Source organism: Podarcis erhardii (assembly GCF_964252035.2).
Source record: "Podarcis erhardii genome assembly, chromosome: 1".
Taxonomy (NCBI): Eukaryota; Metazoa; Chordata; class Lepidosauria; order Squamata; family Lacertidae; genus Podarcis; species Podarcis erhardii.
In genome coordinates this window covers 10,483,247-10,627,425 of record NC_138497.1, presented here as the reverse complement: position 1 = coordinate 10,627,425, position 144,179 = coordinate 10,483,247, and the positions used below count along the sequence as shown (strand labels likewise).

Here is a 144,179-nt window from a genome sequence, read left to right as displayed (position 1 = left end):
CGGAAACGTACTGGGAGCCAATGCAGATCTCTCAGAACTGGTGTTATGTGGTCCCGGCGGCCACTCCCAGTCACCAATCTAGCTGCTGCATTCTGGATTAATTGCAGTTTCTGGGTCACCTTCAAAGGCAGCCTCACGTAGAACGCGTTGCAGTAGTCCAAGCGGGAAATAACTAGAGCATGCACCAGAAAGGATTTGCTGAAATATCTAATTGAACTAGAATACAAAAAAGGGAGGTGTGAGGAGGTCAAGGAAATAAGCAAAGGAAAGAAAATTATGTAAAAGTTTGAGCTGTTTCCCCCCCCTCTGTTTTTTTCCTTTTTTCGAATTGTTTGTAATTTTGTATTGTATTTTCTGTATTTTTTATTTTCCTTTTTTTGTCTTTTCTAATTTTCTCTTTGTAATCTTTAAAATTTGAATAAATATTATTTTTTTTAAAAATAAAAAAACTAGAGCATGCACCACTCTGGCGAGACAGTTTGTGGGCAGATAGGGTCTCAGCCTACGTACCAGATGGAGCTGGTAAACAGCTGCCCTGGACACGGATTTAACCTGTGCCTCCATGGACAGCTGTGAGTCCAAAATGACTCCCAGGCTGCGCACCTGATCCTTCAGGGGCACAGTTACCCCATTCAGGACCAGGGAGTCCCCCACACCCACCCGCTCCCTGTCCCCCAAAAACAGTACTTCTGTTTTGTCAGGATTCAACCTCAATCCATTAGCTGCCATCCATCCTCCAACCGCCTCCAGGCACTCACACAGGACCTTCACTGCCTTCACTGGTTCTGATTTAAAGAAGAGGTAGAGCTTGCCTTGTTCTACCCCCTCTAGACGCATTGGCTTGTCTCTGCACCTGGAGATGGGCTGTAGCTTAGGGGTAGAACATCTGCTTTGCATGCAGAAGGACCTAGCTTTGATTCCCAGCACCTCCAGTTAGGGGGATGGGACGGAAATCCCTGTCTGAAACCCATGCTTCTCAACATGGTAGACAACACTAAACTTGGTGAACTAATGGCTTGACTTTGCACCGGGTTCCCGTGCTCTTATGCGATACATGGGTGTCATTAGTAGGGTGGGAGAGCCCTTAAGGACTAGAAACTTGGAAATGATGCGACAAAAATAGTGAGATGCCCAGGGCAGACTCTAAAAAGCCAGGACGAAGTGGTAGCAGTAGAAACAGGGAAGAGGCTTTTTTTAAGCAGCAGTTCTGAGCCACCCGATGGCGAGGGAGTGTGAGAGACAGCAGGAGAAAGAAAGCAAAGAGATTGTGTGGTCTTGGTGCTTCGATGCAGGCAGACGCAAGCCTTGCTTGGCATAGATTTGACGACAGCACTTCTTTGCGTGGGGTTTGCTTTCCAGTGGTTACTTGCCGCAGCGGCCTTGCTCTCGGGAGACAGCAACCATTGTGAAAACCGCATTGTTGCCAAAAGATTCTCTGGGAGGTAGAAGAATGTAATTCATGAATCACCGGTCTATTTTTGAAAACCTTGTAGGATTTAAATGACTCACGGATCTCTCTTTAGCCTAAGAAATGTTGTTTATAACTTGTGTGTCAATGACTGAACATCTATAACTATATTCCAGTAGCATTAAAAGTTATACGGACCAATATTTCAAGCCTGGCATGGAAGGTTTTATAGTCCTTTATCACCTCCAATATACTCTTGGAGAAAATAGTATTTCAAATACTACTTTGCGATCAGTAATTCAATATTGAGTTCCAATTAATTCTTCTAGTCACCCGGTACAACTTTTCGAGGTCTTCACCCTGGTGCATCATCTTCTCCCTGTGAACCGTGGTTTGCAAACTGGAAGCTAAGCTTTGCATCTCTTTGGAGCAAATTTTACCTCCCAACCACGGTTTCACATGTCATGTCCATCCATACAAACCATAGTTTCTTTGAAACTATAGTTTGGAGCAGTTTAGCAAACCATGTTTGTTAGGAGAGTTTGGAGGCAAGGCTAGGTGGAGGATAGTTTGTTTATTTATTTCATAGTGACTTCAGGAGAGGCAACAGAGTGGAAGGGGGTGTCCCCTCTGCAAGACAAGAGACCTGGCCATGGTTTGACAGTGCAGCTTGGCTTCTCTACCATGGTGGGAGTTCAGCTGGGCTGTGGTGAGAAAGACAAGCTGGTGGTCCTAGCCCCAAACTTGGGTGGAAGTCTGGAAGTTGGTCGTAGATCTCTGTAAGACGCAAGCAGAGATCTAGAGCAAGCTTCTGTTGCCCTTCTTTGGCTTAAGTGAGTGCATGGGGGCTTGTTTCTGTCCCTTTCCCAGTCACTGTTGCTCCAGGCTGGAGGAAGAAAACAAGGAGGCTGTTTCAGGGACATAATAATAATAATAATAATAATAATACTACTACTACTACAGTGGTACCTCGGGTTAAATACTTAATTCGTTCTGGAGGTCCTTACTTAACCTGAAACTGTTCTTAACCCGAAGCACCACTTTAGCTAATGGGGCCTCCTGCTGCTGCCGTGCCGTCGGAGCACGATTTCTGTTCTCATCCTGAAGCAAAGTTCTTAACCTGAAGCACAATTTCTGGGTTAGCGGAATCTGTAACCTGAAGCGTATGTAACCTGAAGCGTATGTAACCCGAGGTACCACTGTAATAATAATTTTTATTTCTACCCCGCCCTCCCCAGTCAAGACCAGACTCAGGGTGGCTAACACCAGGTATAAAAACAATTGATTAAAATACAACTTAAAAACAAGATTAAAATACAACATTAAAATGCAGCCTCATTTCAGTAGAAACTCAAATCAAAAACTTTTTGGGGATGAAAACGTCAAAACTTCATCAAGGCCAACTATCCAGACTGGTCCTATGTGGGCCAGAAAAAAGCCAGGGAAGTCCCCAAATAGGAGTTCCATCACAGAAGGAAAAAGGAAAGAGGGGGAGGGGATCAAGTTGATTCCAAGCCAAAGGCCAGGTGGAACAACTCTGTTTCAGGGACGTAGCGTGAGATCAGGGACAAGCAGGGGCATGTGCTGGCGAAGACAAAGCTTTTGTTGGTCACTAAGGCAACCCCAAATTTGTTGACCTCTGAACATGGCTCTGTCCGTGGCAGAGAGACGCTTTGGTCCCATGCTTGGGTGCTGCATGTGCGTTCCTTAATCTTGTGATGGATGACCTTTGAGTTCCCTCCTGATTCGATGATAGTCTGATTAAAACAAAGGGGGAAAAGCAGAGGGATGTGTGAAAAGCAGTATTTAAGCCGGTATTGTTGTACTACAACTTCCATCATCCATGCCCATTGGCCATGCTGGGTGGGGGCTGTTGGGAATCGCAGTCCAACCACAATGGGAGGGCAGCTGTTTTCGCCGCCCATGATTTACGGGATAGAGGTTGCTGAAGCGAGGTGCTCAACTCAGTGGTCGGACATTGGGCCAAAGGAACAGGACAGGAACAGAGTTGGGACTCTGGGTGCAGTTCAACCCCGCCCTGTGTGGTCTGAGGACTAAACATGAGCCCTGAGCCATTAACTTTTAATAATAATAATAATAATAATAATAATAATAATAATAATAATAATATATTTATACCCCGCCCATCTGGCTGAGTTTCCCCAGCCACTCTGGGCGGCTCCCAATCGAGTGTTAAAAACAATACAGCATTAAATATTAAAAACTTCCCTAAACAGGGCTGCCTTCAGATGTCTTTTAAAGAGAAGATAGCTGCTTATTTCCTTGACATCTGCTGGGAGGGCATTCCACAGGGTGGGCGCCACTACCGAGAAGGCCCTCTGCCTGGTTCCCTGTAGCTTCACTTCTCGCAATGAGGGAACCGCCAGAAGGCCCTCGGTGCTGGATCTCAGTGTCCAGGCTGAACTATGGGGGTCAAGACGCTCTTTCAGGTATACTGGGCCTTTGAGGCCGTTTAGGGCTTTAAAGGTCAGCGCCAACACTTTGAATTGTGCTCAGAAATGTACTGGGAGCCAATGCAGATCTCTCTTTGCCATGTATTCTTCCCCTGACACAGCCACCCACTCCCTCTCTCATAACATCCAGAAACTGCGTTTTGCCCAGAAAAACTTGATATATATGAAAGGGTGGGGGGAATGCAGGCAAAAGGAGAGTCGAGCTATTAACAACCCTGGGATTAATCGCCTTGGAATTAATAGGTGAAAACAGCAGCCGCAGACTAGAGCTTGCATTTTGCAGGCTTCTGCCCCTGACAATGTCTGCACCTGGCTGCCTCCCAGCTCTTAATTTCCCATTGTGCATGGAAGATCACGACTTCCCTACTTCTCCCATAAATGTGACCCAGTGGGCAGAAGGGGGGGGGGGCTTCTCCTGCCTCCTATTGAAACCCTTCCCATCAAAGTCGCGCAGCAGCTTCCTGTTCCGAAGAGGAAGAGCCTCTGGCTACACCCTGGACTCTCTGCCCGGCTTGTTTGTTTAACCTTCAGCCGGGCATTCCTAACGAGAGGTAGGATTCCGTTTTCACCAGCTGACATTTTGCCACATGTCCGTGGCGCGACTTAATGAGATGTGGCAGTCGACAAAAATACACCCTCGCCGGTTATTACCCCATTGTGTGGGATGCTGTCCTTTCTTCTGGAAGGCGGTGCCCTCCGACAGCAAGGACATGTAAACATTGCCCCAGAAAATGTGGAAATGACTTTTTATTATTATTATTTTAAGAAACGTAAATGCAGATTTATACAATAGTACCCTGGAAGAACTCCAGGTCTGTTCTCCTTCCAGATCTCCACAATGTCTCTTGAGGAAGTCCAGGGAAATGCTCCTCAAATGTCTGATGGCTTCTTTTTCTTCTGAATGGAAACTGGAGGAACATTTGGCTGGAGATGCCTCAGGGACGGGCAGGCGGGGCTACTCACCTGTCAGTCACCTGACACCACAACGATGTCAGTTGGTTTGTCTTTGCCTGCATGGTTTGCTAGTAGTACATCATCTTTTATTGAGTGGCGATGTTATGCTGATGATGATTTGGGTTGTATTGTGTTGCATTGGTTTTATTCTTACCTAGGTCATAAAGGTAAAGGGACCCCTGACCATTAGGTCCAGTCGTGGCCGACTCTGGGGTTGCGGCACTCATCTCGCTTTACTGGCCGAGGGAGCCGGTGTATAGCTTCTGGGTCATGTGGCCAGCATGACTAAGCCACTTCTGGTTAACCAGAGCAGCGCATGGAAACACCGTTCACCTTTCCGCTGGAGCGGTACCTATTTATCTACTTGCACTTTGACGTGCTTTTGAACTGCTAGGTGGGCAAGAGCAGGGACGGAGCAACAGGAGCCCACCCCGTCGCGGGGATTCGAACTGCCAACCTTCTGATCGGCAAGTCCTAGGCTCTGTGGTTTAACCCACAGCGCCACCCTTGTCCCTTTCACCTGGGTCTTAGCAGTGTTTTAAAACTGGCCTTTAGGAGTATTTACTTCTACGCTGACTTGTAAACTAGGAATGGCCAATTTCACCTGGCCCATAAAGGCTCTGGATAATTGCATTCAGGCTCTGGTTAAAGTTTGCCCCAAACCTCAAGCATAAGGGGAAAAAATGAGAAATGGCATGCTTGAAAGTGTAAATATCTATCTCTGTTGGATTTTGTTTGGAATGCCCTGGCTGTGCCTCAGAGGACATACTCCAAACCGTAACTTTATTATGGCACTTGAAAAGGTCAGTTTCCAGAGCGCAATGCTCCTTCCATCCCCTAAACCAGTGTTTCCCAACCTTTTTTGGGCAAAGGCACACTTGTTTCATGAAAAAATCTCGAGGCACACCACCATTAGAAAATGTTTAAAAAATTAACTCTGTGCCTATATTGACTATATATACAGTGGTGCCCCGCAAGACGAATGCCTCGCAAGACTGAAAACCCGCAAGACGAAAGGGTTTTCCGTTTTTTGAGGCACTTCGCAAGATGAATTTCCCTATGGGCTTGCTTCGCAAGAAGAAAGCCTATAGGGAAATCTCCAGGGACCTCTTTTAAATGCTGGCGGTGGGGAGCAAAGCCTTCCCCCCCCCCTCCGGCCTTCAGAAGAGGTCCAGGAAGGCCGGCGGGGGCCGAAAGGCTTTGCTCCCCACCGCCAGCATTTTAAAAGCAGTCCGGGATAGCAGGGAAGCGCTTCCCGCTATCCTGGACGGCTTTTGAAGGCAGGCGGGGGGAGCAAAGACTTTTGTTCCCCCGCCCGCCTTCAGAAGAGGTCCAGGACCTCTTCTGAAGGCTGGCGGGGGGTGAAAGTCTTTGCTCCCCCCTGCCTGCCTTCCCGGGAGAGCGGAGAAACGCAGCGTGTTTCTCCGCTGTCCTGGACGGCTTTTGAAGGCAGGCGGGGGGAGCAAAGACTTTCGCCCCCCGCCCGCCTTCAGAAGAGGTCCAGGACCTCTTCTGAAGGCTGGCGGGGGGCAAAAGTCTTTGCTCCCCCTGCCTGCCTTCCCGGGAGAGCGTAGAAACGCAGCACGTTTCTCCTCTGTCCCGGACGGCTTTTGAAGGGGGGGAGCAAAGACTTTCCGCTCTCCCGGGAAGGCAGGCACGGGGGAGCAAAGACCTTTGCCCCCCGCCCGCCTTCAGAAGAGGCCCTGGACCTCTTCTGAAGGCGGGCGGGGGGCGAAAGTCTTTGCTCCCCTCTGCCTGCCTTCAAAAGCTGTCCGGGACAGCGGAGAAACACGCTGCGTTTCTCCGCTCTCCCGGGAAGGCAGGCAGGGGGGAGCAAAGAGGTCCTGGACCTCTTCTGAAGGCGGGCGGGGGGCAAAAGTCTAATTCTAATTTCAATGAGTGTGCCCTCCCACGGCACACCAGGCAACGTCTCGCGGCACACTAGTGTGCCGCGGAACACCGGTTGGGAAACACTGCCCTAAACCACTGTCAGGATAGTAAGAACAGCTCTCAAGTATAAACATGCTGAATACCTTGATTTAAACCACTAGCGGAACCTTTCTTGTATCAATAAATCTGTGTCCAGGGCAGCTGTTTACCAGCTCCTTCTGGTGCGCAGGCTGAGACCCTACCTACCTGCAGACTGTCTCGCCAGAGTGGTGCATGCTCTGGTTATCTCCCGCTTGGACTACTGCAATGCGCTCTACGTGGGGCTACATTTGAAGGTGACCTGGAAACTACAACTAATCCAGAATGTGGCAGCTAAACTGGTGACTGGGAGCGGCCGCCGAGACCACATAACACCGGTCTTGAAAGACCTATATTGGCTCCCAGTACGTTTCCGAGCACAATTCAAAGTGTTGGTGCTGACCTTTAAAGCCCTAAATGGCCTCGGTCCAGTATACCTGAAGGAGCGTCTCCACCCCCATCGTTCTGCCCGGATGCTGAGGTCCAGCGCTGAGGGCCTTCTGGCGGTTCCCTCACTGCGAGAGGCCAAGTTACAGGGAACCAGGCAGAGGGCCTTCTTGGTAGTGGCACCCGCCCTGTGGAACGCCCTCCCATCAGATGTCAAAGCGATAAACATCTACCTGACATTCAGAAGACATCTTCCCTGTTCAGGGAAGTTTTTAATATGTGACATTTTAGTGTATCTTTCATCTTTGTTAGAAGCCGCCCAGAGTGGCTGGGGAAACAAATAATAAATTATTATTATTATTATTATTGTTGTTGTTGTTGTTGTTGTTGTTGTTGTTGTTCAGAAAAGTGCTCTGGAAAGGATTAACAGTGGAGACCTTATTTCATTTGGTCTTATTTCTATTTTCCAGACCTCTACCTTCTTGAGGATGCAGTTTTAGTCGCAGTTGGTATGGAGAAGATCGAGGAGCACTTTTCCAGCCTCCAAATCGCAAAACGGTGTGCGCTGGCTAAAGACCCCACTTATCTGTTGGACTTGGACATTTCAAGAGGCGGAGGGAGCCAGTTGGTGGCCGTTTCGTGTTCCGATAAATCAATCAGGGTTTACAACAGAGAGACGCTCACTTTGCTGCGGGGATATAGCAGCCGTCCCGGGCTGCTCAGCGGCGTCCGATTCGCACATGCGTGTGAAAGTGTGTTGTTCTCTGCTTGCAGCGACGGAACGGTGAAATGTTGGGATACGCGCTTGGCAACCACAGGGCCGACACAGTTGTTCCGTGGCTCTCTTTCAAATGTCTTCATTAGCTTTGACATAAGCTGCAACGACCTCATAGTCTGCGCTGGAACGGAAAAAGTGGGGGATGATGTGTTCATGGCCTTCTGGGATGCTCGCAGCTGCGCGAGTAGTGTAGCTTCCAGCAGAGAGCCCCTGGGCTTCTACTCGGAGACCCACAATGATGACATCACCAAAATTCGTTTTCACCCCATCAAACAGAACCTGGTAGTTTCTGGGTCAACCGACGGGCTGGTGAATGTGTTTGACATCAACAAGGACAGCGAAGAAGATGCGCTGGTTGCTACCTGCAACTCCGACTCGTCGGTCAGTTCTGTCGGGTGGTCCGGAAAAGATTACTGGCAGGTCTATTGCACAACGCACGATGAAGGGTTTTGTCGGTGGGATCTTGCCCAGCTGGAGACCGAGGAGCCAGTTACATTGCTGCGTGTTCCAGACGCCCGAGAAGCAGGAAGTGGACAAAGCACCAAGGTGGACTACTTAATCGGTGGCTTGTACCATGAAACGATGGACAAGTTGGTTGTTGTTGGGGGAACGTCAGCAGGAAACATCTGCCTCCTGGACTGTGGGGTTGGTGGCCTGAGTTCTGTAGGAGTCCTTCAGGAGGGGCACTCTGCTCCCGTCCGCTCATTCTGCTGGAACGTGGCAGATGACTCTTTGCTGACCGGTGGAGAGGATGCACAGTTGTTGCTATGGAAACCTGGAGCCGTGGGGAAAGCCTTTGGAAAGAAGACTTCTATGAAGACTGCTTCCTCTGTTCATCAGCGGCTGAGAGTTCACCAGCACGCTTTCAAGAGCAAGAAAAAACGGACGTCTTTGTAAAGAGGTTGGCGGCGATGGGGAGTGAGGAGGCCTCTACCTGAAAGTGATTCCAGAAGGGTACCTGCCTTAGCCCGTTTCAGGGGGAAAACAAGTCCTGCAGCACCTTGAAGACTTAATTTATTATGGCATAATGTTTCGTGGACTAAGGTTTGCTTCATCACGCACGGAAGCTTATGCCATAATAAATTAGTTGGGTCTTTAGGGTGCTGCAGTTTTCCACTTGTAGAGAGTTGACCTTTTGAAAAGTTGCCACACTTTTTTGGGGGGAGTGAGTTCCTTGCAGGTATTTGACGTGTACAGCTCGACAGCCGTGGCCTTGTTTACTCGGAAAATATCCTCTCCGTGTCAGTGGGGACCCCAACTTCCAGCAAAGTTGGCACTGGATTGGTGCCTCGATACGAGAAGCCTGCCAAGCAAATTAAAAGGTATCGTTCTTTTGTCTGAAGCTGCTTATGACAGGGTTGTTCAAACATTTCTCTCCAGACCCCAACAGCCCAAATTATATTTTGCTATAGATGGAATTTTCTTAAAACGATGCCTGAAGTCACAGGGAGTGGAGGAAGAGGGAGATAAGCCTGCTAAAAGAGGCATAAGGGACAACTGAGAATGGCAAGATTAGAAAGTTCCCTTCTGCACCCCCTCAGTTCTGTGAAACTTGATATTTGTCACACAAGGCCTCTTCTCCAATGTGTGAACACACACAGCATCTCTCTAATTTGGGGCTAGGGCTGGGGACTAGCCTGTGGCCTCTCATCACCCCTGACCATTTGCTGCAGCTAATGGATGTTGTAGTTCTTGCCTGCTTCTGATTTCATCCATTTTCTGCAGGTGGGAAGGGAACTGGTCTCTGTTTGGAAATACTACAAGCTGAATACATGGTTCCCATGATTTGGGGGTGCACACACCCAGTTCCTTATTTGTTATCAGAGGCCATTGTGCATTTATGAGCATTGTGCAAACATGACTGTTATGACTAGAGACATTTATTGTGGCTCTTGAAGGGGAGTCTTAGCAGTCATGGAAGTCTATGATTTTTGGCTGTGCAACCATTATTTTGAGGTCTTGGGGCATATTGGGTGATCCCCAACTAAATCTTACTGAAAAGTAGACCCACTGAAATTACTTAAGCCTGTGATTTTACTGGATCTACTCTGATCATAGCTAATTCGCTCCTTCCCTTTAGTTCCTCTTCTGAATGAGTTGTTTTTCGAACGTTGGTCCAGATGAGGAACTGAAAACTGGGAACTGCTAGCTAACTTTAGCACTGCGTATCACATCAAGACACAAGGTAGTTTGTTTCGATCTCTGCAAACTTTCAGTTCCCTGAAATCCATGGATAGAAAAATGAAAGTCTGGAATCTGAAGCTATGGATCTTCAAAAACCGGAGAAAATGTCTTACTTATTTTGTAAATGATACATGGATTCATGTGGCTGATTTTGTAGGCACATCGTTGCTTTGAAGTTGTTTACAATACTCAGATTTACTTAATACCACGATCTGTCAAGGCTGAAGACAGGCACTGATTGGGGTCTCTCCCGACACCCCCAAGTCAAGAGCTGGCACCAGTTTGAAACCAAAACTGTGCCTTGTATGTTTCTCCCCGTCACTTGGCAGTAAACAGGTGTTGCAGATTTTTAAAAACTATAGTTCCTTTTCTTTCTGGATTGATGCTGACAGTAAAAATAACAGATTAAGTCGAGATAATAAAAACTTCCTTTTGTTTACTACAGTGTGGGTGGTTTCTGTAACCAACTCTCCGATTTTTCCCGACTTGCAAAAGCTTAGTTTTCAAAAACGAAAGCAGCTTTGTACATTTTGTATTCCATAAATATACTAGGCAATATTCATCGCAGTCATTCTGTTAGCACAAGGACCTTCAGCTTTGCAATGAGTCTTTCCTTCTCTCTTTTCTCCCCATCCACCCCCCAACAAAATATTAAAAACGCGATACAACCTCGGCCATTTAAAGCTTCCCTAAACAGGGCAGACTTCAGATGTCTTCTAAAAGTCAGATAGTTCTTTATTTCCTTAACATCCACAGGGCGGGTGCCACCACTGAGAAGGCCCTCTCCCTGTTTCCCTGTAACCTCACTTTTCGCAGGGAGGGAACCGCCAGAAGGCCCTCAGAGCTGGACCTCAGTGTCCGGGCTGCACGATGGAGGTGGGATACTCCTTTGGGTATAAAAGGCCAAGGCTGTTTAGGGCTTCAAAGGTCAAAGCTAGTGCCTGCCAACATCAAGAATACTCAGCTAGGTAAAACAGCGGTCTTGATTCATGCTTTTCCATCGTCAGTACAGCAGTATCTTCTGCCTACAGCATTTCAGGTTCCGGCTCCTACAATTGACCTCCGAAGATTCTGGGTTGGAGAATGTTCCCTCCAGGGTACAGACCCAGGTTTGGCTTCCTGCAGACTTGAGTGAGCTCCAACCCCTTGGACAGAAATACTGCAATGCTTGTTGGCTATTGCTTGTGACCCTGAACTTCTCTTGTATTTAAAAAGATTGAAAAAGACGTGAAACCTAAATTTACCTCCCTTTTGGGATCTGTAGATCGGCATGGTGGTGGGTGGGATGAACTGACATTTTCCTTCCTTTATCCATATGGCAATGCCGTCACAAAACCAGGCATGTGGATGGTTGTTCGCTGTGCGATGAACTTTGCTATTGCCATACGTACAGCAGACACGATTTTGGCAGTTGTCAAGTACATGGGGGCGTCGGAGTTCGTCGCTCGCTGGACCTCTTCAGGCAACGTCATCTGCTTGACTTGTCAGCTTTTAAGTGACTTTGGGTTGGGCTCAGCATTTGAGGGATTCCACACGCCCCAAGTGTGGTGCATTTTGAGTGGGAAGACAAAACATCACTTCTGGAAAATGGCCTTGTTTCATCATCCTAGGCTTCATCAGTAGAACAGGCTCATATGTAATACAGTGGTACCTCGGGTTAAGTACTTAATTTGTTCCGGAGGTCCGTTCTTGACCTGAAACTGTTCTTAACCTGAAGCACCACTTTAGCTAACGGGGCCTCCTGCTGCCGCAGCGGCGCTGGAGCATGATTTCTGTTCTCATCCTGAAGCAAAGTTCTTAACCTGAAGCACTATTCCTGGGGTAGCAGAGTCTGTAACCTGAAGAGTATGTAACCTGAAGAGTATGTAACCCGAGGTACCACTGTATTACAGGATAGTGGATCTTATAGCATAGTAGTGGTTGCAGCCTAGGATGATGAAACAAGGCTAATAGTCCAGAAATCCTTGTCTTAGACTCTGTGAAAGGATTCTGTGGAACTGCAACAACCCTTCATGTGGATTATTGGACTCTATGAACAGACAGGTGGAATAGACACTTATACATGTATGGACCTTATGCATGAACTGACTAGAGAATGAACTGATCTACTGGGTTTTCTGCTTTTTTCATTGGAACTTTATGAGACTTCCATTGAAATCTACAATTTGATACAATGAATAGTATACTTTATTTATTCAAAAGCACAGCCGGTTACGTCTTGTGTGTTTATATAAAGATCTAAGCTGGCATAGAAACTGGCTCCCCTAACCCCTAGGAATAAAATCAATTACAGAAGTTCTTGGATTTTATTTTATTATTTTTATTTTAGTTTATTTATATGAAACTTTTTAGCTGCTTGTCCCCTGAAGGTCTCCAAGTGACTCACACAAATAAAAATATACAGTACATAATACCATAAGGGGAAAAGCAGGGGAGGGGGGAATTATAGACTTGGAGGGTTCCCCTGGGGGTCATCCAGTCCACCCTCCTGCAATGCAGGAATCTTTTGCCCAAGGTGGGGCTTGAACCCTCGACCCTGAGATTTAAGTGCCTCACACTCTATCGACTGAGCTATCCCAGCTGCCATGGGGAATCATGTTAATATTTAATATCACAACCATGGAAAAGCAAAACAAAGAAAAGCGTACCAGCCGCATAAACAGTGGCAAACAATATTAACTCTTAAACAATAAAGAAGGCAATACTTTATTTTATGTTACTGCAATGAATTGAGGGAACCCTCAGAGCATGTATAGGGGGCATGCAGGGAATGGAAGCAGAAAAAGTTACACTAAAAGTTTTAGCTAAAAGTTACAGCTAAAAGTTGTGCTAGGGTAACTGGCTGAATCCTGCCCCTTGATGCCTTGAATGCTGTTGAGAGGCTTAACTTTCTTTGGCCTATAACAAGTCAGCCTTTGCCACAGTGGTAGGAGCCTGCCTGCTGCCTGCAGTGCTCTCTGTGTTTCGGGGAAGCCGATCTAGTGCCAAATTATTCATAGTAAGGCTCTGGTCTCTGATTAAAACTCTGCATGCTGTGCTTATCCAAGTAGGAAACGGGGGGCGGGGCGGGGGACCCACTTCTGGAATAATCCCACAACCTGTGTATCAAGGGGTTGTCGTCCATTTATGGAAGCATTAATTTGCCAGTCTATTTTTAAAGTTTCGGTCTGAGCCTGCTAGGGGATCTACGCCGTGCCCAAATGATGCATCAGAGAAGCTGCAGGAAGGCCTTCCTAAAGCAACCAGTTGCATTATCAAAACATCGAAACCTGTGTTAATGGGACAGTTTATCAAACCCCCCCAAAACTGGGTGGTCTTATATGGGACGGAACTCAAACCGTATGCAGAAGTTAAAGGGAATGAGGAAGTTTGAAGGTTGTCCCACCGCCACCCAAATGATACAGGCGTTCTGGTCGCTGCCACAATTTCTCTATAACATACCAATATTCCCAGTAGTTAGAGCAGGGGTAGTCAACCTTTTTATACCTACCACCCACTAATGCATCTTTCTTGATGGTAAAATTTCCTTACCTCCCACCAGTGCTCGATGGAAGGGGGATTCAGCTTGTGCTGTTGAACCCCTTACCGCCCACCTAGAATCCTGAAACACCCACTAGTGGGCAGTAGGGACCAGATTGACAAGCCCTGAGTTAGAGTACGGCAATTTCCTCTGTTGCCGAAGAATTGATGCTTTTGAATTATGGTACTGGAGGAGACTCTTGAGAGTCCCATGGACTGCAAGAAGATCAAACCTATCCATTCTGAAGGAAATCAGCCCTGAGTGGTCACTGGAAGGACAGATCCTGAAGCTGAGGCTCCAATACTTTGGCCACCTCGAGAAGAGAAGACTCCCTGGAAAAGACCCTGATGTTGGGAAAGATGGAGGGCAGAAGGAGAAGGGGACGACAGAGGACGAGATGGTTGGATGGTGTTCCCGAAGCTGCCAGCATGAGTTTGACCAAACTGCAGGAGGCAGTGGAAGACAGAAGTGCCTGGCGTGCTCTGGTCCATGGGGTCACGAAGAGTCGGACACGACTAAACGACTAAACAACAACAACAAAATTTTCCTCTGTTCCTAGGGAAAGGCAGGTTGGTTCAGGTGTGATGAAGAAGAGGTGTTACATTGAATGGAGCTTGGCTCCAGCAAGGTGCCTGGCTCTGCCCAATTGTTTTCTCAGCTGGCCTCTGGAGTGTGCAGCATTCTCAACTGCATGTGCGTGCAACCAATTTTCTTTTGGGAAGCTGAGTATCCACATTTGTGTTTTGCCAAACTCTTGCCCTCTGCACGTTCATTCTCCCATCCTGTGAACACACTTTTATAGGTTTCCCTTTACGAAATGATTGCTTGTATACCTGTGACTGCTCACCCACCGGGGCTCTCATTCTCATGGTACAGAATCCAGTAGATCCTGTAGTTGCATGGTGGATGCCAGCATTCTCTTCCTTGTGCAAACCTTGATCACTCCACTCTCTTGCAGCACAGCTCTACCCCCCACGTTGCAGGTTTGCGAATCGGCAGTGGATGGATGAGCCTCTTTAATGAGCACATTACTTTAACATTAATGGGATGTTTAAAAACAAAATAAATCCCAGGCTCCTGGGAACTTCTCCTCAGGCTACCAGCAATATTACTATTGATCTTGATTACAGAAGGACTAGATATGCAAGGAATATTGAAGCGGCAACTTCCCTTTCAGCCATGTAGAGAACAGCATGTGGCTGGCAGACCCGACTTCAAAGGAAAGGATTGGGAGGGCAACAGAATAAGGTGCCAAATTCAAAAAGCACAGTCTTTCTGAAGCAGAGAATTGGGAGGACACTTAAAAGTGCATTCCTGCTCTTTCTCCATATTTAACTTATGTTTAAAACCATGGCGGGATGTTTCTGGCTCCTGACGTCCATCAGGCACGGGAAAGGTTGACCACATCATACATGCAGGCAGGCTGGAGGTTCCTTCAAGCAAGTAGAACACATCCTTTAAGTTGATTTTACTAATTGGGAAGTACAGAAAACAATATGGATGAAATAGCTGCCATTTAATGATGGGTATCAGAAATCTGTGAATCTGGCAGTCTGAGGAGACCCTAAGCCCCCCGTTTTTCCTTCTCCTTCATGCAGCTGTTTAAAGAGGACATTGTATTGCGAGATTTGTTATTGAGAGTATTTGGGTACAATTTTCACCCAGAGCTAGCCAACATATATCGTTTCTCTAAGGTTTTGCCCTCATCAGTGTGGAGCACAATAACTCCGCTTTTCAGAAAACTGAGTCATGCCTGTGGAAAGGGATACACGTGGTTTTCATCTCTTTGCTGTTTTAATCAGCCTGGAGCAATGCCTATCGTGCATCATTCGCAGCAACAGATTCCCATCTTGCCAGAGACACCCCCACAATAGCCAGCCTCTGTTGATTGGGACTGCTTCCTACCTCCCTGTGACAATGACCTCTGTCTTTAGGTTGTTTCCCAAAATGCTGGCCCTGCCCTGCTGCAGGGTGAAGCTCAGACAGCACCATGAAGGCAGGAGGGTTGGGGGGTGGGAATAGATGAAAGCAGGAATCGGTGTCTGGATGGTACAGCAAGATTTTTATAAAAAGGAAGGGATGGTCCTTGCTGGGGTGTGTGTGTGTTACTTGGGCTCCACTCCAACAAAATGTCATGGGCTGGTACTGAGGCTGGCACAGAGGCTGGCACACATCATCAGATCTCTGGCAATTTCTTCCACCTGAAGACAGGTTATTCTCTAGTAAAGCATTTCCAGAATTGTTGGGGAAGACTTGGGTGGGTCAGGTCTGGCTGGCTGGCTTCGCATTGCCTAAAAGGTAAAGGTAAAGGAATCTCTGACCATTAGGTCCAGTCGTGACCGACTCTGGGGTTGCGGCGCTCATCTCGCTTTATTGGCCAAGGGAGCCGGCATTTGTCCACAGACAGCTTCCGGGTCATGTGGCCAACGTGACTAACCACGTGGCGAACCAGAGCAGCGCACGGAAATGCCATTTACCTTCCCGCCGGAGCGGTACCTATTTATCTACTTGAACTTTGACATACTTTCAAACTGCTAGGTTGGCAGGAGCTGGGACCGAACAACGGGAGCTCACTCTGTCGTGGGAATTCGAACCGCCGACCTTCTTATCAGCAAGTCCTAGGCTCTGTGGTTTAACCCACAGCGCCATCCGTATCCCTTCACATTGCCTAGTGCCAGCTAAATAAACGAGACAAAGGTTCAAAAGGGGTGGTGGTGGTAATAATTTATGTTCAGCAAATGAGGAAACGCAGAAAGAGACCAGTTGTAAAAGCAAATGAAATGACCGCCATCAATTATCCCTGCAGAGTGAGAAGAGGAAGCTCTTAGACTCAGGAACTCTTTACCATGGGTTTGTGAATGGCAGAAGATTTCCACTGCTGGAGCAACACCGAAGGACACCAGCCCTTTGATTCATTCTTTTGGGAGCAGCAAGAGCAAAGATGATATCAGCTGGTGTTCCCTGGAAGAACTAACTTGCCCTGGGAGTTGGTTACTTAGGTGACAGTTTAATAAATAATAATAATAATGCTGCATTATTGATACCCCCCCCCCCAATTGCCTGGGTTTCCCCAGCCACTCTGGGCGGCTCCCAACAAAACAAAACGCGCAGATATATAGTAGCACCTTTTAGAAGAAATGCTTCATGCCTCTTGGGAATGGCTATTTTGAACATCTTTTAAAAATTCATTATGTATCATTTCCCAGAAGCCTATCGTATTTATATATTTAGATTTTATATTTATTTTTATTGGCATTGCAAGAGATTAGAGTCCAGAGCTTGGTTGTTTGTGTTCACTTGGTTGCTGTGTGGTTTGTTTGCATGTGTGAAGGGGTGTGTGTGTTGTTGGCTCAGATAAGCCATATTTATTCATATTCTGTTGGGGAGGGGAATAAGACACTGTCTTGTTGTGCTGTATATGTGATATAGGGGAGCCACACCAGAATGAAGGCATTCTTCTTTCTTTGTCCCTGTGCCAGTTAAAGTTGGTTAAATTCCCTAGTAGAGCAGTTTCCCATACATTTTTGTACTGGGGGTCTATATTCACTCCTGATAGGACCTTCCAGTGTCTAGTTCCAGTGTGTAGCTGCTGAGAGTGACTTATGAGCCATGTGATCCTTGAAACCAAATGTCCATCATCACACATAATGGGCACTTGAGTCACTCCCCGAAACAAGCCTTGCTGCTGCTTGTATACCGTAAACCGGATGTGATGTGACATGGCAATTACAGTTACCTACCCTCCAGGGGATGTGGGTGGCGCTGTGGGTTAAACCACAGAGCCTAGGACTTGCTGATCAGAGGGTCGGCGGTTCGAATCCCCGCGATGGGGTGAGCTCCCGTTGCTTGGTCCCTGCTCCTGCCAACCTAGCAGTTCGAAAGCACGTCAAAGTGCAAAGCGAGATGAGCACCGCAACCCCAGAGTCGGTCACGACTGGACCTAATGGTCAGGGGTCCCTTTACCTTACCCTCCAGCAGTTACCTGATGAAAATAGGGACATCCTATTCTACACCCTCCAACATTTCTCGGCTAAAAGGAGAAGCAGGGCATTCCGGGATCAAATCAGAAACCGGGACGGACAGGTTTTGTAAATCTGGGACTGTCCCTGGAAAATAGGGACCCTTGGAAGGGTCTGCAATTTTTCCATATTATCTGTTCAGGAGATAGTGGCCCCAAATATCTGTTCCTAGTAGGCAAGCTTTTTATTCCTGACGTTACACGAGGGAGGAACTCATTGTACATTGACTACTGCAAGTTTCACATTTCACTTAGGCCACTTTGAAATTCTGAAAATGTCGTGCTGGTTGCTTTTGCAATGACAGTGTCACTGGAAGAGGAGGGACGTGGAGAAACTGGAAAGTGTAGCCTCTGTTGCTGTGTGCAAGTTCCCTGTGGAGATGCAGAGGCAAGAAGGCAGGTTTGTGTTTTGTTGAAACTTGACAGAACTATAGAAACCCTCCACCCAGGTCTGCTTGGGTCAATGCAAGCTTAACTACGTTTTGCTTCGTGTGCTGGAGGTACTGACAAGCCTTGAAAAATATCCTCCTTTGAAACAATGCCTGGGACCTGGAAAAACAACAAACATCCACAGTTCCAGCTAACATAAGACTGCGAATGTGAGGGACATGGTAGCTGCTCTCAGGTAAAGATCAGCACAAACTGTTCTTGAGTCCTCACCACGGTGTGTACAAACAGTATTACTGTTCAGCCGAGAGCAGGACCTTGAGAATAGGATTCAATTGCAAGAGAAAAATTACACAAGAAAACATCACATCTAGATAACGGCTTTGCTTTGCAAGATGTTGTGGAGCATCCTGACTGGATAATCAGAATCAATATTGTAAGTGCTGCTATGGTAAATGCTTGCTAGATCATACAAAGAGTCCATCTAGGGTTCTCTGTCTTCAACAGGGATCGGATGCAGATGGGAAGAGGTTCATAAGGAGATCCTGGAGGAGATGACCTACCCTCTTCTTCTCCCACCATGCACTTCCGGATACTACATCCACCACTGAATAGCTCTTACAATCAGAAAGTTATTGATATTTAGTCTGGATTTCCTTTCTTTTTACTTGAATCCATTGGTTTAGGTTCTACCTGTGGAGAGGCAGAAAACAAGCTTGCTCCATCCTCCATGTGACAGCCCTTTAGATATTTGAACATGGATATCACATCTTCTCTCAGTCTCCCCTTTTCCACGCTAAACATACTCAGCTCCTTCAACCGTTCCTCATAAGGCTTGGTTCCAGACCTCCTCTGCACATGTTCCAGGTTGTCAATACCCTCCTTAAATTGAGGTGCCCAGAACTGGACACAGTACTCCAGGTGCAGTCTGACCACACATTTTACCAGCTTCTCCGCAAAACTATCCATGGGGGACTTTATCAAAAGCCTTACTGAAATCAAGGTACGCTACGTTCCTGCATCCTGTTTTCACAGCGGCCAAGGTAGGAAATGCACAAGCAGGATCTGAGCACAAGAACAGGCTCCCCTCCTGCGGTTCCAGCAACTGGTACTTTCTCTTCTCTCATAACTTCTCATGTTGTAAATCTCTCCTTAGAGTCACCTCTATGGACGCAGTTCCCATAGTAGCTTGAATGGTCAGGGATAGTAGGCGCCTGTGCTTCCAAGCAAGGACCAAGGAGACCCTTAATGGCGGCAGTGGGTGGGGGAACTGATGCTACACCACCTGCCTCAGACACTAGTGATCAGCAAATGCTTTGGGGTGTGTGGAGCTAAGCCAGCGTTTCTCAAACTTTGGTCCCCAGCTGTTGTTGGGACTACAACTCCCAATGATCCTACTAGCTAGCGACGATGGGAGTTGTAGTCCAACGAGAGCTGGAAGGCCATAGGTTAGCCACCCACTGAAATCAGAGAGATGTTGTATGTGTCCAGAGATGTTGTATGTGTCCACCCTCCATACATCAGAAAGGAAGCCTTGTGAGCTAGGCCAGCTACTTAGAATCATAGAATCCTAGAGTTGGAAGAGACCACAAGGGCCATCGAGTCCAACCCCCTGCCAAGCAGGAAACACCATCAGAGCACTCCTGACATATGGTTGTCAAGCCTCTGCTTAAAGACCTCCAAAGAAGGAGACTCCACCACACTCCTTGGCAGCAAATTCCACTGTCAAACAGCTCTTACTGTCAGGAAGTTCTTCCTAATGTTTAGGTGGAATCTTCTTTCTTGTAGTTTGGAACCATTGCTCCGTGTCCGCTTCTCTGGAGCAGCAGAAAACAACCTTTCTCCCTCCACTATGTGACATCCTTTTATATATTTGAACATGGCTATCATATCACCCCTTAACCTCCTCTTCTCCAGGCTAAACATGCCCAGCTCCCTTAGCCGTTCTTCATAAGGCATCGTTTCCAGGCCTTTGACCATTTTGGTTGCCCTCCTCTGGACACGTTCCAGTTTTGCAGTGTCCTTCTTGATCTGTGGTGCCCAGAACTGGACACAGTACTCCAGGTGAGGTCTGACCAGAGCAGAATACAGTGGCACTATTACTTCCCTTGATCTAGATGCTATACTCCTATTGATGCAGCCCAGAATTGCATTGGCTTTTTTAGCTGCCGCGTCACTTCTTCCAAGTCTGTCTGATTCGCTCCACTCCCTTGGTCTAACACCAGCCTACGTTCCAAGTTCAGCAACCACAATGTAGTACCACCCGTTACAGCGTGTAAGCCCTAGCGGTTTTCTAAGGAAATAAGGAAACAAAAAGTCGGTAGTCCTGTTAAAATCCCCTAAATCCCTACAAGATCTGTACATAGTAACATGAAGTTTGGTTGTAACATGCCGAGTTATGCATAAACTATGCAGGCCTGCAAATAGTTTCGTTGTGGGTTTTCCAAATATTTAAAGTGGCTTCGCAAAACAGCCCAGGTCAAAATCACAAGCTCATTCAGCTTCTTATTTCTAGCCCTACCTGTTCTCACTGCATGCCTGTGTGTTACGTAAGAAACAGCTCACAAATTATCCAGGAAGAATGAGATTCTATGGGCGCTTTTGATTTGTGAAGAGTTAGCTATTATGATACAGGCAACATTCTCAGCAGAGATGACCCCCCTTCCCCACTAGTGTTGGACTAAGAATTGCAAGTCCAGGGTGGAAATTCCCACTCGGACACGAAGCTCATCGGACAGCCTTGGGACAACAGTTGTTTTTCAGCCTGAGCTACCTCACTGGGTTGTTGTGAGAACACAGTGGGGAAGGGGAGAAACCACATGGAGGCAAGGTGGGATATAAATGTAATAATAAATAAATGTGCAAATCCTGTAGGCTGGAGAAAAGAAAGACTATTTCCTTCCCCCCTCCAATGTGTACAGTCAGCATCATTCTCACTGAATGCACAATGTCCATCACCTAAATCATCTACATGAGTGTTCTGGGCACCACAACTGCTGCAAATTGGTTCATAATACAAAATCCATGCGATGACAGCCAAAACCCATGCACAATGCCTGCTGGAGATGTTACATGCTCTAGCAATAGCTGCAGTAATAGCCATTAGATGGCAATATTCTTAGTGATGCACTCATAATTCAGTGATTAACTGTCTAGGTTCCTGCTCAGTCTGAAATACAGTGGTGCCTCACAAGACGAAATTAATCCGTTCCGTGAGGCTCTTCGTATAGCGGTTTTTTCGCCTTGCGAAGCAAGCCCATTGACAGCTTAGCGGATTAGCGCTATTAGTGGTTTAGCGGCTTTTAGCGATCAGCTGTTAAGCGGCTTATCAGCGGATCAGCTGATAAGCGGCTTAGCGGCTTAGGAAAAGGGGAAAAAAGGGGAAAAAACCCGCAGGAACTCGCAAGACATTTTCGTCTTGCGAAGCAAGCCCATAGGGAAATTCGTTTTGCGAAGCGCCTCCAAAATGGAAAACCCTTTCGTCTAGCGGGTTTTCCGCCTTGCGAGGCGTTCGTCTTGCGGGGCACCACTGTAACTGAATACAACAATTCTCACTAGAGGAACTGGGATCTCCCACAAAACTAATCTTAAGGTTTTTTGTGATTTAGATTTTATGTTTAAGTTATGGTATCAATATCCATCTGTCATGGATGCTTTAGATGAGATTCCTGCATTGCAAGGCATTGGACTAGATGGGTCCCTTCCAACTCAATGATATTGACTGCTATTGTTTTATTGAATTTAGGAACTTAACTGATGAAGGGTGGTTTAAAAATAGATTAAGTAAACAAAGTGTTTGTGCCATTAAGAATTTAAGTGACTGGATTTTACCATTTTAGATAACTGGATCATATACTATAACTTTAGCTATGAAGCCAACATATACAATAAAAAGTACAGGATATTTTATGAATAATTCAGCTTTGTATATATTTAACCAATGCTCTATCTTGCTCAAACACTCTGAAAATATCACCTAAAACCTAGCTACACATAATAATAATAAATAATAAAATAATTTTATTTATATCCTGCCCTCCCCAGCCGAAGCGGGGCTCAGAGTGGCTAACAACAATAAAAGTAACACAGTTTATATAAAATCACGATCAGTTAATTAAAATACATTCTAAAATCATTTCATTCTAAATGGTGTTCTTTTCCAAAAGTAGTTGTAGCACTGCATTTTTCAAATGAAGGCCACAAAGCAATAACCATTGTGAGAGTTTGCAAATATTCATGAACTCAACAGTGCTTTTTGGGTTGGGTGATCACCTCTGTGCTACAGATAAAACAAAATCAATCAGGGAGGTGATTTTTTTTTTTTTAAATCTTAAAGGCCACCCAATATACTACAGGCAGGATTAAGTATCGAGTTTCCTTAAAACCCCAGTCTCCTAGGGTGGCATTCAACTGTACTGAAGTAACTGAAATTAACAAACCTAACCTCATTTGCATTTATTTCTGCTTTGAGTATAACTTAATTCAATACCACGCCTACATCAGATGGCACTATCTAAAAGGCAATAAAGACAGGGCTGGAAAGATTTATAACTTGTTAATTCAGTTTGGCCACAACAGAAGTGTAAAACTATTGTGATTAATTGCAGTCAGTTATAGTTTTTAACATAACAATAACAGTGCGTTTCTCTTTAAACATGAAAGGGGGTGGGAAATATGAGCATGTAGCTTAATGAAAACTTATTCCAACTTGCCAGTGACATTTATTTATATGCCTCATCAAAATCTATTAACAATCCAACAGGCATTGAATAGCTTTGAATATAGGAAGTGCCATTCTTAAATTAACGCATGCAATTAGCTGTTGGAGGCTCAGTGTTCTTAATGCCATCATACCACTACACAGCATTTGGCATTTTGAAGACTGTAGGAATGACTGGTACACATTACAAAACATATAGGCTACCTTATGAAGGCAAGGGTCTCTTATGGTAGACTCAAATAATATCAATAAGAACCATTAAGTCTGCCTTATCCCAGAATTTTGCTGTTGCAAAAGTGAGCATAAAATACTGCAGATTTTTAGTTGTCAGAATAAGGCTGTCCAGGTTGTTGTTTTTTTAAAAAAAGTACGAGTCTTGCTGAACGATGGAAATTTGGCACCAAAGCAACATTTTAGGCAGCTGACAATTTCTGGGATTTTTCCAGTCCTTTTCACAGGAGTTTAGTGGCACCATGGCAGGTCAAAATCTAGTTGACAGGCTGTTAAGTCCTCCACGGGGAGTGGATTCAGGTTCAATGGACAGGGCAAAATTTTACTTTTTATGCTTGTGATTCCAGCTCAAGTGAAAATAATAATTCAGCACAGTGGCCGTATTTCAGCCCAACTCCCAGAACGGAAGTAATAAGAAAGCACAGTGAATGACGAGTAAGCAGGACATCTTCCTTCGCTTTTCGAACTCGGAAGGAACCTTTAGGGAGGTGGCTATCTCACACGTTGCAGGGAGGGAGGCAGGAAAGGGCAGAACTCTGGACTCAAGTGTATTCTGAAGCAGTTGGCGATGACAGTTGGGACAGAAGAGAAAGCATTCTGAAGAAAGCATCACGGAGTAGAGCTGGAAACAAGGGGAAGGGGAGAAAATGAGCAGAGAGTGAGTGTTGGGAAGGGGTGAGGAACGGAAAAGTGAGCCCAAAGGGAATGAGCAAGGAATGAATGAAATGGAACAAAAGCAAGCAGGAGCAAAATGACATGACAGGGACACACGAGGCAAGATATGCAACTGAATAAAATGACAGCCCAGTTCTTTGCCGAAAAGCAATTTTGGACGCTAGTGATTTTGCAGAGCGGAAGCAACGGTTTGATTATATTTTTCCTGCCAGTTGCTTCTCAACTGAGAACGGCTCCCTCCTGCTGCTTTTCAGCAAACAAGCAAGAAACAAACAAACAAACAAACAAGCAAGCAAGCAAGCAAACAAACACAACCCAGGCCACCAGAGTTTTCTTAGACATGGTTGTGTATAAAAGTGCGGTTGTTTCACTTCAGAAAGGCATTTTTTTACTCCACCAAAGCAGATTGATGCTGTGTCTGGCCTCAAACTATACGATTCTTTTAGCAGTGGCAACTGTTTATTCACTTCACATTAAAGGATTATTTCAGTTTGTTTTTAACCAGTGTGCCATGGCACCCTGGGGTGCCTTGAATGATGGTCAGGGGTGCCGCGGGCAACTAACTAGCCTCTGTCCCTCTTTCCTCCCCTCCCTCCTCTTATGCCCTCTCACACCTCTGCCTTCCAAAGGCTTGTGCGGGCTGTCTGTTGCAGCAGCCCTGGTCCAGTACAGCTGAAGGAGCGTCTCCACCCCCATCATTTTGCCCGGACGCTGAGGTCCAGCGCCAAGGGCCTTCTGGCGGTTCCCTCCCTATGAGAAGCCAAGTTACAGGGAACCAGGCAGAGGGCCTTCTCGGTAGTGGCACCCGCCCTGTGGAACGCCCTCCCACCAGATGTCAAAGAGAAAAACAGCTACCTGACATTTAGAAGACATCTGAAGGCAGCCCTGTTTAGGGAAGCTTTTAATGTTTAACAGACCACTGTGTTTTAATACTTTGTTGGAAGCCGCCCAGAGTGGCTGGGGAAACCCAGCCAGATGGGCTAGGTATAAATAAATTATTATTATTATTATTATTATTATTATTATTATTATTATTATTATTATTATTATTATTATTATTACAACATCCCGAGGCAAATGGTGCCTCTGGGGTTGGCCAAGGGGTGCTTGTTGCAAGGAGCTTAGGTGGCCTCAGCTGAGTTAGCAAGCAAGTGGGTGAGGGAGCCCAGCCAGCCAGTGCACCAGCCCTTGCTGTTGGGAATGGACGGACTAGTGGGAGGCTGGGTAGGCAGGCACTGTGCTGGCCTTTCTTGTGCTTGCTGCATGCAAGGCCTGCCTGGGAGCTGAGTGCCCAGTGCTGAAGGAGAGCCTTTCTGCCATGTAGTCCCAGCAGTGCCCACTGCTGCCTCCAAGGTAAGGTGCTGGCCTCATGTCCACCTTTGGCCAGTCTCCATCGGGCCATTAAGGTTGGGGGCATCCTCTTCCCAGAAGCCTGTGGGGCACCCCTATTTCCTTAATTAACTATAGATCTCCCACCTACAGTGCTTCAACCACAGAAGCAAAGCGGCAGAGAAAAGCATTGGCTATAATGTTCTATTCTTATAGTTTATAACATATTTGTAATGCTTTAAGAGAGATGCTGCAAATCTCTCAATAGTCTTTTTTCTTCAAAAAATGTACAGAAATGATCTCAATAAATGAAATATTAAACCAAAATGAAATGCATAACTGGCCCAAACATTAAATAAATAGGAAAAGGTAAAGGGACCCCTGACCATTAGGTCCAGTCGTGGCCGACTCTGGGGTTGCAGCGCTCATCTTGCTTTACTGGCAAGGGAGCCAGCGTACAGCTTCCGGGTCATGTGGCCAGCATGACTAAGCCGCTTCTGGTGAACCAGAGCAGCGCACGGAAACGCCGTTTACCTTCCCGCCAGAGCGGTACCTATTTATCTACTTGCACTTTGAAGTGCTCTTGAACTGCTAGGTTGGCAGGAGCGGGGACCGAGCAACGGGAGCTCACCCCGTTGCGGGGATTCGAACCGCCGACCTTCTGATCGGCAAGTCCTAGGCTCTGTGGTTTAACCCACAAGGGAAGTCACAATTCCTGCAAAAACCTTAAAGTAGTCTTAGATGAGATACTGACCACATACCTACTGGTAGAAATAAGCAGTTGGCTCAAACATTAGGAGCATACATGCAGAACAGTTACAGCTGTATTCTAAGAACTAGACTTGCAAATGAACACTTAAGTGATGAATATAACTTCCATTTTCAAGTTCACTAAAGATTTCACCCTGTGCCAATCGTTTCACCCTGTGCCAATCTTACATAAAAATTGATTAGAAGCTGCACCATATTCCCATGAATATACTTTTGTGGGGAAAGGCTCCCCTTTTGCTTCCCTGATTGGGAATTCAACACCATGGATAAAAGTATTAAGGGCTCTGTAGAGTTTTGTGAGCTTTTATTCTATATGACACAGAAGATATGTCACAAACGAGGTCACAAATCCCAGAAAACACAAGTAGATGCTGGCAAGGCACATATATAGACTCAGCTTGAGATATTTTGATTGGTAGGCACTCAAATCCCTCTCAATTTTTTTTTAAAAAAGGAATTATCTTGACAAATATCTTAAAGATCCCTCTAAATGATCATAACTGAAACATGAGTGCTTGCAATTAGTTGAATTTTGAACAAGGGCATTTCCAAAAGATCTATTAATGGGACAGCTATTATTATTCTTCAAATATATTCAGTGGGACTGTCTATGCTAAAGGGTAGTTGTGCAGCTTCACAGTCATATCAGCAGAAGACAACAATGAGCTGCATCATACTCTTGAGTAGACCAATTTAATTCAATGGACATCAGTCATGATTAACTGAGATCCCTCAAATTCAATGGGTTTTCTCAGAGAATGACTTTCTAATTCAAGAGGACTAAGATGCCTCAGGATATAGAAAAGCCATTATACATTATCACAATTATTTTTATAGAAACCCAGATGTAAATTAAGCATACAATTGCAACACTTAAGCAGCTGCTGTTTGCAAATATGGCCATGAGGTGTACATTAGTTACATTACATAGTTAAAGACATTCTGACCTTTCTCAAAAATACAGAGAAGCAAGAATTCATGGGAAATGTCCAAGAAAGAAAAGGAAAGCTGACCAATAAGAAAAGGAAGCTAGGAGCAAGTTTGCTGATTGGAAGAAAAAGTACAATGTAAGTCTAATTTCAATGCTGCTGCAACTCCTCATACTGCTCCAGTTAAGGAAATCTGTTCCACTTAAAAATTTTTAGATCAGGAACTGTGGGTCAAATGCACATCCAGTTGCATGGAAAGTGGATGATGTGCCTGTTTTTTAATGCTTTCCTTGGACTGCATGTTCCCTTGCCCATTCCCATACACATACTGGCAAAACTAGTCATGTTTGTATACCTTCTAAAAGCATAAGCTGAGTTTGCTCAGGGAATTTTGCTTCTGTGATACATAAAAACGCAGTCACCAGCAGTTCAGTCTGCTGAACCATAGTTTGTGCTAATCATAGTATAGAGCTGAAACGATGTTTTGAACTTCCAACATACAAACCATGGTTTTAGAGCTGCATTCCTACTTTAATTTTCCATCTTGTAAGCACCTAGCATTGTAAATTCATGAGGTCACTGATGCCTCTATGGGTCAGCAACCAAAGCAACTGCTGTATCAATTATTTGCCAGTTCAGACAGCATGCCAAACCAGAGTTTGTAAAATCATTATTTACAAGCTCACTTCAAAATATGGTTTTCAGCTCTGGTTTACTAGCCTACTATAAACTGATTTGCCAATGCATATACTACACCAAATAGGGTTGCTGTATTTCAAACAGCGAAAATTCAGACAGATAAGTTGTTGGTAGCAACCCTACATCAAATCTTGGCTAAGCTTCCTTTGTTGTGATGTTTGAATTCACAGAAACCTTAGATACGAACTAGAAGTGATAATGGTGAATTGAACTACATCAACACCAGAACCCTTGGTGCACTTTTGGTTCTATTATAAAACTCTTTCATTCCACGTATACTTTTAGACATATTATGAATAATAGCACAGTAAATTCATTGTGGCTGCAATCCCAGAATCACATGAATTCATTCCTAACAGATTCTTCTTGAGCTTTTTCTGGATGGCTTGCGCTTCGGACAAGCAGGCCTTATAGTTTGGAAGCTTTCCCTTTCTAGTTTAACCCCATTACTTCTTATGTTGTGGATAAACAAGTGTCACCCCCTTTTTTACATGCTTTATTTTTAATAAAGTGCACATGCCACCTCTTTTTAGATGAAACCATTCTCCGTTCCTTTCCAGCCCTTTATCACTTTTTTAAAGTTCCCCTGAATTTTCCAAATTACCACTACCTTCTCGATGCCAGCGGAAGTTATTTTCAGCTAGCTGCCAAAAATAGTGTAGCTGCATGATCCTCAGAGAGGAAAAATGTGTCAGAAAACGGATTGAGGATTGCAATGACACTTGGGACTTTGAGGGCAGAATGATAAGACCACAAGAAACCCCTTGCTGGATTTGAGCCAGGGGTCAACACTGCTGCCAACAGTGGCCAGTCAGGAAGTCCCACAAGCAGGACACAAAGGCAAACAATACTCCCCTGTGATTTCCCCTCCCCACTTCCAACAACTGGATAATTTGTTAAACCCCAATCATGTCTCCCCTTACTCAACACCTTTTTCTAAAGCTCCAGACATTTTAACGTTTCTTCATATTGAAGGCATTTCAGCCCTTTATTTTAGTTGGTTGCTATGTCCCACCCATTTCCCACTCTCAAGATGATATACCGTATTTTTCGCTCTGTAAGACACACTTTTTCCCTCCTAAAAAGTAAGGGGAAATGTGTGTGTGTCTTATGGAGCGAATGCAGGCTGCACGGCTGTCCCAAAGCCAGAACAGCTAGAAGGAGCGCTGCGCAGCACTCCCTCTAGCTGTTCTAGATTCTGGCTTTGTGGGGTTATCCAAAAGCCAGAACAGCTAGAAGGAGCATTGCGCAGCGCTCCCTCTAGCTGTTCTAGCTTCGCGCGAAGTCTCCGCAGGACACGGGGAGCGTTCATCCCTGTGCCCTGCAAAGGCTTCGTGGGGCTATCCCTTCCCCCACCTCCCAGAAAAGCCCCCAAGAGCCGCGCTCCCTTTAAAGAGCGCGTGTGTGGCTCTAGGGGGCTGTTTCCCGAGAAGGGAGAAAGTCAGCCCGTCAGTGATGGGCTGCCCTTCTCCCTCCTTGGGGAAAAGCCTGCAAGCGCTGCGCACACATTCCTTGCAGCTCCTGAAAGGGAGAGCTGAGCAGAGCCTGGGATGTATACAGGCTCTGCTCAGCACTCCCTTTAAAGAATTTTTTTCCCTTGCATTCCCCCTCTAAAAAATAGGTGTGTCTTATGGTCAGGTGCGCCTTATAGAGAAAAAAATACGGTAATTACATCGGGTTCTCCCCATTCAAGAACTGGCCAGACAGAGACCTGCCTAGTTTCAGCTGCATCGTATGCCTTTATACTATGCCTTGGAACCTACCAAGGAATTTGCTGTTCACCTCCAGCAAACAAGGGTTACTTTTCCCCTGTGCCACCCCACGACTCCATTTTCTTTTCCAGTCACCACCTATTCAGACTTCATCAGTTTATATATAAAGTTAGTAAATTTCTTGTTTTCTACAGAAGGGAATGTGACTGAACAATTATTGACGAAACAATCCTAAATCATGAGATTATAATAGACCTAATATGTAAGATTCCTCCCCCCCCCCATTTAAATATACTCCAAAGCAGTATTGGGAAAATAATTGCTGCTAATAATGCATTTCCATCAGCTGATAATTGTATCCTGGAGATTACTCCTCCCACTTGCTCCAACAGGAAGGAATTATGCAAATTATCTTAGAATTTCTGGCTTTGACAGCTGGGAGGAGTAGCTGCTGTCTTCGAGTTTTCTGACTTGCCTACTCCACACTGACAGGTCCTCTGAGGAATTCTATCTTCATCTTTACTTAACATTTACTATCTTCAACTGAAATCTGCCTCACACAGTGTTGCTGGGCAGGGATTCTTAGCCAGAACAGTACGTCCCAAACATTACAGTTGTCAGGTGTTCATTTTTTCAACAGCTGATCTGTATTTTGTAAAAGCCATCTCTAGTGGCTTTTAGCAGAATATCACTGAATGTTGAAAGCCAAGAGCCGCGCAACTGTAATTTCTATCAGCAAACGCAGATATCATTATGTATTAAATAGCCAAAAGATATTCAAGCCACTACACACACACACACACACACACACACACACACACTTTCTTGGAAAGCAGTTGTGATCTACTTTAATTGCAGTGTTTCACAATCTTGGGTGCTTTATAATACCATTCATAGTCATACACACATAAATAAAGGTGGCATATTTAAAATGACTGAAAACAAAAACCACCTTAATTACTGCATAGCTTCCAGTGCTCAAATCTCTTAAGTTGTAATAGCAGTCTGGAAAAAAGTTACAAGGAACGTTTTAGAGAAAATGATTAAGGGTCGTCACCTAAGCCCAGAGAACTAGCCATGTTTGATGCTTTAGTTTAAAGCTTCAAGTTAGATGGTTAAAGACCAACTAATTGGACCAGAGTACACTTTATTAGATACAGAGTCTAGAGTCTAACAGCAATAGCTGTACAAGTGGTCTGAGCAAAAATGGTCAACACCAACTTTTAACATCACATTCATAAAATCGTATCACCATGCTCCATGTTAAATGCCACCTCCTTAGCACAAATATGCATTAAAAGGGTGGAAAAGCCCATCCCTTTCAACACAGTCCTTAAGTGTGTTTACTCTTAAGTCCTATCCAGCTCAACAGGCCTTATTCACTATCAAGTGTGCTTAAGACGGCAACCTTTAATAATATTTATTCGTATCACTGTGAGCATGGTAGGCAATTAAAAGTGTTGAGATATAACTGCTTTCCTCCAGGTAACATACTTTATAAATATAATGCAATAAAATCAGTAATTCTATAGAAAAATATTGTGCAACTCAGCATATCACATACTGATCAGCATATAATTATATCTAATTTCTCAATGAGGTTTTCCACACTATAACCAAATATTTCAAATAAGCTACACGAAAAAGGAAGCTAAATATTTCCAAATGTGTTATACTCACTGTGCTTTTTACAAATTAATATTTCATTTGCTTCAAGGTCAGACATCTGCATGTCACATGATAGGAGTTGGTAGCACGGTATCCTTCAACATAATCTCTTTGCTATCAGATATACCATTGAGATAAAACACCCTTTATTATTGGGTGTCCAACTTGAATCTAATGAAGGGGCGGCAATATTTTATTATTGTTATTTGCTATGCTCATGTAAACAACAACAACAACAAAAAGGATGGGTGGGATATGGTGTATAATTTTTAGAAAAGGTGCATACAGGTATGAGAAAGCAGAGTCCTCCTATAGCTTATCTCTCTGTGTTCTGTTATTTCAGGCACTTTTCTTCTGGTCTGGTTGCAATGCCAGATGTCAGCCAGGCAATGAGAAAAGTGTCTGAAGTGATGGGGCACGGCAAGGTAAGGTGTGTGTATGTTTATTTGTCAGGATGAACATAAGCAGCTGTTCTACATTTACACTTTTAGTCCATCTGGTCTTGTCTACACCAGGGTTTCCCAACATTCACTGAGCCCTTGATGAGCTTATAAAGCTGTTGCTGATCCCAAACCAAATTCTTAAGGATGTAAATGAAGGCAAGTGAAGAAATATCAATATATAATCAACATTTACTAATCAATCAATCAATCAATCAATCAATCAATCACTATTACTATGAACCATTATCTATATAGTGAAAAAGTGCAAATAACAACAATACATATTTTTAAATCTTTTCTAATGAGCTTCAAGGGACGCGGATGGCGCTGTGGGTAAAACCTCAGCGCCAAGGACTTGCCGATCGTGAGGTCGGCGGTTCGAATCCCCGCGGCGGGGTGCACTCCCGTTGCTCGGTCCCAGCACCTGCCAACCTAGCAGTTCGAAAGCACCCCTGGGTGCAAGTAGATAAATAGGGACCGCTTACCAGCGGGAAGGTAAACGGCGTTTCCATGTGCTGCGCTGGCTCGCCAGATGCAGCTTGTCACGCTGGCACGTGACCCGGAAGTGTCTTCGGACAGCGCTGGCCCCCAGCCTCTTAAGCGAGATGGGCGCGCGACCCCAGAGTTGGACACGACTGGCCCGTATGGGCAGGGGTACCTTTATCTTTAATGAGCTTCAACAAGTACATGAATATTTGGCTGTAGGTATCACTGTTCCTTAATGTTCAGCCCATTTCTCTGTTTGTTCAGAAGAGCACAAATATATATGAATCCAGCTTTAACTCTGCATGGACCTGAATATGCTTGCAGTGGTTTGGGTATTTGACAGCAGCTCTCACTGCTCTAGCAACCACTGAAAAGTGTTTTTGCCTCAAAATTCATGCTCATTTAGATGAATTCCTGCTGTAGGTTAGGCTCCACATTTGCACTTCCTGTTTGCAAGTAGAGCAGAGATACATCCTAATCCAATCAGAAAACTGCATTCTGTAATTTCAAAGTATTCAAAACAAACCTTAAAATATTAGAATCATATACAGTCATACCTCGGGATGAATATGCTTTGGGTTAAGCATTTTCAGGTTGCGCTCCGCGGCGCATTACTTCCGGGTTTCACCATGTGCGCATGCACAGACCATCAAAATAACGTCACGCGCATGCGCAGAAGCGCCGAAATGTGACCTGCGCATGTGCAGACATGGGTTATGTTTGCTTCGGGATGGGAACAGGGCTCTGGAATGGATCCCGTTCGCATTCCGAGGTACCACTGTAGTTGGAAGGGTCCTTGAGGGTTATCTAGTCCACCGCCTGCAATTCAGGAAAGGTGTGTTGTATAGATCAATAGTTCATTTTCTGAAGTACTATTCTCAGCTCCCCATTATAGGTGCAGCAAGTTTGTGAAATAGTGGTATTATAGTTTGAGTTTGAATGGTAGTAATGCCTTTCCTTTGCAGGCTTTTTTGTATTTCATTAAATTTGCAACATAAGTCATCAAAATAAGACATGATCTTTACAGTGCAACAACTCATTACTCAGTGATGGTTCCACGTATTTCAGAAGTTCTACAGCTGAATTGGCTAGTCTTTGTAAACAATCTTCCTTTGAGAGTCACTGTACTTTTGTATGCAGAGGCAGCTGGGTGAAATTTTTACTACTATTTTCACTTAACATTGCAAAAGGCCACCTGAGCCTCAAATGACAGCAAAGGATCCAGGAGCACCCACAAGCTATGTACCCACTCCTCCAGAAGGAGTGTAACCCCATCAAGAGAAGGCAACTGCCCATCCATTTGGTATAGGGAACTACCCACTAATTGTGCCTCAGTGAGCTTCAATTTGTTGACTCTCATCCAGTCTCTTACCAAGGCAAAACAACTGTCCTGCACACCCATGTAAAGGAGAAGTAGAGCTGTGTGTCGTCAGCATATTGCTGACAACATACTCCAAAACACTGGATGACCCAACTCAGTGGTTTCATGTCGATGTTAAACAGCATAGAGGATAAATTTGAACCCTGAGGAACCCCACAATGAAGGCTCCACAGGGCTGAAGAACATGCTAAAAGTATCAACCTCTTGAATGGACTATCTGACCACTGAAAAGCAGTGCCACCCACCTACCCCCAACTCATACAGCTGCTCTAGAAGGATACTATGGTCTATGGCATTGAAAGCCACTGAGAGGTTGAGAATTAACAGGGACACATTTCCCCCCCCTCCCCTGACAGAGGTCATCATACAGGGTGACCAAAGCAGTTTCTGTGCCCAAACCAGGCCTATACCCCAACTGAAATGGATCTAGAAAATCAGTTTCCTCCAAGAGTGCCTGAACCTGATCTGCGATGATGCAATCAAGAACCTTACCAAGAAGAGACTGGCAACTGGCTGGTAATTATTTAAGATTTTCTGAATCCAGGGCAGGCTTCTTAAGGAGTGGTCTTACCCCTGCCTCCTTCAAGCAGGCAGGGACCACCCTGTCTTGCAGGGAGACATTAACCACCTCCCTAGCCCAGCATGCTGTCCTCTGCCTGCTAGTTTTTATCAGCCATGGGGGCAAAGATCCAGAGGGGAAGCGGTCCCCCGACTGATTCAAGTACCTTGTCCACATCCTTGAGCATTACCAATCATGAGAACTGGTTCTACACCAGAGCTGTGTACAGCCCACCATCTGTATCTCTGTGGTAGTTCCAGAGCAGGCTCCACGATCAAGAACTACAGGGGCTGACAGCGCAATGGTGTGATTCCTAGTCACCTGGAGCTCCAAGAGTGTTCTAGGCTTTGGAGGGGCTCAAAATGATGGAGAATATCCAAGATGGAAGTGGCAAATTTACTCCTCTAAGATCTGGACTGCAGGCAACTGCAAGCAAGAAACATTAACATGATATTTAGTTAAAAAATGAAGTTCTTTATTTACTGGGGGGGGGGGGGATCCACAGTACTTGCCAATCACTGCTGGTGTCCCACTGGAAGCAACTGCTGCAATATTACCTGTGGATTGTCGTATTTCTCAAAATACTCCTCCAAGCACAGGAAGATTGCCTCACCCTTCAAGTCAGCTTTAAATGATTTGGCAAACGGACTGAATGTGCACCTTTTGCTGGTACCGCAATACCTTACATAAGTCAAAAGACTATTACAATTTCCAAACACTGACTTGCCCAGCTGGATAGGAAATTAAACTGTTGAAGTCACTGTTATTTGAACATCATGGACTACCTCATTAACAAGGTGCTGAGGGGAATTGTTATTCAGTGCAATCCTCTTCAAAATAGGTCCTCCATTCAATTTCATAACCATTTGTATAACTACTTTTCTGGCTAGTAGAATGAGCTCCTTGCCAACATTTTGCAGCTTTCCTTTCTTTGCAATTATAATGGCAATATAGCATGGTCTGAAATACTGCTGTATTGTAACATCATTTTATTTTAAAAGTGCACTCTATACATGGTTGGACTATTTATTGGGAACTGTGAAACTTCAAAAGCTACATTCTCCAGTCTATTTCCTTTAGACACTTTTTGCAACCCCCACCTTCATATAGGGCAAACAAACATGGCTGTCCCCAGGGCTTTTTTTCAGTCAGAGCTCACCTGAACTCAGCTCTGGAACCTCTCAAGTAGGTGCCATTGCCATTCTAAGAGAACAAAGGAGAATTTCTTGGTGAGCCCCAGCACCTCTCTTTCTAGAAAAATTGCACTGACTGTCCCCATCATTATCTCATTGGGCCCCAGATGTGAGCCCTAATTCTTTCTTAAGCAATGAAGTGGCATGGCTGGTCTGGAATTTTGGGTGGGGTTTTTCATATGTTGCAACACTTCTCCATACAAAAACCAGCACCATCACTCTCTCCCTCCATGTGGAAACCTTATACAGAAGCTAGGACGGTGTCTTCTCCTTGGCAAGCTAATTTCCTGACACAGAGGAAATACTTTTGGACGGTGGAGTATTTCATCATACGGATCCCCATATGTAGTCAGGACACCACCCCAGTGAGGACAAATTCCAAGGGCATGTATACTGACTGGCCAAAGGAAGAGGCAAGGCAAGACCATGCTACATCCTGCAATCTGTCACAGCTGGCGCATCACTGCACCTGGAACACTAACCCACACCTACTAAACGAGCTTCTTTTAGGCAACAAAACGGCCCAAAGTTATTTGGGCAGGGCAGAAGAGCATGTAACTTCTCCTCGTTCTCTGATGTCCAAGCTGCCTTTCTTCAGCTGCCTCGCCAGCCTGGAAGCAGCACCCAGATAGGCGCCAAGCCCTCACAGGCTCCAGGGGCTTCCTCGCTGCTGGGCTCCTCTCAGACGTCTCCGCCCCGGGCTGCCGCTTCCAGGCAGGTAGGCATAGGATCGCACCTTAAACCAGCGCGCAAGCCGCTCCGCGGGGTTTGCTTTGTGGGTTCTCTCTCGGAAACGTCGCGCGGGTAGCTTTTCTTCCTCTTTCCCCACAAGCCAGGCAGCTGCTCCGCAAAATAATAACAAAATCCGCCTCGTGGAGAAAAGGGGCGATCCCAGGATCAGCGCGCGCGCGCGGCACCCGCGAAAAGGCGACGCGGGCCACGGCCAGCGAGCTTCCGCTTCTTCCTCCACGCGTCGAGAAATGCGTCACGTGTGAATGCTTACCTCAGCCTTCCCAGAAAAATAATATCCCCGCACCCCCTCCCCCCAAGTCCCTTAATTTCCAGAGCCCAGGCGGAAGCTGACCTCTCGCAAAGGCCCGGCGGTCGGCGCGCAGCACCCCGCTTCCCTCAGGAGACCGCCGCCGCCGCCGGCCGTTGTGGGAGATAGGAGGACCGCGGGACTCCGGGGGGGCGGCGAGAACCAACCCACCCACCCACCCACCCTCGCCTCTCCCCGCGAGCCCGCCGGTCTCCCTTCCCTGACAGAAAACGCCCGTACCACTCGCCTCCCGCCGCGGCCTTGTCCTCTTTTCGCTGCTGCCACTTGAGGCGATACGAAGCCGGGGGGGGGAGGGGCCGGAGGAGGAGGAGGAGGAACCGACTTGCTTCCGGCCCAATGAGGCTTCGCGTCGGACGTTCTGGCGGCGGCGGACGTCAACGGTGTCGGCACGCGCACGCCCAGCCTCGGCTCCTCCTCCCCCCTCCGTCGCCATCCTCCCGAGGGGCGTGGGTGCGAGGCGGGGCCTCGAGGGTCCCAGCATGTTCGGCTGCGAGCGGGGGCCTGAACGGCTGGCTCGGCTGACTGACTGACGGTGTATGTGTGTGTGTGTGAGAGAGAGAGCGAGAGCGCGTGCGCGCGCCGGAGAAAGCGGGAGAGGGCGCGAGCGAGCGTGTGTGTGTGTGTGTTTGAGAGAGAGAGAGAGACGGGAGAAGGCCATGGCCGGAGCTCAGTGACTGACTGACTGACTGACTGACTGACTGACAATAGGGACGAGCGAGAGCCGCCGCAGCCTCAGCGACAGAAGGCGGGGAGAAAGGGAAAGAGGCCGCCCGAGAAAACCTTCCGCAGCAGCAAGAGCAGCGCCCGCCGCCGTCGCCGCCGCTTCTCCTCCCTCCTCCTCCTCCTCGCCGCACCCCGAACGAAGGCAGCTCGGGCCGCGCTCGCCCTCCTTCCCCGAGGCCGCCTCGCCGGGAATGTGAGAGAAGCCGCCGCCGCCGCCGCCTCGGCTACAACCGCAAGAGGAGGAGGAGGAGGAGGAGGAGGAGGAGGAGGAGGAGGAGGCCTCTGGGGCGGCCGCCGCCGTGTCGTTGGGGGGAAAGGAGGGCGGGAGCGGGCCGAGGGCGGCAGCGCATGGGACCGGAGGGAAAGGCGAGGAGAAGCCGCCGCCGCCGCCGCTGCCGCTGATTCCCGAAGCCGCCAACGCCGCCGCCGCCCTGCGCTGGGGGAGGCCGCCGAGGCCTACCAGGCTGCCGCTGCTCCTGCGGCAGGAACCGCGCCGCGGCCAGAGAGAGGCGCAGGCACACGCGCGCCGGCCCGGCTCGCCCTCGCCGCCTCCGCCGGGGATCGGGGCCTTGCTGCTCCTGCTGCTCCTGCTGCTCCTTTTTTCTCCTCCTCGTCTCTGGATTCTCTGCCGGGAGGGTTCAAGGTAACTTCCAGAGAGCAACCGCCCGGCCGCGCGTGTTGGGAGCGTTGGAAGTCCAGGCGCGAGGGGATCGCCCCCGATCCGCCGGGACGAGGTGTCTCTCTCTCTCCCCCCCCCCCTGCGGTCACCCGGTGTCACCGAGCGGGTCGCTTCCGTCCCTCTCGGCCCGCCGGTGTTTCCTCCCCGCATTGCCTCTTGACAGCCGGTTGCTCCGCAGGCGCCCAAACGCCGCCTCCCCGTCGCTTAAAAATAATAACGGTAATCCCCGGCTTAAGCCTGCGCTGGCCCAAGAGGGTGAGAAGGGAAAGCTCGGGGGAAGCGGGTGGTGGGGAGGGGAAGGGAAGGCCACGCAGGGATATTAATAATAGCCCCCCCCCCCGCGCAAACACAAATAAATAAGATCTATTTCTGCATGATTATGTCCAAGGAAGCAGCCGCCCGCCGCTGGGAGGGAGATCCGAAAGCGGGAAGGACCCCTCTTGTCCTCTTCCGCGCCCCGCGTTGCCTGCCGACTGTCGCCGGGGCTCGTCGGGTTAGAATTAGACCCTTATCGAAGCGTTGCTAAATTTACAGCCGAGAAGGGCCGCCAAAAGCTTCTTGCTGACACAATGATCCCGCCGTCGAAAGGATCTGCTTGAGGGCTTGTCCATTAATACGGTTAGCCGTTCCATTTTGAGACGCCGCGAAAATATTGCAGGAGAGATGGAGACGTAGTCCTAAAGGGTTGTTGACAATGCGAGGATAAACCCCTTGCCTAGCAGGCCCGGAAACCTCGGAGTGCAGCACCAGCCTTTGCATGCTTATTCAAGAGTGAGAGCCAGGTTTCCCTTTGAGTAAGCATGCTTTGCATTGGGCTGTGAGTGCAGGGGTGTTTTTTGAGTTTCGGGTTCCCACTGGAGGACCAATAACATCCTTGTTGTTTGTGTGGAGCTTTTCTCAAATATGCCTTACAGGCTAGTTTTATACATCTTCAGTTTGGAAAACTGTGGCATCCTTTAGTAGAGGCCTCACATCTTCATGGTATATTTAATATTTTAATTTTTCATACTTAAATTGATAACCATAATAATAACACAGTATCATTAATCTTTTACATGCAAGCTGTGTTAGTCAGGATAACAATGCCGCAACGGCCATGAGAATGATAAGTTGATAAAAGTATGGATTGTTGTAGATAAAGCTGCTCTCACTGCTGAGTGACAAGGACTTGTGATTCCTTGTAGAGGTTGAGAGTACTGTAGTTTTTGTACACACAATTCTGACACACACACCCCGCGCTTTTTACACAGCAGTGGTCATCTTAAAAATCAACATGGAACTCTCATATATGAAAGTTCAACTTTTGGGCTGACACAGGGCAATAAACATTTAAATCAATATTCAATGATATTTTATACTTGCAGTAATGCCCTTTGTCCTGCAAAGGTCTTGTGTGTATAGCATAGTCCCATTGACTTGAGTAATGTGTCCTGTGTTGATTTCAGTGCCCACTATTTGCAGTATGAGATCTTGCTATTATGTTTGCTGCTATTTTAAAATAGTAAATCATAAGTAAAAAACTTTATTATTTTTAAAGAATATAATATGACATGTTTAAATAATCCATGATGACAATATCGAGAAGGTGTTGTAATTTTTTAAAATCGATCTACTCAGTGAGGTTGTGGGTTCACAGGGGTTATTAGTTTTAGGGTTTTCTGGCTTAGGGCAAGGAATTGGACTACAACACTCCCAGTACTTCCCCCAATTTCAGTGACTCAAGAAATGGGAAGCAAAAGAAAAAGGGAATTGCAGGTTAGCACCATAGGTAATGGACATGATACATCTTTGACTAACTGAACTCAGTGTCAGACTCACATTGCCATTACATAACTTTGATTACATGCTTAAAATACCGTCAGATTAATTTAGGGGTATCTGGAGTATTGTATTTATGCAATAAGGACTGAAAGGCTCATTATTTCCAGAAACGATTCCTAATAGGAGAGTTCATGCCACCCATTTAAAGATGTTATGAATTTGCTTTCCCTGTGTTGCTTGCATAATTGCTATGATGCATGAACTTAAAAAATATCCTCAAAAAGAAAAAAAAAGTGAATTGGAGCAAGAATGAGAAAAATAAAGACTGGTGCAGCTGCGTATATGTATGTTCATTGCACTGGTCATTATTGAGGGATTCTCATTGCATGTATCTTGTCATACTAGGACTGGATGGACCAGTGGACAAATTGGATTGCCCTCTAGGTCAGTTTCCCAAACTAAACTCTGCAGTTAGAGACAGATTTCTTGCTGGTATTATATTTAAGGGGCAGTGAAGTGTGTGTGTAATATTTGTTGGAAAAATTCTTAAAGATCTTTGTTCCTTTCAGTAGGGATATGTCCTCAGCACCAACCACTCCTCCATCAGTGGATAAAGTAGACGGATTTTCTCGGAAGTCCGTCAGAAAAGCCAGGCAGAAGAGGTCGCAAAGTTCCTCCCAGTTTCGGTCTCAGGGCAAGCCTATAGAGTTAACTCTACTGCCTCTGCTAAAAGGTAAGGCTCTACCAATCTTTATCAGTTGGAAAACAATGTTTTAATTATAAATAAGTTGTGGAAGAGTCAGATAATAGTTGCTGTTTGCAGAAAGAAAACACAATAAAAAATTCCATCCAGTAGCACCTTAGAGACCAACTAAGTTTGGCACAAGGAGAAGGGGACGACAGAGGATGAGATGGTTGGACACTGTTCCCGAAGCTACCAACATGAGTCTGACCAAACTGCGGGAGGCAGTGGAAGACAGGAGTGCCTGGCGTGCTCTGGTCCATGGGGTCACGAAGAGTCGGACACGACTAAACAACAACAACAAGTTTGTTATTGGTATGAACTTTCATGTGCATGCACACGAAAGCTCATACCAGTAACAAACTTAGACATCATCTATGAGTTTAAAAAGACGCCCAGCCAGTTGCTAAAGGTCAAGTGTGGGAATGAGAGGCCTGATTTGACTGGGATCCTGCCACAGAGGGAATGGGGCATCAACCTTTGGCCTCACCCCTCCTGCTAGGGTTCAAATCTGGACTGGGCCCTCTACTGCTTGCTATTTTCTTGGCAGTGGGCCCCTACTTGCTCCAATGGGAGGTGTGTGCCCAACGCCATGCAGGTACAGTAGGCCCAATCTGGATTGGGAACACAGGGAGGCAAAGAGTTAAAGCCCCCTAATCCCACCACCTAATCTCGTGCATGCACATGAAAGCTCATACCAATAACAAACTTAGTTGGTCTCAGGTGCTATTGGAAGGAATTTTTTAATTTTGTTTCGACTACGGCAGACCAACACGGCTACCTACCTTTATGCAGAAAGAAAGTTCACACTGGATTACAGTGAACTATTTAACTGCTCTATAGGTCCAGTTGCAGATAGGTAGCCGTGTTGGTCTGCCATTCCCACCACCCTTCTGAGTAATACCCCTCCCCACCTTCTCACTATATAGAAGGGTCTAGTGACTTCTGTTTCAGTGTATCTGAAGAAGTGTGCATGCACACGAAAGCTCATACCTAGAACTAACTTAGTTGGTCTTTAAGGTGCTACTGGAAGGAATTTTTTAATTTTGTTTTGCTCTATAGGTGTGTAATGTATGTGTAAATTCTATTGATGCTTATGTTGAATAACTGATTGCCAGTTCTGTTTATCATAATGTAGTTGCAATATTAGCAGACAGTGCATGTGCTGGGAGTTTAGTGGTTGATCACACAGCCTGATTATTTTCTGCAGCATTTAAGATTTGACAATTTCTGCAGTTTCATTAGGAATCTGGACCATTGAAAAATCTGGGAAGCCTTTGTATATATTCTCTACCTTTCTCATTTTTATTGTTGGATCTTTTCAGCCTACCAAAAGTGTGCAAACATGGAAAATAGACGCTGTGTTTACTAACAGATAATTCTAGTAACTTGTACTGTAGTATGAAATGTTTAATTTTGGAGCTGCCAACTTTGTTTCGTTCTGCAGCTGCTTATATTTTCTGTTCCTTACACTTGGTCAACTTGCAATTAGCAAGGTATGGAATACTCAGTAATTTAACAAGATGATCTCATATATTGTTTGAAGGCACATAAGAATCTGCTTTACATGGGTTTCTGCTGCCTTGGGTGTAATGATGGAAGAAAGGCTGGCTATAAATGTAATAAAATAAAATAAAACCCCCTGTTTTATTTGAATAGCAAGTGGAATTTGTCAAGCATGTGCCAGAGCAGGCTTTATGTAGGACAGATGAACATATTCCATGTGACTGACGTGAGGCCTTGTCCAGGCAAACTTTGTTGTGAACCTTCAGGCTGCATTAAGAGGGACTGGGTGACAGAAGCTTGGCCATGCTATACTTAGCTACATTTAAACAAACCTCACATAGGGTAGAGGAGGTTGCAGAACATGTAATCTTGGCTAATGCCATTTAGCTTGCCCGAGGCCTAATAAAACCAAGCGGGCTTCCCTCTTCTTCCTCTGAAAGTAGATTAACAATGAGATAAGTTGGGAAGCACTTGACAAGTTAAATACACCTTGTATGTTTTTGAGTATGGTTGACACAGTGAACTTGAGTACTCATCTCCATTGTGGTCATTCACTGATTCACCTTGTGAAGAACTACTGTGTTAGACACAAGACACTTGATTTCTTAACAATGTCAGGTACCAGTAACTCGAAAGTTAAGGCAACAGTTCATATGGGCAAGGGAGGATATGGCTTGGCTAAATAGGCCAGGTATCCGATGGGAAATAGTTGTGGGAGGCCAAGAACAGGAACGTAGAATGTTGATCATGTTCATTCTCAGAAATGAGTTGCCCAGACTAAGTTTGTGCAGGGTAGGCTTTAGAGCTATATAATGCAAATTAATAATTAAAAAAATGGAGAGTAGGATTGGCTCTCCTGTATCACTTGACTCTCAAACTCAGCAGTGCCTGTCAGCCTGATCTGAAATAACGAGTTTTCTTGAGTGACAAGCAGCTATAGTGGCACAAGGGCCGGAGGAATTGGTTCCTGTTCCTGCAGGGCTCCTGAATTAAAGCCCCTCAGCACCTGATACAAGAAGTGCTTAGCTTCGACTCCAGATTCCATCCAGATTGATGCTTCTTTCTAAAAATTCTCATCAAGAATCTGACACAAAAACTTGAGTTTTCAATTCCAAAATTTCCTAATGATCTGAGTCCATCATCAGCCCAGCCCTGTTCTACCAAAACAAAAATGTTCTTCAGTGTGTTGAATTACCTGACTTTCCAAATATTTTTGTCAGCCTGTGTGGCATTTTGATAAACAAATCAGTGTTGCATTTCAGTATTAATAGAATCTTTTCAAAGCTCATGGGTCTGCAACTTCAGTTGCATTTTGCATGCTATGTGACAACATTGAAAGTGTATGAGCACAGGGAGGTTGACTTCGCCGTTAGGTGGTTATAAAAACTTTGGCAATTCACAGATCAAATGGTGGCTAAATGTGTTAAAGTTTTAGGCCAGTTGAACTACAGTTCAAAGGGTAGTTCTAATTACAAAAACCCAGATTGTTATTATGAGTAGGGGAAACAATATTCTAAATAAGCTATTATTTATAGCTTGCTGTAGTTGACAGAAATTGAACTGGGCCCTTCTGCTTGCAAAGGATGATATATGACTGACAGATCTATGATCTCTCATTGTGCAGATATAAATTTATGTCTGTGATGTATAAGAGATCAAATAATTACTTTCAGATTTTGCTTGGAACTTCAGGGATAGCATGTATGTAAAGGCAATGGTTTTAAAACATGGATATAGTACTGGCCAGGAGATTCCTTCTCATAATTGTGGAGTTCATGTGTACTACGTAGGGCTGGGCAACAATAAATACACAGCATTAGTTATTGGAAGGCACCATGATACAATTTAAAAAGTTGGCTGCCCATCTACATAAAACATTATTGACATTGTGGGAAATTTGACCATGGTCAGTTGACTAGCTTCTCAAACCTTTAAAGACATCAGAAGGCATGTAGGGGCGATCAGATGCAGGTGCTGGGCTGCCTCCACCTTCCCCCGACCCCAGCCCCTTTCCTGCCTGATTGCCTTCAGGTGGTGTAGGGGCTCTGATGCTGAGGTGGGGGCTCCTTTGAACTTTTCCCTTGAGGGGAGCGGAGCCACGCAGCCCTCAGTGGAAAAGTGTGAAGGAGCCTCCACTTCCCCAGCTGAGGGGCCCCAATCCAGCTCCTGCTCCCATTCAAGGAGGAGCAGGATGGGGTTCTCCCAGCTGGGAAGGAAGGAGAAAGCTGCCCCATCTCATTCCTAATACAGTGGTACCTCTAGTTACGAACTTAATTCGTTCCGGAGGTCCGTTCTTAACCTGAAACTGTTCTTAACTAGAGGCGTGCTCTTGCTAATGGGGCCCTCTTGCTGCCGCTGTGCTGCCAGCACACGATTTCCGTTCTCATCCTGGGGCAAAGTTCTCAACTTGAGGTAACTCTTCTAGGCAAGCAGGGGCAGGGTCAGGGATCTGTCAGCTGGGGATCTCTCATGCTCCCCAGCTGAGCAGCCCCCACCTCGCTTTCAGCCCTCCGGACGCTGGGCTGAAAGCGCCTCAGGTCAGTTTCTCCCAGCGCACTGCCAACTGGGGCCAATGCAGCTTGTTTCAACATTGGCGTTTATCTCCAAACGGCAATGTTTTGCTGGTGATACATCACATTGTTGAAAGCCTAACATCGCCCAGCCCTACTCCGGAGCAATTTCTGAGCATATATGGGAGCATACAGCAGGGAGATGAGAGCTAGAAGTCCCATTGTGTAAGCAGGTGGACATCATTCAATGTATCCTCATATTTAGTACAAAACAATGCAGCTCTTAATTATTATTATTGGAAGAAACTTGTAGTCTGAAATAGTAAACTTAAATATCCATGTATGTATACATTTCTGAGAATACATTTTTTAAATAAATAAATCCACACAAGATTAACTGGTTGATAAAATAATTGGAAAATAAGCAGAATGTGGTCGCATCAGCCTTCAAGCTTGCAATGTATGTGAAGAGCACATTGTCTGCGGTTGGCCTTTGTTCTATTTAGAATATTATTCTTTGGTCATATAATAGGAATACTGAGTTTCATGTGGTGTATAATTTTTCACATGCCTGTAATGAAGGAACTCATTATACTGTTACGGGACTGAGAAAATGTTTCAGATTTCTTGATACCAGCACTACATTGCACAAGGGTGAATAAATATTTAATAATTGTGTTTATATATTGTATTTCTTAAGTGTTCAGAGCATGTCACATACTTTACAGGGCTGCTGTAAGGGTTACTGAGATAATGTAGGTCTGTATTTGTATCCCCGTATTGCTTGGGGGGGACCTAGGTTAAGAGAATTGTGATTTGCTTTGTTTAAGGCAACCTAGCAAATTAATGGCTGTAGTAAGATTTGAATGGGGACTTCCTTAGTCATAGTTCTGTCCCTTTTGAAAGTAAGTTTAACAAAGTGCCTAAGTGCTAGCAAAACATTACCTGGAGGTGCCCCATCCCCCGATTTCTTCATCTTGGACTTTTAATTTTTTGTATGGAAACTCCCGATGGGCTAAATATAGATCAATTCAGGGCTTTTTTCAACTGGAACTTACCGGAACTCAATTCTGGAATGAAACATTTTGTTAAGTAAAATGAAAATAGTATGTTCATATCAGACAGGTTTTAGATGCAGATGTGGGAGGTGCTGTGGATTGGGTGGGTTTAAGATTACCTAATGAATGGGAAGATTTGAAGTGGGGATTTCTGATTTGTAGTTTAGTTTGTGTAGCCACTGTGCTACATGAATTTTAAAGAAGGTTTCTGAGTTTTGGCCGTTTGCTTCCCTTCTGTGAGATGGTGATGTTTGAACCCATATCCCTGGAGGCATAAAGTAAGAAAGACGTCTGGAAATTTATTGTTCTCAGATTTCATATTGGCCCGATTTGGACACAGCGAACTGCGAATGAGAGTGTTGCCCATATGTCTTCTCCCAAGCCACTTCCCTTTGTGGGCCAGCTTTACAGCACTGATCCCAGTTATCTGAATTACAGTTCCGCGTTACATCTGAAATGAGAAACAGTGGTTTAACGATGGCTTATTAGGGTGGATCTGTGAACCGTGTCTGCAAAGGCCCTTATTCATGTATTTCCAAGGTTTCAAGGATCTTGGATTTAATACCTTGTTAACTACTTTGATTTGTATTTTAGCAAACTTAAACCTAGGTGCTCATCATGGCCAGTCATTTCTGTAGCTGCAAATTTGTAAAAAGACACTTCAACGGTCTTACTCCTTCAAATGTTTTATTCAATTTACCGGTATATTACTCTTGTTCATAGCTTCTATCTATAGTCTTGCTTCAGTATTTGTATTATTGAGCTATACATTAGAGAAGAGGTATGAATTACTATAAAGATTTATAAAGATTATAGATCTTACCAAACTGTTGTTTGTTCTCCTTCTGAGGCTGCTTTAAAATTGGCCTAGGGTAGGGTTGAGACAGTCAAATTGCCAGCAGTTATTTACCATGATCTTAGCAAATAATTCCCTTTTGTTAGTGACAGCCTTTTTATTAAAAATCCCCCCAAGATCTATAATGAAAGGTAGGCTGCCACACTCATAAGGGCATTATTGACTGCATACAAATATATGGCCATGGTAAATACCACCTACATATACACACACACATACACCCCCCCCAACATATCTAAAGTTAGCTTTTAATAATGGTTTTTGACAGTTTCTGAAAGCTTGCCTTTTCCTGTGAAAAGACTGCTTTCATCATAAAATTAGCTTTGATAATATTACTGTGAGATGCATTAGTCATGTTTGTTGCCATAGTGAACAAGTATTAAGCGCTATAGAAGTTATCTGATAGAGGCAGTGGAAGGATTTGTGAAACATGACATTAAACCATGGTTTAAAACAAGCTATGGAGGAAACAAACCATGATCTTGGGTTTGGGGTAACACAGATCTTTAATAAATATATATATATATATTTAAAAAAACCAAAACAAATAAAAGAGCAGACTGGCGTATTTTGTCTGCAGTGGGAATGTCTTGAGCAGCCTGCATCAGCATGCTCTTTGTTCACATCAAACCATAGTTCAAAAGAAACCATCACGCAGGGCTAGCTGAGCAGTGGCACTGCATATGTTGTCTGATTCAGTTTCCATCAGCCCTGCCAGCATGATGGGTGATAGTTCAGGGGATTATGATAGAGGACCAGCAACATCTGGAGTTTAGCTATCCCTGATTACTCTGACTTGTGGACCAGGCCAGTACCTGTCATGTGCTTGTTCATGATTAATTATAAGTGAGACCTGCAATGAAATGGTTCTGTGTGGTGAGCTCCTTTTCAGAGTTCCAGCTATGCCTTTTAGGCTGCATCATTCAGTTTCCTCAAGTTTTCTGCTAACCATCTCAACTGGTCTTTTTACCCCTCCCCTTTTTAGCCCCCCCCCCCCCGTTTTTAATTACTTATGAAAACAATTGAGTTCCCCAAGCTTGCTGATATCTGGCTCTTTTGCATCAATGTGGCTCTTCTGGCTCAGCACTCAATTCTCCAATTGAGTTTACCATTATTTATTTATAAAAGTATTTCTGTAATGCCGTATCATAAAATATCAGGGCAGTGTATAGCATTAAAACATAAACACCATTAAAAACAATACAGATAATCAAGAATTAAGAATTAAACAGTTACACAGGCCTGCCATTATAAAAAGGTTCAGAGATGCCTGAAAGTGAAATGCCTGTTGATTCTGTGCTGGAAGGATGTTCTGCTGCATGGGACCAGTGGCATTAGATGCTAGTTGGACTTCCACAACACATGTGGCAATTATATTTGCTAATATGATGATATTGTATTAGTATATATGGTGATATTCGTAGGCTAATTCAAGAGCAAAATTGCAGTTAAAACCATTAGTAATACTATATTTTTCTGTCTATAAGATGCCCCCATGTATAAGGCACCTCCTATTTTGGGGGACTCGGATTTAAGAAAATGGGAGATGTATCCGTGTATAAGATGCCCCCTATTTTTTGACATTATTTTTAGGGAAAAAATCTAGTCCTATACACGAAAAAATACAGTAATTCTCCCCAGGGTCAATGAAAGGCTGAAGACATAGCTAAATTAAAATGGCATGGTAGAAATGATTAATGTTAGTTCCATCACTTTAGATAAAGGATTTTGCAGTAAATGTGGGGCTTTGTTTATAAAATAAGGGAGGTTGATTTGATACATATAGGAAGAAATCGAGGGAATAGACAAATGCTTAGAAGTAATGACTTGTGTAATGCAACCTTCTTTGTAATGGATTGTCTGAGTAACATGAAGAGTAGGAGTTTGCAACTTGGAGGGTTGGTGGAGAAGGCAGACAGATGACATTGGATAATGACAAGAAGAAAGAATGGGCAGGCTGCGAGAGGGCTCTAGGAATATTTGTCCTATACTCAGAAACAACCCATGGTTCCATGAAGCCCCAGGCTGCGATGCAAAAGTGAGCCTTTAAGACATTTGGGCATTAGTATCACAGATTTAGACATCTGCACTCATTGGTAGATGCATGGAAATAGTCCCATCTTACCTGCTTGCCTTTCATCTGACCAGAGCAGATTGTAAACTTCACCTTGTTAATAAAAACCATTTTTCTTTCCTCTGTAAGCAAGTGTAGTGCATTGAGATAGATTTAAACTTTGACAATGTATTTAAAGGGGATTGGTAAATACATGATAAAAGGTCGTGATGGAAATGTATTGTTGGCCTGCAGTTCTGGAAGGAGAGTCTGTGTGCCAAAGTTTGAGAACCACAGATTAAAGCACAGGAAACTTTCCAAAGCAGAATGTTGTATAGGTAGACCGTTTGTTAAGGGGGAACCTGCAGGGAGCAGTTGTGAATGGCACTCAAACAGCTCTTGAAGTTAGGGCTGTGATTTACTCACTAGGTAAGTTGTACAACTACTCAGGGGGGTGGTAGTAATTTGCCTCTTAATGCTATCATGCTAGTCTGAATATGGATCGGCACAGGTGGCGCTTTTGACCTCCTGCCAGAACATCATTGATTTAGGTGGAACTCTGGGTAATTAAAGGACTAATAATTGTGTCAGGAACAGGAATTATTATGTAGACTGAAAAGTTAATGTCAGAGGTAGTTTATTGAACTGGGGGATTCATCCCTATTTGAACCTTGTATTCCAAAAAATAATACACTGCTTCAGGATGTTCTCTCATCTTGTAGAGAAATAGTTCATATTCTTGTAGCGATCTTTCATGCATTTCTGAATTTGTCTCTTGTGAAATATCTGTTCACTAATGCTAAAATTCCTGAACAAATGCTACTAAATTATGTTTTAATATACTTTACATTAGTTTTTTTTACATAGGTTCTGTGCACGTCCACTTACTTTTGTAAGTCCTACTGAGTTCACTGGGACACATTCCCAGTTAAGTGTGTATAGGATTGCAGCTGCGTATCTTTTCTATCTGCTTGGTTGGAACCAGAGAAGTGCAAACAGAACTCTGCTTGCATAGTGAGGCTTTTCCATAACTCTCCTTGGTGCATCTTCTAGTGCTCCTTGAAAGACTAAGCATGAACCCCAAAACTTGAATTGGGCCCAGATGGATACAGACAACCAGCATCATTCTTGAAGAATAGGACTAATAATTCCTTTATTAAATTTCTATCCTTTCCCTCCTCCCACTGGAGCCCAGGGTGACAGTGCTTCATATATCCACATCAGATAATTATTGTAGCCAAATTCTCTCTGCAAGTGTTCCGGATTATTTTCAAGGGCAGCTTCATGTTCAACAACATTATCACAGTAATTCATGTGGAAATTACCAGATTATGAAGCACTGTAACTAATCTATCCCCATCCAGGAACCTCTAGTTCTCTCATGGTAGGTGCAACCTGCCTGGTATAGGAGGAACAACACGATTCAGTTTCACCCGTTTTGGTACCGAATCCAGACAATGGTTCAGTACCTGCCCCATTCTCAGCCAACTGATGACAGGGAGAAATAGAGCTGAGTGTCATCAGCACACTGATAGCACCACCCTCCAAACCCTTGGATGGCCTTCCAGAGTCGCTTCATAAAAGCATTGGGCTTGGGGGATGGAACCTTGCAGAACCACACAACACTTATGCTGAAACCCTACAGTGAGCTTTCTGCAGCTGACCCTGCAGGTATGAGCAGAACCACCTTGACACTATGCTTCTTGCTCCCAACCTGCAGAGCCAGTTCAGCAAGATGCCATGATCACTGGTACCCAAAGCCACCAAGTAAGCAAGGAAAATCACTCCCCCATGTCTCTCCTTTCAAACTCTCGCCTGAAGCCAGATTGAGATGGGTCCAGATAACTAGTTTCAAGGTCTCTTCCAGCTCTGTCATTCTGCCTGGATGTTATGGGTGGTTGCCATCCTGCTCCAAGGTAGCAGTGAAGCTGAAACAAACCACACAATTGAATACCATAACAATAGTACCTAAATAATGCACCTATTAAGGGAAGTTTTACAGCAATAGAAGACAATGTGTTCTGCACCCCTGCATATTTTTTTCAAATTTGAGCAGAAGGAAGTATACATTTGGGGCCCACCTGATGATCTTAGAGGTAGGCAGGATGGGCATAAAGTGGAATACTTTCCCTCAAGTATTCTGGGCTTGATGGCTCACATTATTAGCTCATTAATGTCCCACATTTATGGGCCATTTTTTGCATTATATTTCATTGAATGCACAATTTTATTATTTTTATTACTGTTGTTATTATTTATTAAATTTATAAACCACCCTTCATCCAAAGATCACAGGGCAGTTTATAGTAGTAAAGTAGTAAAGTAAAGTAGTTTATAGTAGTAAATATTATTTATTAAATTTATAAACCACCCTTCATCCAAAGATCACAGGGCAGTTTATAGTAGTAAAGTAGTAAAGTAGTAGTAAAGTAGTTTATAGTAGTAAAGTAGTAGTTTATAGTAAAGGGTGATTTACAGAATATGTCAAAAAGTACAGAAATGGTCTAATAACAATGACATAATAACAATCTCAACAGAGCAAAAACGAGAAAATATAGTGGAATTAAGGCAAAACATCACATAGACAAGAGCTGTTAAAATGGTTGCTTAAAATAGGTGGGAATAAAGGTAAAAATATGAGAATAACTACCAGGGATTAATCAACTTTCAATTGTGCTATAATGCTGTTTTCTCCTTGCAGATTAAACCCAAGTGGCATTTAGGAACATCTAGGGCAGATAAAAGTCATATAGAAGCCATACTATGGCTAAACATTAAATTTCATTAAAGTTCACATTGCAGTTGGCGTGCTTGGGAATATAGCTAATTGGTACATAGAATCATAGAATTGTAGAGCTGGAAGGGACTCCAAGGGTCATCTAGTCCAACCCCCTGCAGTACAGGAATCTCAGCTAAAGCATCCATGATAAATCGCCACCCAACCTCTGCTTAAAAACCTCCAAGGAAGGAGAGCCCACAACCATATTTTGAAATTTCCTGTTCAAAACTTTTTGTGAAGAATTTGATGCTCTTGAGGTATAAAAGAGTTCAGTGATGTGAGGCCCCTGAAATATGCCTACTGGCTGCCCTAATTTGGAAACCAAAGGAGTAAAGGGGAATCTGTGGCTGGTCAGTCTGGAGGATACTTACAAGTATGTAACTGGCTACTTTTTATTGATGAATCTTACAAGTATTGTGGCAAGAAATGCTGTGTGTGTGTGTGTGTGTGTGTGTGTGTGTGTGTGTGTGTCCTTAGTCTATTCAACATCTATATTCATTGGATGAGTGAATTTTCTGGTGTTAGAAATTCATTTATCCCTTCAGTTTGCCAAAACTGATTGTATAAGCCCATCTTATGAATCCTTTAAGTAGTTAGGTTCTATCTAAATGAAAAAGTATTAACCCCTTCAGCCCTTCTTTGGAGGAAGATTATGATTTCTTTTCCCGTCTTCTATACTTTGAATCTCATCTGCCATTCTTTTGCCTTTTCACATGGTTTGAAGTATCCACTGCCGATTGGATGGCCTCAGTATTCACCCTTGACTCATTCTCACTTATGAATATTAAGTTACATTGGTTCCAATGGAAACAGCCCAGTTTTTGCAGTTCTCTGCTTCTTGTTTTTAAACTAGTTTACTGATTCACACAATTTATATCACAGCTTGCCATCTTCTTCCAGGCATACCTCATTTTATTGTGCCCCACTTTATTGTGCTTCACAGATATTGCCCCTTACAAAGACTTGGGTTCAGGGGCAGGCAGCCCGGCCACTTCCAGGGGAAGGAAGCCCCCTGCAGCCTCACCCCTCTTATGGCCACAAGGGTGGGGCTGGCTAGGGCTGGGACTGGATTTCCCCCCTCCTGCCCTCAGCCAGGGAGGTGGGACTGGTTTAATAGACTGCAATATAGTGTAAACATAACTTTTAGATGCACTGGGAAACAAACAAACAAAAAGGTGTGACTTGCTGTATTGCGATATTCTCTTTATTGCAGTGGTCTGGAACCGAACCAGCAATATCTTCAAGATATGCCTGTGCAAAGTTTCTTAGGTGCCTTTGGGGAGGAATTTTGTCAAAAACCATTTGAAAACCCAAATATATAATGTCTACCACTCACCACATCTAAAAGTTTGTTGACATTCTCAACCAATTCTAAAAGGTTGGTTAGGCAAAACTTCCCTTTTCAGAAGCCATGGTGATCCTTTCTTTAGTCTTAATAATGCTTCCCAGCAATTTAACTGGAACATCACTAGGCTCACAGGGCCTGTCATTTCCTAGATTCATCTGGATTAAAAAAACCACACAAATCAGTGTTGTGTTGGCTGCCTTCCAATCACTTCTGATAAGGACTTTGCCAGCCTTTTAACTGAAATATGTAAATCAATTTCATTTTTGAGTTTAAGAACTCTTGGGTGAATGCCACCTGGACTAAGAGACTGACTACTTTTTAATTTGTCAATCATTTCTAAAATGGCATCCTCTCACCTCCATTTAACATAGTTCTTCAAATGTACTCCCTGAAAATGATTCCGGAATGTGTATGTCTCTAACATTTTCTGCAGTGACTTGTGCAAAAGAATTCATTTAGTTTCTCTACAGTTTCCTTTTCTTTCAGCATTCCTTTTTAAACCTTGTCATCCAACAGTTTTACTGCTTCCCTGGCTGGTTTTCTGATGCATTCTGTGTGGCTCACAGACCCTGTTAGAATCCTGGGAATCCCAGCTTTCATTTAAAAGCTGTCATGCTTGCAAAGATAAGCTTTAAAATGTGATGATGGCATATCCTTTGAAAACTGCAAGCCAAATAAAAAAGCACCACAAATGATCCTTTCAGACCTTGCTGTTTCTAAGATCATATATGTTTTCAGATTTGAAATTCCTATAATATCATAGTTGGCTCATGCTTTTCTCTGTCACCTGAGTTGGGTAACTGTAGTAATTGCTAAGCAGGATTGCCAATGCATGATTTCACATCGTGGTTCGTGAGTTTGCAGAATATGGTTGTAGTATACTATGGAAGTAAGTGGAGAGTAGGAAATGTGATGCCTGAATTGGGCTCATACATATGGGTAAATAGAGTACAGTTTGTGGGGGACTTGTTGTTGGTATTCATCTGCCTTGAGAGACAATGAGATGTACCTCCGGAGCGTTAGCAGAACTGAAGTTACTTAAAATGCCACACCTCATAGCCACAGCACTCCTGCTTTACTCTGCTGTTTGAGTGTGCATATATCTTTGGATATGTTTCTCTGCTGAATGCCGGGCCTGAAGATTTATGAATGTCCTGTGCTGTGCTCTACAAGGAAGATGCCTGGGGAGGTTTGTCGTAGTCCGGGGGCTGTGGGTGCCCCCCAGGCGTGTTCCAACAGTGACTTCCCCAGGGCATAATCCTGAGCAGTGTGTATTGATGTCCTGGGCTCTGTAGAGTACAAGACTCCACTCTTGGCTTCACTGATGTGCTCCAAAGGAAAGCAGAGCAATACGTTTGGCACCAGCTTGGCTGCAAGAGCTGCTGAAAGGAGGTGTACAAGGCACCATCCAACTACCTTAGAGACTGCACTCTGGATTTGTGCAGGGTTTACTCCCTAGCCCTTTCTTCTCCCGAAGATAGTGGAAGTTTCAGATCAGAGTCTTCCTTCTAGATAGGCTACTTTCCTAGGTTGACAAATCCCACCTGCCCCTCACTTCCCTCTACAGCAGTGGTGGCCAAACTTGGCCCACCAGCTGTTTTGGGACTACAACTCCCACCATCCCCTAGCTAAGAGGACCAGTGGTCAGGAATGATGGGAATTGTAGTACCAAAACAGCTGGAGGGCCAAGTCTGACCATGCCTGTTCTACAGCATGTGCAGAAACTGCCTTATTGACCATTTGAACCATTATTTGTCTCATCCATTCAATCCGCTGGAGCCTATCTTCACACGCAGGGGAAGTTCCTAACTCATCAAGGGTTTGAGAGCCATTGGCTACCCTAATCTCGTTTAGCTGGCCAGTAGAAGCCATTACCTGGAGTGTGGCCTCTGTCACATGCTGACTGCTTCTAGGAGCCTGAGTGCAGGGTAGGGACCAAAGGTGGACAGTCTACCCCAGAGGTAGTTGTTGTTGTTTAGTCGTGTCTGACACTTCGTGACTCCTGTCTTCCACTGCCTCCTGTAAAGAGGCAGTACTCCTCACCTAACACCCCATACACCCCAGTAGGGGACTTAGGAGTAAGATAAATGGATGGAGAACCATATAATCAGTAGGCTGTGTTTCATTTCTGCCTCTCTTAAGTCGAGAAAGAAATGATGTTAGGAACGCAGCAAGCTGCCTTATACTGAGTCAGTCTATTGGATCCATCTAGCTCAATAGTGCCTACATTGACTAGCTGCGACTCTCCAAGATTTAAAACAGCCGTTCCTCCCAGCCCTACCTGGAGATGCTGGTAGGTGCTGGAGATTCCTCCTAGCCCTACCTGGAGATGATTTAATCTTGGACCTTCTGCATGCAAGGTGGGTGCTTAACCCCTGGGCTATGTCCCTTCTGCTACTCTTGATTATTTTTGGGGAGGTGGATTGTAGCAGTTCCCAGTTGTACATGAAGCAGAAGGCAGGAACTGAATCAGATTCTTTCAAGAATGTGATCTTTAAATATTGGGATAAGAATAGTAGCTGATTTGTGTATCCATAACCTGATGTTCAGGCATGAAGCTGTTGTTGTTGTTGTTTATTTTCTGACAAAGGTTGAGTTGTGTCACAGTGGCTGGCAAGATAAAAACATTTAGTCGTTGGGAATTAGCCAACACTGTGTGAGTGGTTGACAAATTTGGGCAACAAACCTTTCCATTCTTCCCAATTCCCAGGAAACCTTCTCCAGAGGATTGGTGAGGTGGGGAAAACACACTTAATCATGCATTGTGGGCTGAGTTGTATAGGACAACCGTAGAACCACAATATACTGTCTGGCAAGAAAAATCTATTAATCATATTCGATGGCTAATTTAGAGACAGCAATTGGACATTCCTACATTTCAGTTTGTGCTATATTGTTCAAATTATTATTTAGGATTATGGCATTAGTTTTTATTTTTCTCTCTTTCCCTGTTACCTCTTACCACTTTTCTTTCTTAATTTCTTAATTTCTTAACCTTTGCCCCTTTCAAGGTTTTAAAATCATCTTCTTTAGTTGTAGTGATTAAATGCAGCCACTAGAGTGTGACATGTTTTTTAACCTTTGAATCATGCCTAAAACACTTACACGAGGTTAGTATTTTCAAATTAGTCATATGTTGTGTGTGTGTGTGTGTGTGTGTATTATATATATATATATTGGAGAAGTATATATGTTGGAGAAATGTGTAGTGTACTCCCTTCTTAATGAAGAAGCAAATGTTGCTTACTATGAAAAATGTACAGCTCTTTAGATATAATATTTAAGTCTTAAGTCTGTGACTATGGTGGCCCAGACTGAATTGCAGTCCAAAACAACTCAAGGGCTCTAGGCTGGGGAGGGTTGTTGTGGACAAACTTGAAAAAGATGAATAAATCTCTAACCCTGTTAAAAGTTCTGTTGAGGAATCTTTCATAATAGTCAGCTGGCAGAACCTGCTATATGTGGGAATCATGCTTGTTCTTGAGGTGTGGAATGTTGGAAGAAGTCAGGTGCTTTTGATGAATTGAAGGTATGGCCAGAAATGTCTTTAAGGGACATCATGTGTAAGAATGGCTCTGAACACAGATGAGAAGTATGTTGGAATTAGATTAAAAACTTGAAAATGATTTTAAAAATGCAGCAGGATCAACTTCTCCCACAATCATCCTTTTATTCAGGTTTGTGTCTAAGGACTTTTTTCACGTGTCTGGTTGTACTCATTGAGGAATCATGGAAAGCCCTCGGTTGTGATTGATATTCCTATTTGTTAACACTGTTTGCTGCACTGTTAGTTTTAGGCTTATATGATTAAAAAAAAAATGTCTTTCAAAGAAGTTATGTATGTCAAAGCCATTAACCTTTTATTTTTGTAAGAAAATGCTGCCCATTTGGCAATACAGCCGTGCTGTTTTTTAATGAGAGAATTGAGTTGGAGATCAGGAAGGGAGAAAAGTAGGATTTGCAATTAGGAGGGAAGATGGAAGAATAAGATATATTCACAGGCTTTGCAGACACCTGAAAGACTGGACTGTTTTGGAAGCTTAGGAGGGCATGATAATTTTTTCCTTAATGAGGATTTTTTTAAAAGCCAGGTAAAGCGTAGGAAGCAGAAAATCCAGTTTGGAACACATATGTTAGTAGGAGTGAATGAAAATGTCAAGGCTGAACTGATGGGAAAAAGGAGCAATGGAGTGGGGGGTAAAAACTGGGAAATTCCAGCAGCTACAATGTGACCAGGGCATAGGTAGTGTTTTAATGCAGAAAATATCTTTTATTCTTTTTTTTTTTAATGTGTTCCAGGGATTGGTCATTGACATTGAAAACAGATGTCAGGAGTGAGCTCTAGTATGAATTAAACCCTGCCCATAATCAAGGATTATAGAGGGTGTTCTGGAGCACTCTGTTTGCTGTGGCATTCGGCCAGAGCAGAGGCAGCCTGACCAGTCCCTGAGTGAACTGAAGGTTTCAGTGGCTGCAGCAGATTGAGAGGGAAAGAACCAGAGCTTTGTCTCTTTCCACCTGCCTTTGCTGCTCATTGGGCTCCTCTTCTCTTCCCCTTCCCACCTGTTTCTCTTGTGCTTCTGCTTTTCCCTATTAACCAGCTCATGCTGTGGAATTATTTGTATCATCACAACTTCTAAAGTATTTTCCAAAGTGGATTTGATTTAAATCAAATCGATTTAAATCACAATTTAAACCACTAGTCAGTAAGACTTGATTTAAATCATCATCTTAATATTTACAACCAGATGAAGGTTTCATTTTTGGAATAATAAATTTTCAGACTAGTTTTTAAAAATTACTGATTTGGTTATGCTATTAGAACTACATAGACAAATAATTATGAAATTATTATGAGGTTTAATAAGTGAACTGTTTATAATTTGACAACATTTCTGCTGTATTGGAAGGAGAAAAATAAACAATCATTTCCTTAATAACAATTTAAACAATTTATTTAACTAAAACACTAACATTATAGCATGTGTATCCACGCTTGTTAACTGATGTGGTTAGAGACTTTATTGTATGGACAATGCCAGGCGAGCCCTGGGAAGAAGGGCCTGGAACCAGTGAACTCTTATTAGTCGACTGGCAAGCACTTGAAGGTCTTGCTAAGGGACTTACAGATCCCAGTTACTGTTTATACCACCACCACCACCATCACCTTTGGATTTGCTTCTACATTCAGGTGCCTATTCTGTACAGTTAAGTGTTAGTGCAGTTGTTGGAACCCAGTAGGATTGGGAAAAAGGGTGCCAGCCCTGAAGTGCCTTCAGCACTTGCCTCAAGTCTGAGTTGCACAGACATGCAGCTGACTTGCACAATTACAGTGGTACCTCGGGTTAAGTACTTAATTCGTTCCGGAGGTTCGTACTTAACCTGAAACTGTTCTTAATCTGAAGCACCACGTTAGCTAATGGGGCCTCCTGCTGCCGCTGCGCCGCTGGAGCACAATTTCTGTTCTCATCCTGAAGCAAAGTTCTTAACCTGAAGCACTATTTCTGGGTTAGCGGAGTCTGTAACCTGAAGCGTATGTAACTTGAAGCATATGTAACCCGAGGTACCACTGTATTACACAAAGTTCCCAAGACTTGTGGTGCATTCTGCTTACAATGTTGCACTTTCATTTTTACTGTTTCACACTTTTAGCTACTTGTGCAGCCCTATTCCACTCCAAACAGTCTATTCATTGAACCTCTTGGAATTTAGCATTTCAGAGGTATGGGGTTGATTCTCTGTATATAAATTTGCAAAGGAACAATGGGATTAAGGGTCCCCCCCTCAACTCTGTATGTTTATTTTATAACATTTTTCCTGTGAAGAAAAGGCTTGTTATCTCTGCAGACACAAATTCACACTTTTGAGAACAGCAAAAACAAGCATCTGTGGTAATATCTTCTCATTAGAAAAACTGCCCCAAATTATCTTACAGAAACCTCTGGAAGAGCATGACATTGTGAACGGATTAATGGAATTCGTTTACCAAAATTTTTAAACGTTGCATATAAAGCCTCATGCTACATAATTAAAAACAAATCCTTATTTCCTCATGAATAGCCTTTGGATTTTAATGTTACTTAAATAGGAAAGAATCTTTAGAAAGATTTTTCTTCCAAAGCATTTTATTTTAAAACATCCGATTTAAATAAAAAACTTTTTTTTTTTTTAAGAAAACCATTGATTTTTATCCACCCTGGTATTTTCACATGTTGCTAATTCAGTGTAATCGTTCATAAGTAATAGTTCTCACCATTGTGCTGATATGATTTGAGGTTGTAAGATAATGTTAACCCCCAACACATTGTTTCTCTGAGCAGTTATATAGGGTAGACCAGCAGGAGAACTGAAGCACTTCCTCCTTTCTGTCTATCTTGGATAAGGAAAACTGAATCCTTTCCTTGGGTGCTGGGTAGGTAATCCTTTTCAGCATGAGAGCCACCCTGAGGGTGAACCAACCCTCTTAATTCTGGCATATGGACAGTCAACCTTGCCATGCTCATATACATACCAGATTCCCTCCCCTCCACCCCACAAACACTGGGCTAGGAAGAGGTACTTGCTCCTAGCCAGGTGCTGCAATGAGGAAGAAAAGCAGCCAGCCCAGCGTTCTCCTCTTTACCCAGTAATGCAAGAGAAGTACTCTATTTATATTGGAAAAGCACACCTCCTTCTGGTGTGTCATGATTGCAAGAAGCTCTTAGAACATGGGGAAAAGAAGGGAGCTCTCCTTCCTATTTCCTGAACCTCTAAGACCAGTGACGCCGCACCAGAGGGAGAAGCGGGACTTTTCCAAGGTACAGAGAAGTGCCTGATATTGGCAGAGGGCTGGCAGGCCGCTAGAAGCAGCTTTGGAGGCTGGATCAAGTCTGTAGGCTTATCAGCCCATCCATATGCTATAGAAAACATGTAGCTGCAAACATCTGAGAATAAAAAATGATCAACGTAAATAAAACAACACAAACCTTTAAAAGGCTAGAACAAATCCCAGAAGAATTGCATTTGTGTCATTTTTTGTCTTTTTTTTTTAAAATGTGTTTTTAGTATATTCGGAAGTTTAAATACATAACATATTTATGATTTTGTTGCTCTTGGAAATCAGAGGCTAGAACTTACAATATTCATCTTGTCATCTTTTGTTACTTAATTGTCTGGTTTAGCCCCTCCCCTTACTTTAATATGCAGAAATGTAGACCTTAGAATGAATTCTGTGTTGTACACATGTGAGGGTGACAGAAAGCTTGAATATGTTCTGACAAAGACAAATGGTATTTGGCATGAGTTTGTTCTGAAAATTTGACGAAGACAGTAATATAACTTGCCCATGATTCTCCTGTATGAAGCCATGTCTGTTTTCTTCCCTGTGGCTAGCTGTGTTAAGAACTCTTCAAAGGTAATAAACAATGTGACTGTATTTGTTCAGCCTAAGTGGAATTATAAAATAAGCTTTTTGAACCTAAACATTGATGCGTTAGGTTATGTGTGGTGTGGTGTGGTGTGGTGTGGTGTAGCTGGGTTTTTCCTTTCTAGAACATGTCTACTGTAACAAAAGTACAGAAAATTGTAAACAGCTGTTTCCCCACTTCATTTCTAATACATTTGTCTTTATAAATTTATGTTTGGATTAGGCATTTCTGTTTCAAAATAGGCAAAAGATTTCACAATTATTTTCAAGATTTCAGACATAAAGAGGGAAGAAGGGAGGAGGCAGAATGAGACAGAGATGTAAAACAAAGATTGATTTTGATTTACTTAGGGGTCTATTTCTGGACCCACATTAAAGCTACACACATATTGAAAATAACATTCCCATATGAGAATATTTGTATTAATAATTCAGACATACCTTGTTCTTGCTGCCACTGTGTTCTCCTTGTCTTCCCAAGAAAGGGAAGAGTATGATTTGGAACAAGTTATTCTGTCCAGAGGATGAAAGAATGGTTGTAGATGAACAGTATTTCTCCAAAATTCTTCCTGAGGTTCTACTACTCCCACAATTCAGACTTTGAACAGTCATCGTTGGGTTTCTTTTTTTACAAGAAACTTAAGACATCTTGTTACTGTTTGAATAACAAACTTTGTAAGTAAAATGGATGTGCAGGAAGCAAGGTTGCATATGATTATGAAACATAAGCCATTTCTGTTGAATGATTGGTTAATTGAAATGTTGTATGTCATCCTGTTTGTGTGACAGGTAATTTTTTTATTAGTCATTCCTTAATTATGAATTTATGCATGCAAGTACTGTGTTCACCTCCAAGTATATACACAGGAGAGGAAAGGATGGTGTTAACAGACATATCGGCTGTTGGAGCCTAGCCTTATGAGCTTCTTTGGTGAAATATCATGATTCTTCTTTCATAATGGCGTTTTTTTAAAAAATGGATGTGACAGCTAGAACCATCAGTGGAGTAGATGAGCTGTTTACTCATTCCTGCCTCACACACTGTTGTGCTTCCTAAACCTTTTTCTTGCCTTCTCATCTGAGAACATAGGCTTTACATTTTTGGCAGGTGAGAACATGCCTTGTTGATTTGACTGACAGCCGTGTTGGGCGTGACTTCGGGTGGGGGAAGGTTGGGGCCCAACAGCCAGCTACCTTCCTGATACTTGAGATTAAGGGTATTGTGTATGTGTGTCCCCCCCCCCTTTCTCTTTTGTGGAGCTGGTTCTTGCCTAATTAGGAACTTAGCTTGTTGCTTAAATTGTTAAGTTCTTGGGAGGAAGGCAAGTGATGTGCCTCCCCACTCAACTGGGCAGAGTGGGATGGGGGGCAGTTGCAGTTCTTCTGGGTAAGGGGAGGTATGGTGTGGGAGGAGGGGCAAGCCAGAAAAAAAACATAAAGGTAAATGACCTGGATGGTTAAAGCTAGTCAAAGATGACTATAGGGTGCGGCACTCATATTGCTTTTCATGCCAAGGGGTCCAGCGTTTGTCTGCAGACAGCTTTCTGGGTCATGTGGCCAACATGACCTCTGGTGCAACTGGGCACCATGACGAAAGCCAGAGTGCATGGAAATGCTATTTACCTTCCTGCCACAGTGGTACCTATTTATCTACTTGCATTGGTATGCTTTTGAACTACTAGGTTGGCAGAAGCTGGGCTAGAGCAACAGGAGCTCATTCCATTGCACGGATTCAAACTGCCGACCTTCCAGTCACATCCTGAGTGTATATCTGAACCTGATGTTGGGTAATCAGGACAGATGAGATATTCTGCTAGTTTACTATCTGCTTTGCTCCCCAGCAGTCTCCACTGGGCGAGCTAATAGAGATGGTCTTGAGAACTCCTATACTGTTGGTTCTAGGAGATTTGAGGCATCCATGCTGAGGCTGTCAGTTCTGCAGCATGTGGCCTGCCACACTCCGGATCTGGTTTTCTGAACCAGGCAGGAAGAAGGTAATCTGAGAGCAAGGGATATTAATACCAGGAGCTTGTCATGCATGGATCATCTATTGAGATTTAGGATTTCAACTGCTTTCCCCCTCTGCAGAGGTGTACAACCAATCAGGGAGGTCTGCCCCCAGTTTCTGATGGATCCAGTTGGTTTCCAAACTACGCTTGGGGATTTTCTAACTGATAATGGATGTTACAGTTGCTGTAGCCCTGACAGATTTTTGGAATATGCAGATGAGCCAGCATGTTGACATGATGACTTGTTAGAGCCCAAGTGGCTCTTCCTTATTGCTCCAGAGCTTAGGGTAATGAAACAAGTATTGTTTAAACCAGTGCGGTCCAACTTTTTATACCAATTGGGCAGCAAAAGTAGTTTGACATGGAATCCATGAGCCTCATACTGCCTTGTCACGTGGGGATCAGGGGAGCGAGGCCAAAATGTGACACTCCCCTAGCCCTTTTGCTGCCTTCCCAAAGCTGGGTAGGTGAGGCACTAGGCTTTGGAAAGGAGATGTGAGGCTCTGGTAGGGTCCTAGAGCCCTCCTCCCTCCAGGAAAAGGTATGTCACGTAAAGCGCTAGCTAGGCTTTTGGGAAGGAGACTGGACTCTAGGATTCTGTCAGGGCCCAAATATTGCTGATGGCTGCCAAAAAAAAGCCCTTGAGGGCCGCATGTGGACCACCCTCGCTTAAACACAATTGGAGACAACTGCAGTCAAAATGAGTGCTCATCAGGCCCAATCAGTGGCACAGGTCCGCACTTTAAAACTCTCTTTGTTTCGTTCGGGAGCTTTGCCTGCAAAAACCTCTTTACTGCTGAATCTGAGCATACGTCAATACGTGGAAAACCTGAGTTGCCGTTTATTGCACTTCAGCTTTAAAGAGTGGGATTTCACGGGCAAAGCTCTGGGGTGAAAAAAAGAGTGCTCGCACCTGGAGCTTGAAATCATGGACCTGTGCCTGGAAAGCATGGCAGTTGGTATTTTTAAAGCTGTAGCTTCTGTACTCAGCCCTACTGTGGGGTTATCTAGGTACAATGGGTTGTAGTTTTGAGAGTTCTGTAAGGATTCTTGTATATATTCTGTATTCAATGCTATTTCTCCAAGTTTTTGCTTGAATCAGTGAAGAGGCCATTGGTGAGCTACTGTGCTGTGGAGAAAGGAAGTTATGGGCCAGATGGAAAATCTGCATTCCAGTCATTGCTAATTCAAGGGTGTGTATTTGCACATCCAAGAGAGGAGGAAGTCATCAATCTAATTAATGAAAAGAAATCCTCTTTCAAATAGTGCCTTCAAAGAGAGAACACCTTTTAAAAGTCACTCGACAAAGCTAGCAGAGATTATCTTGTCTTATTTCAAAACTCCAAATGCACACATTTGTTTGTTCCTTCTTGAAAAGAACATATGGGGATAGTAGTCCAGGAGGATCATCTCTGGCTTGCTTTCTGTCCTGCCTTTGTGGCACAAATTTATATAGCTCAATAAATTGATGTATTTTAGCTCCTTAGCCTTAGAGAGCTCTTTATGAGGTTCTTTCTGATTTATACAGAATAGGTGCACTTTCCCTTCAGATACTGTGTGCTCAGTCGTAAGTAAATTAATTTATTTTAACATGCTTCCTAATAATCAAGAGCTGCCATGATTGCGGTTAAGGCATTTGACCACTTCCCTGATTGCAGGTTTCAGCCTCCCTGTATCTCCTTACGCTGGATGGCTACTACTAACGCACTTGTGTCACCAGACTGGAAAAGTTAGCCATAGCACTAAGTCATAAATATTTGGTGCTTTAATCATTCCAGTACCTTAATCAGGTGGTGTGTGATTCAAACCTAGGAATTTGGGGCCTGATATTTCTTCTAGGCTTCCTCAGAATGTTGATGAATTGAAAACATAACTTTATATCGGAATAGCTTCTGATTGGCACACAAGAAGAGTTGTGTGCGGTGATAAAGTCTCTAAAGGCTTTGGCTAGGATGGGTAAGTGTGGAGCAAGGCAGGCAGCAGTAAGACACAGAACCCTTGTGGCTAGATTTACTTCCAAATATATGAGGTTTTATGCTTCTGAACGCCAGCTGCTGGGAATCGTAAGCTGGAGAGTGCTACTGTGCTCATGTTCTGTTTGTGGGATCCCTGTTGGCATCTGGTTGGCCACAGTGAGAACAGGATGTTGGAATAGATAGGCTATTGGCCTGATCCAGCAGGACTCTTGCTCAGCAGGAGCAAGATTGACCTGTTTGTTTCTTCTAGGTAGCTCCTGAAGGTTTTGCTGATCATCTTGCAGTTTCTTCCTGTGGATATTGGAGATGATGTGTCTGTTTGAGATTTAAAAGGAACTCCGGGTTGGTCTTTTTGAAAGTTTAAAATATATGCATTTAAATAATTTTATAAATGTGGTTAAAATTTGTGTCATTTTTAAATAAATTCTAAGTTCCATAGCTTCTATCTTGAAAAGAAATTTCAATTAGAATATTTAAAGTGCATTTCAGGAAGATGCATCTTCGAGTATCTTGTCTGGCTTGCTGACTTCTGCAGAGCTTTCTTGGATTATTCAGTTCCCTTAGATTGTTGCTTTGTCCTCCCAAGTACAGCTCACTCAGCCTGTCTTTCCTGCTTATGATGATTTTTCCATTCTTATGAAGGCGTCCTGTGTGTGCTGCTAATCACAAGGAAAATATAGTCAAACTGCTAGATGATCCAGTTCATCTGATCCAGGCTTAGAAGCAAACTTGGGAGGTTGTAAAAGCTGACTCAAACAGAAGGTGAACTTTTAAAGCTCCTGAATTCTTCTCGGATATGTGATCAAAGTCTGATCTGGAGAAAACAAAATAAAAAAAATCCTTCCAGTAGCACCTTAAAGACCAACTAAGTTAGTTCTTGGTATGAGCTTTCGTGTGCATGCACGCTTCTTCAGATACACTGAAACAGAAGTCACCAGACCCTTCTATATAGTGAGAAGGTGGGGAGGGGTATTACTCAGAAGGGTGGTGGGAATGGGTGATTGGCAGATAGCTGTGATGAGCCTGTTGACGACTCTTAAGAGGATTTTTAAAATTTTGTTTTGACTGTGGCAGACCAACACGGCTACCTATCTGTAACTGATCTGGAGAAGAATTCCTTCCTTCTGCCATTTTCTCAAGCCCACGAAACACCTCATTTCTAGGGCTGGGTGATAGATCAATATATTGTCCAAAACTGGTTTGAAGTCTATATCATGATATCAGTTTCATAATTTTTGACCTGGCTACAAATCATGGTGTGTGTGTGTGTGAGAGAGAGAGAGAGAGAGAGCGCGCGCTAAAAATCACAGTGTGGGAAATACTGTGAAGCCAGCCAGTGCCTCTATATAGCTTCATCCTTATTTCAGGCATTGTGATATATCAGTATATCACGATGTTTAGCTGGTGGTATATATCACAATGTTGACAACCAGATATCGTCCAGCCCTACTGTTAGTCTCTACATAGTTCCATCCTTATTTCAGGCATCATGATATATTGAGATATCACCAAGGTATTTTCCAACCCAATCCCTTTACTTTTTCATTTGTGGTAGAATCTACAGTGGAGGTGAGGAGGAGGGTAGTTTCCTTTCTTCCACCCTGCCCCTTTTCCTATCACCTTGATATGCTAAGTAACCTGTGCTTGGGGGATTTTGGGTCATGTGAATTTTCTAAGCAGCTGCTACAAACACCCTCCTCAACATGTGCACCAGCTGTTGCTGCTGCCATTTTAAAGTTAAGACAATGGAAGATGGTGAGTGTGTTTTGGTGGGTATGGTTTTTAGGGGATGCAACATAGTAAATCCAAGGTGAATTTGGTAGAGCTCACCCACCTATGTATAAAGCCAGTGTGGTATAGTGGTTAAGAGCGGTAGACTCATAATCTGGTGAACCAGGTTTGCGTCTCCGCTCCTCCACATGCAGCTGCTGGGTGACCTTGGGCTAGTCACACTTCTTTGAAGTCTCTCAGCTCCACTAACCTCACAGAGTGTTTGTTGTGGGGGAGGAAAGGAAATGAGAATGTTAGCCGCTTTGAGACTCCTTCGGGTAGTGATAAAGCGGGATATCAAATCCAAATACCTCCTCCTCCTTCTCCATAACTATTAGGGGAAATGCCGTTATTTTAGTCAGTAGTTGTAAATGCCATAGTAATACAGACTTTCCAGATTTTCACGTTAAACGAATAGAAAGATTACATAAACACTCATTTGCCATTTAAGAAGTATTCTTATTTGAAATTATAAGAAGCCTGCTTCTTGAGAGAAAAGCGATGACAAACCTAGACAGCATCTTTAAAAGCAGAGACATCACCTTGCTGACAAAGGTCCATATAGTTAAAGCTATGGTTTTCCCCGTAGTGATGTATGTAAGTGAGAGCTGGACCATAAAGAAGGCTGATCGCCAAAGAATTGATGCTTTTGAATTATGGTGCTGGAGGAGACTCCTGAGAGTCCCATGGACTGCAAGAAGATCAAAGCTATCCATTCTTAAGGAAATCAGCCCTGAATGCTCACTGGAAGCACAGATCCTGAAGCTGAGGCTCCAATACTTTGGCCACCTCATGAGAAGAGAAGACTCCCTGGAAAAGACCCTGATGTTGGGAAAGATGGAGGGCACAAGGAGAAGGGGATGACGGAGGAAAGATGGTTGGACAGTGTTCTTGAAGCTACTAACATGAGTTTGACCAAACTGTGGGAGGCAGTGGAGTGCATGGCGTGCTCTGGTCCATGGGGTCATGAAGAGTCCGACACAACTAAACAACAACAATTATTGGAGCTAAAATTCAGCCAGAAGTTACACCTTTCCTCCAGGGCTTAGCCCAAGAGCATGTGCAGCAATAGATTGCTATTATTTTGAAAATTAATTTAAAATTCCTCATAAAAATAAATGTTAAACCAGAAAGCAAATCATCATTATCATCATCTTTATTGTTATTCTGGAGGAGGGAGAAACTGTACAACAGCCTGTCATTGAATGGCTAGACTTCAAATGCTTTTAATACTGAACACATAACTTGTCTTGTGTTAAAAGTACTATTCTTGAATTTTGGTTGTGCATTCAATCACGTAAATGTTACCTAGTAAGATAGTATCTGTCTGCAGTTTATTTGAATGATACATTAAAAAAGGCAATATGGGTTAGATGTATATTGAAAATTACATACCTGTCTTCTCAGAGATTATTGAAAAACATGTGCCTATCTAGCATCAAAGCAGAGTTAGTGTTGCTCCTGTAGTGCAAAGGTTGATATTTACCTGAATCTATTTTTAGGTCCTGTGTGTGCAGGCTTCATTGAATTTGAAGAAGTACAGGGCAGTATTGGTTATTAGATTTTTTAAATAAACCTTTAAATATTTAGGAATGTGATTGTGGCATGGGCATAGCCAGTGAGTGTATAGACTTTTGGGAAGGCCCGTAGAAATATAAATACGTGTGTGTGTGTGTGTGTGTGTGTGTGTGTGTGTGTGTGTGTGTATTACGACAAAAAGTACAGATCTTTGATGCTTATCTGACTTTATGAGGCAGATAGTCAAAAAGCAGACCTCTGGCACGTGTGATACCACAAAGAGTGTCCCCCTTCAGGTAACCTGGTCCTGAGTAGTTGCTTTGTATACTAACAGCAAAACCTTAAACCTGTTCCGTCAGAGGGAGTGTAACCCCATCCAGTAACTGGTCTGTATCTTAGACAGTGGAGCCACTCACCTACAGGGCCTCTGTCCTACTGCCACTCAACTCCAGTTTATTGGCCTTCGTCCAGCCCTACACTGTGTTCAGACACTGGTCTGGGCTTGTGCAGCCACACCTGACTTGGATGTCATAGAGTTGAGCGTCATCAGCTTACTGATGCCTTTTTTCTCCAAATCTCCTAATGGCTACACCCGCCGGCCTCATATAAATCTTAAACAGTGTGAGGAACAAGATGATACCCTGTGGGTACCTTAGCACAATTGCCAGGCAGTCCTCTGAGGCTGCTCTCTGAAGCCAAACTCCCACAGATGGGACACAGTTTAATTCCCATCTTACAGAGCTGGTCCAGGAAGATTCTGTGACCAGTAGTGTCAAAAGCTGCTGACGTTGAGTAAAAGCCCCTCTCAATATAGGTATGAAATACATCCCAGTTCAGAATGTAGGATGCTCTGGTTTCATTTTTCCGAAGGTAAGATTTTAATCCCTATGGTTATGGAAACATTTTAGACCATGGGTAGACAAACTAAGGCCCGGGGCCTGGATCCGGCCCAATCGCCTTCTAAATCCGGCCCACGGACGGTCCGGGAATTAGCGTGTTTTTACATGAATAGAATGTGTCCTTTTATTTAAAATGCATCTCTGGGTTATTTGTGGGGCATAGGAATTCACCCTCCCCCCTAAAAAATATAGTCCAGCCCTCTACAAGGTCTGAGGGTCAGTGGACCGGCCCCCTGCTGAAAAAGTTTGCTGACCCCTGTTTTAGACCATTGTAGTCTGGGCTTCTTAAAAGTAGAGGAGGATATTGGAGTTTTCCAGTGATCTGTGCTTGTGCATGGACTTATTATCCTGTTTTTATGCTGCTTCTTTATTTGCCCCCGTGACTCTATTCACTAAAAGAGAATGTCAGTTGGGCAATCTGATTCCATTTGGGACTTTAGCTGTTGCATCAGAAGAACTCTGAACATCACTCTATTAAAATCTCTATAAATTAAGTTGCTAGCTAAATTTACCTTGGACCCTTTACAAACATTTTAAAAAAACCAGTGCACTTTAGTGTTCTTTGGTGTTTTCAGCAGGAAAGTACGGTCTCCCTTGCAAGCCTATATGCGTGTGTGTGTGCTTGTGTGCCGGTGTGTATACGATTGATTGGAATATCAGAACTGGAGGGCTGTGTGTGCTCTTTGCTAGAAACAAAACCAACCACATCAAATTGACTGAAAAGTTGTGAAGAAAAACTGAATTCTCTGATCTGTATACATATACACATGGGAGTAGATCCACAGGGGTGGGTGGAAGGTGACTTTTTCACCCTCTTTTCTCCCTGCCAACCCCAGAGGACCTCCCACGCCAATGCTTACCTGAGGGATATGGGGTCACCTTGAATAGACTGGGGCTGACAGGGAAGGGACAGATCTCACTTAAAAGTGTGTGTCGTGGGGAGTTGTCAATCCTCAGGGGAGCATTTTCAAGGGGCTCTTTCGACTGTAAGGAAAGTCACCTTTTGGCCGCTGACTCCAGTCCGTGGAAGTAAAGAAAAATAAAGCATGCCTTGCATGCAGAAGGTTCAAATCTAAATCTCTGATGTCTCCAAGTGGGGGTGGGAAAGTCTCTTGCCTGAACCCCCCCATGGAACTGATACCACTCGGAGTAGACAATACTTAGCTAGGTAGACAAATAAGGTGACTTGGTATAAGGCAGCTTCCTGTACAGTATTCCTGTGCAAAATAGTCATTGTTCAGTTGTGAATGATGTCTTATTCTGTGATCTTATTAAAGTTGGTTATTTTTAATTGGGGGGGGGAATTAATTTCAGGACAAGTAATGGGAACTAGGGGGAATTGTTGGATGGTAACATAAAAAAATTAATAACTTAAAAAGAGAATTGTGCAGTTTTTCTTCTCTCCCTCTGTAAATCCTGTAATCTAGAAATCCAGAAATATTCTGTAAATCCTGGCCAACTCACACCCTTCCTGCCCGCCTCCCCCAATTCTGAGATTTTACCAGGTGTTGTCCACGCGCTTTTAGCATATTTTTCTGGCCACAGCAAGGGCTGCAAAACCTAAGTTTTTCAAGAGAGTGACTTTTGTGCTAATTTTTCTTCTTTCATGGAATAATAGAATAACCACAGTCAGTACTCTAAGTGACTGGTTTTTAAAAAAACAATTTTGCTTTAATTGATGAGACTGCCTGATTTGTCATTGCGGGTCAAGATAAGGAGTAGAATCACATTTTAGCGATGAGCAAGAGTCAAGTTGAGTTCTTTGTGATCTAGCAAGTTACTTCTGCATTCCTGTGCCTTGCATTTTAAGACTTCTTTCCAGATATTTAAAATTGTTCTTGATGGGGAAACTGTTGAAGAGGTTCAGATTTTGAACTGCCATTGATACACAAGGCATGTTCTTGTGCCACTGATGTGGTGAGACTACTCTATATTTCAAAATAGTAAATGCCATTAAAGTGCTGCGTGAGAGAAGAAGCACATTGTATACAGTAGGGTGAGTCAGATTTTAAAGCAACAGTGGATTTGCAGTGTTATTTCACCTGAAAGAAGGCAGGAAATAAGATACCAGAAGAGGATACAAGTAGTTCTTGGAATTGAAGCGGGAGTGTGTTGGTAGAGTGTCAGGTTTCAAGGCCAGCATCAAAACCTTGGATTTAAAAAATATATATCCCTAAACTGAGAAAGCAGAATGTGCTAATCTGGTTCCCTTGGTGACCGATAACATCAAAACAGAACATAAAATAAAGCTAACCTGGGGGCCTTAATAAAAAAGATCCCTACTGCAAACAGTCATATATTTGAAGTGAATGTTTTGCATTACTTTCTACTTGGTGACCCAGGAAAATAGTTGTAGGGAGGGAAATAAATTTAAAGTGGAATTAGCAATCCCAAAGATGTGTTGTGCTTCTGCTACAAAAAATAAAAATGCATATGTTGACTGCAGTTGAAAAGGAATTAGAATTGCTTTTGAGATGGGGGTAAAAAAAACCCCCAAGAATGGGAAAGGAAGGGGGAAATGCTGTAGTGACATGAAAGGTCAAACGTTTCTGGTATCTCTTGCACTAGATTTATAATGCCCTAACTGCAGAATGTATGGCAGCTTTTTAATCTTGTCTCATGACAGTCTATAAATACCTGGGTTTGTAGCTTCTTCATGCTGTTGTCTAAAAACCTTTGGCTCTACCCTAACCACAGTCTTGAAAAAAACGGAAACCTTTCCTTTGATCCATTCTCCTGTGAAGATTTGAGAGGTATCCTCTAATGCGAGACAAAAAAGATGCTGTGAAAGGAAAAGTGAATATAGGAATGTAAGTGATCGGAGGAAAAATAAAGACCTAAACTATTAAGCAGACTGCAGCAAATAATATTTATTCTAAATATTTATGTTACGCTTTTTGAACTGCTCGAATGAGCTTGCAGCCAAAATTTAAAATAATAGTCAGCAATAAAAATATACTATAATTATTGGCACAACCAGTGAAGCAGCATGACAACAAAGGAGGAAGGAAAAAAGATGTCTGAAAAAAAAAAGATGTCTCCCTTTGATAGAATATACAAGAGTATATTCAACACTTGAAGTTGCATTCCATCATGAGTTCCTTTGGTGCCTCCAAATCTCTGTAACTGTGCTAATTAAATGTTGTAACTTTGAGCATTCTGTGGCTCAGTTAAGTTTCTGATGAGCAAGACTGGCATGTTGACAGGTGCAGGGTGTTTTTCTTGCATAGACTTTTCTGGGGCGGTTTTTCTGGAAACATTTCTCAGTTTTTGCTGTGGTTTTTAGGAAACTGTTAGGTCAAGGGGAACACCTAGTGTGTTTTCATCTAAGTGTAGTGCAACATATTTGTAGTTTGGATTTTTGTTGTTTTTTTAGAGGCATTTTTGTGACCAGTATTATTCAATCAAATTTCATAATGGTGTGTGGATCTGCGCATGCTCAGCACGAATCTGTTGCAAATGAAGTTTAAATGGAGGAAGGGAGTCTTGAATGGAATATTGAGTGGAGTGAGAATGAGAATCAGACTATATGAGAGACAGAAAAGGGTGGCAGCAGGGCAATATATATGAAATAGTATATTCTATTTATTTTGGGAGCAATAATAGAGGCCCTCTTGTTACGAGTAAATGGGCTGAATTGCATCAGTGGCAATAGGTTCTACAGCAGGGGTCAGCAACCTTTTTCAACCTGTCCACTGTCCCTCAGACCATGTGGGGGGCCGGATAATGAACAAACTCCTATGCCCCACAAATAACCCAGAGATGCATGTTAAATAAAAGGACACATTCTACTCATGTAAAAACATGCTGATTTCTGGACTGCCCGTGGGCCATATTTAGATGCTGATTGGGCCGCATCCGGCCCCTGGGCCTTAGGTTGCCCACCCCTGTTCTACAGCTTACAGTCTGAAAATGGTTTAATGGATTGATTTGCATGGTGGTCCATGCAACATTTGGGGTACAGAGGATAAGAATGGCTTGATCCCGTGTGCTGGTAGTGAGCCTGCTGGGAAAGAGAGTCTGGGAAACTTTCCTTCCACAAACTAATTTATCTTGGTACCCAAGCCATTATCAGCTTTATCTATTTTTGCATCTGTTGATTCTTGAGAGCTATAGAACTGCCATGTTACACGAGTGATATCTACTCATTCTTTGTGTTTGTGCTTCCCCTATGGCTGATCTCAGCTCCTCCAGAACTGAGACCTGCTGCAGATTCACAAAGTGCCTGCATATAGTGTGGAGATTGCTGTGCTAACATGAGCTTCAACAGCCTCAGTCTGCATTGCCTCTTTTGACCCAGAGGCAGAGGTTGAAGGACTTACGAAGTGTCTTGCAGAAATTGAGATCCAGCTGAATGCCAGCTGACTTAAGCTCTGCTATTTCAGCTCACAGAGAAAGCACTTCAGGATTATGAAGGAGCCTAAACTGCTTTAGGTATGTTTTGGATGAGAACACATGTCAAAGCCCGATAGCAATCTTTCTGTGCACTAAGTTGTGTTTGACACTCTGTTTCAGGTACCTTATTTATCTGAGGTATGCTTCTAAACAATAAAAGAGACTTGTAAAATAGGCCTGTCTGGTGTCTACCTTTATAATGTTTTTGGTACTAGACAAAAAAGTTATTAATCACCCGGGCTTCTTAAATTGTTGTAAATTTAAGTTTTCTGTTTTAAGGATTTTATCCTTTGTTGTCACTTGTATTGTGACATAATGGTTGTACAACAGACGCAGGTGATGCTGTGGTCTAAACCACCGAACCTTTTGAGCGTGCCGGTTGTAAGGTTGGCAGTTAGAATCTGCGCGATAGGGTGAGCTCCCGTTGCTCTTTCCCAGCTCCTGCCAACCTAGCAGTTTGAAAGCATACCAGCCTAAGTAGATAAAGTGCTCTGGCTTCCGTCACGGTGTCCTGTTGTGCCAGAAGCAGTTTAGTCATGCTGGCCACATGACCCGGAAAAGCCCTCTGCAGACAAATGCTGGCTCCCTCGGTCTGAAAGCGGAGATGAGCGTTGCACCCCATAGTCGAATTTGACTGGACTTAACCATCCAGGGGTTCTTTACCTACCTTTACCAGTGTTTGTACAACACCCTAAAGTCCTAACAGAAAGAAAAGTAGTATATTTATGTTTTGCATAAACACTATCTTACTGAGTTCATGCATTCAGAAGAGAAAAGGCAGTCCTGCATTGCAGGGGTTGGACTACATGACCCTTGGGTCTCCTCCAACTCTGCAGTCCTATGATTCTATGACACTTTTTCTGGATATCGTATTTTTGGCAGCCTTAAGCTTAAGAACCTGTTAGTAAATAAGGATATAGAACCCATCCAAAGAGGCAGGATCTCTTAAGGGTTCCTAGAAATCCTGATGTATCCAACTGAAAAGGCCTTAGATGTGCCAGAGAGCAAACACCATTAGTCCCAGGCCAAAGTCTAGCGGATGGCTTTATTTGGCTCACTAGTGCTGAAACATGCCTGCTCTTTTTATTGTTTTGCTTTTTTTTTTGTTAGTCAATCAAAGTGCTCAGTGAGCAGAAGAGCAGGATATAAATATCAATGATTATAATAATTAAGGCATCCGTTGATAAATGACTTTCTGCAGTTTTGCAGGCGACAGTTGCTGGGCAGGGCAGAGTACCCATGGACCAGCTTTGATGTGCCACATTTATCTTCTGTTCTTCCACTCACTATAATATTTGAAAATGTGGAAGCAGCTATTGTTGTTTGTGCCAGTAGCCTTGAAATTTGTTTTTCACCCAGCTTGGTTTAATCCAGGGGTGGGGAACCTTTTCTGGGCAGAAGGCCAAGTCTTTATCTCTCCTGCCTCTGACAAGGGTGCCCACCTGTCAACCCACCTGAGCTGAGAATGACATCAGATTGTGCTTCTATTTAAAGTCCCAATTGAAGTGAACTGTGGGGCTTCTAAGCAACCCTCTGCAAGAATTCTTCTTGGTTTGAATGAAAAGTGGGGTGGGGGTTGTTTGTGCGGCTAATTTAAAGTCCTTTGTACACATCCCTGGAGCAAACTGCTGAGGTTTGAAGAAGTTTGTGGGGGGGGTGTGGGGTGATGTTGAATGCATACTCCAATCTGCTTAATAGTTCATGGGCAGATGGGAGTGTACCTTCAAAGGTCCTCCACTTCTTCAAACTTCCATGGTTTGAAGAAGAAACATGGGGAGTGGGGATGTTGCAGTCACGTTCCAATCCGCCCATCAGCTGATTAGTCAGGTGGGAGCGTACTTGCTGGATCCAAGGAGCAGTCCAGGGAGCAACCAGAAACATTAAGCTGCTGATCATTCCTTTAAACTCCCATTCTTATCCACCCCACACTTGATGTTGTGGGGGGGCATGACTTCCTGAAATGGACCTCATGGGCCACGTTTTACCCATGGGCCAGAGTCACCATTGGTACAGACGTAGCTTGGAAGTCGAACAGAATCTGTTCCGGAAGTTAGTTCGACTTCCAAAACATTTGACTTCCAAGGTGCGACTTCCAGTTGGCTGCAAGAGTGTCCAATCTGAAGCTGTGCTGAACGTTCGGCTTCCTGAAATCATTCACAAACCAAAACAATCACTTCCGGTTTTAGATTATTTGGGAGTCAAAATGTTCGAGTTTACAGGCGTTCGGCTTCCAAGGTTCCACTGTATAAATCTGTTAAATTTCATCATGCCTAGCTTTTCTCTCCTCATCCACCCCTTCTCGGTTTCTTTTGCTTACCATCTGGTCTGCAGAAAAGTTCCAGACAAGTTGAAAGATTGCTTAATACATGATTTTTTAAAGTTAAAAATCTACTTAAAAGTAGTGACTCAGTCACAAAGCACTTAAAGCAGCAACACATTGAATTAGGCAGTGGAATAACTCCTAATGCAGGAAAGCAAAATTCTTGCACTCACAGTGTAAACCTATTTAGTGACAGTGTCTGTAGAGAAGCAGAGACAGTGATAGTTTCCTATCTTGCAGCATGTGAATTGTGGAGTCTGACATAAATGTAAGCCTACCAATCAGTGTGGGTCAGTCTGGAGTGGGCGTGCTGCCTGTGTCCAGTCAGGGAAGAAATTGGAGCATGCAAGGGGAGGAAGGAGCATGCAAAGCCAAGGCTTGGAGCAGACATTCAAGTTTTGGTTTGGCTATTATTAGATACATGGTGTTGAATGGAAAAAATATACTATGCCACAAAACTCCTATATATTTTTATTTTGTTTCCAACTAAAATTTGGAATCCAGAACTTCCTACTAGAAAGCGAAAATTGTCATCTTATTTTGTATGTATTGGGTGAGAGTCTGAAGATAAACAGCCTTGTTTAAGACTGCAAAATGTGTACCCGTTGAAGCATTGCTTTAAAATACAATTTTTGGGGTTTTTCCCCCTTGTTTTGCGATGCTGTTTAAACATTGTGAATAAAGCTGCTGCTCCTAATCAAACTGCAGGGTAGAGGAAAAATCATTTTCCTTTGCTTGGTGTCTGCTGTTCAAATAAAGCTCAGTGTTTGTTCTTGTGACTTGCCCATTATTATTAGCCCCCTGGGTACTTGAGATTAATCTACATTTTATGCATTTCCTTTGAAAATGTGTAACAGCGTAACTAACTTGCCACTGTGAATAAAATGGAAACCGTCAACTGTTCTGAGGAGGTTTATGATGACTTGCCACATTCATGGTTACCTTCATACAATATTTTGAGTCAAACATTGATTCAGTATGAAGCAATAAATCCAAGAGGCTTGTGTATACAGGTCCACCCCCATGCTTATGCACAGGTTACCTTACGGGCTCCTGTGCGCATAAGCAAAAATCGCCAAAGTCGAGAGCACCCTCTAAAAAGCCTCTAAACACCTGTCTTTTCCTGCTCTCCAGCTCTCTCCCCCCTCTCTGGGGCAGCTGGAGGCTGGGGGACGTGCATGAAAGTGGTTGCTGCGCTGCTGTGTGTGTCAGCTGCTAGGCGGGGAGGCTGAGCAGCCTAAACATAGCCCTGCTGCACCCCCAATCTCTTTGGGGCTTCCTTCACCCTCAATGAAGTCCTCTTTGGGTTCTGGGAGGGGTCTCCTCACGAGCCACAAGGACTCTCCAGCCCTCTCCTGCCATTTCCTGGTTTAAATCTATTTATTTCCCAGTGCCGCACATATATGCAGACATTCACAAATTGATCATGTGCGGGGGACACACACACACACACACACACACACACACCCCCCTGTATATGGTTAAAAGCCTTATAAATTATACATATTACTTACACTGAGGTCCTCTTCGAGTGTCTTCTGGTGGTTCCCTCAAGTGAAGTTACAGGGAACCAGGCAGAGGGCCTTCTCAGCAGTGGCACCTTCCCTGTGGAACACCCTCCCATCAAATATCAAGTAGATAAAGAGCTACACAACTTTTAGAAGACACTTGAAGGCAGCCCTGTTTAGTTTGATGTTTTATAATGTTTTTAATATTCTGTTGAGAGCCGCCCAGAGTGGCTGGGGAAACCCAGCCAGATGGGCAGGGTATAAATATAGTAGTAGTAGTAGTAGTTGTTGTTGTTACTACTACTACTACTACAACAACCTATTAAACACTTACACATGTATGGTGAGGAGAGCATTGAGTGTTGTAGTATTATGCTTTTAAAAGATTTACTTGTGCATCTGATATGCTACTAGGAAAGTAAAATGTTGTTCTTTTTAGCCTTTTCTCATCCAGAATAAACTCAAATATATGCAATATTTTTTAAAATGAAAGCTAAACTTGCCCAACTCCCCATTCCCAGATTTCTGTGCAGTTTTCGGAGAAATTATAATGTTATTAGTTGAAAATACAAGTGACAACTGTTGTAATAAAATTTGAGCCAGTTTCTTGGTCCCAGTCTTAATATGCCTGTGAACAAATAAAAAGTGCTATTTTATTATTTGAGCTGTTTGTGATATTCTACTGGCGCTAGATGGAAATTAAAGAACTTGGTTCTATTGAAGGACTAAGGCTGCCAGATTGCCTTTTGCCTGCTTGGGCTTATTTATGAAACCATGGATATATTACTAGTTGATGATTTAGTATCCAACATACCAGTCTCTGAAAAGCATAATTGTTCATATAGTTTCTTTTTTTATAGATATTCAATGGCTATTGCTGCTTTTGAAGCATGATTTGTTTTATGCAGGAATGTTAAGACTAACACAGGCTTTCCTTTTTTCCTTTCCAGACGTTCCAACTTCAGAGCAACCTGAGTTGTTCCTAAAGAAACTTCAGCAGTGCTGTGTCATTTTTGACTTCATGGACACACTTTCTGATCTTAAAATGAAAGAATACAAGCGCTCAACTCTTAATGAACTTGTGGATTACATTACAATAAGCAGAGGCTGTTTGACAGAACAGACTTACCCTGAAGTAGTTAGAATGGTAAGTTTTATCACGAACACTTTATAAATCAAGATAGTGCTAGCTAGTATGTGTGCTCAATAGAACATTGGAGTTTGCATGACGGATATTGTGTATTGCTGTAAAGCCTTTCAAATGCAAAATGGGGAAGACAACTTTACTTCTGGTAATTCACAATATGAGATGCAGCCAAATTTATTATGTCTGCTCAAAATGCAGTGTGTGGGTTGGGATCACAGAAAACTCATAGGAGGTTTTGTATTCCTTATTTTGTTTAAATATAGGATTTTCAAATGTTGGGCTTCTTAGCTGTGGTTCAGAACACTTCTATACAATGTTCAAAAGTTGTTGTGCAGTGTTTTGATGTTAGGGGAAATACCATTTTACATATGCAACATTAAAATGCTTTAAAGTTAGGGATTTTAAATAGTTATTTGGATTGCACCTAGCACTGTCTTACTCATTGTATTGATTTTTCAAATGGCGAGGGGCCTTTTACAACTTGGCGTTCAGTGGAAGTTGGAGGAGCCATCAGAGTCTATGTTGAGATTGCAAAGCACTTTGTGAATAATTTTTTTTACATCTGTTCAGACTTGAACTGCAGTTGTGTGTGGAGTGTGCTGAGTGTGTCTTTAACACAGTCTATCAGGTTTCTGTGCCTACTGTTTGACTAGAGGAAATGGACGAAATTCTTTGAGAGATATGCTTGATCCTTTCCCTTTCCTGGATGACAAAGACAGGAAGGCTGAGATTATCTGTCTGGGCAACCTTGAGAGAAGGTTCCATGCCTTCTGTTCTCAAGAAGGCAGTGATGTGCCCTTTGATGAAGCTATCGTTTTACTCAAACAGACTGGGAAATTGTCTAGTCTTGAGTATTGGAGTCTTAGGCTAGGTAGTTGTGTATTGTGTTTACCCAGCTTCAAATTTACCTGCATGGGAGCTCATTGTCTAGATCCCTTTCAGTCTGGTTTTATGCAGAATTTTGCGACAGAAATGGTTTTGGTTGCCGTAATGGACATCTTGTACTGAGAAACACAAATCTGCCTAGTTTTATTTTAAAGCCACCCCGTTTAGTCGTCGTGATCACATTTTGTGGTATTGAATTCCATAGTTTAACAGTGCATGGTGTGAAGTATTTCCTTTCGTCTTCCAACATTAAGCTTGCATTGGCTGTCCCCAGCTTCTAGATAGAGAGAAAAACGTCTCTCTGTTAATTTTATCTACAGCTTACATAATTGTATACACATCTATCATTTCCCTCCTTACTGCTTTTTTTTAAACTAAAAAGCCTAACGATCCCTAACATGAAATTTGCCTTTTTCACAGCTTCTGCACAGTGGGGTTCACATCTTCATTGAGCTATCTACTTTGACCCCAAGGTCTTTCCCCTGCTTCTTCACTTGTCAGTTCAGACTCTATTAATATATGAGGATTTATTGTCCCCTTGTGCATCACTTTACACTTGCTTATTCTCCAGGTTCTTTCTCAATTTCTTAGCTCAGGATACCAGATGAAAACAGTACCCCACCCAAATCTGGAACGGTGGTTACGCCAACAGGAAACCCGTTTCATCTACATGTTCAACTCTGTTCATCTGGGGGGATTGAATTCTGAGTTAGATTTTCATTGTTTTATTTAATTGCATTATGTGCCATGATCCACTGACTGGATGGGGTACTGTTTTCATCTGGTTGTCAGGCATTCTTGCTGTTAATGTTGTGCTGTATCTTTAATTTCCCTTACAGTATATTAGTTTCACCTGTGGCTAACTATATTATGTTCTTTACAATTTGTTACCAGCATCAGTGACTACAGTATCATATGAGCACTGATCCAGAGCATATTTTCTACAGCGTTTATAATTACTTACATGTAAGATTGGGTATGTATCTTAGTTGTATATATTGTATTATGCATTTTATTTTATACAGACGCAGGTCTCATCGCATGTATATTGTAATTTCAGCTTGTTAAGAAATTGAACTGCATCCTTCTCATATTCTTACAAGTCTGGCTGATGAAGCATTGAACGAAACAGATTGGTTATCCGGAAACTCTGTTCCGGCGATATTTGGTGACAGATTATGTATATATCGAACTTTTGAATTATTCTACCGCAAGTGGTGAAGAAGATTTAGAGATTTTAGTTGCAATTTCTGATCATTTGTATTAGTCTATAAATAGTGTTTGGTGCCATTGTTATTGGCAATCGTGTTGTGTTATTTTGTTCAGCTTGGCTATATTGCAACACAGTGTTGGGATATTTCCGTTCCACCTTAAAAGGGAGCAGAATGTTTGTGTCACAGCCTGCGTATTTCCTGTTCACAGGATGTTTCTGTTGTGTCTTTGCTTTCGTTTCTCTCTCTGTGTCTGAGACACTGAAGCAGGCAGTCATGTTTTTTTCTTTGTTCTGACCAACACTGAATAAACTTGTAAATATGCTCTCCTGCGTGCATCTTTCGCTGTGCATTATCTGCTGATAGAGCGTGCACCAGCTCTGGAATGTGGCAAGCTATTTCTGGAGCTCGTGTCGCTAATTGAATGATACTGCGTTGTCTACGGGAGATCGATGGACGTCCGGAGGCGGCTTGGGGGCCATGATGGACTTTGTCTCCCTGGCAGTATCCCAACACACAGAGCTCAGGGATGGATGGCAGGTAGTGATGACTGCAGAGTACTTGGAGTCAGAGTTTGTACTGCAGAGTTTGGCGGATAGGTAATAATGGCAAGCATGCAGCATTTGCTCAGTGTCAAGCATCAGAATCTAGGTTGGAAAGGAGGAAACCTGTAGTGTTGATTCAGTCATGGCCTGAAACTTCCAGAGGGCTGAAATACACAGGTGTGTGTTCCAGTTCCCACCTCCCTGATGGGAGATCAACTTGCATTTAAGGGACAGTGCTTCCATATTGGGGCTTGCATGCCATTGTTACTGGGAAATAGCTGAATGAATTTCTGAAAAGGGATAGTAGATATCTGAGGATGTTGGCAAACAAACCTCAGAAGCAATGGATCAAAGAAGCAGAGTTTAAACTGGTGGTTCTTTGTTGGTAGAAGTATCTGCCAAAAAGACTGCCCCAGTTGCTGCTTCTTAAACGTGGTCCTGGGAAAGGGAATTTTCCCTTCTGAAGCAGAGGTGCCCATGTCTTGGTCCCTGGTCACAGTATTTTTAAAAATGTTTTAGGATAACATAGATGGGAAACATTGGTTTATCCTTAGCTGCTGTGACTGAACAGTGTAAAAGATGAAATAAAGTTGAAAGCGTTGTGAGGAATATTTGTTTAAGTTGGTCATTGGTGAAGGGGCTGTTTAGATTGAAGTTGCATTAATAAGATATGTGTATTGCATCCCAGCAACATCCAATTTCCCTGTACCATGCTTATGGGAAGCATAAAATGTTCATGCTCTAGTGCTTGATATATATGCATCCTTCAGGTTTAACTAAAATCTGACAGAGCTGATTTTATTAATGAGATATGTGTAGGCAAAATGTAAGGTATGATTCAGTTAACTAATTGGCAGCTTTATCTCGGGGGTTGTGCTGTAAAAAAAGTGATGCTGGTTTGGTGGTATAATTTCTATGGTATTCGTGAATCTCGCTGTTCTTAAAAGCGAAGTAGACAGACTGCTGTGGAAAACCCTGCATTGCCAATCCCAGTCAGCTACCACATGCTGCAGTTTTGATTTTGTTTTCCCTTCAGATCTCATCTGTCCTCTCTGCTGCCTTACCTTTCTAGCTGAGCAGTCCCTGTCTTTCATTATGACACCAGTGACAATTTTTATCCTTGGAAATGCACCACCCTTTCAGTTTAACACTCACTAGATTCATTGTCACAGTTCTGCATTGTTAAAAATTTAATCGGTAGGCCCCCATAATTTAAAGAAGTGGGGCTTAGTCACTGGGAAAATCTTGATCTTTCCATAATGTCTGATATGCAGGGCTGTGTATAGTGTGCATTCACTTCTTCTGTTCTAAAGAGCCTCATGATGTGAAGTAAAAATATATAATATGTACGTATTTGTGGCACATTTGCAGTATAGCTCCTTATTCTGCATTGGCGCTCTTGCAGTGAGGCATATGGTGGTGGAAGACTGCTGCATGGAGATAGGGTTTAAATGGCTAGTAAGATCAGGACAGCAGGATATTTTGGCATTATGGAAGGATAGAGGGCTTTCTTTAGTGCCTGGGGTGTTAACCCATGAGAGACTATCCGAGACCAGGCATTGCTCGCACATTTCCAAGCTTTTATCTGCATCCATAAAGACAAGAAATTTGGTTTAATTTTTCTTACTTGGATTCAGATGCCTACTGCTGAATTATGCGTCAGGTACTACTTACATAGTGCACTTGCAGGTATAACCTTGCTGTTAGGTGGTCATTGATATTTTAATAATAAAGAACTGAAATCCAGGAAAGCTGCTTCCATTCTAGGTAGACTGTGCTCCAGTAGAAGAGCAGTTGGTCTAGTTTGTTATAAAGCATTTGATGACAAAGCAAGTATAGAAATTTAATAAATAAAACAATTACTATTTATGGCCCTTTAAACTGTGTGTGGGGGGGATATATATTTTTGTTTGTTACTATGTCTTGCCGATCGGAAGGTTGGCGGTTCGAATCCCTGCGACAGGGTGAGCTCCCGTTGCTCGGTCCCTGCTCATGCTAACCTAGCAGTTCAAAAGCATGTGAAAGTGCAAGTAGATAAATAGGTATCGCTCCGGCGGGAAGGTAAACAGAGTTTCCGTGTGCTGCTCTGGTTCACCAGAAGCGGCTTAGTCATGCTGGCCACATGACCCGGAAGCTGTACCAATAAAGCGAGATGAGTGCCACAACCCCAGAGTCGTCTGTGACTGGACCTAACGGTCAGGGTTCCCTTTACCTTTATGTTAGGTATTTTTGTGTTTTTACATTGTAAACCTCTCTGTGATCCTTGGGTGGAGGGTGGCATAGAAATTGAATAAATAAACAACATTCTGCTAAATCATATTAGAAGCTCGGACTTAATTTTGCACTTTTGTAGCGGGTTCTGCTTCTGGCCTTTATGTAACCTCACCCGTGTTGAGAGCATAGTGGTGCTGCCCTAGTGTGGGATCATGAATCTGCTCACAGTGCCACAGGATGCGATGTTCTGCTCCACAGTATTCATTGCATTGTCTCATTCTGATCCAGTGACACAATGACTTATTGTCCTTAGATTGCCTATGTGATGGAAAAGCTCTTTTGCTGATTTGTTTGCTGTTGATTATATAAGCCCCCTGATGAAACTCCAAGCTTTCTCCATGAACTTGGGGAAATTGTGGCATTAATGGAGGGTTGTAAGCCCTAGGAAATGTATATTCCTTTGATATGGAAACATCTTGGTGAGGAGCTTGCCCCAGGTTTTTAGCTTTTTGACCATCTTACCCACCTTAGGAGGAATAGGGAAGAGGCCTGACAATACCCTGCTCTCCTTGAACACTCCTGAAAGGGTGCCATTTATCCTTAAGGGAAAATTAATTTTGTATGTTGAAGGCTGGTGACAGTGTAAGAACCTGTCGAGCTGAACACTTAGGAGGATAGAGAAAGTGGTGTGTGTGTGTGTGTGTGTGTGTGTGTGTGTGTGTTTCAGAGAGAGAGAGAGAGAGAGAGAGGAGAGAATGAACAAATATATTTGGAAACAGGTTGCCGGGGGAGTTAGATCTCAATGAATATAGGAACATTTATGGTTCTGTTTTTGAAAAAAACCTACTGTTTGAACAGAACCACTTAAAACATAGTTAAGAATTAAACCTTTCAGAGTTCTGGAAACTGACACAAGCATTGATTACCAATAGTTGTAAGTGTGACTGTCACTCATATCATCATGGCTGCCTGCATATTGCCATCACTTGCCGTTGTAGAGCAGAACAAGTAAAATATTGTGTTTCCCACACTGAACCAGTCCCCTGTAAGAGCTGTTTTATATTGATAAAGGTTGAAGCAGGTCTGAGCAGGTTGGCTGTTTCATTTAAAGCATAAATATTTTGCAAGGTTTAAGGACATTAGCAGATGATTGCTCTAAAACGGCATCCTTACGTTGTATTTTTGTTTGTTGCTTACTCTGGAATAAATTATATTACAGTGGATGATGACTGTTATTACAGTGTATATCTACACAAGTTGTATGGTTAAAACCTGTCTGGCTTGTGTTAGTATTGCATCTTTAATGTGTTGTTGGTTTACTGTACTTTTTCTACAAATCTTAATGGCAGCTGTAAATGACACAAAATAAGAGGAAACGGACCAGGAGTACGTTAAATAGCAGGAAACAGAGTAGGGTTAACTGGACATTTCTCTGAACGGAGAAGATAGAAGGTGGAGTTTCTGAAAGATTGGTATTGGAACTTGTGCTTTTCAATTTGTTGAAAACAATGCAGAGTTAGGAGTGAGCAGTGAGATGACCAAGTTTTATGATGGTACAAAATTGTTAAAAAAGATTGTGCAGAGCTTGCAAAGGACCTCTCCAAACCAAGTGAATGGGTGGTAAAATGACAAATACAAATCACTGTCTACAGTGTAAAGTGATGCATGTGAGAGCAATAATCTTAAATTCACCTAGACCCTTATGGGGTCTGAACTGGAGGTGACTTACCAGGAACAAGACCATGGGGCCATAGTGAATGAAGATGTCAACCCCATGTGCAGCAGCTGTGAAAAGGGCAAATTCCATACTAAAGATAATTGGGAAAGGAATTGAAAACAAAACTGCTGATACAACATTTCTCTTATACAAATCTGTGGTGTTTACTCATTTGGAATAATATGTAAAGTTCTGGTTGCCTCACATGCAGGGAAATTGCAGGGTTAGAAAAGATCTAATTATGGGCAACCAAAATGATCAAGGGGATAGGGCAGCTCCTCTATGAGGAGACGTTGCAGCACGTGGGACTTTTTAGCCGAGGAAAAATGGGAGTAAGAGGTGACACAATAGAAGTTTATAAAATCATGCATGGCGTGGAGAAAGGGGATAGATAAATGCTGCTGAATACTAGTTTCTGGGAATGGCAGGAGGAGAGAGTGCTATTACACTCATGCCCTTCTTGCATGCTTCCCATGGGCATCTGGTTAACCAGTTTGAGAACAGGATGCTGGGCCAGATGAACCATTAGCCTGATTTAGCAGGCTTTTCTTCTCTTCTTACTCCTTGGATGCTATCCAACTAAGTCAGCTAAGTCATAAGTAGTTCCACTGAAGTCCATTGATTCAAGTAGTTCAATGAGTATAACTAACATTGTTTGTTTGTTTCTTGATTAAATTTGTACCTGCTCTTCCTTTTATACGAGCCCATGGCGAATACCACCCCTTCACTTTCCTGAACTTCAGCCATACATTATCACTGGAGGATTTATAGTATTTAAAAAATAATAATTTAGAACACATCACTATATTCTGCTATAATAATTCTTTTGACATGTTTTTAGTCCTTGTTTATATAAGCTTTGCCAAACATCAAGGCTAAAAATGAAGTAGTGTGAAAATTTTGTGTGTGTGCGTGTGTAATGTGAGTATGGGTGTCCCATATACTTGCAAAAAGGTATATATAATAAATATTTAATTAATTTATGAATCACATGAGGCATCTTGAAACAATTTTACAATACAGTAAAAGATACAGAACAGTTAAAAGCAAGTGCATATAAAAACATTTTTAAAAAGCAGCTATAAAAAAATAAATATGGGGTCTAAAAGCCAAGAGAAAAGGCAGTTAGTTGTCTGATAGCAATGGGAAGGTGTTCCAGAGGTTTGGTTCTGCCAGACTAAAGGGCTGATTCTGGAATGGACCTACAGATAGACTGATATCTGCCAGACCTCTACTACAGAACACAGTGATCAATTAGGTATGCAGAGGATCTTTTAGGTATTGCGGTACCCAGCTGTATAGGGCTTAGTATACCAATATCAGTATCTTGAACTTAGCCAATTGGCAGCCAGTGCAGTTCCTTTATCAGTGGCACAATGCGATGGTGATATTCTGCTCCAGTGAGCAACCCAGCCACTGGGTTTTGTGCTGGCTGCAGCTTCTGGGTCAGCTTCAAGGGCCTCTCTACCTATAACATGTTGCAGTAATGCAGTCTGGATGTTACCAGTCCATGGGCCAGCAGTGCTGAGACAATCCAGAATCACCTGCAGCAGCCTGACCAAGTGAAGTTGGTAGAAGGCACTCCTAAATAAATATAAATATCATAATTTTCCAAAAAAGGCAATAGCCAGTTCCTAATAGCCTCTTTATCAGGTTCGATTGTTTACCATTGAGTTCTGTAGGACAAATAAGTGACCTGTAGTTGGCAGCACTGTTACAGGAGGGGTGATGTTGCTGACGTTCATAAATAAATTTCCACGCCTCCTTTCTACCATATAAGTGAATGCCTGGGGTTCATTCATGTGGAAAAGCTAATTTTAGAGCTGCAAACAGCTTCTTGTGCTTTCGTCCCCTTCAACTATGTACATGCAACACCTCTTCGCTTCAGTTTTGATTAAGGGGGTCTATTAGAAAGCCACTGCACAAGTAATACTAAAAACAGCCTTGCAAATAAGCTTGCAAAAGTTAGTAGCCTGCTGGGGACTAGCCAAGCAGCCTTAAGGGGCTGTGGGAGAGGGAGCAGCCTATTTGATTTCTAGCCTAGATGTTATCCATCCCTCTTGCCTGCCTGCAGTTTCTCATTGGCTACCAGGCTGGTGCACTGTGATTTTTACACACTCTCACTTTTAAAAGAAATCCACTGCTTGTTGCTGTGTGGCACATAACACGGGAGTGGCCCCCTTCAGTTAAAATTATAATCTTCAGAAATGTGGTGTTATAAGGTGTATGTCTGAACCCACATACATGTTTACCCCAGTGTTTGACATTCCCCAGGCGCATTTTGCTATTGGCGCAGGTCCAGTTGTGGCTACATGGAGATTCCTGGGCACCCGGCTGGCTACCGCAGTCTAAAAACATCTGCCTTTTAGTCCACAGTTAATAACATTTCCATTTCCGCTGTTTCTCCTCCTTGCATACTGAGACAAGTGAATTGTTGTAAAAGCAAGCTACAGTCAAGCAATGTAGTTGAGACTGTAGAGTTGTGAAGGGACCCCCTGAGGGTCATCTAGTTCAACCCCCTGGAAAATAGACGTTCTGTTGTGGCAAGCGTAACCTAGGTTTAAGGTGCCGTCTGGCACCCAGCTTATATATCGTGAGTTTCTCACACTGGTTCACCATGTATGTAGACTCACAATGAGAGGAATGGAACCTTTTGCATGGAGTCAGGACGTCTGTCTGTTAAGAACTTGTGTATACTTTTAACTCTACTGCCTACTAAACAACTTGTCACACCAGGAAATAGGGGAAATTATTGCTTATAAGACAGAAATGGAAGAGATTATGAATTTTCATTACGGCTGTTCTTTCAAGGGTAAGATAGAATGAAGTATAAATCAGATCGGTTTAAGATAGCTACTTTTCCATACAGCTATTTCATTGCCAGCCTACCTTTACAAGTATTTCCTCAGAAGATATTAGGTTCAATCTTAAGAAAGGATGCACAGGGTTGTATCTTTTGTGCATACAGTGATGATACACTATTGAAAAGCCATTGTTGTAATGAGGTGTAATTGAACATCCCAATGTGCTGCTGCTGTTCTGTAATTACACTGCAGAAGTGTTGGTGCTAGTAAAGAAGACCCCCCCCCCCAATGCAAATAGCAGCTTCAAAGAACCAATTTTTATCAGTACCAAAGCAGGGGATGAAAGAGTTTTACTCCGCCTTTCTGCCAACTGGGTGCCTTCGTAATGATCAGCCGACACTCTGTGACTTTTGTTTGTGTTTTGACCTGTAGGAAGGACTCTGTGAATTGAAAACAGAGACATTATATGCACCTTTGTTATCCATGAAAATCTTTCAGTAAAAATAAAATAATAATAATAAATTATTATTATTATTATTATTATTATTATTATTATTATTATTATTCTCCATGCATGGCTACTTTGGCTCTCCAGTCGCTTTCAGGTATATTGTTCTTCAGTCCCAGCACAAGTGATCAATTTTCTATTTGCGTGGCCAGATGGAATCATTGATTTTCTTGAAGTTATTTATGTATCTGCCACAATATGTATATCATTCTTCTCTACTATTATACAGCAAAATGTGTGAAATCCAAAGTATCTTTGGCGGAACTAACACTTGGCATTTGTATAACTGTTAGGAGAGGTGGAAGTGCTTTACATACACTATTGTTACATTCGCACCATACATCTAAAGCACTCATATCACTTTAACAGTCATGGCTTCCCCTAAGAATCATGAGAACCGTGGTTCATTCACGGTGCTGGGAATTGTAGCTCTGTGAGGGGGTCTCGTAACAAGTCTCACCACCCTTAATAAACTACAGTTCCCAGGATTTTTTTAAGGGAAGCCCATGATGGTTAAAGTGGTGTGAGTGCATTAAACGTGTGGTGTGGATGTGACCTATCTCCACCCTTACAACATCATTGTAAGGTAAGTCAGTGTCTACCTATTGTAGCATGTGCTGGGGAGGAACTGGGGATGAGGGGGGGGTTGAGTTTGAGAGACGGTATCTTGTATAAAAGGCACTCAATGAGTTTGTGGAAGAAGCAAGATTTAAACTGAGGGATCTTTGCCACTTCGGCTAAATTAGATTGCATAGGTCAACCCTTTGATCTATTGCTCAGATTAGATGAATAGCATAAATAGACTCTCTGAATGATCACTGCTACTAGGTGTTAATTTTAGAACAAAATATAAACAGATAATCTCTTAGGAAACCTGCACCAAAGGCAAGTTTAAATCAGTTGTTTGGTATCTGTTGCTAATAGACTGATCTCTCACTATGAAACACCATGTGACAGAAGTATATATTGGTGCATAACAAATATTTTAGTAGAAGTCAGCATCCTTTTTTCTAGGATTATATCAAAATGCACCCTCTTGTGGCGAGAAAAGAAAACACTAAGTACAAAACCTCTTTTATTTCCTGCTTACTCTTTCTCAGTAATTTTAAAGTCTAGTCTAATGTGTGAGAGAAAGCTCAAATTATTGAAATGATTCTGTTTCATCTAAGTGAACTGGAATATTGAAATGCATTAGGAGGAGGTGACAATTAGGCACAGTTGTATAAAGTTTCAGACTTGGGCTATGGATGACTGAGTTCATTTCCCTTCTTAATTGTGAGCCTTAATGACCTTGGACAAGGTGCTGTGTTTTTTTTTTGGCTATCATCTAACAAGGTGCTTGTGAGAATAAACTGCTTCTGCTCCTTCCTGATAGAGGCTTGATCTGAGCACTGTAAAGAAAGGGAGCAGGTTGAGGCTGCGTTGTCAATTGATGTCGGCCTCGTGAGGTGTAGCCATAGCAGGGCACATTTTCATTTCTTGCAATATGAGCTATGCTTTGTGTCCAAAGTATTCTCAGAGGGAGATGCTAGCCAGCTTAGAGGAGTCACATAGTATTTTCTTCTCTCTAGAGCTGGTAGTAGGTGCTCCCTGCTTTCATTACAAGGATAAAACGGAGGTAAGAAATGATTAGTGCAATTTGGAAACCATAAAGTGACATATACATTGTTCTTATCTAAGAATAATCTGCTAGTGAAATGCATTATATCAATTTATGGAGTCATTGGGCAATTTTTATCAATTTGTGAAGGCACTCTAATTCTTCTGATTGCCTTGCCCTGTAATCTTGATGAGAGAGAGCAGCCTTTAATTGTGTTTGTTCAATTTCCCAGGTTTCTTGCAATATATTCCGAACACTTCCTCCTAGCGATAGCAATGAGTTTGATCCAGAAGAAGATGAACCCACCCTTGAGGCGTCATGGCCACATTTACAGGTGATTTTATTCTTTACTTTTTTTTATTTTAGAATTAAAATCAAGCACACCAACTTACTTGCTGGAAGGACCCTGAAATGGGACAGAACGCAAAGTATTTTAAAAAAATCAACAAAAATACAATTTATTGTGATTAGATGGACAGGGGCGGGGATGGTTTGTGACAGTGTCCAGTTAGGATTAATGTGATACGCCCTCCTGGGTTATGTCTTATAACTCCCCAGTAACCCAGCCTGGTGACTGTGGGGCAGGATTGACCTTTTTAGCTCTGCAGCCACGTATGGACCAGACCTAAGGCCGATTTAGTCCAATATTCTGTTTTTACAGTGGCTATCTAGCTACTTATAAGTGGCCTTCAAGCAGGACAGGAACTCGCCAGCACCCTCCCCACAGGGTAGTAGATAGTTACAGGCTGCAGCAAAGTTCTTTTTGGGGAGAAGGAAGCAAACTCCCTGTAACTGATGGCCCCCTGTCCAATGGCAGGGCCTGATAACTCCCCTTTGCTCTGCCTAGAAGCCTCCAGTAGCCCATGATCCTCTGGCTGGTTCAGGGGACCATAGCTTACTTCTCCTTTCTGCTGCAGGTCCAGTGCAACATTTAAGGATTCAGTAGTCAGTGCTTCGCGGGTGGCGTTGTGGGTTAAACCACAGAGCCTAGGACTTGCCGATCAGAAGGTCAGCGGTTCGAATCCCTGCGACGGGGTGAGCTCCCGTTGCTCGGTCCTGGCTCCTGCCAACCTAGCAGTTCGAAAGCACATCAAAGTGCAAGTAGACAAATAGGTACCGCTCCAGCAGGAAGGTAAACAGCGTTTCTGTGCCTCTCTGGTTTGCCAGAAGCGGCTTAGTCATGCTGGCCACATGACCCGGAAGCTGCACGCCGGCTCCTGTGGCCAATAAAGCGAGATGAGCGCCGCAACCACAGACTCATCCACAACTGGACCTAATGGTCAGGGGTCCCTTTACCTTTTATGTGCTTTAAAGGTATGGTATAGGAGTTACCTAAATTACTATGGTTCTGTTTTTGTATATTTAAGCCATTTATACCCCTCGTAATTATCTTAGATGCTAAGCTACAGAATACATTGAGCCACACCTTATGATGGTCTTGCAACTTCTAAAACCAGTTTCACACAGATTTTAATAAATACCAGTGTTATCGCTTCCTTTCCACTCTTCATGGAACTAATGGTCCTGGCCACTTGCTTTCCGCTAAAAAGATGCAGGCTTTGTGTACAAAGTGGCCTGGGTTCAATCCAGGTAGGACTGGGAATGCCCCCTCTCTGAAACCTAGGAGAGCCAGTGCCTGCTGGGGTAAACCTGTGATGAGACTTAGTGAAAGGAAACTTCATGTGTTCCTGCTTACGTGCAAACCTGGGCAACGGTAGCCTAGTAGCACACCCACCCCAGTTCTTCAGGAGAGGACAATTACCGTATTTTTCGCTCTATAAGATGCACCAGACCACAAGACGCACCTAGTTTTTGGAGGAGGAAAACAAGAAAAAAAATATTCTGAATCTCAGAAGCCAGAACAGCAAGAGGGATAGCTGCGCAGCAAAAGCAGCGATCCCTCTTGCTGTTCTGGCTTCTGGGATAGCTGTGCAGCCTGCATTTGCTCCATAAGGCGCACACACATTTCCCCTTACTTTTTAGGAGGGGGGAAAGTGAGTCTTATAGAGCAAAAAATACGGTAATTGCAACGTAGCAGGCTGTATAATCCTTTCCTTGCCCCAAATAGTGCCACACGGTGATTTTTCCCCCCACAGGGTTATAAATGCCCACACATTTTAAACCTCACAGGGGGGAAGGTTGCCTGGCATGGGGACTTGGAGTGAGGAAACAGGGCAGAGAAGGACTTAAGTGTCCTTTCCATCCACTGATTCCCTCCCCATCAGTTCTACAAAGTGGAAAGGGCTGTTGGGCATGTTTATGTGTAACCAGTAGTCAGGCCCTGTGGGGTGGAGAGGGAGAGAGTGCGGGCACACAAATGCCTTCCATGCAGGAGGCAGTCATCCCGCCCCCCAACAAGTTTGGAGAATCCAGATTAAAACACATTATTCTGCATCAGACATCTGTGTTGTAGTTGAATGCTCCCAAACGCTTTCTAATTACCATTAAATGTTTCACCAACATAATAATTGCTTTATTTTATATGATTTCAAGAATCTGGAGGGCAGAGGAATGCTGATTATACCCCTGGGAGCTTTGGCAAGCCAGTGCAAAAGAGTTTGTAATGCCTGCTCTTAGAATGAGCTGCAGTACTTCTGATGGCAGCTAAATAAAAAGAATTAATAGGCGCTAGGCTTATGCCACTCTAGACTATATGAACACAGGGAAATAATACATTATTTATTAAGTTAAATTGGATTTATATCCCACCCTATCCTGAGTAGAAACAAAATAAAAAAATTCCTTCCAGTAGCACCTTAAAGACCAACTGAGTATGGCAGACCAACACGGCTACCTATCTGTATCCTGAGTAGGTATGAGTGGCAGTGGTAATATTTAACTATATGTGTGGGTGGGTCTGTGTCTCTGAAAAGGGCCTATAGGGGGGGAAAGACCATATAAATAAACCAAGGAAGGGTGGGGCAGGAGGTAGGGAGAGATGGGGAAACAGTTTTATCAAGGTGGTCGTGAACATAACCTTTTTTAAAAAAAAGTTGTTTGATTCAGCAACAGTCTCCTCACACATGCAGAACAATGAACTCCTCTGTGCAGTAGGAGGGAGGGCAGCAGATTGGAAAACACTCACTTGAACCAGGGGTAGGAACATAGACGATGTCTTTACCCACCATTGTCCCTCTCTTGCCTCTCTTTAAATACGGAAGCAGAATAATAATTTACTGTTTCGTTCTGTAGAAATGCAGCACGCATTAACACATTACTAAATTGTGTTGTGATTTATTGCAGCTTGTATATGAATTTTTCATACGATTTTTGGAAAGCCAAGAATTCCAGCCCAGCATTGCCAAAAAATACATAGATCAGAAATTTGTACTACAGGTAAGGAGGTCTGCTCTCTTCGAAGCTCATGAGAGTATTTGTAATGCTAACTTTTATTTAAAAAAAAATACTGTAGGTTGATTACTGGAGTTTCAGTAAGTCTGAGGGACTTAAAAAAACAAGCTGCATTCAGAAGCTGTCACTGGAATGTGTGAAGGCAATTATGAAATACTGTAACTTAAATTTGGGAGAAGATGACATTAAATGTTTGGCACTAAGAAGTAGCTAACTTCACATGAGAGAGAATGCCACATAGTCATCTCCTGAAACAATTCTCAATCTTCCTCCACCTTATGAATAAAATTCTGTGGTGCTTGAACCTGCCCCTCCCTGTTAGATCTTGCCAAGGATAAAGCAATATACTGGTCCATCAGTGCTTGGGAAGTAAGGCTTATATGCAATTTGGTCCTTCTGTTCATGGGCAGACTCTTTGATCCAGCAAAGGCTTCTGTGAAGAGGAAGAAGAGAGAGGTGATTGCCATACATTCTCCCTTCTCTCTGCAGTCCCTTGCGTCCACACCAGATCTGCTTCAGAGAGTTCGGATACCCTTTGGGTTCGAAAATAGCCAGGCGCGAGGCACATTTTGCATCTGGCTATCAGCCGCTTCCGACCAAGCACAGATACCTGAGCTCCAGGATGACACCTGATATCTCCACCATCTGGAGGTGCATACCTGAGGATCCTTGGATCTGGACTGTTTTCACACACTAATGCCCCTTCCTGTAGAATTCTGTCAGTTATATTTTCGCTGCACAGTCGGAATGAATTTCAGGAACCAAAATGTGGGGTTTTTTCCTGTGCAGTCTGAGCAGGAGCAGTGAACATCAATATGGTCAGTTGCTGTAGCTTGTCTTCACTTACCCCACTCCATTGCTGTGCAGAATATTCTTACCTTATGAATGTGTTACCGTCAAGAAAAAGAGGTAGAAATAGGCCCGTATATATGTGGACAGACCCTGGATAAAGTGACTTTTCTTCTTTAAGTTCTCAAAGCTCTTAACCTAGCTCAAGGGTGTCATCTGAACTAGTTAGAGAATCAATCACATCAGCCCATCATTTGAAAAATAAGAAGAAGAGTTTGGATTTGATATCCCGCTTTATCACTACCCAAAGGAGTCTCAAAGCGGCTAACATCCTCCTTTCCCTTCCTCCCCCACAACAAACACTCTGTGAGGTGAGTGGGGCTGAGAGACTTCAAAGAAGTGTGACTGGCCCAAGGTCACCCAGCCGCTGCATGTGGAGGAGCGGAGACGAGAACCCGGTTCCCCAGATTACGAGTCTATAACTCTTAACCACTACACCACACTGGCTTGTCTTGCTCCAAAATGGCAACTAGACATTCTGCTTTGGTGACTGCAACCTTGGTTTAAGTGGCCATTTGGCCCCTAGCTTATATGTCCAAATTTCTAACACTTCTCTGGAACAGTGCTGGGAGCTGTATGGAGGAAAGGGGACATTTCCAAAAACATCCCCCCACCCTGTTCATGGAAGCTTCCACTGGATCAAAGAGCCTTCTGTGAAGGTTATTGGTAGGGATAGACAGAAGGTCAGAATTCACGATGGACAATTTGGCTGTGGAATGAAGAAGTATGGTCAGATAAAGCCAATTCAGAAATGCAGATGTTAGTGACAGACTCCATTTCTGAGCTGTTGGGTTCATTTTTATTTCATTTTGATCCCCCCCCCATAGCTTCTGGAACTGTTTGACAGCGAAGATCCTCGTGAGCGAGACTACCTAAAAACAGTCTTACACAGAATTTATGGAAAGTTCCTTGGTCTTAGAGCATTTATCAGGAAACAGATTAACAATATTTTTCTACGGTAAGTGTGGGTTTGTTTTTAAAAAGAAAACTGTTTATGTACCGTATTTTTCGCTCTATAAAACACACTTTTTCCCTCCTAAAAAGTAAGTGGAAATGTCTTATGGAGCGAATGCAGGCTGCGCGGCTATCCCAGAAGCCAGAACAGCGAGAGGGATCGCTGCACAGTACTCCCTCTTGCTGTTCTAGCTTCTGGTTTAGCCCCTCTGTCCCTTCCACTACCTCCTGGAAAAGCCCCCAAGAGCTGCACTCCCTTTCACGAGCTGCGTGGAACCTGTGTGGGGCTCTTGGGGGCTTTCCCCCCAGGAGGGAGAAGGACAGCCCATCAGTGACAGGCTGCCCTTCTCCCTCCTTGGGGAAAAGCCCCCAAGAGCCGCACACATGCTCCACGCGGCTCATGAAAGGGAACGCTGAGCAGAGCCTGAGATGCATACAGGCTCTGCTCAGCACTCCCTTTAAAGAATATTTTTTTTTCTTGCATTCCCCCTCTAAAAACTAGGTGCATCTTATGATCAGGTGCGTCTTATGGAGTGAAAAATATGGTAATTTTCTATTTTCATTCCTGTAGGTTTGTATGCCCACAATATATTTTTTAACGTGTTGTGTTTTTAAACTGTAAACCACCCTGGTTGTAAACCACCCTGTACACTAGAAGGGCAGGCTAGAAATTTCCAAGTAAATAAATACTTAATCTGCGTAATTTGTGTCTGTGCAATTTGCTTAATTATTTAATGTATGTAATTTGTTTGGGCAGGTTTGTTTATGAAACTGAACACTTCAATGGTGTAGCTGAACTGCTGGAAATATTAGGAAGGTAAATAAAGTTTCGTTTTAAGGTCTGACCTCACCTACGACACTCCTTCTACGTGATGACAAACTTGTTGTGCGAAAAAGGTTATCTTAAATTTACTGACGGCTCAAAATGTTTCTGTGGAAGAAACCTCACTAGCAGTTGAACTGGCTTCCAGATAAGGGTGCTTGTGATAGTAAACACATGGCCCAACTTTCAATTTCCCAAAATGAGGGGTGTTAAAAACTTGTAACATGACTTAAGAATTCAAAAGGTATTTTAATTAAATTAATATAATTTAGGTTTGCTTGGTAAGTTAAATGTCTGTCAAATTGCATAGAATTCATTAAAAATCATTGCCAAATACTTGTGGCAAATTATTACTACTACTTCTACTACTACTACTACTATAATCACTACTACTATTTAGCATTATCTGACATTTTCATAAGGTAAAATTAATTTTTGTTTTGTTTTCCGAAAGCAGTTTATGTGCTTCTCCATCAACATAGACTTACCAAGCTAACTGTTGTCCAATCACAAAATCAAAAACATATTTTAAGATGCCTCGCTGAAGAGATTTGCAAAAAAATTCACCTCCTAAAATGACAAGCCCTAATGGCCCAATGTGAGTTGCTGCCTTGCCATGGGGACTCATAAGGTGCAGTGGTGCTGAACCAACTCTCAGCCCTGTCCCGTTCTTTTTTCCTCCATTCACTTGTGCTGCACACAATAGTTCAACTGGAGCTGCAGTGGTGCAGGGGGGAGTGAAGCTGTAGAAGGCCCTCTTTGAAATTCAGGAAAGATGTCATTGCCAGGAGTTCATCTTACACTTGAGTAGGACCCTGGCAGAGACACATGCCTGACTGGCATGTTCCCTCCCTCTTGGTCGATCGTTCGGGAGCTTCATAAGCTTTCTTCAGCCCGAACATCACAGCGACCGTTGCCAACCGACATTGGCACACTTAGGGATCCACAGAGTTTGCGCCTCATGCGTGACAGACCTCAGCAGCTCAGCATTTTGGCTAATCTACCTTATTTACATATAAACACACACGGAGCACTGCATCATGGCTCCCTCTCTAGCATCAGGCAGCAAAGAGAAAAAGAACAAAGGACAATAGTCCCACTTCACGGAACACAGTAAAACAAACATCCTGTCTTCGTCACATCCCACTCTGTGGAGTCAAAACATATACCGTCCTGTGAAAGACAAAAATCCCATGACTGCAATCATAGATCAGGAGTTCTAACAGTCATGACTCTTGACTGCTGCGTTTCTGAGAGCACAAGGAAGCTAAATATGTGTCTTCCTGAAGTTGGACAGAGTCACTTGCCAGGGCTGGGGTGCTGCCTTATCTGAGTTGGTTTAACCTGTTCCTTATAATATTGGTTCTAAATTGGATCTAAAGGATTGGGTTGCTGGTGGCGATTGTCAGACAGCCTATGCTTTATTGGGCACCTGATTTTGGCAAGGTAGCTCTCACTGACATTTAAAGCGGCATTCAAATGCTGTGGGGCCCTAGAGGGTAAGGATTTGCTGTATCTGATTGGGTAAAGAGGAACACGAAAAAGGGAGGCGTGAGGAAGTCAAGAAAGAAAGTTAATTAAGTATGAATTTAAAAGCTGGAGTTTTTATTTTTCCTTTTGTTTGGGTGGAATCTTATTTTTCTGTATTTTGTTTTTCTGATCTGTTTTATGTGTATTTTTGATTATGTTTTGTTTTTCTTTACTTTTTTGGTTGTTATGTGTTTTTTCTTCTGTAAAAGCCTAATAAATATATTTTTTAAAAAACAAACAAACATATGCTGTGGGGCCCTGTATCCTTAGTTGCTTGCTGTGCTCCATTTTAGATTTTCTAATGGCCCACACTTTGGGCTTGTTGATTTGGTTCCCAGGATTTTATTTGCATTGAGGTCAGGAGCAGACCTTGAGCTCATGTACTTTCTCTTTGTGGACTTACAGCCCATATGCTCCCTTGTCTGCTCGCTTTGATCCTGAAAGAGAAATCCCTGGCCTTTTCACTTGCAGGATCTGGCAGATTCCATCCTGAAGTGAAAGTAGTTTATTCAGTCACTTCTACCCACAGTGAGAGAGGACAAGAGACCCAAACTTGCTCATGATAACAGAATTCTCAGGGGTCAGATAATGAAAGGAAATCTGTCTGGACAATTTTATAATATGCACTGTTTGCACTTATTGGTAAAGGAATGCTTTTCTGCTTATAAATAAAATTTGCAAGATTAATTTTGTTCTCATGCAAATTTAGACCATGTTTCACGTGTGCCAGTTTCAAACACTTGTTCTAGCTGTGATTAGATACATCTCAGTTCATTCTGTGTTAAGGAATACCTTGATACTCATAATGCTTCTTTTCTCCCTTCTAGTATTATCAATGGCTTTGCTTTACCTCTTAAAGCCGAGCATAAACAGTTTTTGGTGAAAGTACTGATTCCTCTACATACCGTTAGAAGTTTATCGCTCTTCCATGCACAGGTAAAAACTTCCATACAAATGTTTGTTTGTTTTTTGTTTCTTGCTTTTGTTAGAACCAGTGCGGCACTTCGGTATGTGCTGAGTTGGAAATAGATTTAACCAAACCCTTTAATAAAACAGAAACATGTAGAGTCCAGTAGACATATTTTTGCTTGACCCTTGTGTTCACCAGAGACTGCCTGCAATTGGGCAAGAATCTCCAGCAACCCATCCACTTCTGTCAGTCTGTTCTTACAAGCTTATTTGGCTAGGCGAGCGGGATGTTTTCTCTAGTTCAGCCCTGACCCCACAATGCAGTGCTAGGTAAGCTAAGGAGGTACAAGACTACTGGCTGTTTTGCTGAAACAGAGCTACTGATAATTGTATCTTAATTGTTTGGTGTTGCCTTAGGATGAGGGCGCACACAAGGTTTGAAAGCTAAACTTACATCAGTTTGCACAAGTGTCTGTCTTCAGTGTTGATGAATACAAACAACCCCTGTTTTAGGCGCGACCGAAATGTGCATGATTGTGTACATGCACACAGCGGCAAATCCAGAAGGGACCAGGAAACGTCCTAAAATGGATGGATGGGGCAGGGTGTTTTAATTGCACACAATTTCACGCAAGTGTGCAACTCCCTGGAATGCTAGACCCATCCAGATCTGGGACTGCCTGTATAGCTTCCCTATTTATTTATTTATTACTTTTTTTTGTTTGGGTGCTTTATTCCACTCTGTAATTGGGGTTTGGCAGCTAGATATGCCTGCCAGCTAACTTGGGGAGGAGCACTACAGCCCGAGTCAGACACCTCCTCCCCTTTCCTCCCGCCTTCTTACTTTTGCCACTCCAGTGAATCTGTAGTCAGCTGACACAAAGCACCTAAGGGTAGCATCTTCCACTGTTCTTGATGGGAGAGGCGACTGCAGGGAATAATAAGTGGGGAGTGTTGCTGTGTGTTTCTGAAAGTGTTTGCTCCTTCCAGAAGCCAGTTGTTGAGGGGGTTGGCTGGAAGGAAAAGGTTGCCTTCCTCTGCTGCAAGGTGATGGTGAATCAACAGTGGTGTCAGATTTAGCCTGCAGGCTGACATTCTGCACACCACTGCTTTGAATTCCTGGCACAAATTCTGAACCAGCACCTATACTCTTTAGTATTCTTGTTTTCCTGAGTTTGACTACAAATCTTCTCATTCAGTAGCAGCATGTCCCACACTTTCCTTCTCTCCAAACCTTTGCCTCTGATATCCCTGCAGAGGGAGCCTTGCTAGCTTAATCTTTCTGTACGCCGGTCTTCAGCTGTGCTAACTCAACTCACGTGCCCTAGTGCTGCCAGAAACGTAGAAGAAAAACATCCACAGCACAATGAGGCATTCAGTGCCGAAATTCAGATGGTTTCAGACTCACATTTATCTAGCTGCTTTAGTATACTGAGGAGCTTGGTGTGTTGGTCAGCTTTGCAGTTTGAAATGCATTTGAAGTGGGAACTGCTAGCAGAATAAGACTTGGATATACAAAGCTGCCCCTGTGTCATTTGAGGGTTGTTGCATCATCATTATTATCATTATTAGGGTAGGACCACTGATTTATCTGTTCCTGCTACAGCCCCCTGCATTACAGTGGTGCCTCGCAAGACGAAATTAATCCGTTCCGCGATTCTCTTCGTCTAGCGGTTTTTTCGTCTTGCGAAGCAAGCCCATTGACGGCTTAGCGGATTAGCGCTATTAGCGGTCTAGCGGCTTTTAGCGATCAGCTGAGAGGCGGCTTATCAGCGGAACAGCTGATAAGCGGCTTAGCGGCTTAGGAAAGGGGGGGAGCGAAAAAAACCCACGGGAACTCGCAATATTTTTTCGTCTTGCGAGGCAACCCCATAGAGAAATTCGTTTAGCGAAGCGCCTCCAAAACGGAAAACCCTTTCGTCTAGCGGGTTTTCCGTCTTGCGAGGCGTTCGTCTTGCGGGGCACCACTGTACTTTCTAATATTTTCCTGTGGGTATCATCACTAGTTGCTCTTTGTACTTGCAGGAGGTTGCAGCAGGTCAGGGGAAACCCAGTGCCATGAGGGAAGTCTGTTCGTTGCAGTTAGGATTCAGGATGTATATCTGGATTAGCCACCTTAACAATATTTTTATTCTTTTTTTATTCTTTTTGCGTTTTCAAGAAAATATTTTAATGCAATGTTTTCTTATATATTTTGCAGTTGGCATATTGCATAGTGCAGTTTCTGGAGAAAGACCCTTCACTCACAGAGCCTGTAAGTATGATCTATACATGTCTCTTTTTATCTTGAGAGTTGGCTTCAGACACCTGTGTATTTCTGTATCTAAATGGACTGTTCGTTGTCTCTTCTTCAATGCAGGTCATTAGAGGTTTAATGAAATTCTGGCCGAAAACTTGCAGTCAAAAAGAAGTAAGTAATGGGGCGTTGATCGTCTTCCTGTTGAAAACAGAATCTGTAGAAAAAGGAAACATTAGGCCATCTCTTATTGTATTGCAAATGCCATTTAATGTAAGCAAGTGTAAAGGGATGCACATTTCAGACAAAAATATCTTAATCTCATGTATATGCTCATGGGGTCTGAACTGCTGGTGGCTGATGAGGAGAGAGACCTTGGAAATGGCTAGATGAAGATGGCAGCCCAGGGTATGCAGCAGCTGGGGGAAAAGGCCGTGCTTGGGATCATTAGAGTGCTTAGAGCGTTCAACTAGGGGGTAAAGGTAAAGGTAAAGGGACCCCTGACCATTAGGTCCAGTCGTGGCCGACTCTGGGGTTGCAGTGCTCATCTCGCTTTATTGGCCAAGGGAGCCGGCGTACAGCTTCCGGGTCATGTGGCCAGCATGACTAAGCCACTTCTGGTGAACCAGAGCAGTGCACAGAAATGCTGTTTACCTTCCTGCCAGAGCGGTACCTATTTATCTACTTGCACTTTGACGTGCTTTCGAACTGCTAGGTTGGCAGGAGCTGGGACCAAACAACAGGAGCTCACCCCGTTGCGGGGATTCAAACCACCAACCTTCTGATCGGCAAGTCCTAGGCTCTGTGGTTTAACCCACAGTGCCACCCGCATCCCTCAACTAGGGGGACTCAGGTTCAAATCTTCACTCGGCCATGAAGCTAACTGGGTGGCCTTTGGTCAACCATTGTCTCTCAGGCCAACCTATCACACGGGGCAACTTTGAGGATAAAATGGTGAGGAGCCAGCCATGTGTGCTGTTTTGAGCTCTTTAGAGAAATTGTAGGAGAGAAACCTTACAAGTAACCCAATAGTATTTTGTAGTACAATGGAAAATGTAGGTGTCTTTGAGGAAAGTTAAACGATTCTATTAAATGATTTTAGATGCAGATCTTTTTTTTTTTGACATTCGTCCTTGACTACTCAGAAGCCATAGGTTTATTGCTTTGCACAAAGGTTGACAGCAGCCCAATTAGCAACCATTGTATGCTGCATATTCTTGTAGGAGTAAAATAATGGCTACCCTCCTTAGTGCCATCTGTAAAAAGTAAGCTGTCCACCCTACTTAGCTGTTAATAGTGTCAATTTTTAAGAGCGGTTGGAAATGTTTGCATGTGCTCTTTAATTGTGACATTTGCAAGTTTATTTTGGTGCAGAGTCTTACTGACTTGATTGAAGTGTGCTTGTTCCTATGCCAATAAATGGCACTGGGTTTTGCATTTGCTTCCTGAGAAGTATATGCATGATTGCAGCCAGTTTCTGCAAACGAAGGGTATATTGTTCTCGTGCATTATCTCTACTGGCATAACTAGAAGCTGAGTTAATGCTTCCTTCAAAATTTATTTCTGAATGCAAACAGAAGACCTCTGAATTTAATATTTCCTTTCTCACTTTAGGTCATGTTCCTTGGAGAGCTGGAGGAGATATTGGATGTGATTGAACCCTCACAGTTTGTCAAAATTCAAGAACCCTTGTTTAAACAAATAGCTAAGTGTGTGTCTAGCCCTCACTTTCAGGTCAGTATTGGCAGCCAGAAACTCAGAAGCAAATTGTATGTTGCATGTATATAAACCGTGACACCATTTTTTAATATGGGAAGTCAGTTCAGAAGAGGGGGATTCTGAGCAGTGAAGCAAGTTTTGGAGCATGCTTAGCCTTTTCCCAGTGGAGTACAGGATCAGGTTTAAGGTGCTGGTTTTAACCTTTAAAGCTGTATAAGGCCTAGGACCCTCGTACCTACGGGACCGCCTCTCCTGGTATGCCCCACGGAGGACCTTCCAGTCCGCAAATAATAGCATCTTGGAGGTCCCGGGCCTCAACGAGCTTAGACTGGCCTCAACCAGAGCCAAGGCCTTTTCGGCCGTGGCCCTGACCTGGTACCCTGGTAGAATGCTCTGCCACAAGAGACCAGGGCCCTGCAGAATCTGACATCTTTCCACAGGGCCTGCAAGACGGAGCTGTTCCTCCAGGCCTTTGGTCGGGGTCCAGTCTGACTCCCCCTCTCTCCTTATAAGAACTTATATGAAAGTGGCTCCGCAACTTTTCTCACAGGCTCATATAAGATCAGTACAAACAGGCCGGTGAGCATTTAAGGTCCCCAGCCCTAATCTGTGGGTTGTCATCTGATTGGATTTCACTTTGATTCTGATATGATTTTAGGATGTATTTTAATTGATTGCCTGATTTTATGTTAATATGTTATATATTTGATTTTAGCTGCTCTGAGCCTGGTTTTGGCTAGGGAGGGCAGGGTATAAATAATTAAAATTTATTATTTATACCCCCGCCCATCTGGCTGGGCTTCCCCAGCCACCCTGCGCGGCTTCCCAAAAAATATTAAAATACAGTAATCCATCAAACATTAAAAGCTTCCCTAAACAGGGCTGCCTTCAGATGTCTTCTAAAAGTCTGGTAGTTGTTCTTCTCTTTGACATTTGGTGGGAGGGCGTTCCACAGGGTGGGTGCCACTACCGAGAAGGCCCTCTGCCTGGTTCCCTGTAACTTCACTTCTCGCAGTGAGGAAACCGCCAGAAGGCCCTGTCCTACCACTTTGCCATGCCATATTGTTTCCCCTCAATAGATTTCCCCTAATGGAATACCACATGTGCATTTACTTGCTGGCCCCAATATGTTTAGGACTTTAAAGGTTAATTCCAGCACTTTTAAGTTGGGCCCATAAACAATCTGGAAAACAGTACAGATGGCAAAGCACTGGCATAATATGGTTGTACTTACTGGAATTGTTACCTGATCTAGGAAATAAAAGAATACCATTTCCCCCTTTTTCCAAGGTGGCTGAAAGAGCACTGTACTATTGGAATAATGAATACATCATGAGTTTGATAGAGGAGAATTCCAATGTAATACTTCCCATAATGTTTTCCAGTCTGTACAGGATTTCCAAAGAACACTGGAACCCGTAAGTGTTTTTCTTTGTTTTATTTTTTAAAAAACCCATTGTTGTATATTTGCAACACATTGAAAATCTTAGATTTGTACCTTTCACAGAGTTGTTTCCTAAACAATGAAATACTGGTTATCTGACCTGTCTTGACATTTCACCACTTGCAGGGTTTTACAGCATAGATTTGACACCAAATGCACTTAACTCTAGAGTTGCACAATGAGAGCAGGGCTTTTGCAAGCACTTAGGATATTTACCTGAAGTGTATGCACGAAACTTGTTTCTGGGACACCATACATTTGAGAAATTTGCAGTGTTTCTCTTATATAGTGCTAGCTGACAGTATGGTACTTACAGTATGATAGAATAAACTTGCAGGAGCTCCTCTGAGATCCTTGGTGGGAGAAGTTAAGAAGAGGAGAAAACTCTGGAATTGCAGAGATAATAAATCCCTGTACTCAGTTGAAATGTGGCCCTGCCTCGTTGTGTACATGGTCACTTAGGAAAATAGATAAGGTTAAAACTTTTGGAAATTAGAGGAGACTTGGTTGGCTCTCCAAAGCAACTCTCATTATGATCTGGCCTATTTACTTGAAAAGTGATATTGGAACCTCTTCGTAGATATATGGTGCACAGCCGTATTGTGAGCAAAAGTATGATGACTTCCAAGTTGGACTATTACAGATCTTTGAACAGAAACATTTCATCTAGAGACTGGCAGAACCTGGAAAAGGTTTCACCAGTTTGAAGGGTCCGTTTCTCAGAAATGGAAAGTTTATTTATTTATTTTTTCCTTAAAAATCGTACAGATCATTGTTCAAACCAAGTTTCACAATGCTGTTCACAGTTAAGCCATAATATAATTTTGAGACTAAATAAAAACAAAGAAATAATTTCATTTTTCCAAAACAGCACAGAAACCTGCTGAAACAAGCAGCACCAGTTAGCAGTACCCGGCATGATATGTCCATATTAAATATTGAATTGGGGAAGCGCAAAGTTCATTCCATATCCTGAGCTAGCATATTGGCAGATGCTCTGATTCTGGTATCTCCCCTCCCCCCCCCCAAAGACTGAACTGTATTATTAAAAATCTAGCCAAAAGAATGAGAAGAATTTGCAGTTCACTGGGAGCAGGGAGGTTGGTTTACTGTGCTTCCTCAGACCGGTTGTGTGGAGGATTGTGTCACAGTTGAGTGATGTTGATGTCATTAGTACTTTGTGTTATCAGGATCTTTGAAACAAAGGCTCTATCATAGAATTAGAGTTGGAAGGAACCCCTGAGGGTCATCTACCCTCTAGTCCAACCACCTGCAGTGCAGCACTCCTGTCCACAGCTGTCCCTGGGGGGGGGGGGGGGCCTGAACCGCCAGCCTTCTGGTCAACAGCCAGATGCACTTACTTATTGCGCCGCAGAGATGTACATCCCGTATTTTTAAAAGGTGCCTTTTGCCGCTCTGCAGCTACAACATTGCCACTTTACAGCAATATCCTCCAGATGAAACCTTAATACGATTTACTTTTGCCCTAGTCTTCAGAGCACTGCACTAATAAGCCCTGTGGTATTCTGTGGGGTCCGCAGTAGGAGACAGCCTTGAGGTGCACAGACAGGTCATCAAAAGCTTACTCAAGAGGGCTTATGGGAGATGAGTCCCTGGTTTTCTTACACTTTCTTCTTCTGGGTCTCCTTAACAGGACATGTACAGTGGTGCCTCGCAAGACGAAAATAATCCGTTCTGCGAGTCTCTTCGTCTAGCGGTTTCTTTGTCTTGCGAAGCATCCCTATTAGCGGATTAGCGCTATTAGCGGCTTAGCGGCTTAGAAAAAGGGGAAAAAAGGGAAAAAACTCGCAAGACTCGCAAGACGTTTTCGTCTTGCGAAGCAAGCCCATAGGGAAATTCGTCTTGCGAAGCGCCTCGAAAAACGGAAAACCCTTTCGTCTAGCAGGTTTTTCGTCTTGCGAGGCATTCGTCTTGCGGGGCACCACTGTAGTAAATTCAGTAGTACTTACTTCTACAAGCATATATTGCACTGAGCTTCCACGGGTTAATAAAGGAAAAATATAAACATGAACGTCCTTTTTTATTTAATATGAGGTTCTCTGCTCCTCCTCAGTGCTTCTCTCATTCGATTTCCTTTTTCTAATTCTAGTCTTCCTTTCCCCCAGTCCTTTTTCTTATAGTTTCTTTTGCCATTGTCCCAGCTTATTAGCATAGAAGGACTAGAGTTGACTAGAGAGTATCTTGAGGTTCCCAGTCCTTGGAGAACTTAGCACTAGGCTGCACAGATGAAAGGAATGAAAAAGTTGGGATCACCTGCCTGGTACCATGCTAAGTTTTGTGTTAAATCTTCCTGCATTCTCTCCCTGCTTTCATATGTTTCTGCAAAACCTGACTTCTAAACCCCTCTGCTCTTCCCCCACAAAGTCATAGCATCTTGAGTTTGGCTTACATTGAAACACTGCAGAATTTGAAAAGGCTCCACACACTATATTCAGCTGTGGTTGCTGACATTTCCCAGCACAACATTTATTGATGCAGGATTCTGTTTCCATTGGCCCATTATAGATTTGGGGAAGACTGGAAGGGGACACACCTTAGATGATGCCAGAGCTGTGTGTCCTGTGACACAAATACATCAAATCAGAACGGTGTTGTTGACACGAAAAGATCTGTCCCGTTTGAACGGCAAATTAATGGACTCTTTCTTTCACGATTCACAGGGCTATTGTGGCTTTAGTATACAACGTGCTGAAGGCATTTATGGAAATGAACAGCGCCATGTTTGACGAGCTGACGGCCACTTACAAGTCAGATCGCCAGCGGTAACTTTCTACAGCTTTTTTATTTTATTTTGTCAGCTGTGCATAAAGCCTGCTGTTTTTAGTTTTGGTTCTTTTTTTATTTAAACACTTTGCAGCAATTGCATAATTCCCACACATGATTGATTGCAATGCCTCATTCCCCCCCTCCCCGCATGCTCATTAGCCTGGCCCCTGCAAGACGTATAGATGGTTGTTTTTTTCCTTCCCTTTATGAGATACAGTACCCATTGCGTAGCTTGTGAACTTGCATTCCTCACAGAACTTCTTTTGGCTCTATGTTCTTAAAGACTTAATTGTATCAAGAATGTCAATAGTAAAAAATAAAATTAATTTCTTTTTTTATTTTTTTAAAAAACCCCAAACTCGTCAATTTGCCTTCACTTTGCTTTGAAGATGGTGTCCAGAATGCATACAGGAACTCTTTGCGAGTCAAGAAAGCTTTCAGCAATTAACTCTCATAACTTGCGTCTGACCTTTATTGGGATCTCTAAGCAAAGTGACCCCCTTCCCCCCCCCCCCAGCCTTCCTTGCTTTCCTTCTCCATAATATCTTGATACATTTAAGGCTTTGACATTGCTGGATCTAGAAGAAGTGCCATCCATACGATCATTAGTTGCACCTTAGTTTAAAATGTTTCTCTGTCTTTCCCTTAATCACCCTTCTCCAATTATAGTGCATCATCTTTTGTCTGAAATTTCAGCTTATCCAAAGCAGCAGGTGAAACTAATGAGGAAACTTCGGGAACTCCGGGCAGTTTGCGACTTGGTGAAAGTCGTGCCTTTTGTGAGACTCGGGGTTCCCACAAGCAAAGCGAAGGGTACTGTATGTCATCAAGCCTTGTTAGGTTAGTATAGCCTCTCACACGTTCTTGGAGGCCCTAATGTTGTTCAGTTCCATCACCAGGCTGACAGCTCTCTGCTTAACATTAAAAAGAAAACTCAAAGAAATGTAAATAGAGGTGTACCAAGTACCCCATAGCTTTTATAGACTTTATGCCTGTACGCACAGCAAGTCAGTTATGCTTGATTTGTTAATGTTTTGTCTAAGCTAGGCTAGGCTTCTTACACAGTGGCCCAGGACCATCAGGGTATCGGAGATGCTGCTGTGTGGATGTAGTGTGGACCTTTTTGCAAACATTACACAAGTTTCATCAAGAAACTGGTTAGACTCCTAGCAATTATTAGCGAAGTATTGATTGTGTTTCTGGAAATGGCTGTTTCTGGCGTTTGGTCACCTCAAAAGATCAAAGCTGAGGCTTCCATCTACGTGCAGGAAACACATTTTTAAAATCATGACATCTTGGAGGCAAGGATTCGGAAAGCTATTTCATTCATCGAGAATCTCCGGCATGGTTTTTGACCTTTTTGTCTTTGAACAGCAGGCTCCCATGTCACACCATGATCAGCTTTGAACATTCACTCGGTCTCAAAAATGGTTTTCCGTGTGGCATTGTGGGGTGTTTGAGAAACACAAGTCTAAAGCCTCCTTGGCTGCTAGCACAGAACTCGATGCCCTGTTGTTTGGATTCCAGCAGTAAAAAAGACAATGCATTGCTCAAGTAGAGGATACACTTTGCTAGGGAGTAAGCACTATTGTTTTCACTGGGCCTCCTCCATAATGAATAATGGTAGGATAGTAGTCCAGGATTGTTCTAGTATACAGAATTTTGCCATTTTTAACTATGTACACGACTGTGACATTATCTATTGCCTGCCAAGTCAATATCTGGCATTTTAAAAAAGTTAAATAGTTATATTTTAATGTATTTTTCATCTTTTGCTGGAAGCTGCCCAGAGTGGCTGGGGAAACCCAGCCAGATGGGTGGGGTATAAATAAATAAATAAATAAATAAATAAATAAATAAATAAATAATAATTATTACAATAAACTTGGGTATAATTCATTAGCTCTCTGGCAACTTGAAAGTTATGCACATATTAAGTTTATGATCCTGAGAAATAGAAAGTTTAAGTAGCAGTTTCTGTTTTGTGAAAGTTTGGACCTGGAATTTTGGTCACTTGTCTGGCTGCAGTTCCAATGGTTTCATTGGTGGTTTCATTGGAAAGAAGCTTAGGACAGTTTTCTGTAAATAATGATGAAGATAAGAATGTGCGGGGAAGGAGAGAACAAGAAATGGAATAATAATGCTTTTAAATTAAATAACTGATGCAGTCCGATAATTAAAAAGAGATCCAATGAGTTCGCTAGAAAGAAAAATAAACCCACTCGTCACGGATGACACACATTGCCAAATGAAGCTCCACTGGCTTCCATCTCCATAGTATTTGAAGGAACATATTGGGCAATTTGGGTTTGTAATGGCTTCAAATACAGGAACACAATTCCTTACCCTCCAAAATGTCTGCAGTAGTGCATTTGGTATGTAATTGTTTTTATTCTACCTTTGTTTTGCTCTAGAAGGCAGGTTTTCATTAACTCGGATAAAGAAATGCCAGTAAGTGCAGGACAAGACCAGCAAATAGAGCAAGCGGTATGATTCCGAAGTCTTGCCAGACTGGGTAGCATTGGATATTGCAAGGCACCACCGGCTTGGGGTTGTTCCTGCGAACGCCTGGCACTATTCAGTTGCGGGGTTCTTGTGTGTGCAGCCTTAAGAGGTTTCAGAGAAAATGCAAAACGTTGGGACGTCCCAGTTCATCGTTCTACCTCTAGTGCCGTTTTCTTTCTGTAGCTGTACTGATGTAAGAAACAAGGGGCTCGTGAAAACCTGACTTTTTCCTCTAATGCTTCTCTTCCTCCCTCCCCTTAATTTAACAGCGAGAAGAAAAAGGAGAAGGAACGTGAAGAACTATGGAAGAAACTGGAGGATTTGGAACTAAAGCGGGGTCTTAGACGGGATGGGATAATTCCAACTTAACAAAAAGCAGCAAAGCAGCATTTAAATAACCTGTGGAGTCACACATGTATGTAGTAGAAGATGGAGCAACAGTTTTCTGTATTGTGCAACTTTACAGTAGATTTCACATTTGTTTCATTATTACAACAGCACTGTATATATCTGTCTCTAAGTAAAGGAAAACAAACAAACAAAAAAAGAACTTCAATCCAAAGTTTGGACAACAGATGGACTTCTCAGAACTTTGCAAAAATAATCATTGTTTTAACCCTTCTTTAAACCAGTCTTCAAAAGATCTGTCGAAATTGCTATGTCCAAATTCCATTGTCAGGACCTCTTCCTTATTTATCATTAGCAGAGAGTGATACAACTTCAAATGTGAACAATCTTAAATTTAGCTTGTCTTTCTGCTAAACTGTTAAATGTATTTATAGTAAAAGAGAGAGAGAGAAAAAAAAGATTGTCATTTTCTTATGAGTTTGTGTAACATCTTTCTCCTCCGGATAACTATGCTGTAATTTGACTTGGATTTTTTTGTTTTTGTTTTTTTCCTTTTTTTGCACATCTTCATGAGTTGAATGTTTATACAGATCAGGGCCGTAAAAAAAAAAAAAAAATAGAGGTCCTTTAAATGCTAAGAGTTTGTTCTGGTATACGCAACTTTTGAGTACCAGACCTGCTTTGGTGCTCCTTCAGTGTGAACGTTACGAGTAACTATAATGTGGTTATAGGCGGACTTGGGAGGTGTGCATTGGGATTTGCCAATGAATCAGTTGCTTGCGAATCTCAGCTCACCCCACCAATCCTTATCAAAGTGCGCAGTGGCAACAACGCAGACTTCAGTATCCGACCAGTATTAAGCTGTACACGGCTGATAAAACGGCCAGATTTGTCTTAGAAATACTGAGGATAAATTATTGCATTGCTATACATTTTCTTTAGGCTATTTGGATATAATAAAACAAGAGTACACCTAAAAAAAAATGGATCGTGTATGGTCATCATGGAGCTAATATGGGGGCGGGGGGGCGGGGAGTTGAGCAGACAGGTTGGATTGTTTGAAGTTGTTGCCTTACCTTTCTAAATATTTATTAAACATTCCAGCCAAAAAAGACAAAGAAAAAAGATTCTGTGGTGGTTTTTGCAACTCCGTTTCTTATCACAGCAACATCTTGTTTTGAGCTGGAATGGATTATGGATAACATACTTCAGCATTCTGAACTTGGGTGCTCATTTCCTAATTACTGTATTTGTTACCAAAAGTGGTTCTAAAAAATACTATTGGGGAGCGGGGTGGGGAAGAGAATATTCCAATTCTGGCAAACCTAATGTCTTGAGTATTAATAATAAAATTTTAAATGATTTTATATCAAAGGTGCATTGTGACCAAATTGTTTAAGGTTAAAAACAAAGCAAAAAAATATATATGGAAAAAAGAGAGGGCTGTATTATAAATATACATTAATGGCTATCTGCTTTGTATTTAAAAGTGGAATCTCACATCTTTGGTAGATAAAATGCTGATAAGACTTGTGTACAGTATATATTTAGCTAATGCAGGTACATTATTATATACCGTAAGGTATGTGTTTTTCAGGATTTTTCTCCAGGATGCTTTTGAACTGTTATAGACAACATATGACAACAATGATTGATAATCCTAAACCATTGATCCAGCAGTATTTACAGTATAAAGCTGAATTGGTGTTCATAAGTCTTTTGTGATAGTCGCAAACATGAATTTACAACCTGTTGCCATTGATAGAAGTACAGTATAAATACGAGCTTGTATATTTTTCTTCCTGCCATTTAAATATTTGGTAGAATTGGGGGTTTCTTGTTTCCAGGCCAAATAAATAAATAAAATGAGAGAGCAGGGAGATTCCCCTCTCTTGTCAGACGGACTACTGTTTCGGGGTTACCAGGTCACAGTTTGTACATGTGAGTCTTTGCACATGGATATTGTAAACTGAAGAGCTTTGTAAAAACTTGACACTGCTAATTCATGGGGGGGAGGGCGGGTGGAAACGAGAAGTAAACTAGTCATATGCAACACCAAACACAACATGGTTTAATGGGATTAAGCTAAGCCTCTTTTAAGAACATTGACTGGGACTCAATGTATACATGGCAGATGCTGCCATAGGTGAAACGTTCTATTTTAAAAAAAAGTGCTGGAGCAAAAGGTGCAAGCTGAAATACTGAAGATGAAATAAATTTATAACAAATCATATCCCTTAGACGTCCTTGATTTTGACCAGTCTTTTGTTTCTGCTACGGATTTTGAAGTTAACCCATGCCTAAAATAGGCTTCGACGAGAACATTTTACACACCTGACAAACTTTTTACAGTCGTGAAAAGCATATTAAAGCAGCAGTGTAAATGTTATATGCTATTATCATGGTGTTAAAACACACACGTGCATAATTAGGAAAAAGTGGTATATCTTTGAAGGAAGGTCAGTTGATTGCTTGACTCCCGGATATTTGCAGTCATCTTGCAACGATGTTTTTGAAGACTGGTGATTTTTGAAGCTTTTCCAAAGTCCGTGCTTCGCAAGACGAAAAAATCGCAAGACGAAAAAACTCGCGGAACGAATTAATTTTGTCTTGCGAGGCACCACTGTAAATACAACAAAGAGACTAGAACGCAGCTCCCAGGGTCAACAAATGATCTTCCTGGACTGTATGTAACTATAAAAAGAGAGTCGGGCGGGAGATAGCTGGGGGCAGACTGAGGCAGTTGAAGCAGGGTCTCATCTAGGGCCGGCGCGCCCATGAGGCAAGGTGAGGGGGCTGCCTCAGGCGGCAGCATCCCCAGGGGCAGCAGATCCCAATGTCAGTTTTCCTTCCTCTATTCCTAACATAGACTTCCTGTGGTGGAGAGTGGGACGTCATTTTGTGGTTCTGCCTCAGGTGCAAAAACAGGCTGGCCCTGGCCCAGCTCGCCTTAATGAATGGGAAAGCAAAACACTTTTCATGCACAGATATTTTATCTGCCTTTCAAAACACATGAAATGCTTGAGAGGGTGCTGAGGCACCAGGAAACGCAGCATTGTGTCTGCACACTGAGCTTAAATCATGTTTACAGCTGCAGGATCTCTCACTATTATGGGGGAGCCGCAGTCATGCACTTTAAAAGCCTTTTGTATGTTTTGTTTTTTAAAAAAGGGGAGTGGAAATCAAGTTGATAGCGGTGATTCCCCAGCCCAAGGGTAGCTTATATTCTGCTGCAGTTGGACTCTGTCTCCCATCGGCTTCAGCCATGAAGGCCCAAGGGCCAGGGATGATGGGAGCTGCACTTTGGCTATGCCTGCAGGTGTGGGGAATCTGTGGTCCTGAGATATGGCTGAACTACAACTCCCATCTTCCCTAGCAGTTGGCCATGCACGCTGGGGCTGATGGGAGATTTGATTCGATTTTTAAAAAACCACATTTCTATGTTCATTTCTGAACTTCCTGACAGTAAGAGCTGTTCGACAGTGGAATTTGCTGCCAAGGAGTGTGGTGGAGTCTCCTTCTTTGGAGGTCTTTAAGCAGAGGCTTGACAATCATATGTCAGGAGTGCTCTGATGGTGTTTCCTGCTTGGCAGGGGGTTGGACTCGATGGCCCTTGTGGTCTCTTCCAACTCTATGATTCTATGATTCTATGTCACTTCTCATTCAGGTGAGTTGTAAAGCGGCTTACAAATGGCAAATACAGTGGTACCGCAGGTTACAAACACCTTGGGTTACAAACACTTCGGGTTACAGACTCCCCTAACCCAGAAGTAGTACCTCGGGTTAAGAACTTTACCTCAGGATGAGAACAGAAATCGCATGGTGGCGGCAGGCGGCCCCATTAGCTAAAGTGGTACCTCGGGTTAAGAACGGATCTCCGGAACGAATTAAGTTCGTAACCAGAGGTACCACTGTAATAACATATTAGAACAAATACAGCACAATTCGTACAGAGCAATTAAGAAGTCATCAGTTTAAACGACTACAACCCATAAAATGCCATCAGTGCAACAACTAAAAAACCCCCAACAAGCCTAATGGCACAATTGCAACAAAGGTCATATGATAGGATTCATAAAGTACAGCATTCGCAATCTATAAAACCACAAAGTTAACAAAATAGCAACCAAAAAAATAACCTCAAGACTCATAATCTTTTGATTGATTGAGCCCAGACACCCCATGATTGCAGACAAAGTCTCTCTCCTTTCACAGTTCTTCCTCTGGAAACGGCTCCCTTATGAAAGTTTGCCCCTCATGCAGGTTTTTGGATCATTCTTTGCTGCTGCTGTTTGTTTGGGTTTTTTAAAACTTGCATAGATATAGGATGAGGCTGCATTTTATGATTTAGCCAGGAGAGGGCAGCAGAAGCTCAGTTTCTCCGTAGGAATGCTTTCACCTATAATATATATATATATATATATATATATATTTGCTTTCGTAGATTTTCACGGGTACAGGAATGCAGGTTTTGGTGTCCTCGGGTGTCTTCCCGTGTAAAAGTTGGGGTGTCTAGGCGACGTTTCGACGAGGTCTCACTCGTCATCTTCAGGCTGGTGCTTTCGGCTTCTTGTTACTGGAACAGAGCAGGATCTCAGTGTTTGAGTTCCTATAAATACTGTAGAGGGGGTGTGGTGTATAGCCTCCAATGTTCTGGGCAGAGAGGAAGTTCCCAGGCTAGTGTGCCTTTTCTTCTTTTGTTCCTTAATTACTTGAGAGATATCTTGAGTGATTTCTTGAGTGATATCCTGAGTACCACTTAGGTGGGTCATTAGGTGTGGATTAGTTGTTAAAGTCTTTGTGTCTTGACCTCTTGAACTTTGTGAAGAGTTTTCCTGAGAAGATGGCTGTACTGTACTTAGTTGTGCTCTGGCTTGGCTTCGTGTATAGGGGCGAGCTGTGGTTTTGTGGCTTGTGTCAGCCAGATCTGTGTAGGGATTGCAGGGGGGTGCAGCATCCGGAGGTGCCACCATGGATTGGCTACTGGATGGTGTCTGTAATTCATCTGTGGAGAGGGTCTGGGTTTGGGTCTGGTGTGGTTGATTGGTGTTGGCGTTCTGTGTGCCTCTGGATCTGGTGTCAGTTTTTGTGGGGAGGGCTAATTTCCAGATGTCTGGCAAGCGGGATGTGTCGTCACGCTTGTTCATGTTGTGAGGGTGTTTCTCTATCTCGATGGCTTCCATGATTATTCTCTTGTGGTGATGTTCCGTGTTAAAGAGCAATTTGGAATCTGCAAAATTAATTTCGTGTCCTGTTTCTTTCATGTGTTGGAAAAGAGAGGAAGTTTTTTCTTCTTTTTTGACGGCATTCTTGTGTTCTGCGATACGTGCATTTATTCGTCTGTTTGTTTGTCCAATGTACGTGGCTGGGCAGACTTTGCAGGGTATTTCATAGATCCCTTGGTTTTCCAACTGGATTTTATCCTTATATATATATATATAAATATATATATTAAATATATATATTATATATATATATATATATATTAAAAAAACGAGAATGAAAAAGCATGCAAGCATGCAAGCTCTCTGCTGGTGGATCGGGAGAAGCCTTTGCATTCTGAGGCCTCCATCTGCAAAGCACAGTGATCTAGTGGTGATATAAGGGGGTGAGACAATCTTTCAGGTATCCTGACCCTAAGCTGCTTTATAAATCAAAACCACCACCTTGAACTTCGCCCGGTAGCTAATTGGCAGCCAGTGCAATTATTTCCATGGTGGGGTAAAGTGTTGGCAATATCCTGCTCCACTGAGCTGCTGAGCACCAGCTGCAGCTTCTGAACCAACCTCAAGGGCAGCCCCACATAGGGTACATTGCAGTAATCCAGCCTGGACGTTACCAGCGCAAGGATGACAGCAGTCAAGCTATCTTGGTCCAGAAATGGCTGCAGTTGTTTTACCAGCCAAAGCTGCTAGAAGTCTCTCCCGTCACCTGGGCCTCTAGTGACAAAGATAGACCCAGGTGCACCCTCAAATTATGAAGCTGCTCTTTTGGGGAAATACAACTCCCATACAAAGCAGGTGACTGTCAGAGTCCTGCTCCATTCTGCCTTGGTCACCACACCTGGAATATTCTGTCTAATTCTGGGCACCACAATTTAAGGATGTCGACAAGCTGGAAGGTGTGCAGAGGAGGGCAACCAAGATGATGAAGGGTCTGGAAAGCAAGCCTGATGAGGAACAGTTGAAGGCTGTTTAGCCTGAGAAGAGGAGACAGGAGATATGGTAGCCATCTTCAGATATCTTAACAGCTGTCACATGGAAGAGGGAACAAGCTTGTTTTCTTCTGCTCCGGAGGGTAGGACCTGAACCAATGGATTCCAGGTACAAGAAAGGAGATTCCAACTAAACATCAGGAAGAACTTTCTGACTGCAAGAGCTGTCCAGCAGTGGAACAGACTCCCACAAGAAGTGGTGGACTCTCCTCCTTTGGAGGTTTTCAATATGGAGGTTGGATGTGGATGATACCCAGCTCTACCTCTCTTTCAAATCGGAACTAGTGAAGGCGGTGAAGGTCCTATGTGAATGTCTGGACGCAGTTGGAGGATGGATGGCGGCTACCAGATTGAGGTTGAATCTTGACAAGACAGAAATACTGTTTTGGGGGGACAGCAGGCGGGCTGGTGTGGAGGACTCCCTGGTCCTGAATGGGGTAACTGTGCCCCTGAAGGACCAGCTGCGTAGCCTGGGAGTCATTTTGGACTCACAGCTGTCCATGGAGGCGCAGGTCAATTCTGTGTCTAGGGCAGCTGTCTACCAGCTCCACCTGGTATGCATGCTGAGACCCTACCTGTCCGCGGACTGTCTCACCAGAGTGGTGCATGGTCTAGTTATCTCTCACTTGGACTATTGCAATGCGCTCTATGTGGGGCTACCTTTGAAGGTGACCCAGAAACTACAACTAATCCAGAATGCGGCAGCTAGACTGGTGACTGGGAACGGCCGCCGAGACCACATAACTCTGGTCTTGAAAGATCTACACTGGCTCCCAGTACATGTCCTAGCACAATTCAAAGTGTTGGTGCTGACCTTTAAAGCCCTAAATGACCTCAGTCCAGTATACCTGAAGGAGCGTCTCCACCCCCATCGTTATACCCGGACACTGAGGTCCAGCACCGAGGGCCTTCTGGCGGTTCCCTCACTGCGAGAAGCCAAGTTACAGGGAACCAGGCAGAGGACCTTCTTGGTAGTGGCATCCACCCTGTGGAACTCCCTCCCACCAGAAAAGAGAAAAACAACTACCAGACTTTTAGAAGACATCAGAAGGCAGCCCTGTTTAGGGAAGCTTTTAATGTTTAATAGGCTATTGTGTTTTAATATTCTGTTGGAAGCCGCCCAGAGTGGCTGAGGAAACCCAGCCAGATGATGATGATGATTATCTGTCACGGATGCTTTAGCTGATATTCCCCTGCTTTGCAGAGGGTTGGACTAGATGACCCCTGGTGTCCCTTCCAACTTGACAGTTCTATAATTCCATCCAGACTCAGAAACCGCCCACTCACAGCGCCTTCATATTGCCTTCATGCATTCATCTGAGCTCCTGGCGAGGGTTTGCATGGCCTCTCTTGATTCAGACATGACCGAGAGATAGAGCTGGGTATATTCGGTGCACGGTTGACCCTTCCGTCTCTCCCTGCTTGGAACAGTCACTCCCAGCTCTGCCTGCAATTTAAGATTGGGTAAAGCACCCTCCACCTCTCTACGGTCTGTCTCTGTATTATAGTATTCTGTAGTTTTTCAGCTGGGATCCGGAACTGCTTCCCTGTGTTCTTGTGCGTCCTATATTTTCCGATCTCTATGCTGTCTTTGCAGAGGGGATCCTGTTTTGATCCCTCACAGCACCGTTTGTTTACGGATTCCAACTGATGGGCAGCAACGCCTTTGCTGCAGGGATAAGAATCCTCAGTCACACCCATGCTATGCATTCAAAGCATATTTATTGTTGGCATTTGTCTCAGGAGACAATGGAGTGTGCCGCCAAGGGCAAAGCCAAATTGCTCCGTTAGCACCAAAATGACCTCCCCAGGGTGCAAGCCTGGGCTGTGTGTACCGGGTTCCTGGGCTGCACAGACGACAAGACTCCCCTCTCGGCCTTGCTAACAATCCTTGGCTCTCTCCTCCCAAGAATTCTGGGAACTGTAGTTCAAAAAGTTTCTTCTAACAACTCCCAGTACTCTATACGAGCTGCACATCTTTAGGGGAAGCCATGGCGTAAAAGGGCCTTAAATGAATGGTTTGGATACGTCCCTAGTTTTAGAAACGGCTTAGAAGCCATTTTGGCACCTAAGTGGCATATAAATTAACAACAACAAGAAGAAAATTAGTTCAGGAATGGAGAATCTATGGACCTCTAGAGATTGTTGGACATGCTGTCGGGAGTTATCATCCAAAAACATGGGGAGGGCCGTAGGTTCACCACCCTCTGCCGAAGAGGACAATTCTCTGGGAAAGGTTTCATCCTGACTTCTGAGAATAACCCTTCCTGGCTTGCTTCAGTGAGAAGGAAATGTGGAATTCAGACAGAGCTAATTAGTTCACAGATTATCTCACAGGCACAAAGACGATATTATGACATCCTTTGCACACGCCTGTCATTAGACAATAATTGATTCGCACATGGCCTGTTATTTCAGAGTAGATTCCAAGTGCCGATGATCACTGAACTAACGGCTCTCCTCGGCATGACAAAGGAAACACTGTTTTCTTTCTGAAATCCAGTCAACACAGGCCGCTTGCTCCTCCTTTAAAAATAATGCACCATTAAACAGCACTCAGCATTGTCAGGGCTCATCCGGATCTCATTGGTGTTCTGAAAAACCCACACAGAACCAAGCGAGTTCAGGAATGGCCCCAACCCCCCCCCAAGCAGTCAGGGGGTGCTGTCTGAGGTAACCACCTCACCCAGCCCCATAGGTGGGCCAGTTCTACAGATGCTTCTCCTGTCTAAGGATAGGGCCGGCACCAACAGTAAAGCCTTAGATGAATTGCCTCCATCCCAGACACGAAATAAACTCTTTGGGTAGTTTCAGGCTTCGCTCAAAGGAATGATCCCTTCCCAGTAGGGTGAGTAATGGAGGGCAGGGGTGGAGATATGACTAAAAATAAAAATAAACGAGATCTTTTCTTTTTTAAATGAAAGTATCCCCCTCCAGTTCAGGCTCACCCACACCCTGCATACGTTTTCCTACCATGTTGCAAACAACTGGATTTCTTGCCCTAGTAACGATTTCAGAGCTGACTAAAAGGGAGAGCAGAAATCCCTCTCAATGGCTTAGTTGCGAACTTCTGTTTTCCCTGGCAATTAAGCCAAACAGATACATTTTGCCACCTGTTCACAATGGCAGCTTGAATGCTGTTCCATTAAGCTTAGCGGACGCAGTCTGCACAGGTCATAACCAAGTGTGTTAAAACGAGCAGCTGTCTCATGATTCTTTTTCCTGTCGAGACAAACTGGGTGACAGAATTGTAGAAGTGGAAGGGAACTCGGTGGTCAACTAGTCCAAACCCCCCTGCAATGCAGGAATGATCAGCTAAATAACCCCTGACAGATGCCCATCCAACCTCTCTTTAAAAACCTCCAAGGAAGGAGAGTCCACTGCCTTCTGAGGGAGCCCATTCTGCTGTTGAGCAGCTCTTAACCATCAGAAAGTTATTCCAACTGTTTAGTCAGAATCTGCTTTCTTGTACAGTGGTACCTCTGGTTACGTACTTAATTCGTTCCAGAGGTCCGTTCTTAACCTGAAATTGTTCTTAACCTGAGGTACCACTTTAGCTAATGGGGCCTCCCACTGCCGCAGCTGCACGATTTCTGTTCTCATCCTGAAGCAAGGTTCTTAACCCGAGGAACTATTTCTAAGTTAGCGGAGTCTGTAACCTGAAGCGTATGTAACCCGAGGTACCATTGTAATTTGAATCCAGGAGTTGATTCCTGCCCTCTGGAGCAACAGAAAACAAGTTGGCCTCATCTTCTGTGTGACTGACCCTTGACGGTGCCTATCAGATCACCACTCAGTCTCCTCTTATCCAGGCTAAACACCCCCAAGTCACTCAACCGTTCTTCGTGAGACTTGATTTCCAGACCCTTGATCATCTTGCTTGCCCTTTTCTGTGCACCTTTTTTATTATTATTAACATACAAAACACATACATATACATTTACACAATTCACGTACACAACACACTACCTAATTTTCATAAAATAAAACATGCCTACATTACTCTATATAATACCTACCTATACTAGACCTGCAAACCTAGCAGTTCGAAAGCACGTCAAAGTGCAATTAGATAAATAGGTACCACTCCGGCGGGAAGGTAAACGGTGTTTCTGTGCGCTGCTCTGGTTTGCCAGAAGTGGCTTAGTCATGCTGGTCACATGACCCAGAAGCTGTACGCCGGCTCCCTCGGCCAATAAAGCGAGATGAGCGCCCAGAGTCAGTCACGACTGGACCTAATGGTCAGGGGTCCCTTACCCTTTACCTTTATACTATTCATATCAACATACCTACACACCTACCCCACACAGACACCCACCAAGTGACTTGACTTCCAGCCGTTCTAGTTACACTACTTTATTTTTCCAATTAGCTTAAACGCATTTCATTATTTCTTTAATCTCTTCTTCTATCTTGACTTTACTCTCCTTTCACTCCAATCATTTTCTGGATTCACTCAGTATCTGTCAGAAATTCTACTTTCCCCACATCGATTTTGATGTATTCCTTAAAGATAGCCCCCTCCTTATTCACTTTTTGTACCCTATCTCCTTTTATCCTCCCTGTTAGTTCGGACACGACTAAACAACTAAACAACAACAACAAATGTGCTTTAAAATGTGCTTTAAAAATGTGGCGCTGTGGGTTAAACCACAGAGCCTAGGACTTGCTGATCAGAAGGTCGTTGGTTTGAATCCCCGCGACGGGGTGAGCTCTCGTTGCTTGGTCCCTGCTCCTGCCAACTTAGCAGTTCAAAAGCATATAAAAGTGCAAGTAGATAAATAGGTACCACTCCAGGGGGAAGGTAAATGGCGTTTCCGTGCACTGCTTTGGTTTGCCAGAAGTGGCTTAGTCATGCTGGCCACATGACCCGGAAGCTGCACGCCGGCTCCCGTGGCCAATAAAGCGAGATGAGCGCCGCAACCACAGAATCATCCACAACTGGACCTAATGGTCAGGGGTCCCTTTACCTTTTATGTGCTTTAAAGGTATGGTATAGGAGTTACTTAAATTACTATGGTTCTGTTTTTGTATATTTAAGCCATTTATACCCCTCGTAATTATCTTAGATGCTAAGCTGCGCACGTAAATAATTGCAAAAAGTCCAATAAAACTAATCATGAAAACAGCACACTTCCTTAAAGGGCCTACTGAAATGCCTGTAAGCAATTTATAGCTTAAATAAATTTAAAACAAACCAATGAATGAATGCATTTGTATTCTGCCTTTCCTTCAAAGGTAGGTTAGGTGGAGAGGCAGCGACTGGTTCAGGGTCACCCAATGAGTTTCATGGATGAGTGGGGACTAGACAATTGGTCTCCCGGGTCCTGGTCCAGCACCCTAATCGCTACACTGCACCCCCATAGGCTTTGCCTGCCTTCAAAAAGATGCCAGGCACCAGAAGGTTTAGCCATGCTGGCAATATTTTGAGATGTCAGAAAGGAGCTGGCCTATAATGCTGCAGTATCAAGTATCACTATTGTTCCAGGCCTTGACCTCCTCTGACCCTGCCCTTCCTTTAATTGCCCTTAGCAAATGCTTTCCAACTCAATGGCCCCAGAATATCCCTCTCTCCCGCTTTAGTCTGCTTTAGTCTTTTGGGGGCATGGCTTTTTCCAGGAGGAGCTTCTCTGTGTGTCGAAGTTTGATGCCAATGAAAATAAGTTGGAAACGTTGCTTTGGGGAATAGCATCGCATTTACTGGAAACATAAGCAGGAACTGCTTGACTCAGTTCTGATTAATTAACTGAAAGGGGAAAGTCGGATCAATTTCACAATGGCCTCGGTTGTGAACTCTTTTGAGTTCCGTTGGAACTGAACACAGATCAGGAGCTGATAAGAGCAAAAATTACTTTGTTTTGGCACAAATCAAGAGTTTGCACTCAAAAAAGGAGCAGAGATTAATTTGGGTAAAGCTATCATTGGCTAAAGAGGAAGAAGAAGGAGAAAGAAAGAAAGAAAGAAAGAAAGAAAGAAAGAAAGAAAGAAAGACATTCTATCGTTCATCACGAAACAACTCTTCCCTTTTCCACCTGGGCAGGATATGGGTGGCGATATACCTGCAGGTTGAAGGTCAAAGTAACCTGTGCAAACAGCAGTTCCAGGTGGCAGTTAGCAAGGCATTATGCATGTATGCAGGGACACGGGTGGCGCTGTGGGTTAAACCACAGAGCCTAGGACTTGCCGATCAGAAGGTTGGTGGTTTGAATCCCCGCAACGGGGTGAGCTCCCATTGCTCAGTCCCTGCTCCTGCCAACCTTGCAGTTCGAAAGCACGTCAAAGTGCAAGTAGATAAATAGGTACCGCTTTGGCGGGAAGGTAAACGCCGTTTCCGTGAGCTGCTCTGGTTCGCCAGAAGCGGCTTAGTCATGCTGGCCAGCTCCCTCGGCCAGTAAAGCGAGATGAGTGCCGCAACCCCAGAGTCGGCCATGACTGGACCTAACGGTCAGGGGTCCCTTTACCTTTACCTTTATGCATGTATCCACTGATGCATTTACCTTTCCCCCCCACTCCTCCGCCGAAAAGTCTCTCAAACCAGCTTATGTGCAATCCATTGAAACAAGACAATCCCTGCCTATGGGCAGACAACCCTAAAAAAAAAAAATGCAACATAAAAGGTAACAGGACTATGGAGGGAAGAGGAAAGCAGTAGACCCCGTCATCAATTCTTTCAAGTTAAATAGTACTTTTTATCATGACCAGGTGGGGCAGGGAACACTTCAGGGACAGGAGAGCCTAATTAAGCTCTTCTTTCAGCAGGTAGCAGGGCTCATAAAATCCATGTTATGAATTGGGCATCCTTGCCCTGGAATTCTTATGCTGCTTGTAATTGGTTGGAGATGAGTTGCAGCTCAGAGGTAGGGGGGACTGCTTTGCATGCAGAAGGTCATGGGTTCAATTCCTGACACCTGCAGACAGGGCTGGAAAAGACTCCCTCTCTGAAACCCTGGAAACCTCAGAGATGGAAGCCAACCCAACATCTTCTGGAAGTGGCGTAGCGTGGGTTGTCAGCACCCGGGGCAAGGCAAGTAATTTGCGCCCCCTAACCCATGGATTTGCGCCCCCTAACCCGTAGATTCGCGCCCCCTAACCCTAACCCCCAGATGTTGTGCCCGGTCCGGCCGGCCCCCCCTGCACCCCCCACGCTACGCCACTGTCTTCTGGTCCAATCCTCCCAGACATGTTTTAAAAATGTAACCATCTATTTAAAAGAAGATGGATATTGAGACGCTGGAAGGTGCGCAGAGGAGGGCAACCAAGGCGATCAAGGGTCTGGAAACCAAGCCTGATGAGGAACGGTTGAAGGAGCTGGGTATGTTTAGCCTGGAAAAGAGGAGACTGAGAGGAGATACAATAGCCGTCTTCAAATATCTCAAGGGCTGTCCCATGGAAGAGGGAACAAGCTTGTTTTCTCCTGCTCTGGAGGATAGGACTCGAACCAGTGACTCCAAGTTACAAGAAAGAGTCCGACTAAGCACCAGGAAAAACTTTCTGAAGGTAAGAGCTGTTCAACAGTGGAACAGACCACCTTAGAAGGTAATGAGCTCTCCTGCATTGCAGGCTTTTAAAGAGAGGTTGGATGGTCATCTGTCAGGCATGTCCAAAGTCTGTTTCGGGGGCCTAATTTGGCCCACCGGTCGGTTAAATCCGGCCCCTGTGGCAGTTTATTTCCTGGGGCAAAATCCTAAAAAACCCTCCACAACTTCAACCCTAAAAAAAAGCTCAACAAGCAACAACTTAACCCCCCCCCCAAAAAAGTTCAACAGCTTCAATCCTAAATAAAGCTCAGCAACTATGGTCGGCCCTTCGGCTGGCCCTCACGGCCCTTCATTTCATCAAATCTGGCCCTCTTTGAAAAAAGTTTGGACATCACTGCATCTGTAGTCATCTTTAGCTGTGATTCCTGTATTGCAGGAAGCTGAATTAGTCAGCCTTTATGGTTACTTCCAACTTTACAATTCGATGATCCTATAAGTCCCAAATAGGGACACGGGTAGCGCACGGGTAGTGCCACAGAGCCTAGGACTTGCCGATCAGAAGGTTGGCGGTTCGAATCCCTGCAACGGGGTGAGCTCCCGTTGCTCGGTCCCTGCTCCTGCCAACCTAACAGTTCGAAAGCACGTCAAAGTGCAAGTAGATAAATAGGTACCACTCCGGCGTGAAGGTAAACGGTGTTTCTGTGCACTGCTCTGGTTCGCCAGAAGCGGCTTAGTCATGCTGGCCACATGACCCGGAAGCTGTACGCCGGCTCCCTCGGCCAATAAAGCGAGATGAGTGCCTCAACCCCAGACTCGGCTACGACTGGACCTAATGGTCAGGGGTCCCTTTACCTTTTCCTTTATAAGTCCCAAGTATGCTTCTTCTCCCTATTCCCTTAGGTCAAAACTATTGTTTTAGCTGTATGCAATTTTTAGGCAGATTTAAGCACTTAAAACCCGTTGGATGAAACTACTGAGATTTCTTTGAGCAGGTGAGCAGTGTTAATTTCACAGATGTTGAATTGGTTTCACTCCCAACTATAACTTGTGTTTTGTTCACGAGCACATTCTTTGCATGCATTTTAGGCTAAGGGAAACTCTCTGACTTCTTGCAACTGTCTCTCCTCTTGGAGCAGGGAGGCAGGCAGCTCCCCCTCCCTCCCCAAAAGCTTTTTTTGATTGCCTTGGTGATAAATAAAGTTTGCAATCTTGGAAACTTTATTTATTTTAATTTTAATTTTTTTAAAAGGATGTAGTAGCATGTCAGAATGAGGTTTTATTTTCCAGCCTGCTGGTCAGGAACAATAGGAAAATCAAACCACCCAACGATGACATAAGATATAGAGTCTCTATGGTTGTAAAGCTTCAACTTCAGTCTGTGAGCCAGAGGGAAGGGATTATGGGATTCAGACCGTTTCATTGTCATACGAGCCTTTCCACAAGAAATGGAAAGCAAGGTGGAATATAGGAGTTTCTCAAAGAAAGTAAGATGGGTGTGTGCTTCACTGTATTTAAAAGATGAGACGGTCCCGATCCATAGAAATGGCAGTAAATTCCCAGATTACTGGCATGGATCACTCCTGATTTATGGAGAAGTAGATTCATATGTGGCACTGTGACCAAAGTTGCCCTGGCCCTCGCTGCTGGATGAAGAACTCAAACTTGGGTTTCTGCTCTCATGCATAAATCTGAGCGATATCTGGGCAAGGCTAGGGTTAAGGCCCCCAATGAGGGTGGGCATATTCAACCCAATCAGACCAAACATAATTTAAGGACACGTTTAATAGCACTAGTGTCAGTAAAGGATCCATGAGAATTTGCAGGTGGGAATGAGACTTTGAAAACAGAACGCCACTAATTAATAATAATAATAATAATAATAATAATAATAATAATAATAATAATTTATTTATACCCCACCCATTTGTGAAATAAATAAGAGGCAGAAGCAGATCTCCTGCACAGCAGCTTCCCAGCTCCACCTGTAAAGCAGAAGGACCTGCGCACACATAAACACACACCAGCAGGGGCCAGTTTCACTAACCCCTAGGTACGCCTCTGGCTAGAAACCACAGGAAAGGAGGGTGCTCTTGTGCTCTGATCCTGCTTGCCTGCTTCTCCACAGGTATCTGTGCAGCCACTGTTAGAACAGGATACTGGACCAGACTGGCTATTGGCCTGATCCAGCAGGCCCTTCTTATGTCTTCAGCATACATCATCAGCTGGATAATGATGGTGCTTAAGAAGAGTAGAAGAAGAAGAGTTTGGATTTGATATCCCGCTTTATCACTACCCGAAGGAGTCTCAAAGCGGCTAACATTCTCCTTTCCCTTCCTCCCCGACAACAAACACTCTGTAAGGTGAGTGGGGCTGAGAGACTTCAGAGAAGTGTGACTGGCCCAAGGTCACCCAGCAGCTGCAGGTGGAGGAGCGGGGAAGCAAACCCGGTTCACAAGATTGCAAGTCTACCGCTCTTAACCACTACACCACACTGGCTCTCTGTGCATCTCTGTGAGGAGGGAGTTCTGCAGTTTAGGGGCTGCCACACAGAAAGCTGTCTCCCGGGTTGCCATTTACCACAGCTTCTGATCCCACTGCCAGTTTCGATAAGCAACCCCTGACAGGCTGCACCTGAGGGAATGTGGCCACTAACAACAACAACAACAACAGCAACAGCAACAATGATAATAATAATTTGTTATTTATACCCCACCAATCTGACTGGGTTTCCCCAGCAGCTCTGGGTGGCTTACAACACACACAAAATTGTAAAACATAAGACATAAAAAATTTCAAAGCCAAGCAACTACATTCCACCCTGATTTGCAGTGGCACCATTGCCCTACTGTCGGTTTTTGCCAGCTGCAGGATTGAGCCCACGGAAGGTTGCGCTTCAGCCGTGGTGCCAAGCGCTCAGGTGGTCTCGCATTCCGTGGTTTCGGTGAGGCACATGCCGCAGTCACACCGAATGGCCTTGAGAATGTAGAATGGGCTGACATTGGCCGCACAGTTTGGCAGCTTCACCGTCTCCAGCTTGGTCTCATTGCAAATGCAGACGCGGTGGTGAGCTTCGATGTAAGGGGGTTTCAGCACAGGTTTCTGGCCACAAGGGAGGCAGAGAGGGAGAGGGAGAGAAGGAGGAGAGAGGGAGAGAGGAGATGTTAGCTTAAGTATAGCTGTATGGACATACGCAACTGTCTTTGGAGCAAGCTTGTTTTCTCCTGCTCCAGAAGTTGGACCCAAACTAATGGCTTCAGGTTACACAAAAGGAAATTCTGACTCATCATCATCATGATCATGATCATCATTTATTATTTAAACCCCACCCATCTGGCTGGGTTTCCCTAGCCACTCTGGGCGGCTCCCAACAGAATATTAAAAACACGATAAAACACCAAACATTAAAAACTTCCCTAAACAGGGTTGCCTTCAGATGTCTTCTAAAAGTCAGAGAGTTTTTTATTTCCTTGACATCTGGTGGGAGGGCATTCCACAGGGTGGGCACCACTACCGAGAAGGCCCTCTGCCTGCTTCCCTGTAACCTCGCTTCTCGCAGTGAGGGAACCAGAAGGGGCCTGGGACTTGTCCATCCATTCCCAGTAACAAGGGTTGGCGAACTGGCTGGCTGGGCTCCCCTGCTTATTTGCTTGCTTGTTTGCTTGCTTGCTTGCTTACTCCAAGGCCACCTCACCTCCTGGCAACCAGCACCCTGACCAGAGGTACCATTTGCCTGTGGAGCATATAGCCAGGGCTGCTGCAACAAACAGCTGTGCAAGCCCTTGGGAGTCAGAGACGCAAGAGGGTATCAGAGAAGGAAAGAGGGACAGAGGCCAGTGTTGCCCACGGCACCCCTGACCATCATTCAAGGAACCCCAGGGCACACTGGTTGAAAACCATGTCCATTTGCCTTTCTTAGTGCAGAAAGTATTGATCTGATGTGTTGAGATCTTTCCTATTCTAATTAATTCAAGAGGGTTCTGGAAGCTTTTCTGTGTGAAAGAAACAAGCAGAAGGTTCGTGATGTTTGGGTTATTCCTTCAGAGAAGTTGAGTAGAACTGGCTTAAACTGGTTCTCTTATCTCTTTTCTGTCAAGGTCATGCCGACCGTAAAAGTGAGGAGCCTGGTTTTCACTTTTCTCTTTCTATCTCTTTTCCTTCTGGTGTGGTGTTCTGTACATAGTATGCTTAGTGTTAAGTTTTAGATTTCTTATAAGTTATTTTAAGTTTTAGTTAAGTCTTCTGCAACTGTATTTCTTATGGGCAGTGCCAATCCTGAATGTATTGAATTTGTGACCATTATGCTCACTTTGCCTTCAGTAGCAGTACAGCTCTGCTGGATGAAATAATAATAATAATAATAATAATAATAATAATAATAATAATAATAATAATTTATTATTTATACCCCACCCGTCTGGCTGGGTTTCCCCAGCCATTCTGGGCGGCTTCCAACAGAATATTAAAATACAATAGTCTATTAAACATTAAACATTAAAAGCTTCCCTAAATAGAGCTGCCTTCAGATGTCTGCCCCTGGTCTATTTTTGGGGAATCCTGCAGCATATTTAAGTTTTTACTCTGCTAAGTTGATGTTGGAATCTGCTCTGGATCAATATTGAGTAGAATTCCATGATAAACCACTGGACTAGTTAAACAATTTCAGATGGTCTCTTTACCCTCAGAGTTTGGACCAGATAGCTTTCTGACTGATGGTGTAATTTTGAATCTGCAGGAAATGTAACAGCAGGGACCATTCGGTTTATAACTTCAGGGCTAATCCTGTCGGTGCTAGTCAACCCCCCAAATGGTGCAAGGAGTGAGGTGGTTGCGGCAGTGATGGGTTGTCTGGCTGGGAGGCCATCAACAGTTAGATGAGCGTCTCGCAGGAGGGCAAGGGACAAGCTGGTGTTTGGAGAGATGTGTCATGTCTCACAGGTAACACGGCTGCCATTCAGCATCACCGTTGCCAGGGCAACGTTTATAAACAGCGACTTTTGAAAAAAAAAATATGGGGTGAGAGAATCAATTCAAGGTGTTTCTGTGTGCAAAAAAAAACAACCAAAAAACTTTTCCCACAGTTTATGTGAATGGATGGAAACAGGGGACTTCCCCCTTGACTTCCTACACTTTGGTAGACATTGATCTGGTTGTGTTGCGTGACCCTTTTCTGAACTATATAAGCCTGCAGGACACAACAGACGACGCCTGATTGACTATACAGGAAAAACAAGTAGAACTTTCATTTCATATTGCCTTTTACCTTGTCATAGATATGTCTCCAAGAGGCACTTTGGGGATTGGGTAGAGAAGGATGAACTGGCCAATTTTGGTTTTTCCTTAACTTATCGTTTTCCCAGCCTAATAATAATAATAATAATAATAATAAATTTTATTTATATCCCGCCCTCCCCAGCCGAAGCTGGGCTCAGAGCGGCTAACAACAGTAAAAGTAACACAGTTTACATAAAATCACAATCAATTAATTGAAATACATTCTAAAATCAATTCATTCTAAAATCAATTCAGAATCAAATTAATGGCAACCATTGGGCTAGAGTTCTATGAGGATTACCAAAGGTCAGACTGTGTCTTGGCCAAAGGCCTGGTGGAACAGCTCTGTCTTTTAAGCCCTGTGGAAAGATGTCAAGTCCCACAGGGCCCTAGTCTCTTGTGATAGAGCGTTCCACCAGATTGGGGCCACAGCCGAAAAAGCCCTGGCTCTGGTTGAGGCCAGCCTAACCTCCCTGTAGCCCGGGATCTCCAAGATGTTTTTGTTTGAAGACCGTAAGGTCCTTACGTGGGACATACCAGAAGAGGCGGTCCCGTAGGTACGAGGGTCCTAGGTCGTATAGGGCGTTAAAGGTTAAAACAAGCACCTTGAACTTGATCCTGTAGTCCACCGGGAGCCAGTGCAGCTGGTATAGCACCAGGTGAATGTGATCTCACAGCGAGGACCCCGTAAGGAGTCTCGCCACTGCATTCTGCACCCGCTGGAGTTTTTGGGTCCATCTCAAGGGCAGCCCCATGTAGAGTGAGTTATAATAATCAAGTCTGGAGGTGACTTGAGTTAGCTACATTTCCACACCATCTCTCTCTCTTCTCTCTCTCTCTCTCTCTCTCTCTCTCTCTCTCTCTCTCTCTCTCCCTTTCTCTGAGTTATTGAGAAGGGCCATTGCTCATTGGCTCCCAGTAGGTTTCCGAGCACAATTCAAAAGGTTGGTGCTGACCTTTAAAGCCCTAAACGGCCTCGGCCCTGTATACCTGAAGGAGCGTCTCCACCTGAAGGAGCGTCTCCCCATCGTTCAGCCAGGACACTGAGATCCAGCGCCGAGGGCCTTCTGGCGGTTCCCTCATTGTGAGGTTATAGGGAACCAGACAGAGGGCCTTCTCGGTAGTGGCGCCCACCCTGTGGAACACCCTCCCTTCAGACGTGAAGGAAATAAGCAGTTATCCTATCTTTAAAAGACATCTGAAGGCAGCCCTGTTTAGGGAAGTTTTAAATATTTAATGCTGCACTGTTTTTAACATTTGATTGGGAGCCGCCCAGAGTGGCTGGGGAGACTCAGCCAGATGGGCGGGGTATAAATAAATAAATAAATAAATAAATAAATAAATAAATAATAATTATTAATAATTATTATACTGGCAGAGCATCTGCTTTGCAAGTTCAGTATTCCATGGAACCTCCAGGTGTGCCTGTGAATGCCCCCTGCCTGAAATGCTGGGCAGCATCTGCCAGTCAGCGCAGACAGTATGGAACTAGATGGACAAAGGGTCTGCCTCAATAGAAGGCAACGTCCTAGGTTCCTATGAAATTCCTCAAGAGAATTTCATCAGTAGTTCTCTCTCTCTCTCTCTCTCTCTCTCTCTCTCTCTCTCTCACACACACACACACACACACACACGGAATATTCACGGTTTGGTGTGCAATTTTGCCTAATATGCACATTTATTGCAAGCAAACTTCCCCAAATACAGCACCGTTTTCTTACTTTCGCTTCTCTTCTTTTTTTTGCACCTGCAGTGTTAATGCTTACAGAAAACCAAGGGCCAGCCGACTCCTTAGCGATTTGCAAAGTTTACATGGTTACGCACACCTTGCAATAATCACTGCACGGAATTGGGAAATGTGCGTGCCACCCCCCACCCTCCATACTCACACAACAAAGGAGCTAAGGCAGTGAAATTTAACTCGAGGTTTTGTTTGCGGATCCTCTCCTTATTGTGCGTTTGGCTGAGTTCTTGCTTTCCCTGGGATAACGGATACCTGGGAGACTGACTTTGCACCGTTCTGAATGCCAAAGGGGTGGAAAGTGCCACGAAGGAGGGCGGGGGTGAGATCCAGTGGCCTGCTCATTTTTTCCTTGCCACGATCCTGCAGCCCCACCAAGATGCTCCCTTTTGTTCCACTCAGGTGATGTTAGGGAGAGGGGAAAAAAACACACACAGAATATCCCTGAACTTAGCTCTGGGAACAAGAGGCTCCTTTTTCTAACCCATCGCCTTTGATGCTGCTGCGTGTTCAAGTAAGGATCTGCCTCCATTGTGGTTTGACTGACACAGCCTTTTCTATAAATTTGAGCAATTAAGCAGCCTAATAGCAGCTGGCAAGGAGCTCTGGGAAGAGCTGACACTGACAGAGGAGGAGGCCGTCTCCCGTCCTTTGGCAAGCGACCGCCTTGCAGAACCGCAGCTGGAGAAGCGAGGGGCATTCCTCGAGCTAGGTAAGAGAGTCTGTTGTCTTTCGGCAACGTGCAGGTCACTGTTTGCAGCTGGTCTAGAGGCAACCAGGAGGTAACAGCGAACGAAGGCAATTGACGGCCACAGAAAGGTTCATTGAAATGGGTCTATTTCTTTTAAAGAGAGGTGAGAAAAATGGCCCGGCTTTTGTATTTGGAAAATGATCCCAGCTGGGCACCAGGAAAAAAAAAAAATGAAACAGGAATAGGGAACCTGAATCCCTCAAGATGATGCTGAACTATAACTCCCATCAACCCTTGCCAGGATGACCAATAATCAAGGATGAAGGGAACTGTCGTCCAACAATATCTGGAGGGCCACAGCTTCCCCATCACAGGTAGATACATAGATGGATAGGTAGATATTTATATCAGCGATGGAGAATCTGGAAGCTGAAAGATGATAGATGATAAATAGATAGATAGATAACATGTGGCCTTCCAGACGTTTTGTTGGACTACAGCTTCCATCATCTCTGTTCATTAGCCATCCTTGCAGGAGATGATGGGATTTGTAGTCCAACAAAACTTCTGGAAGGCAACATGTTATCTATCTATCTATCATCTATCTATCTATCTATCTATCTATCTATCTATCTATCTATCTATCTATCTATCTATCTATCTATCATCTATCTATCTATCTATCTATCTATCTATCTATCTATCTATCTCTATCATCTATCTATCTATCTATCTATCTATCTATCTATCTATCTATCTATCTATCATCTATCTATCTATCTATCTATCTATCTCTATCATCTATCTATCTATCTATCTATATCTATCTATCTATCTATCTATCTATCTATCTATCTATCTATCATCTATCTATCTATCTATCTATCTATCTATCTATCTATCATCTATCTATCATCTACAGTGGTGCCCCGCAAGACGAACGCCTCGCAAGACGGAAAACCCGCTAGACGAAAGGGTTTTCCGTTTTGGAGGCGCTTCGCAAAACGAATTTCCCTATGGGCTTCCTTCGCAAGACGAAAGCCCATAGGGAAATCTCCGGGACAGCGGGGAAGCGCAGCGCGTCTTCCCCACTGTCCTTGGACCTCCTCCGAAGGCTGGCGGTGGGGCGGAGAAACCCCCTCCCGCCGCCAGCCTTGGGAAGGCTGCTCCGAAGGCTGGCAGTGGGAGGAGGTCTCTCCGCCCCACCGGCAGCCTTGGGAAGGCTGCTCCGAAGGCTGGCGGTGGGGCGGAGAGACCTCCTCCCGCCGCCAGCCTTGGGATGGCTGCTCCGAAGGCTGGCGGTGGGGCGGAGAGACCTCCTCCCGCCGCCAGCCTTGGGATGGCTCCTCCGAAGGCTGGCGGTGGGGCGGAGAGACCTCCTCCCGCCGCCAGCTTTCGGATGGCTGCTCCGAAGGCTGGCGGCGGGGTGGAGAGACCTCCTCCCGCCGCCAGCCTTGGGATGGCTGCTCCGAAGGCTGGAGGTGGGGCGGAGAGACCTCCTCCCGCCACCAGCCTTCGGAAGGCTGCTCCGAAGGCTGGAGGTGGGGCGGAGAGACCTCCTCCTGCCACCAGCCTTCGGATGGCTGTCCTGAAGACTTGCAGTGGGAGGAGGGTTTTCCTTCCCACCGCCAACTTTCAGAATGCTGTTCTGAATGTTGGCGTGGGGAGGAAAAACCCTCCTCCCACCGCAAGCCCCGGGAACAGAAGAGAAGCGCTGCGCGCCTTCCCCTCTGTTCCCGTACCTGTTCTGAAGTCTTGCGGTGGGGAGAAAAGCCCTTCTCCGCACCGCCAGCCTGGCAAGCGGTCTTCATAGGAACGCATTAATTGATTTTCAATGCATTCCTATGGGAAACCGTGCTTCGCAAGACGAAAAACTCGCAAGAAGAAAAAACTTGCGGAACGAATTAATTTCGTCTTGCGAGGCACCACTGTATCTATCTATCTATCTATCTATCTATCTATCTATCTATCATCTATCATCTATCCATCTATCTATCTATCATCTCTCTCTCTCTCTCTCTCTCTCTCTCTCTCTATCTATCTATCTATCTATCATCTATCATCTTCCAGCTTCGCTAGTACACCAAACAGGAGCAAAACCAACCCATAACCCACAGACAGACTTGCCCAAAGCACCAGTGTCCTTCTAGGACTTCCATATTGTCTGGATTCAGATAAAAATAAATGTATATGGAAAGTGAGCATCTTTAATAATAAAACTATAACTAGGGCTGCCATATGCCCGGAATTTACTGGACATTTCCAGAATTTCAAAGGGAAATTTCCGAGAGGTGGCTCTTTGTTCTGGATCTTAGGGATCCTTGGGGTTTGTCTAAAAAATAAAAAAAGCTCAGCAACTTCCAGGGTGTTTTTATTTTTTGAAATTTGGCAACCCTGAAGGCTACTGCTGGCTTAGAGTTTTGGACTTGGAATGGGGAGACCTGAGCTCAAGGCCTTACCAAGGCCTTTGTTGTTGTTTAGTTGTTTAGTCGTGTCCAACTCTTTGTGACCCCATGGACCAGAGCACACCAGGCACTCCTGTCTTCCACTGCCTCCCGCAGTTTGGTCAGACTCATGTTTGTAGCTTCGAGAACACTGTCCAACCATATCATCCTCTTTCATCCCCTTCTCCTTGTGCCCTCCATCTTTCCCAACATCAGGGTCTTTTCCAGGGAGTCTTCTATTCTCATGAAGTGGCCAACGTATTGGAGCTTCAACTTCACGATATGTCCTTCCAGTGAGCACTCAGGGCTGATTTCCTTAAGAATGGATATGTGTGATCTTCTTGCAGTCCATGGGACTCTCAAGAGTCTCCTCCAGCACCAGAATTCAAAAGCATCAATTCTTCGGCGATCAGCCTTCTTTATGGTCCAGCTCTCACTTCCATACATCACTACTGGGAAAATCATAGCTTTAGCTATCACTACCCATAAATCCACCCACCGCCCCTCCTTCCTTCTATTTCAGGGTTGTTACAAGGATAAAATGAGCATCATTAACAACTTAGTAATGGCTGCTAATAAGCCTGTATTTTACTGTCCTGGAAGAGAAATCTCCTGCTCCAACACTAGGTTTTGTATTTTATCAATACTTCTGTATTAGGCAAGTCCTCCCCCTGTCCCAGTATGGAAAACTAAATCTTGTGTTTCCCTACAGGTATTTCTGTGCTTTGTCCTAAAATACTGAAACAGGCTTTCTCTCTTCCTTGAGAATCTTGGGAAGTGTAGTTCTTTGACACAAGGGTTATGGATCTCTGATACAGAATTCTCATATCACCAGACTACAGTCCCCAGGATTCATTTGGGGGTTGGGGAAGCACTGAGGATAAAACTGGTGTAAAACTAGTATGAATTTCTTCTAAGCCTAACAGAACAGCTCTATACATGCAATCTCAAAAGCAAGTCCCATTGAGTTCAGGGCCATCTTTACCGGGGGGTGCAAAGGGTGCGGGGCACCCGGGTGCCGAATTCTGGGGGGTGCCAGGCACCCACCGCTGAAGCCGCCTAAGCTCTTAATTAACTAATTTTGATCAAGCTAGAAAAACAAAATACATACATAGAATCATAGAATCATAGAATCATAGAGTTGGAAGAGACCACAAGGGCCATCGAGTCCAACCCCCTGCCAAGCAGGAAACACCATCAGAGCACTCCTGACATATGGTTGTCAAGCCTCTGCTTAAAGACCTCCAAAGAAGGAGACTCCACCACACTCCTTGGCAGCAAATTCAAATTCCTCCACCACACTCCTTGGCAGCAAATTCAAATTCAAATTCAAATTCCTACATACCTAGGTGTCAGGGGCTCAGGAGCAGAAGCACAGGGAAGAGAGGAAATGGAGAGCGAAGGGGAAGAATCTGAGGGCAGCGTAGGAGAAGATGACAGTGGCCCGAGAGATTCCATGAGCCTCTCCATCGAATCGGAAGATTCACAGAAGGGGGCGCCAGTGGCCAGGGCAAGGGGGGTCCCAAGGGGGACACTCCAGAAGCAAGGGGCCAGCGGGGACTCCCAGAGCAGCAGTTGGAGATCAGGACCAGCTTCCCCACCAGAGCATAATGGGGGGGAAGAGTCCCAGGTATCGGGGCCCGCGTCTCCCCCAGCAGGGAAAGAAGATGAGTCAGGGCTGACCACGCCTCCATCGGAGAGTCAGGCAACGGAGGGGAGGTCAGGTCCAGCTAGCATCCCGGAAGAGGGAAGCAGTGACGGAAGCAGTGTAACGGTCAGGAGGAAGGTCACTGGGTTGGCGCGAGAGCCAAGTTCAAATGTACAGGCGCGCGGGACAGCAGGGAACGAGGATTGGGAACCAGGTCCTAAAGCCCGTCGGAGGCAGGGGGAGGAGTCAGGGGACTCAGCGTCAGAAGAGTCCAGAAAGGGGAATGCCCCAGCGGACAGGAGGACCCAGAGGAGGAGAGAGCAGAGGAAGAGGTGGAGCAGGGCTAGAGTCTTAAGCTGGTGTCAGGGGGGAGGAGATTCAGACGGAACTTCAGCGGTCTAGGGTTTAAGACGTAGAGCTGCGCGCTACGGCTTTGAAATGGAAACTGAACTTCAATAAAGACTTTTGTATATAACGACGACTTGGCGTTGGTCCTCTGTGAGCTGGGACCTTGGGGCAGCTCTGACACTAGGTATTACTGAAATGTATACCTAATGTTTCACGAAAGGACTTTTGACTTTGTGCACTCATTTACCAAGGTGGTGCTGTGGGTTAAACCACAGAGCCTTGGGCTTGCTGATCAGAAGGTCAGCGGTTCGAATCTCCACGACGGGCTGAGCTCCCATTGCTCGGTCCCTGCTCCTGCCAACCTAGCAGTTCGAAAGCATGTCAAAGTGCAAGTAGATAAATAGGTACCACTCCGGCGGGAAGGTAAACGGCGTTTCCGTGCGCTGCTCTGGCCACATGACCCGGAAGCTGTATGCCAGCTCCCATGGCCAATAAAGCGAGATGAGCGCTGCAACCCCAGAGTCAGCCATGACTGGACCTAATGGTCAGGGGTCCTTTATACCTACTGTTTCACTAAAGGACTTTTGACTGTGTGTGCTCATTTACCAAAGACGCGCAATGCTAGCGGTGGCGCTTATCATTCACAATGGCACATTTTAATTTCATCACTTACAGGTCAAATTCATTTAGAGAAATCGTTAAAAAAATTAGGACTCTACTACACATGCATTTCAGCACGACGCGATTTTAGTTTTCAATTTCCACAAAAGCGTGCCTAGAGCACACACTATGAATTCTGCGAGCTGCATTTTTTCTTCATTTTACGATGAACGCTAAGCGAGAAACACATTTCTTTTTCCTCCCTTCTTTTGTAAACAAGAGATAAGGCGTAAGAATGGTGTCTGACATAAGCATAATAAAAGTTAATTTTGGAACTAAACTAAATTTGGGGGCGCTGGACAGATCTTGGCACCCCGGCGGCGCATATGCTAAAGACAGCCCTAACTGAGTTCAGGTAGAAACTGGCTAGAGGGTTTTCATCCTCAGACATGCAGCCAGAGAGATGTTGAATTTCCCCACACTGGAAACATTTTTGGAAATGCAAAATTGAAAGGGATATAAAAATAGGAGGGGTACAAATGTTTAATAATTCCTGTTTGGGTATTGAAACAATCATTCCCAGCAGAACAAAGGCTTTTCAAGTAGTGAAAATTCTCAACTTTTATTTATTTTACATAGTTGATGTCCTGACCCTTCAACATCATTTTAGGGTGGTGCCTCACCTGTCTCCTTCCACCTTCCACCTATTTGCCAGTTGATTTTTTATTGATTTTCCATTTTTATTTTGCCAATTAATTTTTATTGATTTTCTAAATTCCACCTTCTACCTTCTTGAACAAGGCACATGAATGATCCCATGTAGCAGAGATGGATGGGATGATATAACATGATGTTATTATCAGATATCAGTGAATAAAAGCATAGCTAGCTATAGCCAGACTTGGCCGCACGATTCGTGTATTGTTTATTTACATCAGCTATTTCTCCTCCAGCCTTCAAATAACCTCCAGGGCAGTTTGATATTGTCATCTATTGATACCACTGAGGGCAAATGAGGGTGATGGAAGACCATATAAATGTGTAAGTGAACTTTCTTGCTGGCTGCCAAAAAATAAATAAATCACACAGATGAGGAGCTGTTTTTCAGCACTTCCAAACCTGTTCACAAAAAAAAAGTCATCCAAAAGAAGTCATTGTAATGAGTCAAAGGTCCGGGATATCAGCAATAAGGTGTGGTTGAAGTAACTTGTTTTAAGGACCTCAAGGTGGGATTTTGATTATGCAGAAAAAGGATGGGGTGGGTCTTCCAGATGTTGTTGGCCTACAATACCCATCATCTTCAACTGTTGGCCATACTGGCTGTGGATTATGGGAACTGGAGTCCAAAGACATTGGCAAGGCCCAGTTCTGATGCAGAACATGCTCCAGGTGAGCTTCTTTAACAAGTCCCCATCTTTGCTGTTTCCCTCACAGAATGAAGCTCCCATCTATGGTCCAGGGCTCACTGCTTCTCTTCATCCTGGCCAGCTGGGCTGGTGCCCCCAAGCCCCCCAGCATCAACCTTCAAACGTTCACTGGTTGTGCCGTGCGTGAGTTCACTTTCGTGGCCAAGAAGCCTGGCTGCAAGGCGATGCGAATTACGACAGACTCCTGCTGGGGCCGTTGTCAGACTTGGGAGGTGAGTGGCAGGGGCTCCCAAGGGGTTCGGATAAGGGCTCTTTCCCAGCCCTACCTAGAGATGCTGAGGATCAAAGCTGGCATCTTCTGTGTGCAGATGCTGTACCACTGAACCACAGACCTTCCTCCTGAACTAGAGTTACGGGATGAAAGGGGAGGCACCATAAACACCATAAGGAGCCTTGTTGTTCCCCGCTTAAAAGCTCCTCAAAATAACAATGGCCTTCCATGATACACTCTCTCTTTTGAGGGTTCTCTATCTTTAATCTGGACTTGTTCTGGACATTCCTTCAAACAGGGGACTATCCTCTGTAATACAGGACACACAGACATGATACTTGTAATTTGGCCTGGGCAAATCGGTCCATTTCAGTATTCCTCAGTTTCTTATTTTTCCAATCTTCTCCATATTTCCACATCATTATTGGTTGCTTTGCTTTTGCTTTTGTTTTATTATGTAGTTTGTGTTTCCATTTTGTATTTTTATGTTGCGAACCGCCCTGTGATCTTCGGATGAAGGGCAGTATACGAATTTAATAAAACAAACAAACAAACATTTTAAAAGGACTCATTAAAACCCAATAGCATTTTAGTGCCAATTTCTTTTCAAATACACATTTCGATATGCATTTTTGCTTAACGTACAGATTTTTTTAGTTAATTTTCATGAATATATGCAATTTTTCATGCACACTTTACCACAGTGTGTGCAATTTTGCACATATTACTTGGCTGGAGAATTGAACTGAAAAATTTCGAGGGGTGAGAATTTTGAGAGAGGGCTGTGATTTGGTTCACATATTATTCTGGAAAGTGCCGATTTGGTTGGTTTACCATTAAATGTGAAGTGAACAGAATTTGTCTGCCCTCATTACTTTGTAACTTTCCAGAGGTTTTTAATGGCTTGTTCTGACACACAAATAGCTGACATCACCGAATATTGCATATTTGCAGCGGGGCTGCATCTCTAATGAGAGCCACTTGTTTTAAAATTCCACACGGCAGGTTTCCACCTCTTTCTTCTTAAGAACGCCTTAGTGGTTGCATGGCAAGATATATTCTCAAGCAATTACTTAATGCTCTCATTATATAATTTCGAAAGCTCCTTACAGCTTAAGCACTTAAGGGGGAACTGTCCTTTATTGCTCCACCGACAGAAAATTCCTCGGGGATTAAAATAGAGCCCCTGACTCACAGGGGATGCCTTTTATTCCATATCCCAGTAATATGTTTGCTTCTAATTTGGGTTGCCTCCGAGTTGTGGTAATTGTGCTGTTAGGTGTTTGTGAGTGGGTGTGACAAAACAGGGCAAGCAAGTCCATGCACATTAAGCAGAACAAGATTGCGACTAATTTTAGACTCCTTTTCATTCCACACACCAGGAGCTCTGAGCCTGATTCCCCACGTGTGTGTGTTTGTGTATAAAATCTTCTGATGGAGAAACAAATGCTTTCATTCTCACTTTTCCTACTGAGGAAATTCAAAGGACTGGCTGTGATATGGAAAGCCCACAAGTCCCAAGTTGCTGAAATATCACCTCCTTCTCTACAGATCTTCCTGGGTGTTAAGACTGACAGAGGAGTCCTTCCTACATGTTCCACCGCCCTCGGAAGCTGAGGGTGGCTGTAGCCCAGGAGAGGACATCTCCTGTGGCGGTCACTAAGTTGTAAAACTCTCTCTCAACATATAATTGTTGTTGTTTAGTCGTTTAGTCGTGTCCGACTCTTCGTGACCCCATGGACCAGAGAACGCCAGGCACTCCTGTCCTCCACTGCCTCCCGCAGTTTGGTCAGACTCATGCTGGTAACCTCGAAAACACTATCCAACCATCTCGTCCTCTGTCGCCCCCTTCTCCTTGTGCCCTCCATCTTTCCCAACATCAGGGTCTTCTCTTCTCCAGGGAGTCTTCTCTTCTCATGAGGTGGCCAAAGTACTGGAGCCTCAGCTTCACAATCTGTCCTTCCAGTGAGCACTCATATAATAATAATTTATTATTTATACCCTGCCCATCTGGCTGGGCTTCCCCAGCCACTCTGGGCGGCTTCCAACAAAATATTAAAATACAGTCATGCATCAAACATTAAAGGCTTCCCTAAACGGGGCTGCCTTCAGATGTCTTCTGAAAGTCTGGTAGTTGTTGTTCTCTTTGACATTTGGTGGGAGGGTGTTCCACAGGGTGGGTGCCACTACCGAGAAGGCCCTCTGCCTGGTTCCCTGTAACTTGGCTTCTTTCAGCGAGGGAACCACCAGAAGGCCCGCGTTGCTGGACCTCAGTGTCCGGGTAGAACGATAGGGGTGGAGATGCTCCTTCAGATATACTGGACCGAGGCCATTTAGGGCTTTAAAGGTCAGCACCAACCCTTTGAATTGTGCTCGGAAACATACTGGGAGCCAATGAAGATCTTTCAAGACCGGTGTTATGTGGTCTTGGTGGCTGCTCTCAGTCACCAGTCTAGCATATCTGGCACCTTCATTATATGCAGGTTTTGGTGAATGCTGAGGACAAACTTATTTCATAGACTCATAGAACTGTAGAGTTGGAAGGGACCTCGAGGGTCCAATCTCTGACAGTGCAGGAATCCCAACTAAAGCATCCATGACAGATGGCCATCCAGTCTCTGCTTTGAAACCTCCAAGGAAGGAGAGTCCACAACCTCCTGAGGCAGACCGTGCCACTGTCCAACAGCTCTGACTCTGTCAGAAAGTTCTTCCTGATGTTTAGTCAGAATCTCCTTTCCTGTAAGTTGAAACCGCTGGTTCGGGTCCTACCATCCAGAGCAGCAGAAAACCTTCTTACTCCATCTTTCATGACAGCCCTTCAGAAACTATGACTATTATGTAATTTATTTCTACCCTGCTTCTTTCCCTGACAGTGATTCAAGGTGGCATACAGATAATATAGGAACAACTAAAAAATTTCAGAGCAAAAACAATTTAGAACAATTAAATTATAGAATCAAAACACAGGAGTCCATTTCACTGCTGCATGGCTCTTACCATCAGAAAGTTCTTCCTGATGCTCAGGCCAGACACTGAGGTCCAGCGCCGAGGGCCTTCAGGCAGTTCCCTCACTGCGAGAAGCGAGGTTACAGGGAACCAGGCAGAGAGCCTTCTCAGTGGTGGTGCCCGCCCTGTGGAACGCCCTCCTGTCGGATGTCAAGGAAATAAACAACTATCTGACTTTTAGAAGACATCTGAAAACAACCCTGTTTAGGGAAGTTTTTAATGTTTGATGTTTTATCGTGTTTTTAATATTCTTTTGGGAGCAGCCCAGAGTGGCTGGGGAAACCCAGCCAGATGGGTGGGGTATAAATAAATAAATAAATAAATAAATAAATTATTATTATTATTATTATTATTATTATTATTATTATTATTAAACTCCTGGTAGAGGACAAGGATCTAGAGTTTACATTAAGGGTGGCCAAATTTTGTGCGACTGCCATAAAACTTAGGGAACAAGCTGTACTACCAAAATGATCAAGGTTTTAAATGATAATTTTAGGTTATATTTTTGTGATCAAGATTTAATTTTTTTTTTAACTGCTGCTATATCTGAATTGTCTCTGTTATACCCAATTGCAATTCAATGTATTCCTGTTGCGTTTTATGATTTTCTTGATATTGTAAGTGACTGGCACTGGTCTGTCACTGTAATAATAAAATTATAACTATTATTATTATTATTATTATTATTATTATTATTATTAGTCTGAAAATTTCCTTTTGTGTAACCTGAAGCCATTAGTTTGGCTCCTACCCTCTGGAGCAGGAGAAAACAAGATTGGTCCAAAGACAGTTGCGTATGTCCATACAGCTATACTTAAGCTAACATCTCCTCTCTCCCCCTCTCTCTCTCTGCCTCCCTTGTGTCCAGAAACCTGTGCTGAAACCCCCTTACATCGAAGCTCACCACCGCGTCTGCACTTACAACGAGACCAAGCTGGAGACGGTGAAGCTGCCAAACTGTGCAGCCAATGTCAGCCCATTCTACACGTACCTCAAGGCCATTCGGTGTGACTGCGGCATGTGCCTCACCGAAACCACGGAATGCGAGACCGCCTGAGCCCTTGGCACCACGGCTGAAGCGCAACCTTCCGTGGGCTCAATCCTGCTGCTGGAGAAAACCGACAGTAGGGCAATGGTGCCGCTGCAAATCAGGATGGAATGTAGTTGCTTGGCTCTGAAATTTCTCTTCCCTCCCCCCCCCCCCATTGGCCCTTATTTAGAGATTTCATATAGCCACGTAGTTGAGGCTTTAGAAACCATCACCATACAGGAAGATTGGCAGCTGCCTTATACTGAATTGGACCATTATCCATTGAGTTCAGTATTGTCTACTTATTGAAGTTTTTCTCAAACTCGGGTCTCTAGCTCTTAGTGGACTACAACTCCCATCCTCCCTAGCTACCAGGACCAGGGGTCAGGGATGATGGGAGCTGTAGTCTTACAACAGCTAGAGACCCAAGTTTGAGGGAAAAAGCTGGTTTGACTTGGTTTCAGGCAGAGGGTATTTTCCAGCCTGGGAAGTTTCAGGATTCGAATCCGGGCCTTATGCACACAAATCAGATGTTCTGCCCCTAAGCCACAGCCCTTCCCCAATAAAGGCAGCTCCATGGTATAGGAACTAACTCTACAGACCTTCTCATACGCCATTCTCCATGTCAGCACCAGCATGCATTGTTGTGCGTTCAGCTTTGCCCAAGTAGAACGGGTTTTCCTCTGGGTTCGGAGTTTTCCTAAACCCAGAACTGCCTTACTGTTCCTTTAAAAAAACCACCCTGCATTATTTATTAAACACTGCTGTTTTCCCTGTTTAAATTGTGGGGTGGATTCTGCTCTGCAACTGGGCGGAAATAATAGGTCCCTGACTGCAGTTAGTTACAAACGAAACCCTTTTGATTTCTTTCTCTTGCTCGGTGCCTGTTTCAATGACTGTACCTGGTCTCATATGATCTGCGAATCATTCTGTGTTCTTAATAATGATAATAATAAAACAACGAAATCACAGTAAGATAGCCGTTGTGCGCAGCGACTCATTGTCCCTCTTTGCGGTGGAATTTTAACGTGGTGCTAAACTTCTTAAATTGCACCTTGAAGATCCAAAAGAAAAACATGAAAGCAAACAAATCATGATAGGACATTTCCCGTAAACTATGTCCACCTGTCTATCAGCTGATGCCCCTGGGTGCCATCAGCGGGTGTTTGAGGCAGGGGTTCAATCGTTCTAGGTGCTGCTCCACCAGTGCATTTCCTGTGAGGGGTGTGCCACTCTTGTGAGTCATCTTTGACAGGTGGGGGGGGGGGCTGCCAACCTAGCAGTTGCCTGATGTCATAATGATGCCGGCTATTTGAGGGGTGTTGGTCCTACCCACCCTGCAAAAGCTGACCAGAAGGTGGGGGAGATAAAGATCTGGCCCACTGGACCAAAAGGGTTCTCCACCCCTGTTGTACACAAATGGCATACCCCATCTTGTTGTTGTTTAGTCATTTAGTCATATCTGACTCTTCGTGACCCCATGGACCAGAGCATGCCAAGCACTCCTGTCTTCCACTGCCTCCCACAGTTTGGTCAAACTCATGCTGGTAGCTTCATGAACACTGTCCAACCATCTCGTCCTCTGCTGTCCCCTTCTCCTTGTGCCCTCCATCTTTCCCAACATCAGGGTCTTTTCCAGGGAGTCTTCTCTTCTCATGAGGTGGCCAACGTAGTGGAGCCTCAGCTTCAGGATCTGTCCTTCCAGTGAGCACTCAGGGCTGATTTCCTTCAGGATGGATCGCTTTGATCTTCTTGCAGTCCGTGGGACTCTCCAGAGTCTCCTCCACCACCGCAATTCAAAAGCATCAATTCTTCGACGATCAGCCTTCTTTATGGTCCAGCTCTCACTTCCATACATCACTACTGGGAAAACCATAGCTTTAACTATACGGACCTTTGTTGGCAAAGTGATGTCTCTGCTTTTTAAGATGCTGTCTTGGTTTGTCATTGCTTTTCTCCCAAGAAGCAGGTGTCTTTTAATTTCATGGCTGCTGTCACCATCTGCAGTGATCATGGAGTCCAAGAACATAAAATCTCTCACTGCCTCCATTTCTTCCCCTTCTATTTGCCAGGAGGTGATGGGACCAGTCCCTTCATGGATCACTGCCTTGCTGTGGCAAAGGAGCTTGACCAGTGGCCATGATCTTTGTTTTTTTGATGTTGAGCTTCAAACCATATTTTGCGCTCTCCTCTTTCACCCTCATTAAAAGGTTCTTTAATTCCTCCATACCCCATCTTACCTCCTCCTAAATGGGAGGTTGGATGGACACCTGCCACAGATGCTTTAGCTGAGTTTCCTGCAATGCAGGGGGTTGGCGATTCTATGATTTCCTCCCAGAACACCTGAATGATCCACGATCCACGATCCTCCTTCCTTCTCCTGCCCCCAAACCATTTATTTGTGAAGCTTTTGGCATTGCTCCTTAATTTCCGTGCTCTGCTGCAGCTTAGTGTTTAGGCAAGCGAAAGCTAGTGTGACTAAAACAATTGCATCTAATTTCCCTGTTAAGCCTATCTCTGTTTCCTTCTTCCTGCAGTTGCCGACCTGTCAAATTTTAGATTGTAAGAGGCTTGGGGCAGACACCTGCCTCCTTCCACATTGTGAAACACTGTGCATGCTGAGGGTGCTATAGAAATAAAATTCTTATAATCAATCAATCAATCAATCAATCAATCAATCAATCAATCAGGGATAGTTTCCAGGGCAGGGCACTGGCTCAGCCTGTTGTGGCAAAAATAAGAGTACCTTAAGGTCTTACAAATTTATTCCAGCGTAAGATTTTTGTGGGCTCCAATCTGCTTTATTGGATGTGTGAAGTGTTCTCCTAAGCAGAAGGCATAACAGACCAGGGGTTGCCAATTTTGGGGGGGTTCAATAGAGTCATGGACTGGTTGGACCCAGAGGAATTGTGGGAGGAACCAGCTGGGGAATCTCCAAAGGAAGAAGGCTCAGAGCCAAGGGAATGGTGGTGGGACAATGATGAATAGTCAGAGGGAGAAGACCAGGAAGAGGAGGTGTTGGAAGCTGAAGGGGCAACAGGGTTTAGTGAGCAGGGAGAATCTGTGGCAGAGCACAGTCCAGAATTAGAGGCAGAAGCTGAAGCAGGGGAGGTGGGAGGCCAAGAGGCAGAGATGAGTCAGGCTGGGGAAGGGTCACAGGTGTCTCCCCCTCCTGCTGCTACAAGCTCTACCTCAAGCCTCTCAGAACCAGGAGAGGCGTGAAATGGGTGGGGGAGAGATCAGCTGCACACAGGTGTCGTCTCCTATTGCTTGGGGGAAACCCTGGAGAGGAGGGTACTTAGACGATTGTGGAGAGGTGGAGACTTTCAGTCTCAGCTGTGCTCCTTAGGCCTGATGCTCAGCGAAGAGGAGGTTGTGTTTTTGCTAATACAGAGTTAACTCCAACTTTGAAATGTGTGATTTACTGACCGTCTCTCTTTGTGACAAATAGGCATTTGGAGCAACTGCAAAAATTGTAATGGGCAACACTCTAGTAACCAATTATGCACTGCAACTTCTAGGATATTGGCTGCAACCGAATGCTTCCTCAAGTCTAATTTCAGCTGGGGCGAGCCCTTTGGGCACAAGGGAAGATCTCTTTGGGCAGCCATTCATCAACGGGTGCCATGTTGACAATCCCTAGACACGGCTAGGGAGGACTGCAAACACCGAGGTCAGAAGGAAACAAACCACAGTAATGCAGACAATGATGATGGCAGTGGCATAGCGTGGGGGGTGCAGGGGGGGCCGGCCGCACCGGGCGCAACATCTGGGAGTTAGGGTTAGGGGGCGCAAATCCACAGGTTAGGGGGTGCAAATCCATGGGTTAGGGGGCGCAAATTACTTGCCTTGCCCCGGGTGCTGACAACCCACGCTACACCACTGGATGGTGGTTAACAGTTGGGTAACACAGAAATTGTGGCATGAGGTATCAGATAGGATAGGAAAGTTAAAGCATAGTCTTATCTAAATCGGATGCCCTGTCCTTCCTATAGATGAGTTGCCCTTGCTCTGAACTGTTGCTCAAATGCTCAGAATGAAGACAATAAAAATCTCTTTTCCAATCCACTGCTTTAAAATGTACTGCTCCTGATGTACGTACTTTTAAGAGGCCCATAATGCACCTTCTTTCCTTCTGCTTGCCAGGAGAACATTATATAGCTAATTAGGACTCTCATCCTCAATAAGCTTTTAAGTTGGAAGGTTTTTATTTCCCTCCGTTAGTTAGATTT

At 43.9% G+C, this 144,179-nt stretch overlaps 3 protein-coding genes across 8 annotated transcripts in view; all 3 read left to right on the top strand.

Annotated features, from left to right (window-relative positions):
• Positions 1-10,592, top strand: part of WDR89 (WD repeat domain 89) — a 17,576-nt gene extending 6,984 nt beyond the window's left edge. For both annotated transcript variants that reach the window (XM_081864479.1, XM_081864480.1), the window contains exon 2: positions 7,662-10,592. In XM_081864479.1, coding sequence (XP_081720605.1) covers positions 7,703-8,866 — 1,164 coding nt within the window. In that variant the 5' untranslated portion in view covers positions 7,662-7,702 and the 3' untranslated portion in view covers positions 8,867-10,592. The remainder of the gene's footprint in view (positions 1-7,661) is intronic.
• A 12,979-nt stretch (positions 10,593-23,571) lies between these two features.
• On the top strand, positions 23,572-110,066 carry PPP2R5E (protein phosphatase 2 regulatory subunit B'epsilon). Of its 5 annotated transcripts, none has more exons than XM_081862102.1 (16): positions 23,572-23,687; positions 26,769-26,871; positions 39,670-39,830; positions 76,700-76,896; positions 88,613-88,714; positions 91,624-91,716; positions 93,408-93,538; positions 94,292-94,351; positions 96,715-96,823; positions 98,997-99,050; positions 99,156-99,206; positions 100,647-100,766; positions 102,042-102,169; positions 104,877-104,978; positions 105,679-105,822; positions 107,757-110,066. In XM_081862102.1, exons 2-16 carry the CDS (start codon positions 26,783-26,785, stop codon positions 107,854-107,856), a joined length of 1,641 nt encoding a protein of 546 aa, XP_081718228.1. In that variant the 5' UTR covers positions 23,572-23,687; positions 26,769-26,782; the 3' UTR covers positions 107,857-110,066. The 5 variants fall into 5 exon arrangements, with proteins under 5 accessions (XP_081718228.1, XP_081718227.1, XP_081718230.1 ...); XM_081862101.1 differs by having other exon boundaries at positions 39,667-39,830; XM_081862104.1 differs by lacking the exon at positions 105,679-105,822 and having other exon boundaries at positions 23,573-23,687; positions 39,667-39,830.
• An 18,429-nt stretch (positions 110,067-128,495) lies between these two features.
• Positions 128,496-140,265, top strand: GPHB5 (glycoprotein hormone subunit beta 5). The gene is made up of 3 exons (XM_081867153.1): positions 128,496-129,251; positions 135,705-135,909; positions 139,786-140,265. The coding sequence occupies exons 2-3, from the start codon at positions 135,706-135,708 to the stop codon at positions 139,972-139,974; spliced, it is 393 nt and encodes a 130-aa protein (XP_081723279.1). The 5' UTR covers positions 128,496-129,251; position 135,705; the 3' UTR covers positions 139,975-140,265.
• The last annotated feature ends 3,914 nt before the right edge of the window (positions 140,266-144,179 follow it).

Bases quoted from the DNA above. Each gene is read 5' to 3' on its own strand.
- PPP2R5E (XM_081862101.1), top strand. From the start codon at position 26,783: ATGGGAAATGTCCAAGAAAGAAAAGGAAAGCTGACCAATAAGAAAAGG. The intron at 26,872-39,666 runs GTAAGTCTAATT...TGTTCCTTTCAG, and splicing joins ATTGGAAGAAAAAGTACAAT to TAGGGATATGTCCTCAGCAC. The intron at 39,831-76,699 runs GTAAGGCTCTAC...TTTCCTTTCCAG, and splicing joins TCTACTGCCTCTGCTAAAAG to ACGTTCCAACTTCAGAGCAA.
- GPHB5 (XM_081867153.1), top strand. From the start codon at position 135,706: ATGAAGCTCCCATCTATGGTCCAGGGCTCACTGCTTCTCTTCATCCTG. The intron at 135,910-139,785 runs GTGAGTGGCAGG...CCTTGTGTCCAG, and splicing joins GCCGTTGTCAGACTTGGGAG to AAACCTGTGCTGAAACCCCC.